Raw genomic sequence first — 128494 nt, 5'->3', positions numbered from 1 at the left:
GGTGGACCCTATGGGGTCGAAGAGGGCAGGTGGGGGAAGCTGTAAGCCAGCGGTCACTGAGAGGCTCCAGGGAGCCTGGCAGAGACATCTGCAGTCCAGCCGGTGGCCTGGCCAAGCCCTTTATGTGCAGCACCGAAAGAAAAGGAAATTAAAGAGGAAAAGGGGCAGGCCCCAGTAGGGATGCTGGGCATTCCTGCTGCCTCTAGCCTAGCTGGGCGGGTGGGTGCCCTGCCCCCAGAGGCCTAAAATCCTGGCGAAGGGGCCCCTGACCTCGCGCCCCCGCCGGCCACAGACCACAACATCCCTTGGCCCTGGAGATTCCCAGCACCAGGTGTTAGCCCAAGCTGAAAAAGGGTGGGGTGGGGGTCGGACGCGGCGACTTTCTGGAAGAGGAAGCAAACACAATCCATCAAGCAACTGTGCAAAGAAATGCCCCAGGGTGTGTGTGTGTGTGTGTGTGTGTGTGTGTGTGTGTGTACACTGCGCAGGGGCGTGCCCCCCCGGGGGCAACCGGCCCCCTATTATTGCTTCTGCGGGGAATGCAGGGGTAGGGTTCTGAGGTGCGCCTCGAGGGCGGTTGAGTGAGGCATCGTCCAAGGCCGGAGGTGGAGGGGAGGGCCTTGGAGAGACATCTTGGCGAGCCTGCAGAAGGGCAGAGGGCAGCAGCGGCCAGGCTCCCGCCGCGGCCCGGCAGGGGTTAAGGCTGGAGTCGGGCGAGGGCGGGGGCAGAGGGGGGAGGAGGGGGGAGGGTCAGGCCGTGCGGCCCCGTGCTCCGCCCTCGCCCCTCCCGCCGGCCCGGGCGCCGGGCGCCGAGCGAGGCCACCCATGCCCTTATAAGGGTGGCCGTCGCCGGGGCAACGAGCGCCCGCCCCCAGCCCGCGGCGCGCGCCCCTGCCCCCGCCCCCGCCCCCCGCCCGCCCCGCGAATGGAACGTTGTGTGTCAAACCGGCCGCAGCGCGAGGCCGGCGCGCGGGGTCGGCGGCGGCGGCGAGAGCGAGGCTCGGGCCCAGGCGCAGGCCCAGGCCGGGCAGGCGCGGCCGCAGAGGGGGCGGCAGCTCGGGAAGCGCCGGCCCGCAGGCTTGCAGGCCCCGAGCGGCCGCCTGGGGGCCCGGGGGAGCCAGGGGGCGCGGCGACCGGCCCCGGCGCGCGCCTGCCGCCCCTCCCCCGCGCCGCGGGCGGCCGCGTAACTTGCGGCCAAACTTTCCCCCCGGCCTCCCGCGCTCGGATGGCGGCCCGCTAAGTTGGCCACAGCCCCCGGCCAAGCGGCAGCCAGGCCAGAGGGCGCCCCCTGCGCAGCCTGCGCCGGGCCATGGCCCGCGCGCCCCCGCCGGGGCCCCAGGGCGGCGGGGCGCGAGTCCCCGGGGCCCCCGGCTCGCGCCTCTAGCGCGCCCCCCCGCCCCCAGGCCCGGCCCCGCGCACGCGTGGGAAAGTTGGCCTGGAACCGGCCCGACCAGTTCTGCCCGGGCGCGCGGACCGGCCGCAGGAAGTTGCTGCAAAACTTTTTTGGGGGGTGCAGCCGGTGCCCCCCGCGCGCCGGGCCCGGATGCGTGCCGGGTAGGGTCCCCCCGGGCCGAGAGGGGTGCCCGGAGGGAAGAGCACGGAGGGGGCGCCCCGGCCCCGCTGCCCTGGGGCTATGGCCATGGTGACCGGCGGCTGGGGCGGCCCCGGCAGCGGCGGCGGCGGCGACACGAACGGTGTGGACAAGGCGGGCGGCTACCCGCGCGCGGCCGAGGAAGACTCGGCCTCACCCCCGGGCGCAGCCAGCGACGCTGAGCCCGGCGACGAAGAGCGGCCGGGGCTGCAGGTGGACTGCGTGGTGTGCGGGGACAAGTCGAGCGGCAAGCACTACGGCGTCTTCACCTGCGAGGGTTGCAAGAGCTTCTTCAAGCGGAGCATCCGCCGCAACCTCAGCTACACCTGCCGGTGAGCCCCCTCTCAGCGCACGGCTGCTGTGCACCCGGCCCCAGCTTGGGCCGGGCCTCTGACCTGCTCGGTCACCTTGGGCCTGGCGCTGACCTTCCCCGGGCCTCCACTCCCCTCTCTGAGATAGGGGCACAGACCCCTCTCCCCTCCTCCATTCCATTCCTGGGATTGTGTATACAGTCGGCGCTGTATCGATGCAGGTCCCCCTCCTCAGGTGGTCCCTTGCGGCTTCCGCCCCAGTTCCTTGCTCCTTCTACCTCCCTCCCTTTTTTCTGGAGAGGGGTCATCTCCGTGCGGGGAAGGGTTGGGGGGTGCTGTCAGGGGTGGGGTCCTAACCCCAGGGCATCCCTTCTCGGGGATCTCGGCGCGCAGGGGACCCTGCGGGAATCGAACGTGGAACTTGGACTGTGGAGCTCGCAGCGTCCAGGGGCCATTGTCTGCGGCCGCGCGGATCGATACGGCGCGCCCTTGGGGTCAAATATCACTTCCAAAGTCGCCCTGGCCACCGAGGCGGCGGCGGCGGCGGCGGGAGCAAGGCAGGGGTGGCACCAGGCGGCCTCCGGCCTCTTTCGCATGGGTAGCCCTGCTGTGGGGGGAGCTGGGCTTGCCTATGGGGGGGGGGGAATTGCCCGCCCCCACCCCACCCCACTGTGGGCTCACTCTGGGCCTTGGGTCACTGGAAACCGCCACCGAAGGGCTGGGAGGGGGGCTGCGTTTGACCACACCTTGGCTGCTCCAGCCCTCCCCCCATGCAGGAGTGGGTTCAGGCCTGGGGCTCCTGGAAAATCCCTGAAACTTCGGTGGACTCTGACAGGGTGGGGGTGAACGTTTCCAAGAAGGAGCCCTGGGCCCTCTGAGGTTGGAGTCCCCGCTGACAGGGTGTGGCCTTACTGGTTTCTCTGGTTGGTGCTGGGGTCGGGTGTCTAGCCCAGGGCCCCCTTTGCTGCTGCTCTTCTGTGAGTGCCTTTTCGATCCATTGATGAGCTCCTACTCTGCACCCCCACAGGAACATGTGTAGGCCCTGTAGAGCTGGTATGGAGAGTCCCATTTTCCAGATAGGCAAAACTGAGGCCCGGCGAGGTCCTGGCCCAGCCCTAGGGCACCCAGGGGGAGACCCTGCCCCAGTTGGGGCTTAGCAAGGGGAACTGGGGTAGGGAAGAGGGGAGCAGCTGAGTCCTGGGCAGGGTGTCCCCAGGGAGAGGGCAGCTGATGGAGGGCCTGTTGGTGAAGCCAGAGGGCGGGGTCCTGAGCACCAGAGGCTGGAGTTTGGCCCCAGGTCTGCGGTCAGGGCCTTGTCTGGGGTAGCTGTGTGTGTGTGTGTATGTGTGGGAGAGCTGGCTCGCTCCCTCCTCCAGTGCTAACTGGGCCACCAGACTTTGGCCTCATTCTTGATGCGGGAATACCCGCCTGCTCTCTGGCCAGGTCTTTGGGGAGGGCAAGGGAGGAGCTTCGGTGGCTCTGGGGTCCCAGGGGGGCTCTCTGAAGGTGGGAGCGGGGATCTACAAGGCAGGGGAGGGGGGCATTGTTTGGGGCTGGCAGATTCTCCAGAAGCTCTGTACTGTGTGACCAGGTGAAGTCTCTGGCCCTCTCTGAGCCTCAGATTGGTTCAGCAAAGTCCCCTCGGGGCCTAGCCTGGGAGGTTTGATGCCAGCCCCTCAGAGAGACCCCAGCTCTGATCCCAGCTCTCTCCCAGCCTGGAGAAGGCACAGTGAGGCACAGATGCTCCCTGCCTGTGGAGTCTGGGTTGGGCTCCGGGGAGAGATGGGTTCGGAGCCCCAGGAGAGAGCAAGGGGCTCTGCCCAAGGTTCAGGGAGGACTGCCTGGAGGAGGTCCCTGGGAGGTAGGCCTTAAGGCAGGAGGGGTTTGGCAGGTAGAGGAAGTGAAGGGCACTTCTGGGGCGAGTGTGGCCCAGACAAACACTCAGTGGCAGGTTAGGGGAGCAGTGTTGTAAGATGAGACCACCCAGGCGTGGGAGAACTTAGAGGTGAGTGGATCAGAAGTGCTGGACTGAGGATGACAGGGAGCCGGAGAGGAGGGTATGTGAGCAAGGGAGGGCAGGGATGGAATTGGACCAGAGGCCAGAAGCCTTGGGAGGAGGCTGAGTTGGGCCATGGGTTTGGGTAAAGCATGTTCTCCTTAGGTGGGATAACAGATGGAACTTACTGTGTCCCCGTCTGGAGGGACAGGAGATCTGTCTCAACTCTGTAGCTGGGGAAGTTGAGGCAGAAGGCTCAGGACCTCCCCTGAGGTCAGGGGCCCTAAGCTGGGCCCCTGCCTGCCTGCCTGTCTGCCCCAGGCCTGGCTGTTTCCACCCGGCTGCCCAGGACCCTCCCACTGCCTGCCTGCTGGGCTTTGTTCTGGTTCTGCCTGAGCTCTCTCCACCCTAGCAGGGCCTCTTCCTGGGGGCTCAGGCCCGGCAAGGGACAGACGCCTGGGCTTAGAGGTTGGCGCTGTGGGACGTGGACACTCGGAGACCCGCAGCACCTCAGCTCTCCTGAACCTGCCATTGAGAACCCCCTGGCTTGGGCTTGGGTCCTGACACCCTCCCTGAAAGTCCCCCCGCCCCCCACTGATTCCCCCAGACCCAGTGCATCACAAATAGAGCTGGCACCGGGCCTCCCATTTCCAGATGAGGAAACTGAGTCTTGGTGGAGAAGTCGCTGCCCCAGGGCTGGGGCTGAGTACCTGTGGCTGAGATGTGTTTGAATTTTAACTTCATTGAGAGTTCGTTTTACTCTGCGACTGTCTCTGGGTCCCCTCTTGGTACCCAGCTGGGACCCCAGGAGTGTCTGCCCCAGGTCTGGGACTTGGAGAGTCTGGAGCCCAGGATAGAGAGACACCGAAGGAGCACAGGGATAGGGTCTAAGGGAAAGAAGTGCTGGAGAAATTTGAACAAGGGCCTGAATCTTCCTGCTTGGGACTGACCCTAGACGGGGAGCTCACTCTGTTGCTGGGCGGGGCCCCAATCCCAACCTTGGAAGGGGCTGTGATCCCTGAGGGCCATGCAGAGGAAGCTTCTTAGGCTCAGCTGGGAGTTGGAAGGTGTTCCCCCAGAGGAGGGCACATGGGTGTGGGATCTTAAAAGGGAGCACAGGGGTTCATTCATTGATTCATTCGTGGCAATCTTGTGCAGGGTGACAATCCTGGGGCCCTACTGTGCCCAGAGAAGACTGGCCCTGACCTGGCCCTAGTGTCTTAGTTAACCCCCAAGGCCCGGCTCCCTGACCACATACCTTTCTTTGCTGTTCTCACATTGCCCTTGGGACAAAGACCCCCATCCCTTAGCCCCCACAGACACCAAGTAAAATGAAACTGTCTCCAGCCGAAAGCTCTCCTCACCCCTCTGCCTGGAATGGCCTCTCTGCTCTGGGGGAACTTCTATTCATCCTTCAAAACGCAGTTCCAACCCCCTGTGACCTTCTGGGGATACCTGCCCAGCCCTGGGGGCCAGGAGGGTGGGGGAGGGCACTGACGTTTCTCAGGTGCAGCCTTCAAAGGTGGCTTAGAGGCTGGCTCCAGGGGCAGGGCGTGAGTGTCATGGTGGCCCCCTGCCTGCCTATAGGTCCAACCGTGACTGCCAGATCGACCAGCATCACCGGAACCAGTGCCAGTACTGCCGCCTGAAAAAGTGCTTCCGGGTGGGCATGAGGAAGGAGGGTGAGTACCCGCCCGGAGTAGGGCAGGCAGAGGGCCAACAAGCAGCCTGTCTCAGGGGTCTGGGACCTGTGGAGGGTGGGGTCTGGCGCCCGCTAACCTTGTTACCACTGATCCCACGATCTTGTAGGCTTCAGTCTGGCCCCAGGCCGGAGGAATCCAATTAGCCATAGTCACCGGCAGACGAGCCAGGGATGCAAGGGACACCCTGATTCAGGCCCCCATTAGGACAGTTCTGCTTCCTAGCCCCTCCTCTCCAGGCCCTCTGGCCTCAGAGTCAGGTTCTTTGGCCCTGACACCTTGGTGACCCGTGTGTCCCCTTAGCCTGGCCTGTGTTGTCTGAACAAGCGTGGCTTTTTTTTTTTTTTTTTTTTTTTTTTGATTGCTTTCTTCATCCTCCACCCTCTGCTTTGTGTTTGTCCAAGGCAGGAACTCGCCCCGATTAAGGCAAAGGGCAGCTTACCCTTCCGCCTGACCCTGGGTACCGGGAGCCAGAGGGAGGCCCAGCCCCTTGTCTCTGCCCTGGGGACTTGTGTGCAGGGACGACTGGGCCCAGACCTGGACCAAGCACTCTTAGAATGCAGCTGGAACCCACAGGCTGCCACGTGGAGCCTGGTGGGCTCAGGAGCAGGACCTGACTGGCGGGACGAGCACCCCAGGCTGGGCTTCCTGTCTCTGTCAGGACTGGTGTGGGGTAGGCTGGTGGCTCTTCGCTGCTTCTTGAGTCTAGCCTGCTTTAAAGTTGGTGTCTTCTCTGCTGGCTGCTAGGAAGGGCTCTGGCAATGGCCACTCAGTCTTTCTCTTAAGACCATCTGATTACTCTTTGGTCCTTTTAAGTTCCCGGATGACTTGCCCCACCCTGACAACCTGGATTTTTGCCTCTACTTGTCCATTTGACCTAAAGTCCTGATGTACTTCAGATCAGGGCTTCAGATCTCCGAAGTCTTGGGAGTGGGGAAAAAAATCATAATCACAGCTTATGCCCCAAGCACAGTCCACCTCAGGGCCTTTGCACAGGTCGTTGCCACTGCTTGGAGCACTCTTACCCAGATACCGGCATGCTTTCTTTACCTCTTCTTCTCTTTTCTTTTCAAGGGTGGGGGGAAGGGCAGCAGGAGAGGGCCATAGAGAATCTTAAGCAGGTTCCATGCCTAGGGCAGAGACCAGTGCAGGGCTCAATCTCACAACCCTGGGATCATGACCTGAGCAGAAATCAAGAATTGAAATGCTGAGCCCACCCAAGTGCCCCTTATCTCTTTTAAGGTTTGCTCAAAAAACACCTCCTCAGAGAAGCCCTCCTGGTTACTCTTCACCATCCTCCTTTATTTGGCACTATCTACCTTGCTCTGTAGTTTACTTGCTCCCCCACCAGAATGTCCATTCCCTGGGGACAGGGACTTGTGTTTGTCTTGTTTTCTGACATAGCCCCTGTGCCTATCCAGGGCCTAGAACATTGAAGGTGCTTAATACATGTTTCTTGGCTTGAATTACTGCCCATTTCGCCCTTACTGTATGCCTAGTGCTGTTCCAAGCAAGTTGGATTCTTATTAATTTAGTGGTTGGTATCATCAGTGTCATTACCATCTGCATTTTACAGGTGGGGGAATTGAGCACCGAGAGCAGAGAGGTGAAGAAGTCATTTCCCAGGGTCAGAGAGCAGTAGGGTTGGGTTGGGACTTGAACCCACGCAGTTTGGGCTGAATAAAGAGGAAGAGCTGGGGAAGGGGTTCTCAGGAAGCAGGAATAGTGAGTGCAAAGGCTCTGAGGTTGGACCATGGCTGGGTGGGGGGTGAAATGGTGGGATATGGGGTTTAGAACTGAGTGAGCAAAGGGCTGGGAGGAATAGGTCCCTCCCCTCCCCCCTGGGGGACAGGGGGTTGAGATGGGATCCACTCTCTGGCCATATCCAGCTACGCCTCTTTGATGGTTGAGACACAGAAGTCCTGTGGAGCCTCGAACCCAAGCCCCCGCTTCCCTGCTCAGCTCTGCTAGCCCCTGGCTCCCACCCACAGTCTCTTCCCCCCATTCATTCCCTGGCTGATTGACCAGAAGTTCATGGAGATGAGACAGGGGATGCCAGCTCATTAAAGATCATTAGTTTCTGTCTGGCTTGCAGCCCAGTCTGTCCCTGCACCCCGTCCACGGTGGCACAGGTCAGGTGAACTATCCCTCTGTGTCTCAGTGTCCTTCCCATTCATCTGAATCCTGGGGACACTGGCCAGCAGTTGGTGCTCCCCTTACTCCCCCTTAACGGGCAAGGCTACTGATGGCTGTTCCATGTGTAGGGCTGGGACCCCACTCCTAGCATGGGGGTGTGGTCACTGCAGAGGAGATCTGCCCTTGGGAGCCATGACCTGGGGGGTGCAGTGAGGGGGGGAGCTGGAGAAGAGATCCCATCTCCATAGGAGAGATCACTTGCTTTAAGGATAGGCTGGCCAGGGGCCGCAAGTAGTATGAAGGTGACCCCTCCCTGGCCCCCTGTCAGCTCTGGGACCCCCGTGATTGACAGGGACACGAATGACAAGTCTAGCTTCCCCCTCCTCTGAGGGAGGGGGCCAGGCATCCCACCACCCTGCTTATCAGCAAGCAGTGGGCAGTGGGGGTGGCTGCAGTGGGTGGACATGGCCGTAGGCTGAGGGCACAGGGCAGAGCAGGGTGGGGCGGGTCGGACCCTGGCTCTGGGCTCCCACTGGAGCTGTGCCCCCGTTGGGTGTGGTGGGAGGTCCAGGGAAAGGCTGGGTGTGGGAAGCCTTTGAGGAGAGAGGCCGAGGGACCCTCTGATGACATTATCTTTCCCCCTTTCTTCCTCCCCACCTGCCCCCCATGGCCCTGGATACCCATTTTCCCTCCTTGTTCCTTCCCTCCCTCTCCCCTGTCTGGTCTCTCTGTCCCTCAATCCCTCCCCCATCCCGTGGCGCCCTCCCCGCCGGATTCCCGGGGTACCCCTCTCTCCTCCCTCCGCCCCTGCCCCCTTCCTTTCCCTCCTTCCCACCCATCTCCGTTCCATCCCCACAGCGGTGCAGCGCGGCCGCATCCCGCACTCGCTGCCCGGCGCTGTGGCCGCCTCCTCCGGCAGCCCCCCGGGCTCGGCGCTGGCGGCCGCGGGCGGAGACCTCTTCCCGGGGCAGCCGGTGTCGGAGCTGATCGCGCAGCTGCTGCGCGCCGAGCCCTACCCCGCGGCAGCCGGGCGCTTCGGCGCGGGCGCGGCGGGCGCGTTCGGCGCAGGGGGCGGCGCGGCGGGCGCGGTGCTGGGCATCGACAACGTGTGCGAGCTGGCGGCGCGGCTGCTCTTCAGCACCGTGGAGTGGGCGCGCCACGCGCCCTTCTTCCCCGAGCTGCCTGTGGCCGACCAGGTGGCGCTGCTGCGCCTCAGCTGGAGCGAGCTCTTCGTGCTGAACGCGGCGCAGGCGGCACTGCCCCTGCACACGGCGCCGCTCCTGGCCGCCGCCGGCCTGCACGCCGCGCCCATGGCCGCCGAGCGTGCCGTGGCCTTCATGGACCAGGTGCGCGCCTTCCAGGAGCAGGTGGACAAGCTGGGCCGCCTGCAGGTCGACTCGGCCGAGTACGGCTGCCTCAAGGCTATCGCGCTCTTCACGCCTGGTGAGATGCGCTCGCGCTCCGGTATGGGGGGGTGCACGGTGAGGGGCGACCTGGACCCTGACCCCAGCTTTCCTCCCCTCCCCACCCCTCACCCCTACTGTAGCTGGCCGGACCTGGCGCCCAGCATGTGCCTGAGCGCTGATGGGGCAGTGTGACACCCTGCCCCCAGATCTCCCTGAGAGCCCTGAGCCGGGCTCTCCAGAGCCACAGCTGAGCCCAGACCCGTGACTAAGGCCCCACCAGGCTCTCCTTGATTCCCAGGCTCCCTGAGACCCGGGTCCCCGACCTCCACTCTCTCATCAAGGTGCTGTTCGGCCCTGAGCAGATTGAGAGGGGGAGGATGAGGGAGGTCGGACCTGGACACCTGGTTCTGGCCCTTGGTCCCTGACCTTTGTCCTCCCCAGTACCTCAGACCCTCATCCGCCAAATCAGGTGCTGCTTCCTGCTTACTGTGCAGCTAAGGAGGCAGCCGGCCGGGATCTCTGGCCTTCCCTGCGCTTTCCACTCCCTGATTCCTGGGCCCTCAGACTTCTGAACCAGGGCCCCCCAACTGCCCCCAAGGTAGTGTCCTGGCAGTAGGGGCCCCTGGAAGTGGGACTGAGCAGGGGCGTGTCTTGGAGGCCTCCCGCGGTGGGTGGGGCTAGGGCGGGGTTGTCCCAATACCTTCCTAGTCCTAGGTTAACCACCTAGCATCCAAAGCCCTATCTTACTCTGGTGGCACAGCTGGTTCTGCACTCTGGAAGATTTCAGATCCCAGTGTCTTGATGGGGTCAGGGATGCAAGAACCAGACCTAGGCCACTCTGAGAGGTGGCTTTCATTTGATAAATGTGGCTTTGCCCCTCATTCCCCAGAAGATTCTTTCTCTACCTTACCCGTTATGGGTCCCCAGTTTAGATGTTGTCACATTCACTGACACCCTAGGGGCCTTTCTGTCTGAATATTCCCTCTGGGGTTGACCTGCCCTCCCAAGTCCCTTCCCTAGCTCCTCCTCCCCTTGAGCTGGATTAGAAATCGTCACCTTGCCAAAGGCCTCAGTCGGGGCTCCTCTGTCCTTGAGACACCACTGTCCATGAGACACTACTGTCCACACTCCTGTGTCACTGGCCTCAGTGGAGGTCACCCCAGTGTCTCTGGAGGACTGGCACTGCCCGAGATGCCCCCATTTGTGCCTCAGGCCTCCACCTCCCACCTGAATGCCCTCCCCCCCCCCCCCGTGGTGCCCTCTTGTCACCCCTGGGGCCTTGTGTTCTCTGGCCACGTCCCACCTGATCTACCTGGCCCTTGTCTCTCCAGATGCCTGTGGCCTCTCCGACCCAGCGCACGTGGAAAGCCTGCAGGAGAAGGCGCAGGTGGCCCTCACAGAGTATGTGCGGGCCCAGTACCCGTCCCAGCCCCAGCGCTTCGGGCGTCTGCTGCTGCGGCTCCCGGCCCTGCGCGCTGTCCCCGCCTCCCTCATCTCCCAGCTGTTCTTCATGCGCCTGGTGGGCAAGACGCCCATCGAGACGCTGATCCGAGACATGCTGCTGTCAGGAAGTACCTTCAATTGGCCCTACGGCTCTGGCCAGTGACATTGCTGGGCCAGCCACACCATGGCTGGGTCTGCACACCTCAAGGGACACGGATGCTTTGGCCTCATGCGGGGCCCCCAAGTGGAGGACCTTGGCTTCTCTCCTCAGACTCCTGTTTTTTAAAGACTGTGAAACGTTTGTCTCCTCTGTTTTTTAAATGATCACAAAACCAAAAAGAGAGTGCTTGTCCAGGCTCCAGCCTCGGCCTCCCCAGAACTCCTGGCCAGAATAGAGGGCGAGGGACCGAGGGACCCATTCCTGGGACAGCCTGACGCTCAGCACCCCAAGCATGAACTTTTGGGGCCGGTAGGGTTGGGTTCCCTCATGTGACGGCCTGGCGTCTGGACTAGAGGGGCCGGCATAGTAATGTGCCAGGCAGGTTGTCTGGACATGTAATCCACGTTGGACACTATATGATGAATGAATCAAGGCCAATAATAAAGATGTTTCCTACCTGCATGGCCTCCATCGTCTTTGTGAGGGGAGGGGAGGATGAGGGGTCACCCCACCACCGCCACCCACTCCCAGCCATCTGGAACACACACAACCTAGGAACAGCCCTACTTGCTGTTTTTGTGGGGAAGCAGCTGGGTGCCTTGAGGGGTCTAGCAGTCAGCTGTGAGTCGACAGGAGTTGAGTTCTGTAGATGGCTCAGGTTCAGGTTCAGGCTTTGGCCTGTGAAGGTGGACCTCATGGATTCACACAGGGCCTGGACCAGACATCTTATTGTTTTCTTTGGTCAGCTCTTAGTCATGGTGTCTGGACCCCATTGTCCTCAAAAGAAACATTTGGAGGTAGTCCTGCCACATGTTTAGACAGAGCCCTCCATTCCCCTGGCCACAGCAATTGGTTCAGGGAGGCCGTGTGGCCCACAGCTAACCATTGAGATTTGATGGCGGGATTTGGAAGTAGAATATAATCGAAAGCAGAGCCAAAAGAGCAAGACCAGCTTCCCAGGATGCCTTTGGAGCCCCTGGATCAAGCCAAACCTGAAACCTCTCGGTTCTTCAGTTCCATGATCCCTAATTTACCCTTTTGTGCCTGAGCCCTCTGAGTTTGGTTTCTTCTCACATGTAACTGAAGTAACTCTCGTTTCAGAGACTGGCATCTGGAAGGTGGCGCTATCAAAGGACAAAGTGAAATGTGGACTTTAAGTTGATATGGGGTGACGGCACTGGGACCTTGCCATCCCGGCCTCAGAGGCTTGTGGCCCAGCTCTGTGGTAGGAAGGGTGCCCTTGAGACTGAAAGTCAGGACTGTGGTTCTGGAGCATAGGGAGAAAGAGCCTGGATGGTGGGGGCAGGCCAGGAAGAAGAGCCCTCCATCCAAGATGCCCCTTTGAAAACAGGGAAGAACTGAGGTGTTGCTCTGCAGGCTGGGTCTGTGCTCAGCCCTTAAACCTCCACCAAAACGCTTCCCATGAGCACCCAGCCTCCTTCATGTCCACCTTGGAAGAGGCCTAAGCAGGAAGACACGGTGTTTGAATCCATTTCCTGGGGAATAAATGGAGGTCTCATGGATATATGCTCTGCCCCTAGAGGGGACTGAGGCAGGAATGGGATGGAGAGAATACTGAGCTCCCACTGGGAAGGGGGACAGATTCTGCCTGGGGTCCACATCTTCCACGATGTCCTGCAGGTAAGCAAATGTATGCACCCTCCAATTGGGCTGGACTGAGATGACCTATTAGATTCTGTCTGTCCTGCTGTCCAGAGACGGGGATGTCTGTCTAGGCATGACTGCAGAACTCTTATAAAACCCTACCCAAGGGCACCTGGGTGGCTCAGTCATTAAGCATCTGCCTTCAGCTCAGGTCATGATCCCACGGTCCTGGGATCAAGCCCCGAGTCAGGCTCTGCGCTCAGCAAGGAGTCTGCTTCTCTCTTGCCTCTCCTCCTTCCCCACCAACTTGTGTTCTCCCTCTCTCTCTCAAATAAATAAAGACTTTACTTGTTAATTAAGATTTTATTTTTTGAGAGACAGACACAGCCAGAGAGGGAATACAAGCAGGGGGAGTGGGAGAGGGAGAAGCAGGCTTCTCACTGAGCAGGGAGCCCGATGTGGGGCTCAATCCCAGGACCCCAAGATCATGACCTGAGCCGAAGGCAGACGCTTAATGACTGAGCCACCCAGGTGCCCCAATAAATACAATCTTTAAAAAACTGTCAAAAGGGGGCGCCTGGGTGGCTCAGTGGTTTGGGCTGCTGCCTTCGGCTCGGGTCATGATCTCAGGGTCCTGGGATCGAGCCCCGCATCGGGCTCTCTGCTCCGCAGGAAGCCTGCTTCCCTCTCTCTCTCTCTCTCTGCCTGCCTTTCTGCCGACTTGTGATCTCTGTCTGTCAAATAAATAAATAAAATCTTTAAAAAAAACAAAAAACAAAAAAACAAAAACTGTCAAAAGGCCCCCCATGGGGAGCCTGCCCCTACCAGTGCCCCACCCACCCGGTCTCAGATGGGCATGGAGTGGGCACCACAGGACTCTCCTACAGAGCCAGGCCTAAGAGCTGTGACCCTGGAGTCAGCCACCATTCAGCCTGCCATGCCCCGGGAGAACTGATTTTTAAGGCTCAGATGGCGTCAGCATTAGGGAATCCAGCGGGTCTCTTGGGCTGAGTGTGCCCCCTTCAGGAAGTCCCCAGTGTCCTGCCAAAGGAATTCCATAGGATGCCCACTAACCAAGACTAGGGAGGGTCCTCAGCCAGCCCTCCCTCTGTTACTGGAAGCTTTTTCTTTAAGGATTTATTTAATTATTTTAGAGAAAGCGAGAGAAAGCAGAGGGAGGGGAAGAGGGAGAAGCAGACTCCCCACTGAGCCCGGTGCCCAAGGCAGAGCTTGATCACATGACCCCCGAGACCACGACCTGAGCTGAAACCGGACAGATGCTCAACCAGTCGAGCCACCCAGGCGCCCCAGTTACTGGATATTTTTGGCTCCTGGAGCTCCCCCAGCCCAAGCCTGGCTAGGTTAAGTAATGCTGGGTGTCGGCCCCTCAGCTTCCCACCAGAAGGCCATGGGTGAGGCTCTGGGTGGAGAGAGAACCCTCTGGACAGACAAAAGTTCACATCCTCCTGGGATAAGTCCCTTTCCTTGAACTTCTATTTTTAACTTGGGAAAATGGGAGAACAATTTTTTGGCGACAACCGAATGAACCCAGGAGTGTTGAGCAGCTGTACACAGTAGGCATTTCATAAATGTTTATTACACTGAGATAGAGACGTGGGCAAGACCTGCTTGCACGGGATGGGCTGAAATCTGGACTCTGGGTTGCTGGTCCCTGAGGAGGTCCTGGGACGGATTCCCGGAGGAGGCACCATCAGAGCTGGGTCTCAAAGGCTGAGGCATTTGCTAAAGCTACCCCAGGAGCGGGTAAAAGCAGGAGCTAAAGCCAGGAGGTAGGAGAAGAGGCGAGGGCAAGGTGGAACCGCCACCCGATGTGTCCCTCTGCCTGTCCGCCAGGGCACTCAGAAGTACACAGAGCTCTCGCAGTCTCCTTGCTCATCGAACTTCTGAATCTGCTTCTTGAGGTGCCTCAGTTTGCCCTTCAGGTAGTGGCAGCGAGCCTGCTTGTCCAGGAAGCTGCGGTCCTGGGAAAGTCCAGCAAGACCCAGGAAAGTCCATGGGGTACTTTGAGCCTCAGTGGCTAACCCTTTGCCTCTTTCTCTCTGGGCCTCAGTTTTCTTTCCTTGAAACTGGGTACCCTGAGCTCATGCGAGGGTCAGGGGTACAAAGGCCAGCCTGTGGGACTCAGCGGACACAACTTACCGTCTGCTTCTTCTCAAATTCCCTCCAGACACGGGCAGCAACTTGGGCTTCCTTCTGCAAGTGGAGAAGGGGGTGGGGCTCAGAGAATGCTGAATCCAAGGAGGGATGGGGAAACTGAGGCTCAGACAAAGTGACCCATCTAATGAGGACCTCCAGGGCTGATCTCAGCCCCTATGCTGTGGCCCCCACCCAGCCTAGAAGAGGCAGGGGCCCAGAGACCCGGACCCGGCCAGTGTCCCAGAGGCCAGAGTCCACCACCTGGAAGGCTGTGGGGCAGATGTTTCTGCTGGGACTGACCTGGCTTTGGGGCTTGGGCAGTGAGTTCAGCAAGGTCTCTAGCTGCTGGAGCTTTGCCAGTGCAGAGCCCACCTCCCGCTGGAGCTCCAAGAACTCTGTGTATTGGTCCTGGAACACAGCAGCATAGCAGCTCCGCTCCCTCTCACTGCTCACTTGTGGGTACTTACTGCAGGGTTAAAGTGGGGCAGACAGTGAGTGTGAGTGGAAATAACCCATCCCTTTCCCCCCGATCATTTTAATTTGTTCTTTGCCCATGTTGGACTCCCTGCCCCAAATGTACTATTTAGTAAACTCTTATTCATTTGTCAAAGCCCCAACCTCAGGCCCCTTCCCTGTTCCCGGGCATCAGGAACACTCACAGCTCATAGTCGGGCACTAGGTGAGGCCTTCGCATATGCCCCCTGGGGATGGCTTCAATAGACTTGTTGGTGCTCAAGGGGGCCCGGGAGGGCAGCTCATCCTCAAATACAATCTTCTTGGGCTTTGCCCTGTGCGCTCCTGGTTGACGCTCGCGCAGAGCGCGGGGGGCGCTGGTTTCCCGGCCTGGAGGCACCAATCGCTGCGGGTGCCGCAGGTATCATGGTTGGTTTGGGGAAGCCGGAATCCCTTAAACTGGCAGGAATGAATCTCTTGCTTAGGCTTGGCCTGGGGACCCTCCTCCCGTTCAGACTCACCGGGGGCCCAGGGCCAGGAGGGCGGGTCTGCAGGTCCCCCCGGCAGCCGCGGGTCTTGATGGTCTCCCGGGTGGGCATCGGCCTCAGCGAGGCGCCGCTCGGGCGTCCCCGGGGCGACGAGCGGGTCCTGCGGGGGGCGCCGTGGCCCCCGCATGGGGGGGTCAGTCGGCGAGCTGCCTGTGGGCACCAGAGAGGGGCGCGCCTGGAGGCGGGGAAGGCTGGAGGACGTACGGGGAGGTGGGCCCCGGAGCGGCCAACTCTTCCGCAACTAGCGAGATCTCTAGCTCCGCCTCTATTTGCATAGACGCACCCGATTGGCTCTCAGAGCAGCCCGCCCCCGGCTGCGTAACCCGGAAGGTGCGACGCCCGTGACGCCACCGTGTATCCTGGGTGGCCCCGCCTCTAGTTAACCCCTGCGCTGCCGCAGCCTCGCCTGCTAGGGCCCGTGAAGCCCACCCCCTGAGAGGTCCCCCAGGACCTCCGCCCCAGCTGCGGGCCGCACGGACTGCTCCCTTCCGGGTTTACCTGTCCCAGCGTCCGGGTCTCCGGGTTTGGATCCGCTGCCTCAGAGGCGCCTGAGTCTGTGTTGTGCGTTAACTTCAAAGGCTGGACCCAAGTGGCGGGGTCGGTCCACAGGGCGGGGCGGGTCCACAGGGCGGGGCGGGGCCTAGGGAGATTGGGCGGGGTTGGCGGCGAGGGGGCGGGACCCAGCGTTAAGGGAAGTGTATCCGCTTTTGAAGCCAGGTTCGAGTCCAACCGGACGGGACCGGACGTATTTGTTGTGTATTTGGAGCTGCTGACTCACCTTCTCTGACCCTTGGGTGTTTCTAGCCTGAGAAAGAGGTGGTTTTTATATTTTTAACATATTTCCTTAATCATTAGATTATTATGCTCTGACCAGTTGTGGGAGAAAACGGTTTTCCCCACTCTTGCTAACTCCAGTGCCATTACAGTTTCCCGCAAGTGTATCTTCGAAGTTTTAATTCTTGACTAATCTGATGTGAGAAAAGTTCAGAGATGATTTGTCTTTCTTTTCCTGCACGTTTTCTTTTTCTTGTTTGTTTTTGGGAGCTCTTTGTATGCCAAGGATGTAGTTTAACCAAGTAGTGCATCTTCTTTCACTGTTACAGGTGAGACCATCCGATACATTTTACAGGCTTTTTTGCCCCCCACCCCCCATGTAGGAAACTAAATATTCATTAAGCCCCTTGATATTTTACTGAATTCTCCTGTTTACATAGCTTTTTTTTTTTTAAAGTTAGTTTGGGTTTCTCATATAATTGTATCACTTGCAAAGAACTTTGCCCTCCTCCTTTTTTTTTTTTCCATTTTTCAGTTTGATCTTTCTTGTCCAGTTGTACTGACAAGCACTCCAGACCATGTTGTCTTTTGGGGAGTCAGGTGGACTGTGGGCATCATCTCTACCTTCCTCTCTTTGATGGCAGAATTGCCAGCGTTTGTTCATTAAGTTCAATGCTTGGCTTGAGATTTGCAGTTAAGTGAGGAAAATATCTATCTTGCTTATTGTTTATTGAGATGTTGAGTGATAGATTTTTGAACAGTACAATGTACCATTTCACCCTATGATTTTCTTTCCTGATGCATTAATGTGGCTATTAACAAACTTCCTGGGCGCCTGGGTGGCTCAGTGGGTTAAGCGACTGCCTTTGGTTCAGTTCATGATCCTGGAGTCCCAGAATCGAGTTCCGCATCGGGCTCCCTGCTCTGCAGAGAGTCTGCTTCTCCCTCTGACCTTCCCCGCTGTCATGCTCTCTCCGTCTTTCTCAAATAAATAAATAAATAAAAATATTTAAAAAAAAACTTTCCTATTGAACCATCTCTGCATCTTAAGTGTGAGCCTTGTTAAGATCTACTTTTTTCTTCAAAGATTTTTAGTAATTTCTACACCCAAAGTGGGGTTCGGACTTACATCCCTGAGATCAAAAGTTGCATCTGTACTGACTGAACCAGCCGGATGCCCTTAAGACCTATTAAAAGTTGCCATTAGAGCTTATAAGAAGCTTTACTTGGGTGCCTGGGTGGCTCAGTGGGTTAAGCCTCTGCCATAGGCTTGGATCATGATCTTGGGGTCCTGGGATCAAGCCCCCAGTCAGGCTCTCTGCTCAGCAGGGAGCCTGCTTCCCCTCCACCCCTGCCTGCCTCTCTGTCTACTTGTGGTTTCTGTCAAATAAATAAATAAAATCTTTTAAAAAAATAAAGATTTTGGTGATACTTGGTATAAAGATACTTGGTGTTTCTACACCAATGTTAACAGGGGTCCCGGTATTGCCCACTCACACTCCCATGGGTCTGGGACACCCTTGTGCTCCTGTCACCTGCCCAGCCTCCTTCACTGAACTCCCTTGGTCACCCCCCTTTCATAGGCTTCACCTTCATCATCTGGAGTGAGGGTGAGCAGAGCCCAGGACCAGTGGTTCTCCCAGGACTCCCACTCTAGGACCTCTTCCAGGGTCCCACCTCGGGAGTAGTGCCCACGCAGTTCTCATCTGAAATGATCAGGCTATGAGCTTGGCAGGGCAGAGTTTCCACAGACCCTCACATGTTTGTTGAATGACTTGGTGAAGCCTCTAGTTTCCTGAGAGCTCAGGTGGCGGCTGTACTAAGTCCCACCTCTGAACTGTCACCTTCAGTCTCAAGGAAGGCCCAGCCCTGATGCTCCCTCCTCCAGGTTGACCTCCAAACATAGCCGCATTTCTCCGCCCACCCTCTAGCCGCACCCCAACAGCACAGGGCTGAAGGTTCTGTGTTTGGCTCTGATTCTACCAGCCTGGGGCCTCCTGTGGCTTCTTGGGCCCTGGCCTTTCCCCATGTGGGGTGGGAACCGGGGCAGAGGAATCCAGGTGGGGGGGAGTTCGCTGGGTCACTGCCCCACTGCCCCACCTAGACTGAGCTTCCTCTTCTGCTCTCAGGAACGTCCAAAGACCCTCCTGTGTTGTTGCCCGCCCCGAAGGATGCCCCTGGACACGGCGGGGGAGCAGACAGAAGACAGCCCGCATGGGCCGGGACAGGCCTTTATTTGAGTTTGGGCATGATGCGGATGAAGAGGATCATGCTGATGAAGATGAAGCAGACGACAATAAGCATGGCCCAGAGCAGCCAGTTGACGGACTTCTGTGTGTGCTGCTCCAGCCGCTCCGACTCGGTCTTCAGCTTCTCCAGGTTCTGGTCGGCCATCTTGAGGGAGTGCGACAGGGTCTGTGGGGGAGGCAGGGAGTGTCAACAGAGTGTGGCCTCTCCCTGCCACCTGGGGGCAAGTGGACTCTCTAGGCCCTGGCTGCTACTGTGCCCTCGGCTGGGAATTCCACCTCTGCCTTCTGTCCAACTTCTATTTTTTTTTTTTTTAAAGATTTTATTTATTTATTTGACAGACAGAGATCACAAGTAGGCAGAAAGGCAGGCTGAGAGAGGCGGGGGGAAGCAGGCTCCCCGCTGAGCAGAGAGCCTGATGCGGGGCTCGATCCCAGGACCCTGAGATCATGACCTGAGCTGAAGGCAGAGGCTTAACCCACTGAGCCACCCAGGCGCCCCTGTCCAACTTCTGTCATGCAGCAAAGCCCTGGCCACAATGCCCCTGGGCCAGGAAGCCTTTTCTGATGTCCGGGGAAGACCGCCCTCCCACCTGGTTGTCCTTCTTGATGACACTCTGAGCAGCCAGCGTGTTGGTCTTGAGGCTTCGGGCCAGGCCTAGCATCTCTTCTGCCAGCTTCTCCTGGAGGTTCTGATGTCGCTGCAGGACAAGGTCCAGCTCGGCTGCCGACTGCTTCTCATCCCCTGGTCTGGGCCCTGTCACCCCGCTGACCTCACACGTGGGTGGACGGGAGGCATGAGATGGAGTGGGGGAGGGTAAGAGACCAACATGTTCCCAAGCAACCCAGAGAGTATGGCTCTAGCTGCTGCCCTCCCTGGGGCTCCATTTCCCCTTTTTTGCTTTGGCGTTTAGGAAGAGCAGCCGCAGAAGGGGCTTCTGATCAGTGGTTCAGAGGCTTGTGGGGGCCCTTGTGGTGGGTGCTATAGTGGCCCTAGATTCCTCCATCCACCCGGCCCCACCCCCACCCCCCAGTGCTACCCAAGGGCTGAAGACACTTACACTCTCTTCCTCACATCCAGCTGGGGCTCTGGAAGCGAAAAATACCAAGCAGGAAGGAGAAGATTGGTTTCCTATTTTCCCGGCTTCCTGATCATTCAGTGCCTGTGATGTGTCTGCTACTCATAATGCCATTTCTTGTCCAGTCTGCCGCTGGTGAGCTCCTGATCATGCTTCAAAGCCCTAGCTCAAAAGCCCTCTCTTTTAAGAAGTTTTCCCTTACCCCTACCTCCAGGTCCCTTCTGCTGGTCTAACCTTGGCCCTGTGGCCTGGGAGTATCCAGCTTTATTTTCTCTGGGGCGCAGCTCCTCTGTCCTGGTACCCCCATCAGGTATAACTAAGTGACTGCCCCTGAGGCTATGCTCCCTGGGCTGTGGGAGACCTTTGGGGAGCCAGGTGAGGAATGTGAGGCAGCACAACGAGTAAGCATCAAGTCCTATTTTCTTTAGGGCAGCTCACCTCCAGCAGAGTCCTATGGGAAAAAGAGAGAGGCATGAAGTCACCTACCTGTCCTCCCCCAAAACTGCCCTTTCAGCTCTCAGAACATCCCCCCACCACTCATTTGGTGCCCCGGGAAAATCCCATGAATGACCTCTGGACCTCAGTTTTTTCATACTTTGATTATGATCCACATAAAATGCTTAAGAAGACACTTGCTGTTGCATTTTACAAATGGAAAAACTCGTTTATCTGTGGCAAGACGAGATAAAGTCATCTATCTGTGTCAAACTTGTCTCTGTTGCTTTGGGCCAACTCTGGGGCTTAACTAGATAGGTACCATTTTTGCCTTAGACCAAACTCCTACACATCTAGAAAAATCCCGGCTTGGCCTGTCAGGAAGCAGACTGCCGGCCCAGGGCAGAGGCTGTTGGGCCCCCTAAGGTCCCTGCACCAGCCACCATTTGTTGTTCCGGCTACACCCAGGCACGAAACTGTTCCTAACCAAAGGGTTCCCAGGACCCAGGGAGGAAGCCCTACCGTGCCTAGCAGCTCACTCCTCATTTCGCTGGTGTACCGAGCCCGCGACTGCAGGTGCACCGTCTTTGTGGCGGGTACCCGCTCCCTGGCTGTGGTTGGTACACGGCCGGGGGCCAGAAACTGGTTGGCGAGTGCCTTCTCTGAGGCGGAGGTCTGCAGAAGAGGGAGAAGGGGTCACCACAGGGGCAGGTCCTGGGCAGGTGAGCGCTGAGGGCTGAGGAAGTAGAGCATCCAGGCTCACCAGCTTCTCTGCCTGCAGCATCCCCTTCAGGAAATCTACCTTGCGGGAATATTCATTGATCACCTCAGAGGCTGGTTTGCTGGAAGGCGACAAGAGAAAAAGAAAACCTGTCCACCGTCCCTAGTTCCAGGAAGGGTCTCAGCAAGGGCTGGCGTCCAGGGATTCCCCATCAGGAGCCGGTCCTGGCCCATCCCAGATTTGGAGCCCCTGTAGCCACTAGCACTCACCTTGGCTGGGCTTTCAGGGCCTGCAGCATGTCCTCGAGGGCTCCCACGTACTGGGGAGAGAAAGCAGGGATGTAAGCCTGGTCTGCCAAGCCCTCTCCTCCCTGCCCTGTTCGAAGTGGGGGTGAGGGTAAGGAGTGGGGGGCGTCGGAGCCAGCAGGGGGCGGAGCCAGGACGGGGAGGGACGGGGGGGAGCCCCCTGGGCTGAAAGGGGAGGAGCCACGTGCCAGGGAGGCGGAGCTAGTTGAACTCGAGGGAATGGGGCGGGAGCTGCAGGTGAACGTGGCGGAACCGGCCGGAAGGGGCGTGGTCAAGAACGGCCGTTGGGTCTGGGGAGTAGGGCCCGGTGGCCGCTAGCTGCGGAAGCCGCAGCCCGGGAGTCGGGCTCTGCTTGACAGTGCAGATTTCCCTCACCTTCTCCAGACGCCACTCTTCCGGGTCCCGCTTCTCCGCTGCCATCGCCTCGCAGCGGCACAGCAACCGCACCAGGTTCAGCTCCAGCCTCGACGCTGCCATCATCTCTCGGCGGTATCCTGCCCCTTCCGCTGGCGCCATCTTGGAAAAGGGCGGAAGTGCCCTCGTTTGGGCTTCTTCCGGGCGCGTCCGCCTCTTTCACTATTGCATCTTTGGGGCGGAGCTAAGGTTTTGTTTCAGGGAGAGGCACAGTCCTGTCTGTGTTACTCAGGGCGGAATCGCGTTTTCCCCTTAAACGTCTTAACCCTTCCGGAAGGGTTAAAAGGACCGGTCCTACGGTGTCAAGGCCGTGAGCAATAGGTCCTCGCCTTATTCCTTTCCTCCTGCTCAAAATTCCCCTGCACCCGCTTTTTCTTGGGTTCTTCCCATGGTGCTCTTCCGTATCCAGGCAGCCTCCCCCGGTTCTTCCCGGGGTACGGGCCCGGCACTAAGGAATCCCAAGGCTTAGGGGCCCATCCAGAGTTTGTGTTTATGAGCTTCCGGGTCTGATTCCGCCACCCCCGCAGTGGCCCTAAGGAAGTTTTAACTTTTTTGGGTCGTCCCTTCTTTGGGAAACGGGTGGTATGACAAAACCTGCCTGTGGGAGGGGGGCGGATATTAGCTAGCTCTGGGGGTGAGAGGTGGGGCAGGGTCACCCCTAACGCCCAGACCTTCTTGGAGAGAATCCCTCGCCCCCCAAGTCCCCAGGCAGATGAGGCCCATCCTGCAACCTCCCCTGACCCCTATGCTTGCAGAGGACAGGGTAAGGATTGGAGCTTCAGAGGGACTGAAGCCTGGCTTGCAGCACTCATCCATCTTCCTACCCTTCGTGTCACCTGTGTCCTGGTCCCACATGGGCCTGGTGTCCTCGCAAAACACTATGTAGGAGACTAAACTCAGGGTGGATGAAGGGGGGTCACTGGAGGCAGATGGGGCAGGCTCCGAATCCCAGCCCTACTCCATCCCAAACGTGTGGCCTTGGAGAAGTCTCCCAGCTCTCTCTCATGTGCCATCTGGACTTGGGTTCTTCCTTGCCCCCCAACCCCTGCCCCATGGGCCCTGCCTGCCAGCAGGTTCCCGCAACTGCCCATCTGATTGCAGCCTGGGAGCTGGTCCGAGAGGGGATAGTTGGGGGTGTGTGGCTTTGGGCCCTAATGGGCCCACCAGGAACTGATCCCTTCACAGGGAGATGGCCTATGTAGCTGACATTTAAGCCCTAGCTTTGGGGAGAAGCTGGGTGCTGAAACGGCAACAGGAGCAGCTCAGGACAAGAGGCTCTTTGCCAAACCTCCCCCCTCCATTTCCAGATCAGTAACAAGCACCTGCAGCAGGCGCACCCCTCAAGTGAGGACTCCATGTGAAATTCCAACAGCAGCATTGCCTGGAAGATCAAGGCAGGTCCTCCCAGTCCAGGGGCACAGCCCCCCGCCCTGCACCGCTCTTGCCTGAGATCACAGGGTGGACCGCCACCAGCCAGCTCCTCCTCCTCTGACGGACTCTGAACCCAGTCCGAGCAGGACTTGCATACACACACCTTTCAGGCACTTTTTATTTTTGCACGGCTTGTGGAGCACCTGGGGTACCTCTCGTCCCACACCCGTGGCCGTGTGTCTGGGGAGTGAGCCAAGCCTGGGGGTGGGGGGAGCCCAGCTCCGGAGATCCCCAGCCTGTCCCCGTTGACCAGCAAGAATGTCCAGCCCCAGGCCTTGCCCTCCCTGCTTGTGAGTGGTCCTGAGTCACGGCTCCTGTTGGCCACGTGGAGAGGACAGTGTGCCGAGGGTTGCCTCCTCTGGCCTCCTGAGTCTGGGGCTTGGCAGACAGAAGAGTGACGGCCACATTCACGTCTCCCCGGGATGTGAGGTCTGTGGTGCTGCAGGTGGAGGCTGCTGGCCACCTTGTGTCCTGACTCCAGCCACCAGCCTTGATCCCCACCGAGGCTCCGACACTCCTTCAGATGCGGGACGGAGGATGCATCCGAGACACGCCTGGGGCTGTCAGGGGCCCCCTGGGTCCAAATCCCCCATGCAAGGCCCCAGGCCTCAGACTGCGGGCCCCGGGCCGTCCTCAGTGCAGGTCTGAGGCCCCGACATGCACTGGCCATGCAGGCTTTGCTCTGAAGACTCAAGTCCAGGTTATAAGGGAGATGAAGGGCGTTAATATAAAAGTTTGTACATACATGTATAAAAAACAATTTGGTCTCTTGTTAAGGCTGTTACAGTTTAAAGTTATGTAAACCACGCACAAAGAAACAGTTACCATATAAAACAAAAAGGGAGGTGGGAGATGCCAGGCCACCCACCGTGATTTGGTGCTCTGGGTGGGTGCGTCTGTGCAGTGTTGGGGGCTCAGCAAGGGCGGCCAGGCCTTGGCTGGCCTCTCCCTGCTTGGCCTCTGCACGTGGGGCTAGTGCCCACCTCACATTGTCTTGGAGCTTCTCGTTCGGGATCCTTCTCAGCCAAACGCAGGCTCTGCAGCTTGGTGCCCAGCTCAGGCTGGGACTCGCGGGGACTCTGGCTCTGGGGGCCCTCAGCCATTGGCCTGGCCCGAGGTGGGGGGCAGGCAGTAGGTCGGGGGATCTGAGTACCTCCGCTTGGCCCCAGGAGGCCGGTCGTCCTCGTCCGGGGGCTCCCGCGTGCCCAGCACGGGCAGGAGAGTGCTGGGTGTGACATACACCGAGTGTACCTGGTCCGGGCGGCGGGCGGGCGGCTCTCGGCGCCTCACGGGGGCAGCAGCCTCTGGGGCACCTGGTGCCCGGCCGGGGAGGTGGGAGGGCAGGCCGGGTGGGAGCTTGATGTTGGTGGTGGGCATGATGGGGGTCCGCCGGGGGGTCTTCACTCTGACCGTCACGAAGGACGACGGCCTTCGTCGTGGAGGGGCGGCTGCCACGGGGAGGGGACTCAGGGCGGGCGCGCCGGGGCTGGGGAGAACAGGCGCGGGGGGCCCTTTTGAGAGACAGACGGCAGGGTTACTGCAGCTTCGGGGCTTGAAGACGGACCCTTGCCCCAGGGCCTGCCGGCGGTGGACACGGGAAGGACAGAAGCAGACGCTGCCTTAATACTGACCTTCTGAGGCCCCCCGCCCGGCCCGTTCTTCCAACAGGCTCTCCGTGCTGGCCGATGTTTCCGAGTCCAGGTTTTCTTCATCGGAGCCCCGAGGGTCCAGCTCCGGAAGCCGGTACGTGATGTCCTCCCTGTAGGGGGGTTGCAGAGAAGGGGGTCATGGTGTCCAAGGCTGTTCCCAGGGTGAAAGATCTCCCAACAAGGGTGCCAGGCCAGCAGGGGACAGAATGGGCCTTCCTCTTCCTGGATGGGAGCCCTTGCCCTCAGTGCCCCCAGCAGCCATCCCCAAATCACTCCTGGTCCAGAGAAAGTCCAGGGAGGGCTGGGTCAGCCTGCTGAGGGAAGCCAGCCACCTGGCCCTATACTGAGCCACTGATAGGCTCCTGCCTCAGGGCCTTTGCAAGTGTTGGGCCCTCTACCCGGAGTGCTCTACCCTGTTCTTCGGACTAGGGAGGCCAAGTGGCCCAGGTCACACCTGTCCTCCTGGCATCATGTTAATGGCATCCCTGTGCACACTCACATCTTGACTGAGTGACAGGTTAATTGGTCATCCTAGCTAAAACCAACTTCAAGACAAAGTTTGGGCACGACCCCTCTGCTGCCCCCGCTTTCCCCCTGTGGACCACCATGGCTCCTGGGGGTCAAGCAGGGGGTTTAAACAGCCCTAGGCTGCGTTTTAGGGCAGCAGCCCCCCGTGAGGGAAGTGCTAGGTGGTGGGAATGAGCCGAGCCGGTCAGCCTCCTCTAACAGCCAGGGTGGCTATGCCAACGGGCTTGGGGAGGAGGGCCCGATGGCAGCGCCAAGGACAGGAAGGGGACGGAGACACTTGCTTCTCCTCCTTGATGGACTGGATCCGCTCAATGAGGATCTCCTTCTCGCGGTCCTCGTCGCCGCCGGGCACCTCCTCTTCTGGCAGCACCCCCAGCTCCTCTGGGCTGCCGCCACTGCTCGCCCGGGCCTTGGGGCTCTTGTTCTACGACAGAGAAGTGGCAGGTGTGGCTGGCCCCTCTGGGGGGGTGGGCCTGGTCTGGCATTGGGGAGGGTCAACAGCTTGGGGAGAGGAGGTTAGTTCTCATGTGGATCCCGTGGGGACAGAGTGGCTGGTGCTCGGCTGATTAGTTATCCTCAGTGCAGGTGGTCAGCAGGCAGTGGTCCTCCCCCAGCATGCACTTCCGGGAGGTTAGGACATGCTCGGTCTACCCCACGAGACCACGGGCACGAGGGGAACCCAGCATGCACCGCGCCCGGAGACATGCAGGGTGGGCCCGTGGAAAGTGTACATACCAGGACCCCCTCATAGGGAGACGAGAACCCCAGTTTGAGAGGCCATGGCTGGGGAAGAGACGAACAGAGGGTGACCACACAGGGCCACAACCGCCACACGGGCACTGAGCCACATCGGACTGCGGGGACAAGGACTGGATCCTCCCGTGGGAGCCCAGGACTTGCCCTGCTAAGTCCCCATCCCCACTGTGGGGCCACTTCTATGGTGGGGACTCTTCCCTGTAGCAGAGGCCAGAGGAAGACCCGAACCGTCCCCGAGTGGATGACCGGTCCCCTGCTGCCCTTTGAAGGGCAGTCGGCAGGAGGCTGAATGAGGAAGGTGGTCATTCAGCCGATGTGAGGGAACGGGCCCCCAACCGTGCTCCCAAGAGGCCCCTGGCCAGGTGGCATGGGGCCTAGGGTGTACAGGGCGTGCAAGGGGTAGCCAGGTGAGACCCCACCCCGCACCCAAGGCCAGCGTGCTCACAGCGTTCTGTCTCAGGAGGGAGAGGCGACGGAAGGCAATGCTCTCTGCGGCTTCTAGCTGGTTGATCTCCTCCATCTTCACCTTGTACTTCCTCATCTGTTCCTTGATGAGCATCTCCACACAGCTGCAGGAGAAAGGGACTCAGTTACCACCTGCAGGATGGCCAGTGTCAGGGCCTGGCGTCTGGAGAGGCACTGGCTGGAGCCTGGGGCATGGGGGCCCGAGATGGAGACCCAGGGCCCAGGCAAGGCCACGGACACAGCGTGGGCTGTGGCTCCCATCTCCTGTGGCGGCATACTGTGTGACATCATGTGGCTCACTCCACCTTTCTGAGCCTGAGGCCCTGTCTCAACAGGCCTCCCGGTTTGAAGGAGGAAGCACAAGCACTATGGGCCAGAGTAAGCCAGCCCCACACAGTCCCCCTGCAGGGCGGGGCAACACGGAAGTGTGAAGAACAGGTAGGCTGGGTGATGTGTCTCAGAGGCTGCAAACGACCTGCCCCTGGGGCTCTGGAAGGTGCGCTGTGAGCAGTAAGTGTGGCGGGCGAGAGGCAGGCACAACTCAGGGTTTTCCATCATCACAACCCCGCAAGGAGAAAGGGAGCAAAGAAGGTGCTAGAAGAGGCTGGAAGCGAATCTTTCAACACTCCACAGCCACCCAGGTGTGTCAGGGCCACAGGAAAGCCACCTAGAGTGGCAGGTTCTTATTTTTACAGCCTGAGGCCTAAACAGTGTCTTCTTAGTCACTGAGGTCTGACGACCTCCGAGTTCTTTTGAAGAACTCTGAAAACTTCTGAAGATGGTACAGGGGTCAGGAAAGACCGTGTCTCCCCACTTCCCCGACAGCTGCTGCTTTCCTGACAACCCTTGCTGCTGCCAGAGGCCAAGGACATCAGGCTCCCTGATCTGCCCCTCGGCTTGCCACTGGAGAGGGGGTCATTTTCCTTTTCTCTTGTTTTCTTTAGCCTCAGAAACACTTGGGAGGGATGCCCTAGCTGCTGGAGCAGACGCAGCATGGCGGGGTCGGGGTTGGGGGTGGCACTAGCACTCACGTGGTGACCTTGAGGACGTCCTTCATGCTGGTCAGCGGGTCTGAGTTGTCAGGGCAGCGCAGGAGGCAGGGGGCGAAGATGATGGCTAGAGCGCTGGGCGACATGCGGTTCACATCCTCAAGCAAGGCCACCCTGCATGATGAGCGGCAGTTAGGGGTGGCCACGGAGCCCCCAAACCCGGGGCCGGAGCCCCAGGGTGGGGAAGGGGCGGTCATCCCCTGGAGCTGGGATGGGCGGAGAGGGATCGCCTGGGTCTCCCCCAGACCCTCCTGGCACAGGCTCAGGTCTTGGGGCCGAACCCGAGGCATGCTGGGCCGGGGCTCTTGATGGGGACCCCCAGCCCCCCCCCGGGGAGCAGGCAGCGGGCACTTGCTTCACAAGGTGGAAGATGAGCCGCTCCAGCGAGTTGTGGTTGGCCTCGGGCAGGTGCTCCAGGACGGCGTAGATGGCGGCCAGCTGCTCCTGCTTCTCCGGCAGCTCTAGGGGGGCCCAGGGCATCAGCAACCTGTAGGCCCGGCCCCGACACGTTCCCGGGGGGCAGGGGAGCCTCCCGCTGCGTAGGGGCTGGGACGGGCATGTGGCAAGGTATGGGGCCATGAAGGGATCTCGGCCCTGCCCTCGGCTAGGCACCTGCGCCAGTCCAGCTGCTTTGAGCCCGGGTTTCTCAGCGGGGCCTCCCCGGTTGGCCCTGGCGAGCGCTCGTGGTTCCAAGCCGGACTGCGGCCACCTGCCCGCCCGCCCTCGCCAAGGCTGCCGTGGGCCTCACCTACGGCTCGGAGGAAGTCGCCGTACTGGGCGAAAGTCATGAGGGGCTCAGGCAGCTCTCGAAGCCACTGCTTGAGCACGCCGGTGATGGCATGGATGGGGAAGTTCTCCAGCTTGACGGCCGCGGGGTCTGCAGGGAGGCCGGCCGGGGGCTGGTGAGTGTGGGCAGGAGGTTGGGGCCCGAGAACCCCCGCCAAGCTCACCCGCCCTGACACCCACCTGTCTGTAGGGCCTGTCGTAGCTCCCGTGTGCGGTTGGCAGCACCCGACTTGCGGTAGAGGCCTTCGGTGTACAGGCCATGCATCTCCACGTGTTCCAGAAGCTTCTCCAGCACGATGGGCACGGAGGCCTTGTCGCTGGTCAGGCTGTCCACGCACACGCCAAAGTGGCCTGGCTCGGCACCTGGCTCGCTCTGCAACACCAGAAGGCAGGGCTCAGGCCTCCTGGGTGGGCTTCCTCCTTCCTGTCCCTCTGCCACCCCGCAGGCTGCTGGGGGCACCTGGCTGGGGAGGTGAGCTTGCTGGCTGCTGGGCGGGGAGGGGCAGGGGCTCCCCTGTGGAGCAGCCCCAGCTCCCTCAGGGCAGCCAGTCCTGCTCCGACTGCAGCCCTAGTGCTTGGGACTCGGTCTCCCCTGTGCACAGAGCTGGAGGCTTCCCTCCACCGGGAGGATGGAGGGGCAGGGCTGGGGGTCTAAGATGCACACTGATGAAGCCCAGCCCTGCCTCGGGGGCCTCAAGGGGCTTTGACAGAACCGGGGTGTGCTCTGCCCCGGACCAGTCCTTTCTATCAGCTTCCTGCTCCTACCTGACACCCAACCTTGGTCTCGCATCAACCACGTCTTCTCCTCCCATTGCTTGGGATGGCCTCCCCCAGATGGTCTGGAAAGTTCCCGCCCCCGGGCGGCGCTCACCTTGCTCCCGCACGTGTAGGAACAGTAGGTCTGAATCTTGTGCACACACTTCTTGTGGCAGGTCATCTTGCACACTAGGAGGTTATGGGGGGTGGGTCACAGATGGTGCCTCAGGGGACCTGGGTTCCCACTGACTGGTTTCCAAACTTGAGACATAGGAGCTTCTGCCCCAGTTCCCAGGCAGGGAAAGCATGTGGGCAGACGTTCACAGCTGGTGACCGCTACTGGCCTCAGCCTGGCCAGTGGGACAGGAACAGGGGTTTGGGGGGCTTGAGACAGAAAGCTAGCTGAGACCAAAGAGAAGGGGGAGGCCAGTGTCCTTATCTCAGGACGGTGACAACTGCCTGAGTAGTTGTGATGCACATAGGGGGACACAGATAGGGACTGAGGGGACAGGAGGCCCTGGGTGGGAAGAGAGGCCCAGGTGATCACGGCAGGAACGCACAACCGCTGGAGATCTGCCTGACTGTGCCCGGGGCCAGACCCTCCTGCCCGCTGGGTTGGCCTGGGCTGTGGCTGTGTCTTGGGGTTCCTCTGCGGCTGAATGGCCTTGCCTGTCACCACATGAGGGACCCTGGGGGTCTAGGGAGACGCTGGCAGATCAGGGAGCAGGAACTGTGTGCACGTAAGCCGGGAGGGAGGCCGTGCGGTAAACTATGGAGGTAGGCATGGGGAGGGCAGGCTGCAGGGGCCGCAGTGGGGGGTGGGGGGGAGGGTGGCTTAGGGCGGGCTGAGAATCAGCATCTACCCCAGGGTGGCAGTGGGAGGACCAAGTGGAAGAGGCATGGCCAGGGCAATGTTCCAGAAATATCTATCCTGTGGCTTGAGTAAAGGCCCCAGTGCACAGTGAGGAGTCTGGGGATGTGGTGGGGGGCTTGGGGGTGTCGTGGAGCATCAGGGGCACGGTGGGGGGTCAGGAGCGCTCACCGCTGCAGAGCAGGGCCTTGTCCATGAGCCAGATGTACGAGAGGCACTGCTCGCACGACTGTGGGATGCTCACCTGGTAGCTGGCAAACACGTGCCCGTTGTGCTGCTGGACCTAGGGGGCCACGGGGGAGGGCGCTGAGTGGCGAGGGGGGCCCCTCCACACTCTCGCTGCAGCCTGTGGCGCCTCAGGCCCGAGGTTCACGCTCACAATCAGGGTTCCCCAGGGCGGGGCGGGAAAACACGCTCACACCTGCGTCTTCACAAGCGCGCACGCGCACAGATACTCACGGCGCGATCCTGCTTCCGCTTCTTCTTCTGAGCTTTGCTCTGCTGTGAGGGAGCACACAGGCATAGTCCGTGAGGGCCCTGAGAGCACACGTGCCTCCAGCCACCCCCCCCCCCCCCCCACTGTCCCCAAGGCGGCACCACCAACCTTGGGCGGCTCAAAGTCATTCTTGGTGTGCCCGCGGGTGAACTCGTCGAGCAGTGACTGGAAGAGGTTGAGGACCAGGTTGGTGTCCTTCTCCCCCCGCTCGGCTGCCAGGTTGTTCACGACAATCTGGTAGTTCTCCATCAGGTCCTTGTAGCCGACATGAATCTTCCCGTTCTGCGGGGATGCAGGCGTGACCCCCGTGGGATGGAGAGACGGTGGGGGGATGCCCTGGAGAGGGCACGGGGGTCCCCACAGGGGCCCTCCCCAGGGCCAGGGGCTGCACATACGGGGACGGAGTACATGGTTTTGAGATTGCTTCTGAACTTCTCCGTGGCTTCGATGAACAAGCTCTCGATGGGAGTCTTCTGGGAGCGCAGGTCGTTTATCTGGAGAAGGAGAGAGAGAGACACCCTGACTCCGAGTGACCACAGGCTTGGCATCTGACTGCCTGCTGCTCAGCTCTGTCCCGAGTCCTTCCTGCTTCCCCTGTGATCCCAGCAAAAAAAAATCCAGGCTCTCTGGCTAATCCTGGCCTGATCTTTCCAGTCCCTTCAGTCCAGGTTTAAACCATACACCCCATATTGGGGGCTGGATCACCTTGGGGGTGTTGAACAGCACCCCTGGCCCCCACCCACCAGATGCCAGGGACATTCCCCAGTCAGGACAACCAAAAATGTCTGCAGGTGTAGCCACTGGTCCCCTGGGACACAGTCGTCCCTGGGGACCCTTCTGCCAACCACACACAGGCTTGACTTAACCCTGAGCCATGCCCCAAATATGTGCCGTGGTAACCAATTCACTTTTGCTGTATACACTAAGCACTCAATCAATGCGTTTTGTTAAAGTGTATCCTAAAATAAGTTCAAGGCCAGGGCTGAGCCACCGCGAAGCTGCAGGACCTGGGGGTCACTGAGGGGGACACAAGTACGTCCAGTGCCCACCCAGCTCTAGGCATTTCCGTTTCCTCCAGTGTGAGACGAAGTGGGCAATCACCCCCCAAGGATGTGGGGAGACAACACACAAAGTGTCTTTCCAACAGCAGATTCTGAACTTTCTGGGTAGGTAGTGCAGGAGAGGATGCTGGCCCGGGCCACAGCCCCTTGCCTGAGGCCCTCAGGACAGGCATGTCCCAGAGTCAGGCCCTCTGGATATTAACACTGTTCTACAAGTTTTGTGCAGCCCTTGTGATCAGACCCACTGACTTTTTTTTTCTTTCTTAAAGTAAGCTGTACACCCAACGTGGGGCTTGAATTCACGATCCTGAGATCAAGAGTCACATGTTTTATGTTTTACCAACAAGCCAGCCAGGTGCTTCAAGACCCACTGTGTTTTCCTACAAAATGTAAATATCCCTGGTGAGCAACGTGAACATTAGACAAACGTTCTCCCGTGAGTTCAGGTGGGATTCTGCAGTAAAGGAGCTAACGTCAAGTTTGGGAAGCAGTATCTGGTTTCTGGAACTTTCTGTATTGGAACTGCGCCTCTGGACGTTCTGTGCCTGGCACACTAAGGGCTTGGGTTGCTGCAGCTTCGAAGCCCAAACTGCTGGGTGCTGATCACCCTTTTGGGGGAGGCCCGGGCCTGACCGTGCGTAGCCCCGCGACCCCGCAGCTGCCCCTGGATGGCCCACCTTGTTCAGCAGGAACTCATCCAGGTACTTGAGCTCATTGGCGTTGGTGATCTTACGGAACACAGATTCTCGCCACTTCTCCGACACCGTGATTTTGCCGATCTTGAGGTTTCGGTTCTTCTTCCCTTTGCCTCCTGGTTCCTTAGCGTGCTTCTCGCCTGCTGGGTGGCGGTGCTGGTGGCTGAAGGAGGCTGGAGGAAAAAGGAGCAGCTGGGGAGGTGGGTTCTGGGGGATGCATGGTCCCCCCACACAGAGAACCAGGGCCCTGCCCTAGTTGTAAGCTGGGGTCTGCAGCCGGAAAGCGCCCTGGAGTTGGGGGGGTGGTATCCGGGACCAGCCCCGAAACCCTGTGCCCAGCACCCATTCCCAGGGACCCTGGCAAATCTTCCCTCTCTCCCTGAGGCTCCCAGCAACCAACCTTCCAGGTTCTTTTTGGTGGTGGTGGCTTCTGGCGCGGTGTGCCCCGGCGCTGTGTTCTCCATTTCCTCCACCCCCTCGAGGCTGGATTTTTTATCTTTATTCTTATGTAAGAAAAGTCTTTTAAAAGTGGATCTGCAGGAGAAAGTTAAGCAGTTTCTCTTAAACTTCGGGAGGGGACAATGGAAGCAAGGCTGGAGGAAAGGTCATCTTGCTACAAAGAGAAAAGTCACCCTTTGCTTGGTTATCCACGGAAAGAGATGCTACTAAAAATGAGATCGATTTGTGTGACGTGACAGGAGGTCAGGTGAAAAGGCAAGATGCAGGGGCACCTGGGTGGCTCAGTGGGTTAAGCCTCTGCTTTTGGCTCAGGTCATGATCTCAGGGTCCTGGGATCGAGTCCCGCATCAGTCTCTCTGCTCAGCAAGGAGCCTGCTTCCCCCTCGCTCTCTCTGCCTGCCTCTCTGCCTACTTGTGAGCTCTCTCTCTGTGTCAAATAAAGAAAATCTTTAAAAAATTAAATATTAAAAAAAAGGCAAAATGCAGAACAGACATCACAGCGTAACCCCGTTTTCATATTAAAAAAAACAACCCGAAATAAAACTACCTTCTACCCCTTTACGTGTGTTTATGGGCCTGAGTTTTAAGAAAGAAAATCAGAAAGAAAGGATGTCAAATTGTGTGCTGAATGGCGTGTCCCCCAAAAGCTGTGTCCATGTGCTCACGCTCAGGACCTATGAGTGTGACCTTATTTGGGAAAAGGGTCTTTACAGATGCGACTAAGTTACTGTGTGTCATGCTCTGAATGTCTGTCTCCCCCCAGATTTGTACGCCGAAGTCCTACCCTCAGTGTGAGGGTACTGGGGTGATGAGGTCATGAGGGGGGAGGTCCATAATGGGACTGGTACCCTTACAAAAGGGGTCCCGGGGAACTCCCTTGCCATTCCTGCCACATGATGCCCTAGTGAGAAGATGCCATGCGTGAACCAGGATGTGGTCCCCAACACACAGTATGTCTGCTGGTGCCTCAAACGTGAACTTTCAGCTCCCAGAAGACATGTCTAGAGTTTAACCCGCTTACTCTGGTGGTTTTTGTTACAGCAGCCCAAACAGACTAAGACCTCAAGATGAGGTAGTCATCCTTATGACAGAAAAAGAACGGAGAGGAAAGAGGAAGGTCATGTGAAGATGCAGGTAGAGATGGGGGGTGCAGACACAGGCCGAGGCTGCCTGGAGCCCCCAGGAACCAGAAGAGGCAAGGGGTGCCCTTTCCTAGAGCCTTCCAAGGGGGTGGCCCTGCCAAAACCCTGACTGCAGACTCCTGGCCGCCAGGACTGTGAGAAGTGAATTTCAGTTGCTAGAAGCCCCCTGATTTGAGGGGCTTTGTTTTGGTGGTGGGGTGTCCGTCCCCACAGTGGTGGGCACTCTGCAAGCCCGTTCTGGACCTTCCTCGACCTCCTGTCCCTGCATTTGGATCAAAGCTTCCCCCATCCCACGGCCCATCCTCTCCGCTCTGTGATGGACCCGTCTGGAGCACTTCTGCAGGGGCTCTCTGGGGGCAGAGCCTGGGCCCAGTTTCTTCTATCCACAGGCCAGGAGGGGTCCTGGAGGTAGGGGGAACCAAAAGCTGGTTCTGATACCATAAAAAGTCAAATGGAACCCATCGACCTGTGGGCCCAGAGGACGTGACCCAGATTGGCTCTAGGCCGCAGTGGGAACCATGATGGCGGCACACGGCCCCACTGGCACGTGAGGAGGTCACGATCCCTCATCCTGGACTGGGTGAGTATTTGCCCAAGAGTGCTTCTTAATCGCCATCACTTTAGACCAGGCTGCCGGGAGACAGGGGGCAGGGGTGGGGCCGGCAGGGACCCTGTGCATCCTCTGATGGTGACCTGAGCCTCCTCCAAAGCCCATACTTACTTAGAGTCGGCCGGTGGGCCTGGGGACAGCCCAGAATCTGTGCCGACAGACGCGTCACCCGATTTCTTCTTCTGGACGGCCGGCTTCTTGGTGCTGGGCTCCCCGTCTACGGCTTCTATAGAAGGCTGCAAAGGGAATGGGACTGGGTGAGCAAAGGCAGGCGGGACTCGCTGGAGGGAAGGCAGGGGCGCTCTGCTCACCATGCCGTCCAGCCACCAACTGCCCTTGTCTTTTAAGCCACGTTTCGGGCAGAGCAGGGGCAGCGGGGGGCGGGAGCCGCAGCCTGAAGCTTTACCTGCATCTTGGTCTGGGATGGGGACGGAAGGAGCTTGGAGACGTCGCTCGTGGACAAGGAAATGCGTCTCTCCCTGCAAGATCACAGAAACGTGGCTTTTATTTATTAGCCCAAGTTAGGATACGTTTTTGGTTGTCCTGACTGGGCTGGGAGGGGCTTGGGCATCTGGTGGGGGACAGCAGGGTGCGGCTCCACGCTCCGAGGGGCACGGGGCAGACCACCCCAGAGAACGGGCTGGCCACAGGTGTCAGCCTGCTGGGCCAAGAAAGCCCGGCCTAGCAGAAGGCCTGCATCTTCTTCCAACTCTTCTTTCCTCTGGCCAGGCAGGAGGGGTTGGGGACTCGGGGTCACCAGCATGTAGCTAGCTAAGGATAAGGCACAGTGGGTCAAGAGCTGAGCCCCTTTTTCAATTCCTGGGTGATCACCCCCACTGAGGACACGGAGACCCAGGGATGTCGTCCCGAGAGAACCGGGGATTTCTGTGTGAACACAGCTCGTGCTGGGGCACGGGTGGGGGTCAGGGAGAGCACCCAGGGTCCCAGCTAGCCCCAGGCTCTGTGGTTCCCGGCAGAGGACAGCTCTTTACGTTTCCCTGCCCCCTTCCTCCTCCTTCCTCGGGCCTCCCACCCAACTGGTGTTGACTCTCGGGCAGGCACAGAGACACTCACGTTTTTGGGACACGTGGTACTGCCCTGGTCCTGCTGCCAGGCCTCTGTGCGTGCCCCCACCCTGCCCGCCCAACCCAGCCTGGCACCCACAGTGTTCAGACAGGGGAGGGCCCGCAGCTTACTCTGTGGGCGTGAGGGCGGCCCCCACAGCCCGGTGCCGCTCGCTGAGGTCAAGGGACTGGCTCAGCATGGCGCTTGGACAGGTGGGCGGCAGCTTCCTGCCTCGCCAGAGCTCCACGGCATTGGCCAGCCGCTCAGAGTCGGGGTCCCGATACCGCTGGATCTGGGTGGAGCCTCCAGGGCTCTCAGACCTGTCCAGTGCCCTCGGGTCGCCCCCAGGCTTCCTCTTGTCCTTGGGTGTCTCGGGGGTGGTAACGGGGGCGGGCATGCTGACCCTACTGTCCAAGGCTAGGCTGGTTGGCCGTGCCACGGGGCCAGGCTCCGGGTGCTCGCCCTGCAGCATCTTCGGGGTTTCTCCAGAGAGCTCGCTGGTCGGCGTGGCCTGCGGTGGCTCCTCAGGCTGCTTCTTAGAAGCATTCTCTGTCTCTGTCCCCAAATCTGAAGGTGTTTCATCTTCTCTATTCTTCCTGTCTTCTGGGAGGCTCTCCTCTTGCTCCAGCACAGTCCTTCCAGAAGGTTCTTTGAGGGCGAGCTCTTCCTTACAGGACTGTATGTGTTTGTTTTGGAGCTTCACGTGTTCCAGCCCCCTCTGCCGCCGTGACTCACGCTTTTCCCGGCTGCTGGGCACTTTCTCGTGACTGTCAGCTGTATTTTTCTGGGGTGGGAGAGCCTTCTTCGGGCTGGGGACCTCCATCTCTGGTTGGGAGCTCTCCACCAGGGGCTCCTCGCTTGGCCACGCTTCGGGTTCCGACGTTGAATGCTCCCTGTCCTCCGATGGTTCTGGGTCTTGCCTGGGCACCTGCTCCGGCTGGGCTGCCTGGCCGGGCCCGCCTTCTGCCGTTTCTGCCCTCAAGGTTTGCTGGGCTGCCCTGTCCTCTCCAGCCCTCTGCTTTTCTGCCATCATCTGGCTGAAGCTGGTGTGAGAAGAGCAAAGGGGGCGGGTTCAGGAACAAACGTGCATACCACCTCCTGAATCCACCCAGGGCTTCAGGGACCCCTGTGCTACCCACGGGCTGGTGGCCAGGCTCTGCCTCTACCATGGTGTAACCATGGCCCTCAAGAGATGCTTCTGGAAAGGCGGAAATGCCTCAGCTAGGAAAGGGAGATCTAGGAGGTGGCCCCCTGGGATCTCCCTGTTATGGGAGGAATCTGTTAAGAAACCCTCTCAGGCAGCTCCCGGGCAAGGGACGGGAGGCAGGTCCTTGCTCTGCTCACCTCTTGCGCTGCAGGTGACCCCGGCAGAGGCTCTGGAGGCGGATGATGCTCTGTCTACGGCGCCGGTAGGCCACCCGCTGCTGGTAGCCCCTCCATGCGGCCTGGAGGTATATGGCGGCCTGTGTCCTCTCCAGGGCCCGACGGACGCGGTAGGAGCGCCAGCAGGCCTGGGGGTGGGGCAAGCGATCAGGGACGGGGCCCGTGTGACTGCCCCCGTCCCTGGCCCCCATAGGGCCCCTGTGGTACCTGGATGGTGATGGCCGCCTGTCTCATCTGCAGGAAGTGCCGGCGTTCCAGAACCCCCCGGAACCAGCTCTGCAGGAGCAGGATCTTCCGCACGACCTCCCGGTGCAGCGTCTCCTGCAGGGCCTGGCGCTCTGTCTCCTTCAGGAAAACCTGGTGGGCGTGGGTAGGGGGATGGCGGGGGGAGATCAGCACAGCCCCCGGAATCTCCAGGCCCCGTAAGTGTGTGAGACCAAGCTAGGGTGCCAACAGACCTGACCGAGGGGAGTTTTTTCCCGTCAAGAGAATTCCCCTAACATGAAGTGAACCATCGTCAATACGAGCCCATCACTGGCCTTTGGTCCCTCCACAACACTGAGCAAACGTCACGACCATTGGGCTCTGGGACATTTCCATCACCCCAAAGAGAGGTCCCCGTCTCCGGGAGCTGTCACTCCCCTGCCCTCTGTGCCCCAACCCCTGGTAACCGTGATCTGCCTGTCCTGGGCATCTTGGGTACACGGGTTTGCACACTGGGGGGGGGGGCTTTTGTGTCTGGCTTCTCTCCCTCATTGTTCTCAAGGTTCATCTGTGTCCTCAAGTGGAGCAAGACCACACAGTATTTCATCATATGAATGGCCCACAGTTTGGGGACCCATTCATCAGCTGATGGACCGTGTGGGCCATTTCTACCTTCTGGCTATTGGGACGAGTGCTGCTACGGACATGCGCGACACGCGTGTATAAGCATCTGTTTAAACACTCGTTTTCAGTTCTTTTGGGTCCATGCCCGGAACGGAATTGCTGGGTCACATGGTAACTTGAGGATGAGCTGGTTGGAGAACGGCCAAGGGACTTTGCACATCAGGTGAAGCCCTACCAGGGGCTGCCCGTAGCCCTTGTTGGACAAGGACGGCGGCAGGCGCCCCAACAGTAAGAAGCAACCAGCACGCACCTAGAGTTGGTAGACGGTGTCTGAAAGGAACACAAGGGAAGGAAGCCTCCTGCCTGACCCTGAACACTAGCAACTGGCTCCCCGACACTCTGCAGGAACCCCGGTCCATGTGCGAGGGAGTGGGAGACGGGAGTGAAGCCCGAGCCCTGCCCCTCAGATATACCCCTTCACCTTCTAGGAAAAAAAAAATGTGCTGGGCCCTAAGAAAAGCCCCTTGTCTCTCAGCATGTGGCCTGGGACCTCGGGCCACGGGAGGACCCCGTGGGTGGCAGGAGGTGGGGTATGGGTTTGCGGTCCCCCGAAGGGGTGGGAGCCCTGACCTTGGTCTTCCCGATCTGGTAGTTCCTCTTGTCCACATCCATCTTTTCCAGCAGGGCGGAGATGACCTCCCTGCAGGGCGGGGCGTTCTTGGGCAGCAGCACCTGGAACTGTTCTGTGAAATCCTGCGTGAGTTTGGCCAAAAGAGAGTATCTGTTGAGGGTTTCCGCCAGTGGCAAGGTTATGGCGCTCTGGTGAGGCCCTGGTCGAGCCAAGTTTCCAACGCCAGAATGGTACTAACAAAGCCAGAATCTCAGACTCTGAGACAGCTTAAAGCTTCAGAAAGACCACGACACACAGAGCACTGGATCTTTTCGTCACTTGGCGAGTGGCTCTTAAGGACCTGCTGGTGCTGGCACTGGTAAGGGGTGGCCAGGAAACAGGGCTGCCTTTGGCGGGGGGCTCGTAGCCAGTGGCTCACTGCAGAGCTGAATCCGAGCAGAGATACACAGCTTTTAAGCAAACAGGTCAAATTTTTAAGAATGAAGCATTAGTAAAATACACTGGTGCTTCCTCCCATTTCTGGGCTTTGGCTTTTCCTATTTATACAGGGTCAGAGAGATGCTATTTCCAGTCTGTGGATGAGAAAAAGGGAGGCATGCCACGATGAAGCCATGTCCCCGAGGCCATACGGGTACAGCTGAATTGGGGACCAGGTGCCACTACCTCTGGGTTCAGGCCTGGGACTGACTCCAGGGCTCACACTGGGGATGCCAGCTCAAGGCATGAGCCAGGGTTTCTGAGCCTAGGCCAGCTTCCCATTGGTGATGTGTGGCGATGTCCAGAGACATCCAGGGCTCTCCCGATGTGGGAGGGCTGGGTGCTTCTGGCATCAAGCGGGTGGAGACCAGGGATGCACTCAATGTCCCATCATGCCCAAGGTGGCCCCCCGAGAAAGAATGACCAGGCGGCCCCAGGGTCAACAGGGCTGAAGTCAAGAAACTGCTCTAGCAGCCGCCAGTTTGGTCTTGCCTAATTTGAGGTCATTAATGATCCTCTGCGTTTCTAACAACTCCGGGGAGACAGGACCTCTTGCTGCTGGTTGGAGGAATAGAAGAGATGGGTATAAAAGCATCCATCACAGGAGATGCTCAACAGAGGGCAGATCTGTGCAGGGATCTGCTCATGCAAATCCCTCTTCCCAGCTTGGCTTGACACCTCTGTATCCTTCCAGGCTGGGCCTGTGTCCAGCCACCTCTTCTGAGGACATCTGCCCCCCCCACCCCCGCCCATGACAGAGAATAATCTGGTATAAATGCCAACAGTGCTGGGGTGGAGAAGTCCAGCGACAAGCGTCCAGCAACCCCCCTGCCACGCACGACAGCCATGCGCGTGTTGCCCACCTGGAACGTGTACTTGGCGCTGTAGCCTGACCTCCGGATCCGCACCGTCTCCAGCATGCCTGTGTAGCGCAGCTGCTGGAGAACCAGCTCGTCGTCGAAACACAGCTCTTTCTGAAATGGGGTATGAGCGGTCAGGGATGGAGAGCTATGGGACAAGGTCCTGTAGGATTCCAGACGTAGGAGCGATTGGAGGGCATAGGTAGGGCCCAGGCTGGGCAGGACTGTCCCCAGCATGGCAGCTGTGGCCACCCGGGGATCCATCTTTCCTTGCTCCAGACGATCTTTTTGGAAAAAAGAGGTGGGCCTGCTCAGCAGTATTCAACTCTTCTGGAAAATCTGGGATCTGATCTGCTCTAGTCCCTGGTGTCAGGGAGACCTGTGCCATTTCTTATTGCTTACTTTAGGCTGATGTTCTGCAAAGAGTTTTTTTTTTTTTTTTTTAATATTTTATTTATTTATCTGATAGACAGAAATCACAAGCAGGCAGAGAGGCAGGCAGAGACGGGGGGTGGGCAGGCTCCCAGCTGAGCAGAGAGCCAGACGTGGGGCTTGATCCCAGGACCCCCAGATTATGACCTGAGCTGAAGGCAGAGGCTTCAACCCACTGAGCCACCCAGGTGCCCCAACAAAGAGTTAGTTCTTAGTTAGTTCCAATCAAAACCGGTACTGAGCTCATACTCTGTGCCAGGCCTGGGGGTGGGGGGCGTAAATACTAGGGCCACTAGGGCCGAAAGCCAAGAAGAAGTAAGGTCTGGAGGTGGGAGCCAGGAACGTATGTGAATGGGGCAGATGCTGCCAGGGCCCCCTGGAGGGGTCCAACAGGTAAGGAGACCCTGGGCTGGGTCCTGAGGAAGGAATGGGCAGGGAACAGCCAGGTGAAGGCCTGGAGGAGGATTCTGGGCCCTTGCCCAGGAGGACAGAAGCCAAAGAACCTGTTAGGGGCAAGTTGGGTTCTGGATGTCAGCAGAGCAACCCAGGAGCAGGGGAAAGCCAGGAAAACGGGAAGAGTAGAGGCAACGTGGGTAGGCCCAGATCCTGAATGGCCCCCAGCAAAGTCCCCAATGGGACAGAACGGCCAGTGGACCCATGGGGCGAAGGAAACCAGGCAGCAAGGGCTGAGCCAGCACTGGGGCCCCCACTGGTGCTCCATGAATTTTTCTAGAAACTTTCAGATCAAATAAACAGCAGCTCCATGCTTCTGCCGGATGACCTCAGCCCCTCCCTTCTGGCGCGTTTTCTGCACTGGCCGATTTGGGGATGTCCTGAAGGCACATGTGACCTGTCCCTCCTCAGGCTCCTCCACGTTCCAGATGATGTTCCTACTCCTGGTGGGCCACCTGGCTGCCCTCACTGCTTCCTGAGAAGGCCCCCCCACCTCAAGCTGGCCATTTAAGGCTCCTGGAACCTGTGTGAACACTTGGTTCCTTGAGACCTTTCCACACCCTCCAAGAGGCCACAGCAACACAGGAGCACGCCCTGCTGAGCCGCCAGACCTTGGCCTTCACCTTCCCGAGACATGGGAGCTACTCACCTTCTCGGCATTAGAGCGGATGCAGCGGATAAAGAAAGGCTCAGCCTTCCCCAGTGCCTCCAGGAGCTTGTTAAGGGACGTCTGGGAAAAGAAGGAGAAGTCTTCAGCTGGGACCCCCAGAGGCAAGCCGCTCAGTGGGAGGGGACCCAGGTCACTTGCTGCCATAAGCACTGACACAGGACATGGGAGGCTATAGCTGGACATTGCAACTGAAGGCTGCACTACTTCTGGGAGCCTGAGAGCTGGAGGGTCCCCGGAGCTGACGGATGCCGTCTTCCCAAGGTCTCCCAGCTCTTTGTCCCAGTGGGAAATTAGGAGGGGTGGGTGGGGCCAGATAAACTCTGTCTGGGGATGTAAAATGCTGGTCAGCCTCAGAAAGAAGCACGGCTGCCATGACTTTGGTCTTTGGCCTGCTGTTTACAAAAAGGATTTATAGGAGCTCCCAGGTAAGGGGATTACAAAAAAAAAAAGTCAAGGTGGGCACTACAGACTCAGATTGATGAAAAGGGGAAAGGAACAAAAAAGGTGATGGTAAGTAAGGGTCAGCAGCCACCCTTGGGCCACCTTAAGAAAAAAGCCTCTGAGCTTCCTGGCAGCCAGGGAAAAAAGGGAAACTGACCTAATAACACAGTTCAGTGGTCACCTTAATGAGCTAACCTGTTATTTTAACTCAATGGTTCACAACAGGGGTGATTCTGCCCCATCCCCCAGAGCATGTGGCAACACCTGGAGACATTTTTGGTTGTCACAACCGCAGAGGATGGTCCCCATCACAGAGAATGATCCAGCTCCAGATGTCAAACAGCACCAAGGGCAGGAAGCCCAAGAACCATTTGTTGGGTTTGTTGTGGCCAGGTCGCGAGAGCATCAGGCTGAGTTTGGCCCCCTGCCCCCGTCTCTGCAGGCTGCTTACCTGGAACTGGGCGCTGATGCTAGGCGGCTTCTTTTTCTTGTGTAGGTGCAGCAGGGACTTGGTGGTGCGATCGTGAAGGGTCATGCTGATGATGAGCTTCAGGGACTTGGAGTCCAGCAGGTTCTATGACAGACACATGGGGTCTGGCCTGCCCTCCTTGAGGGCCCAAGGGGTATCGGGAGGCATCGTAGAGGCCTGGGAGCCAGGACTGGGGGCGCCAGCCCTTAGGATCAGTCTCGGGGCAGTGCTGCTGGAGGGCAGGGGTTGGTGGGCTTGGCAGGAGGCCCGGGTGGCCCTGGGGCTGAGCCTGTGCTGTGTCTCACACATGGCACCTGCTCCGGGAGAACTGATTATGGCCTCTTTTGCGGCACGAGTGGCCAGAAGCCAAGAGCTCCAGAGTGTCACCTTCCTCCTGGCGATGAGCTCTTCAGGGGTGCCAAGTGCCTGGCACTTCAGCATGAGCTTCCCTGGCAGGTCCCCCAACGTGTGCCAACCCTTAGAATCCGCTCACAAGAGGAACTAGCACCATCCCATCTGCTGGCCAGAGTGGAGATTTTTCTCCCTTTAGTACCTTTCATAATCTGTCTGCACGCTGTACGTGGAGACTCAACAGAGGCTGGGAGCACATTACCCGAGGCCAGCTACAGGGGTCTCGGCTACTGGCCATGCGCGGATGCCCGCTTCCTGGTGGGACTTTCCTGGCTGCAGGGTCTCCTCTCCCAGGAACGTCTGGGAGGTGCTGCATCCTGTTCTGCCCTCCGGGGTGGATGGTAGCTAAACACCCCCCAAGCATGGCGAGGACAGAAGGGTCCCATTGCCTCTGGGTGGGGAAAGCTCTTTGGTGCTGATCACAGCCCTAGGCTTCCGTGCGATCAGGCCGAGCCCACCTCCTTGCTCAGTCTTCCTCGCATCCCAGACTGTGTCCCCAACTCTCTCCGCTTCCTCCTGGGAGCTCCCATGCCCTGCTTCGGGGAAACCCCAAGACCGCTCCAAATAATTTCGATCGGAGAAATTATTTTTAGAGGGGGGCAGGGGGCAACGGCGGGAAGAGGAAGGAACCGAAAAGCTGGAGATGTTAAAAGTGTCTCCCTCCCCCGACCCGGCCCTCTATCTTTCCAGAAAGCAAGTTGAGCCAGGCGCTCTCAGGCAAAGCAAGGTGGCCTTGGGCGGTGTCGCAAATGTTTACCTTTGGAATGAGCTGCTTTTGTTTGATACCTTTACTTTTCCTGTCAAAATATTAAAAATGGTTTTGTGAACAGAAGGAACACGGTGTCTGGATCTGGGTTAGTTCAGCAAGCAGTGCCTCGCGGGTTAGACGGAGCGAGAGCAGACAAAGCAGAAAGTCGGGGCACACAAGTGCAACGAGGCCGCCGCGCCTCCTGTCCGAGGCCCCAGCGGGCCCACTGGGTGCACGTGGGGCGCTTTTGCGACTGCGCGTGAGCTTCACCGGGCCAGCAGCTGCGCCTCCCCCACCCCGGGTGGCAGGAGCCTCTTGCTTGGGGTGGCTGGTCATCGGCAGGGCAGAATGTGTGTCTGTGTGGGGCCAGCCATGGGGGAAGCTGACAGGTGTCAATGACAGTGGACTGTCCCTCGTGGAGCTTGGATGGACTGAGCATTCCTGAGCCCAGCAGGTGTCCTGGCTCTATTCTCTACGCATTGCGAAATGCCAAATAGGCCCGCAGAGCCACTTCAGGACCCCCCGGTTGGGGGGAACGTGCCCAGTAAAGAACTGAAATGGGGCGTGGGCAGGAGTACATTTTGGACTTACACCGGTGCAAAGGAAAAGACAAAGCCAATCTTTGGGGTAAGGGAGCAGGGTATGGCCCTCATTCTCAGACACTATGGAATCTTGTAGACAAAGAGAAAATTTTTTTAAGCTTGCAGCTTGGGAGCACCTGGGTGGCTCAATTGGTTAAGCGTCTGCCTTTTCGGCTCAGGTCATGATCCCAGGGTCCAGGGGATCAACCCCTGCACTGGGCTCCTTGCTGAGCAGGGAACCTGCTTCTCCCTCTCCCTCCTGCTCCTCCTGCTTGTGCTCTCTGTCAAATAAATAAATAAAAATCTTTTTTTTTTTTTTAAAGATTTTATTTATTTATTCGACAGAGAGAGAGATCACAAGTAGGCAGAGAGAGAGAGGAGGAAGCAGGCTCCCTGCTGAGCAGAGAGCCCGATGTGGGACCCGATCCCAGGACCCTGAGATCATGACCTGAGCCGAAGGCAGCGGCTTAACCCACTGAGCCACCCAGGTGCCCAATAAATAAAAATCTTAAAAAACAAAACAAACTTGCAGCTTGGCTCATTTTTAAAGCCAGCTGAGGAGGGGTGTCTGGGTGGCTCGGTTGGTTATGCGACCAACCCTTGGTTTCGGCTCAGGTCATGATCTCACAGGTTGTGAAAGCAGGCTCCATGTTGGGCTCTGCGCTCAGCGGGGAGTCTGCTTGGATTCTCTCGCTCTACCCCTCCCATGTCTTCTCTTAAAATAAAATCTTAAACAAAACAGCTGAGGAAATGGTGCCCCGCAGATGAGCAAGATGCTTGGCTGTGAGGCTCTATGTGTGTCATGTTGCATCTCAACCCACGTGAGGTAGAATAAGGCTCAATAAAAATGAATTTGAAAACCAGCTGTTTTGTGGGCACAAGCCCTGAGGGGCTCCAGGTGCCCTCTCGGCCGAGGCTGTAGCTGCCTGGTGCTGTGCCAGTCGTCACCCTCGCTTTGCAGACAGAGGCCGAAAGCTCAGAGCACTTAGGCCACATGGCGCGTGAGCAAGCGAGCGAGAGACCAGGTCCAAACCCGCTGTGCGGCTTCTGGGACATTCAAACTGCCACATTCGAACTGCCAGGGATGTGCATGAACTAGGACGCCCTCCCTCCGGCAGCTTCTCTCTAAGCTCACAGTGGCCAGGGGCCGGGGAAAGCAAGCCTTGCTCTGCACGTTTGGGGGCAGAAAAAGAGATGCTTTGTGAGAGGAGCGTTCCTGCGAAGCTGTGCGGGGCACTGGGGAGCTGGCCGGGATCTGGACCACGGCAGACACTGGGGCAGGAGTGTTACAAGGGCCATTCAGCACAGGCTGGCGTTAAGAATGGAACCACGAGACAGCACGTTCGCAGTGGCCAGTTCAGCAGGACAGGAAGCCTGCAGGCCAGGGTCCTGGAAGCGAGGGGAAGGCGGTCGTTGCACTTGTTGCGGGGCGGGGGTGGTGGCAGGTAGGCGCCGCAGCCTTGGGGGGACTCACAGGATGAAGGTGCGGGGTTTCTGGAGCCGACTGAGGGACTGGAGAAGCCTACGGGGGTCCTCACCCTGCCAGGGCAATCCTTTGATGGTCTTGATGATTTGGTCATGCAAATCGCTGAGGGTGGGGTGGGGGCGGGGTGCAGTGACAGGGAGAAGACTGAGTTAGAGCAGCGGGCCCACCACCTTGGGGTCCCCAGCACGGTCGGGACCATCCCCAGGCCACTGGAGCCCAAACATGCAGCTGGGGAGTCTGCACGCTGTCTCTCCCACCGGCACTGAGAAGGGGATTCAGCCAAGAGCGGCCAATCACCACTTGGAGGATCCCCCCCCTGCTCTGGGAGGGCCAGGCCTGCTTCAGGCAGAATGGGTTTTGCAACACGGCATCTCAGATCACTGAAAAAAGCCTCCTCTAGAACAACAGCCTTCTGGAATGTGGGACAAGCACCATGGGCTACTGAAAAGAGGGGACCAGAGGGGGCCTGTGGGACATAGCTCATCCGTTTTTCTGGTTGGTTCTACTCCTTATTGGCTTCCAGAAATGCCTCAGGAGGAATGGATGGGAACTCACACCCGTGGCCCTCCACCTGGGGCGATGCTACCCTCCGCGTGATATCTGGAGACATTTGTGGTTGTCAGTGACTGGGTGCGGGGTGCCGCTGGCATCTGGAGGGTTGAGGCTGGGATGCTGCTCAGCCCCTACAGGGCCAGGGATGGTCCCACCACAGAGGAGGACACTGGCCCAGCGCCGAGGGTAGGAAACCCTAGTGGCAGGAGCGCTTTGCCCCAAAGAATTCAATCTCCTTCACCTTCCTTTGTTTGATCACTGAAGATTCAGGGCTGAGCATACGTCCTAGGCCCAAACTCTGGCACCAGTGAGTGAGAACGAGAATGTATCAGAGATGAAAATCAGATGCTCTGGAAGGGACTATTCACGAAGGACGTCTAGATGACAAATGTCTGGAAACGAGGCAGCAGTGACTACAAAGTGAGTCGGGAGGTTCCGGTTTGTTCGTTTTTTTCCCCCAAAATCCCTCATTCCACTTATTTCAAGTACATGTTTAAGCTCTGGGCAGTTGGCCTGGAAAGACCCCGATCGGCAGCCCCTCATCTGTGGTTCATGCACCATGCCCAAGGGCCTGGACAGCGGCACTTACCTCTGCTCCCTCGCCCTCCAGGGAGGCACAGAGCAAAGACAACAGAGGGGTCACATTTCACCTCCAAACCCTGAGCGGTCAGCGCAGCGGCCAGAGCTCCGGACAAGGCCTATGGCTTCAACCCATACCCCCTGACTCAGCCAGATCTGGCTAGAGTGTCCCCAGCAGGCCCCGGTGTCCCCCGGGCTGCAGACTCCCACTCCTGGCCCTGGACGCCACGCTGAGCGCCTGGGGACGGTGGCTCCTCTTGGTGTGCGTCCCTGGTCTTGGGTTCGAAAGCCCTTGCTTCTACTTACTTCTTGCTTTCATAGAAAGCAATGATGTCCTCAAAAGCGTTAATATCGAACTCCTCAGAGCCGTCAAATGAGAAATCTAGCATTGAGCAGCTGAAAGGGAGAATCTGTATGAACTAAACATGCTCCTGGAGTGGGACCTGTAGCTCGGGGCCAGGCCCTGGGGAGACTGGCATCCCTTGAGTGAATGTGGGTCAGGGGCCACATTCAGTCTTTGCGGGGGCGGGGGGTGTGGGGAACACACAATCAAATAAAGAGATGCCTTCTTTTTCTCTTGTCCCCCTTTGGGTGAAAAAACAGATTTAAAAACGCACCTTTTAAAAGCAGGAAAACGACACATGGTGCTTTCAGGCAAGTCACTCATGGTCACTTACCTGGGTGCTAACTCTACCTCCGTGCATACATGTTTATGAACCTCCTGAAGAACTTTGTACTATGAAGGGCTCAAAAATAAAACGACCTTTTCAAGTTTCGATACTGACTAACTTACTCCTTGGGAATCTGGAGTATTGAGAAAGCAGCTAGGAACTTGGCAGCCCCAGGGCCTTTGCATGTGCCTCCCTGACGGCTAGCACACCCTGCCCGCCTTGCCTGGCTCAGCTGGTCCCTTTTCAATACAGCCTGCCCGGCTCTCTCAAGATATCAGAAGTGTCTCTTGTCTGGTTTTGTCATTGCCTTGGAGGTCTGTCCAGTGTGGCCTGACCCCACCTTCCTGGGAGCGTAGGCTGTTCACCGTTACACTTAGTGAAAACTGGGGTATGTGGAAGGCCCTCAGTCATTGCTAGGTGGCCACAGAATACCCTCATCATCTTGCATGCAATAAGGCATGTTGTGTTTCTGACAGCAAATGAAGGAACTTGGCCTATTTGTGTCTGGGCCTCCCCAGCCAGGTTAAGGGAAGACGTTCTCTTAAATCAAGCCTGTTGCTTACTGAAGCCAGCCACGGCTCCCTGACCCCACCCGCCAATGGCCATGGCCGGCCATTAAAAGAATCCTTTGTAAAGTGAGCCGTCCAACATCTCCCTAAGCAGATGCTGCATCGAGGCCTGCCTCTGTGTGTGCAGAAAAGCGGCAGCCAGATGCCATTTGTTTCTGGGTCCTCTGGATTCAAGTGGCTGCTGGGGTCCTTATTCAAGTCAACCCCAACCTGGGCCAAGGGTATGGGGTTTCCCGCATTGTTCTAAACAATACCTCCGTGTACCAGCTTCAGTTCGGACAAACCAAGGTCTCGCTCACCGGTAGAGTTTTTCTGAAGGGGTGCTCGTTCCTCTCTGTGGCTCTGCCGGGGGACCGTGGGTGCCTGGGCTGCCCATACCTGCTGCAGACACAGAACAGATGGAGTTGGAGGAAGGGGCTGCCTGGGGCCTGGAAGGCCTTTGTCCTGGCTGAAGAGGCTTCCATCCTGACTTGAACTCATTTTAAAAAAAAAAAAAAAGGAAAGACAAAACAGCCTGACACTCAAATTTGGGCAGAGCTGGGAACCGTGAAGGGTTGATTCCTCTCCCCACCCCCCAGGCGGCACTATTTATTCCTACTTCTCATAAAGGCTTTATCCTTCTGGTTCTGCTTTTAATCAAGGCCCTTTGTGAAATGGAGCCCCGTGGCTGGTATCTAGAGCCGAGTTCCCTGGGAGAGTCACGAAGCCATCCTGGGCCTCAGGTTGCCCTTACGGAAGGACAGGAACGTGCCTTCCTGCCTTGTGAGGAAGAGGAGGGTGAATTCTATACCCTGGTTCAGAAACTCTTGTTTGGGATGAACCAAGTTCTGGAGCAAGACAGGTGGTGGTCACTTGACATGGTGAACGGCCACAGAGCTGTACCCTTCAACATGAACTGAGAAGCCCCCCTACCTGCAGCCTTCTCGGCCCTCTCGGCCCGCAGGCGCCCAGCCTCCCGCAGCACGGCCATGGCCCGGATGGCGGCCCGGAGCACGGCCCAGCGGAACACGGCCACAGGGTCCATGCCGATGAGCTCCCGCACATAAGAACTGTCGCTGCCCCGCAGGAGGGCCACGATGTCGGGCCGCATGTAGTCCATGTTCTTTTCCCGGAAATCCTGGTGGGGAGTGGAGGTCGGTGGTCACTTTCCAGTGACCCCCAAGGTCCTGGGAGCCAGCCCGGGAAGGGCTGCTGGTGGGGTGGGACGCTTCTCAACAACAGAGGCCAGGTCCTGTCCCTGGGGCCTTCGACAGCAAGAGCCAGGGACTTAGGGCTGGGTTCGAGGGCCCTCGAAACCCTGCCCCGCGCCATCAACAGAGGGGATGGACCAGGCAGACGCCAGAGGTAAAGGGCCTCCGGGGCATCCGCCCTGTCCCTCTCCTGCCTCCTGCCCTTGACGGACGATGGCAGCGGACAGACACGCACCTTGATCTGGTATTTCACTTTCCCGGCGAAGTGCTGGATGATGAACGCTGGCTCCATGACAGGGGTGCCCAGGAAGTACCTGTTGTCTTCGTGCTGCTGTTTGAACTTGGCTAGCAGGGTCTGGCTCGTGGCATGGGGAAAGCTGGGGAGAGGATGTGGATCTCTGAGCTGCGGGAACAGCAGCAACCGCTTGTTCCGCATAAGCATGCAGGCCTTCGGTGGGGGAGGCCTGGGCTTTCGTGGTCAAGGAGGACATTTGGCACCGGCAAGACAGGGACATGGGCCCACTAGGGGCAGCTTCTGGGAACAATCCTAGGAGGGGGGAACTTCTGGTCTCAGATCTGTGTGTACCTGGACGCTGTGTCATGGAGGAGGTCTCGCCCTTGCTCCCGTTACAGGGAGAGGCTGGGGGAAGGGGCAGCGAGGGCAGAATAAGGGACCCGTTGTACCTGGCTATTTCTGCCTCCCAGGAAGGAAATGGCTGTAGTTGGCTTTGGCACGCCCCGCCTGTGCCCGGCCTCACCGCAAACATGGGCTGAGCAGTGTGCCTGGGATGCCCAAGGCCAGGCTCCACAGCTTCCCGAGGAGGAGATGGTGGTGGGGAGAATCTTAGCTAGGAAGCACATTGTGTTTCCAGGGCTGGGGAATGGGTGTGGTGTGAGGAATCTGCTCACTCAGTCGTTGGGATAAAGGCTATTTTAATGTACTATTTTAGAAAATCCAGATCAATGCAAAAAAAAAAAAAAAACAAAACCCACGATAAACAAAATAGCAAGATTTTAAACAGAGACAGATCCAACCCTGCTTGGCCTGGCCCTGCCTCACAGTCCCCCTCCAGATCCAGCTCTGGGTTTCCCGGGAGTACGGTTCAGCCCTTCCTAGCATCCTGCCTGTTCCCTTATCTGAACATTCTCTACTTGGATCCCAGCTATGAAGCGTCTGTCCCCTGTCCCAAGTGGGGCCTAGGTCTTAGGCAGGAGATGAGCCTGACTCAACCCAGCCCCGTAGGGACTGCTGAAGCAGACAAGGAGCCAATCGACAGAAAGCTGTGTCTGCATCTTGACCCCAGGAACCTGGGAAAGTGACCTGATTCAGAAATGGGGTCTTTCCGAATGTCATTAGTTAAGATGAGGTCATAGGGGAGGCATTCACCCACTGGACTGGAATCTTTGGGAGAGACAGAGACAGACAGAAAGAGTGATGTAACCACAGAGGCAGAGACCGGGTGACAGAGCCACAAGCCATGGAATGCCAGTGGGGTGGGGGCGTGCCCAGGAGCTGGAAGAGATGAAGAAGGACCACCCCCTAGAGCCTTTGGAGCTAGGTGCAGTCCGCTGAAATCAAGGCATGGGTGCAGTCCGCCCATGCCTTGATTTCAGCCCAGTGATACTGACTCTGCACATCTGGCCTCCAAGACCATGAGAGAACGCACCTATCATTTGAAGCTGCCTGTGCTCCGCGGTCATTGACGGGGTCGCAGGAAACAAATGCAGGGAGTGAATTTCAGTGACCGCGCCTGGGTGACCAGCGTGGGGACCTCATCCATACCCCTCCCAGGCTTCATGGTATCCTCTGGACGAGGGGTGCCAGGCTCAACAGTCAGTCCTGCACCTGGGGCCCCGATCCGCTGCCCTTTGCAAGGATGTGCCAACCTGGGGCCCAGTTTCTAGACTCCGGCATCGTGTGTCCCTTTCTTAATGACTCCCAGGCCTGCGTGTTTCAGAGTTGAGTCAGTATTTCCATGATAAATGCTATGTGTGTGAGGTCAGGATTTGTGGCCAAATGAGTGTGACTAACTCAGAGGTTCACGGTGAGGCCCCAGGGGCTGGGGCACCAGGTTTGCAGGGATGGGCACTGGGCCGTGGACACTCACTTGCTCTCTTCGTCCAGCAGATAGAAGAGCCCGGTGGGCTTCTTGCTGATGAGATGGATGCAGCCGACGTTATCAGTGTAGTCAATGTTGTGCCACGAGATCCCTTCGCTCTGGTACTCTTCCTGCAGGATTTGGGGGTTTAGCGGATAACCTCACTACCCCGTGGCTATGGTAACGCTTACACAGCATGCATCGTATATGAATATATTTATGTACGCACATACGTATTCATATGTACAGGACACATATTGCTATATCAATGGAAATATATTCAGTTATATAAAATTATTGATAACAAGAAAAAATTATTAATAACAACAAAACAAGATGAAACATACAAGATGCTTAAAATCACACTTAACATGTCCCAGGGGGCCAGCAACTTTTCTCTGTATAGGGCCAGATGGTAACTACATTAAGCTTTCTGAGCTACGTGGTATGCCTGGGTGGCTCAGTGGGTTAAGCCGCTGCCTTCGGCTCAGGTCATGATCTCAGGGTCCTGGGATCGAGTCCCGCATCGGGCTCTCTGCTCAGCGGGGAGCCTGCTTCCTCCTCTCTCTCTCTGCTGCCTGCCTCTCTGCCTACTTGTAATCTCTCTCTGCCAAATAAATAAATAAATCTTTAAAAAAAAAAAAAAAAGATTCGGCTGCGGCAGCGTGAAGGAGGCTACGGATGAGATAAAGACAAGTGGGCGTGGCCACGTGCCAATAAAGGTCTATTTATGAAAATAGGTCGTGGGGCCAGCCTGGACCCGTGAGCAGCCATTTGCTGCCCCTGCTCTGGAACTTCAGTGTCCAGTAATGCGAGTGATATGAGGCCATGTAGTGCAAGTGACCTATGTGACTTGGAATTTTCTAATAATCACAGTTAAAAGGTAAAAAGAAACAGGTGAAATTCACTTTAATAATATACTTAGTTTCACCCAATATATCCAAACCATGATCGTGTCAACATGTGATCAATGTAAAAATGACCAGTGAGGCAATTTATATTTTTTCTTTTGCACGATGCGTCGGTCATCAGCCGTGTTTCACTATTGCCGCACAACTCAAGGTGGACCAGCCACGTTTCAAGGGCTCAATAGCTAGAAGTAAAGTTTTATAGTAAAATCAGCTAAATTATTCATAAGCCCATCATTTTTTCTTCTTCCCCCTGTCCAGATCGCCCATGTGAAGGTAACACCTGGGTAAAGACGGGTAACTGTAGTAATGAGGAACCATGGCAGACAGATTATCCAGAGTGTTGACCAAAGCAAATCCTTACATGGCCTCTCTAGTTCTCTCCCATTGGATGGATTTTCACATCTGAGCAGAAAGAAGGTATAAAACTGACCCATGGACAAAAATGCCCCCAGTGTCTGCCTCATCCAAGGCTGGGCCAGGTTTTCCCAGACTTTCTCTTCTGTAGAGAAAGATTCCAGGGCTGGTTCACCAGCAAACAGCCCCGAGGGAGTTCCCGGTTCTGGCTCATTCCATCCCCCCTTGGGCTACCTCGGCAACAAGATGGCATTTCCTGACCTGTTCTAGTTTGAAAATGTGCTGGTTGAAATAATACTGAAGCTGCTCGTTGGCATAGTTGATGCAGAACTGCTCGAAACTGTTCCTCTCGAAGTCTTCAAATCCGAATATGTCGAGGACCCCGATGGACAAGCACTGTGAAGACAGAAAACAGTCATTACCAGTGGGTCCTTCTTAACAGGTGGATGCGACCTGTTTGGTTATGCGGGCTCTGCACTCGCCCCAGTGCTCTGTTGTTGCTGCCTTGGAATCTGTAATATGCGAACAAGGGGCGCCGTGTGTTCATATGCACCGGATCCTGAGAACGGCACCCCATCCCGTTCCCTGGGCCTGCCCCTTGGAGCAACTGGCCCGTTGCCTGACACCAAGCTATGCCACCTTGGCCCCTGACATCCCAGGCCATCTGCCGAGGGTGTGTGACACCCAAGGGTCTGGCCGTCCCCAGCTCTGCTTGGTGGAGCAGGCAGGGGCGCGGGCTCTCACCGAGACGGACTCTTCCATGTCTTTTTTGTTGAGGAGGGCGTGGTTGATCCGCAGCACGATCCAGTCGAATAGAGCGCTGTACAGGGACTTGGCCATGGAGTCGCGGGCGGTGATAGCCTGTGGGCACACAGCGGGGAGTGTCACACTTTGATGTGGGCCCTGCGCTGCACCGCCCAGAGGTCTGCACTCATGGGGAGATGGAGGCTGTGACTCTGAAGAACACCCCACTCCCTGGACACGCCCCCTCTCGCTCTGCACTTTACCCCTGCACAGCGGAGCACCAACTACAAAGCCCAGACCCGGCAGCCTAATGTTCAGCGAAGGCTCTCTCATGAGCCAACTCACTACCCCGAGCAAGCTGGAGAACTGCTGAGGACGGAACACAGGCTCAGGGAGGACACCGAGCTGGCCCGTGGGGGAGAACCAGCCCTGAGGTCGACCTGGGTGGGAAGCCAGGTCCCCTGCAGTTCTGAGAGCATCCTAGAGATGCCATCATATGTATTGAAAGCAGTAATGGTTTTTAAATTAGGGGGAAAAAAAGACTTAACGAGGTGTAATTTACATACAAGAAACTGTTTCTCTTTATGTACTCAGATCTGACTTGTGACAGATGTGCTTGGCTGCAATTAAGATTTAGAACACATGTCCTGGTTTTGCCTTTCCTGGGAGGTTGTGGAAACAGGGCCCCGAGGGATACAGGGCCCCACACCTGGTATCTGTCCCTTGGTGTCGTGCCTCTCAGGGGCAGCCATGCTGCTGGGGGTTCAGGTGGTCCTGTAACAACTTTTACAGAATGTTTCAGGGAACCTTTGCCTGTGGGGGCTCAGAACATCCCTGGTGCTGGTGGAAGATGCCCAAGCAGCTTCTACCACCAGCTAAAAGTCCCTGCTGCTTGGGGTTTTCCTGTGGCCAGTCAGGCTGTGAGGCCCACTGCTCTTCAGATGTAAAAATGGAAAAAAAAAAAAACCCATCACAAGGAAAACATCCTGGCTGGCGCAAAGGCTGGAGAGACGATCCCTATCAAGATTCAGGGATGCATTTAATGGTTGTAAAGGTCATGCTCTAGCCTGGGGGCAGGGTGGGGGGCAGCGGGAGGTCAACCAACTTTAAAGGCCAGAAGGTCAGTATGTTCAGCTGGAAGGGCCACATGGTCCCTGTAATGATCACCTGGTTCAGCCAGTACAGTAGCAAAGCAGCATATTTAAAAAAAAAGGGTGTGTGTGTGTGTGGTTATGCCAATACCAATAAAACTTTATTTACAAAAGCAGGCAGTGGGCTGGATTTGGGCTGCGGGCTGCAAGTGGCCGTTCCCAGCTAGTGAGAACCGGCATGGAAACACCAAGCAGAACATGGGTGGTCTGAGTTCTGGCCCTAGGGCTGACGTGTGCTGCAGAAGCTGCTCTGAGCCGTGCATGAGCTCATGTGAGAAGCAGAGCCACTGTTACGGCTCTTGAAAGACACGGAAAAGGCTCTCCAGGCCTGCTGTTCCCAGAGCCCCCATCCCAACATGTGGTCTGTGGCCTGGCCTCCTGCGGGAGCGCAGGACGGTGCTCACCTCGCTGAGACTGTAGGGAAGGATGAGTTTGTCATTGGCTGTCACCGTTTTTCTTTTGGTTAGGACCTCCACCAGGATTTCCCGCTTCACCTGCAAGGTCAAGGAGGGAGGGAAGGCTCGTTGGGTGGGTCCTCACGTCCCTGAGGTAAGGCCGGAAGCCCGAGGAAGGTGGCAGGAGGACCTCTAGCAGCTGCCCCAGAAAGGGGGCTCCAAGCCCACCCCGTCCTGTGCGCTATGCTCAGTGTGCTTTGGACTGATTGTGCTCAGGCTTAGTCGATGGCCCCGGAAGGATGGTCTGGCGGGGGGGGTGGGGGGGAGGTCCCTGTGGGCCTGTGTGCTGCCTGGCAACCGGCATTCACAGATGTCGCCGTTGGAGTGGGTGTTCCTGGCCTGTTCCCTCCTGACCACTGAGCCCCCACCACAAGCCGGAGGCAGCGAGAGCAGGGCAGGGAAAGCTGCCCCCATCTCCTGGCAGGCCTGCTCACTCATCCCCATGAACACAAAAGAGGAGGAATCCTGCACACAGACACGAGCCACAGGTGGGAGGCACGCTTAGAAAACAGAAAGAAAAGGGCAGGACTTCTCTGGGCACCACGGATGCTCGGGGCCAGGTTGTTCCTGGCTGCAGGGAAGCTGTTTTGGGCATTAAATGGCGTGAATCAGCATCCCTAGCCTCACCCCCTAGAGGACAGCAGCTCCTCTGAGTTGTGACAACCCCCCAGGGCCTCAGACACCGCCCAGTGCCCCCTGGGGGTTGACAAGGGCCGGGGGAGAAGGGGATGGCAGGTCCAATGAGCACATGACCTCGCTGATCCAAGTCTGAGTTCGAAGGGCCTTTCCCATGAGGGGCGGAGCGGGGAGACGGTTGTCCTTCAGAAAGGAGGAAGGGATGTGATGCCCTTGAGGGCATTACGCTAAGTGAAAGAGGTCACGCAGAGTAAAACAAATACCGTATGCTCTCGCTGGTACAGGGAATTAAAAAAAAAAAACAACAAAAAACCCTCTCAAAACCCCCCAAAGTAAACCAAGCTGATACAGAAAGCAGATTGGCGGCTGCCACAGGCAGGGGTGGGTGGGCGAACTGGGTAACAAAGAGGGTCAGAAGGAACAGACTTCTAGTTGTAAAAGAAAAAGGTCTCGGAAACGTAATGTTCAGCGTGGGGACTTCGGTTCAGGATAATACGTGGCATAATTGCAAGTCGCTAAGAGAGAAGATCATCCAAGTTCTCTTCGCTAGAAAAAACTGATCCTGGAACCATGTGTGGTGACAGATGTTAACAGGACTTACTGTGGTCATCGTTTTGCAATACAGACAAACACCCGATCGTTCTGCCGTAACGCTGAAACTAACATAAGGCTGTGTGACGATTATACCTCAATTTAAAAAAAAAAGAGAGAGAAAAAGAGAACCAAGGAAGAGGTGTTGCACAGATTGTGGGGAGGAAGCAGGCAGAGATGCCCCGGTTTATAGAAGTTTGGCCCATGCAGGAAGGAAGTTCTGTGTGTTCGCTGGCCACTGTGGCCAAGGGCAGGGAGGTGTACCTTCAGGAGCTGGGACAGTGTGTCCAGCACCTCAGGGGGCCCGACCTCCAGACCTTCGTCTCGGCCCGTGGCTCTCTTCTTGTACGTGACGTTGCCCAGGTACAGGATGGCTGAGAGGACGGAAAAAATCCTAGGAGAGCAAAAGGATCCTAGGTTGGGGGTGGTTTCCAGAGTCGTAAGACGACGGACGCTTCCAGCCACTTGGGCTGAATTCATACAACCAGCCAAGATCAGTTGGACATCTGAAGTTTCAAAAAGGTCCAATCTCACTGCTGGGGACCTTTGTGGAATGTGACTTTGTAGACAGATGGCTCTCCTGGGTGTTCTGTGGGTTTTTTGGGGGTGGGTGGGTGTGCTTAAAATTTTTCTTATGGAAGCCTAACATGCACACACAAAAAAATGCAAAAAACCCCCCAACCCATCATGCATAAAAAACAGGCCAAAAAAAGCCAACAGTTCTTATGTGTAGAGTTTGATGAGCTGTCAGAAAACATACACCTCCCTGTAAGGAGCGGAACCCACTCACCTAACGCAAAGGAAGAGCTACCCTCATATCCTAACGCTGTCCGTGAACTTGGTGTCAGTGAAATCCTATGGCCTTGTATCAGGCCTGTCCCCCTGGAAGATTGTGATGTGGGGGTGCTCTGCTTGGGCTGTCCTGGCTGGGTCACACTCAGTGCTGCAACCCAGCATTTCTTAGCCTCAGCCCTGCAGACTCGTGGGGCTGGATCATTCTTTGCTGTGGAGAGCTGTCCTGTCCACTATGGGACGCTGAGCCACATCCCTGGCCCACCCAGCAGGTATCAGCAGCTGCGTCCCTCTCTGCTTTCCCCTATGCAGTGTGATCACCAGAAATGTGTCTGGACAGAGTCAGACAGAGTTAAACAGCCAGCTGTCCTGGGGGGGGGGGGGGGCAGAAGTGACTCCCACTGAGCACCACTGCCCTGTGTCGAGTCCAGGGAGCGGCACTTGAGGGCCCATTACTGGACAGCCTCAGAGCTAAGAATGTTCTTCAGTTTTTTCGGGGGTGGGAGTGCTTAAAAAAAGTAAACACAGGAGAACAACACTGACCGCCTGGCCCCCAGAACTGAAAACTGGACTCTGTGGCCCTCTGCAGAAAGTCTGGCCAGCCCGGCACGATACACAGCTATCTGTTAAGTTATTTAATTACCGCCAATGAGCACTTGTGTCTGTGTGTGTTGGAGGGGGGGTTCCTAACTTTTTGGTGGTTAATAACAGGGCTGCCACGTGCATATCTTCAAGTCCGCACGTGCACGGCTAGCATCGGGCAGACGCAGCTCTTGCAGAAACCGCAAACAGTTTTCTGAAGACGCTGGCCGGATCTGTGGCCTCTGAGAAGCGCCCAGCCGTTCCCACTGGGCAATGCCGAACGGCACGCAGGTGTGGCGAGAACCTGTGCGGCTTTCCAAGAAGTTTTTCAAAATTTTAACTGTGGCTAAGATACACATCATGTAAAATTCACCATCGTAACTGTTTGGGCAAAAGCCCCGTGGTTTGACATCTCCCAGTGGCTACTGACTAACGCCCTTTTCCATGAGCTCATGGTCATCGGGCTGCCCTCCTTTAGCATCTTAGCTCCTGCCGGGGTGTCCGTCAGCTCTCAGAGAGGGGCCTTTGAGTCCAAGATGTGTGTGTGTGTGCGTGTGTGTGTGTGTGTGTGGTGGTGGGGAGGCAGTTCACGCACGAGAAGGTGGGACGGCCAGCCTGGCCACTTACTGCTTCTTGGTGGCAGGGAGGAAGCCCACCATCTCCATGGCCTGCTTGAGTCTCTCAAAGTCATGCTTTAGGTCTTCTCCATCTTCAATCTTCAAGTTATGCTGAAAAACAAAGTCGGTGGCACTCTGGGTACTTCTGGGCCAACAAGGGCGGCGTGCAAGAGTGATCCTGGCTGGGACTGCTGGGGCAGGGCTCAGGACACGGTGGGGAATGAATGGGCCTCTTTATGCCGCCTCCTCTGGGCCTCCTTGGAGTCGGTTTGGGGGCCGGAGAGGGCCCAGGCAGACAGCCTCTGACCTCCCGGCGGCGCGTAAACAGCCCGTGGGGAACAGAGGCGGCGTTTGTGGCCAGGGCGCGGGGCTGTTTACCTGGTTGAGGTAGAAATAATCTTCAGGCTGCTTGAGCTGAAATTCCTGACGCTCTTCCTCGCTGACGCCAAGTAACAAATAATAAAACACGTGGTAGTTCCTGTGGGTCAAAGTGAGGAGAAAAAAAATTTGTTTTTGGAGGCCAGGCCACAACTCCTGTTCAAACCACTGCTAATTTTGCTGTGGGGACCACCGCTGGGGGGGCGGGGGTTTGGGAGGGCGGGGAAGCACCTCAAATATGTACCAGTTTGAGATAATAAGTCGATTCTTACTATGTTTTAAAAAGAAAACTAAACCGTGAGCTTCTCCTGTGAGTAGATGTAAGCAGGCGGGACTGTGGGGGAGGGAGGGGTGAGGGGGGAAATGAACTCTGGGTAAAAGTCAGGGGTAGGCACAAAAATAAGCTTAAAAAAGGTGGCTTCAGAGTTATGAGCCCAAAACTTGCAGCCACATAGGAGCCTTGGTCCTGGGAGATCAGCACTGGCTCCTGCAGGCCCAAAACACCTGTTCTCTGCTTTGCGGGGAAGAAGGCCCGCGCGATGGGTCACCGAGGACGCGTCCTCCTACCTCTCGTCCTTCTCTTGAGAGACCAGGCGGGACTTTTCAAGCAGGTATTTTTCAACAACAGCCCTATCATTAAAAGGAAGATGAAGGAACGAGATGTTAATATTTTGATGAGTTTTCTAGAAGAACTGGAGTCATTTGTTACCGTAACAAAGCCCGGTGTAGATTGATGGCCTTTGACGCAAGGTCAACTCAGGTACCTAAATCACCTTTAGAAACACAACCACCCCCCAGGCGCCTGTGTGGCTCAGTTGGTTGAGCAACTGCCTTCAGCTCAGGTCATGATCCCGGACTTCCAGGATCGAGTCCCACATCAGGCTCCCAGCTCCTTGGGGAGTCTGCTTCTCCCTCTGACCCTCTCCTTTCTTTTTTTTTTTTTTTTTTTTTAAGATTTTATTTATTTATTCGACAGAGAGAGATCACAGGTAGATAGAGAGGCAGGCAGAGAGAGAGAGGGGGAAGCAGGCTCCCCGCTGAGCAGAGAGCCCGATGCGGGACTCGATCCCAGGACCCCGAGATCATGACCTGAGCCGAAGGCAGCGGCCTAACCCACTGAGCCACCCAGGCGCCCCTGACCTTCTCCTTTCTCATGCTCTCTCTCACTCACTCTTCCTCAAATAAATAAATAAAATCTTAAAAAAAAAAAAAAAAAAAGAAACAAACAAAAAAAGAAAATACGCCCCGGGCCCCTGGGGGGCTGAGTTGCTTAAGCATCTGCCTTCAGCTCAGGTCAGGATCCCAGGGTCCTGCAATTGAGCCTCATATCAGGGTCCCTGCTCCAGGAAGGGAATCTGGGTCTCCCTCTGCCTCTGCCCCTGGCCCTACCTCCTGCTTGGGCTCTCTCTCACACTCTCTGTCTCAAATAAATACATTAAATCTCAAAAAAAAACCCCAAAACAAAACAACAACAACAAAAACCAATAATCCTAATGTTGCGAATATAATCAAAGTCCTGAAAATATAACTTACCCTAAAAATCACCCTAAGTGTTGCCTTATCCTATGACTGCTGTCCATAAAAATAAGGAACTTGGGTTGGCCACTTCTGCTCCCCAGACCAGATGCAGGCTGATCACTGCTCGGAAAGCTCCAGGAGCATCCTGGGGGGACCCCGTCAGGCGGCGGGAACCGGAGCGATTATACCCACGTGTTCACAAACAATACAGGTAGGCGGCCCCCTGTACTGACCACCTCCTCAGCAATTAAATGCTTCTTCTGTTAAAAATCTAACTCTAAGGGGCGCCTTCGGCTCAGGTTATTATCCTAGAGTCCTGGGATCGAGTTCCACATTGGGCTCCCTGCTCTACAGGGAGCCTGATTCTCCCTCTCCCTCTGCCTCTCCCCCGCTTGTGCTCTCTCTTTCTGTCAAATAAATAAAATCTTAAAAAAAAATCTAAATATAAGAAAACAGATTCATTTTCATTTTTTTTTTTACAGCTTCGTTATTGATACAAGCTGCACACACTTGAAGTGTGCAACGTGGGAAGACCTGACTGGGTTGTTTCCCATTTTGTTCCATCAGTGGTCATGGACATAAACTAGAGGCGTGTGAACTGATGAGTTGTGACACAGGCAGACACCTGTGTGCCCACCACCATGACCCAGTTTCCTGGGCCCTTGGTCACCCCTCCCCACCTCCCATCCCTGAGTGGCCACTGATCAGCCCCACTGTAGATCCGTTTGCACTGTCTAGAACTTTAAGGAAATACAGCCCTGCAGTATATATACTGTGTGTCTGCCTTGTCACTCAGCCTGAGGACTGAGACTCAGCCATGTCATCGCGTGCAACAGAACTCTGTTCCTTCTCACGGCTGGACACGGCACACTGTATTTACCCGTTCATTCCTGGTGGATGTTTGATGGGCAGGGGTCCACGGGCTCATGGGCTCTGGGCCAGGGGCCAGGGACCTCTACAGCCACGCTCCCAATGCTGGCAGTACTGATGGTGACCTTCTCAGCACTGTTCTGTAGGGATTAAATGTCCTGAATCCTTCCACGCTGGGGTTGGGCACCGGCTCCCATTGAAAGGTGAGATACTGAAGATTAAAGAGGTCACCTGCTGCGTGGGACTGCATGGGAGGGAGATGGCCCGGCGGGGACCTGACCTGCTCCCTCCACACCCTCTGGGGCTGGAGGGGCTGGTCTTTCATGGGTTCCACCATCACCAAGTGTAGGAGTTGGACAGCTCTGCAGGACACCCTCATTTGAGCCCATCCTGTTTTATAGGAGGGGCACATAGTGCCTGACAGGGAGGGAGGCCTGGGTTTCAGTGTTGGGCCCCTGGGCTGCGGCATGCTGGATGCCACCTGCCTCCCTCTCTGGGACGGCAGTCTCCTGTCTACAGCCTTGCCTGGGACACATGCACATAAGACAGGCAAGGGCAGGTGTCCATGGACTTGGCCTGTGTCCTCTCTTCTTCCAAACCCCTGTTTTTTCCTATCCCTTCCCCCTGCTAGGAGCTATTTTAGTTATTGGTGGTTTGTTCTCATGGGGAGGGAGGCCGCATCTGGTTCTAGAATCAGACTCTTGTTGGAATTTCCACCTGTGGCCAATTCCCTGTGCTGTGTCGGCGGAGGCGGGTAGGGGGAGGACGGACAGTGCCCCTTACTGACATCGAGCTGCCATTTGGCGGTGACAGCCCCATCCTTTCCCTGATCATTTTTAAGGCCCTGGCCCCGACCGGGGTTCATAGGGGGCCAGGGATCCCCCAGCACGGAGCCACTGAACCCACAGGAAGACGAGGCCTTGCAGATTGGGGAACTGGAGGAAGGCTTGGACTGCCCCTGACCCTTGGCCTCCACAGGAAATGGCACTGAGAAGTGTCACCTCCCCAAAAGCAGAACCGGGTCTGGGCCTGCTCTTCCCCAGCTGGCCGTGGCCACTCCCTGGACAGGAAGTACACCTCCTCCTCGGAGCGTGGGCTGGCCACGGTCACGGGCTGAGGTGGAACTTCCTTTCCTGAATCTGAGGCCACAGAGAGAGGACTTTCAAAAGCTGGTCTAGAAGACTCAGCCAGCCAGGGCCTCTGGCCCAGAGCTTGATGCGGGGGGGGGGGGGGGGGGCTGCAGCCAGCGGAACGGGCTGTACCAGACAGCTGAAAGCTGGGGTCACACAGTGGCCCCTGGAAGATGTGAGATGTAAGAGTGACCCCCAGAAGGGTCTTGGAGATGTAATTAAGGGAAGGCACATGGAGATATGGGAGATATGACCATCCTCCATGATCAGGGTGGACCCCAAATCCCAGGGCAAAGTCCTAAGAAGTAGAATAGAACAGTGAGACATAGAGAAGACCACGTGATGGGGGGATATGGACACAAGCCAAGGAAGGCCTGGGGTTGCCAGAAGCTGCAGGAGGGCATGAAGAATCCTGTCCTGGAGCCTCCGGGAGGCGAGTGGGAGGGGGCTGTCCTGCCTATGTCCTGATTTCAGGCTTCCAACATCCAGCGCTGTGAAACAATAAAGTTCTATTGTTCTGAGCACCCCGGTTTGCGGCACTTTGTTCTGGCTGCCCTGGGACACCAAACAGAGACCACAGAGAGGAGCAAGCGGGGAGCAAAGGCTCCTGAGTCTGGCCCCTGGCTGCAGAGCCAGCCGGGACCCAGGAAGATACTAAGCAGCCTTCTGGCATCTCTGTCCCCCTGAGGGAGCCCCCGGAACTGCAGATGGGGTATAATTCTGTGTCGGTGCCCAACAGGGTACTCTGGGCATCTCCTGCTGGTCAGAGGCCCCGCAACGGGGGTGGGGGAGTGGCCAAGCCCATGCAGGTGCCCAGCAGCACTGAGCTGGGGGGACCACTGGATGGTCTGTGGGGGGCTGAGGGGCTGGAGCAGAACTGCCATTTATGAGGGAGGGGCGGTCTCTCACCTAGACCACTGCCCACTGGAGCCTCAGCAGTGGGAAAAAGGAATGAGGCTAGAGACCGAAGGATGCGAGAAAACAACCTTCCTTTTTGTGTCTTGAATATGAATTGTCATTTGAAATGATCACCAGTGAGGTTAGATGGACAGAAGAACCAACATACTTTGTACCCAATACTTGAGGACTTCTCCTGAAATGCTGGAGCCTTCTCCTGGTGCTCAGGTCTCCTCCTCATATGGAACAAGTGGGCTGCTCAGAGTATCACTTGGAACCAGTATAAATCCTGCTCCCACCGCACCTTGCACCAGAATGTTGAGGCAGGGATAAGCCCTTCGAGTAACCCCAGACTGTGCCAAGATGTCTTTTTTTTTTTTCTCTTTTTTACCTTGAAAGAGTTTCATCAGCTCATAAGACCCTCGCATATTAAAAAAAAAAAAAAACCGAAAACATTATGTAGTATTAAATCACAGTTACAGTGGGTTAAGCCTCTGCCTTCAGCTTAGGTCATGATCTCGGGGTCCTGAGATCGAGCCCTGCATCGGGCTCTCTGCTCAGCAGGGAGCCTGTTTCCTCCTCTCTCTGCCTCACTCTCTGCCTACTTGTGATCTCTGTCTGTCAAATAAATAAATAAAAATCTTTAAAAAAAAAATCACAATTACATTTTTAACCAGCTGTAACTCCTCCGTATACTTTTAGAAAGAAAAAAAAATCCTACAGCACCGAATTCTGAAATGACATTATGACTTAAATATGATGACAAAATAGGTAATTCCTGAGAACAGTAACTCTTTGCAAAGCTGCCAGACTTTTATAAGCATAACCACAGCACAGAGTAACGAATGCAATCTCCATGTTATACGTTTAGTTGAAGTAACTGTGCCTCCACCCAGGGAACTCACATTTGTGGCACAAAATGCTGGTCTGGTGTAACTTTCACCAGACAATGAACTTCACAATCCAGCTACCCACTGCCCATCTCACCCACCTACCCACTCACCCATCTACCTAATCCATTCATCCATCACCCATCCATGAATCCAACAGTCTACAAATTTATCCATCTATGAATTCTCCCAGCTAGCAGTAAGTCTATCCAGCCACCCACTCACCCATCCATGAATTTACTCATCTATCTACCCATCCACCAACAAATCTATCTGTCTGCCCACCCACCCACCCACCCAGGAATCCATCTGTCCGTCCATCCACCCACACATAAATCCATCCATCCATCCATCCATCCATCCATCCATCCACCCAACTCATGAATCTACCCATCTACCCACCCACCCACCCACAAATCCATCCAACCATCCATGGATCCACACCCCCACCCCACCCCCAAACCCATCCATTAATCTATCTACCCTCCTTCCCTCTCTCCCATCGACCCATCTACCAACCTTCAGTACTTCCTTGGGCAGCCACTTCGATTTGCTACCCAGCTTTACTAGGTCTTCTCCTGGCTAAAGGGGCACCCATTTGGCAACTGCCCCAGTCCACATCAACTCTGCCTGTGGCATCCCCAGGCCCACGAATTCAAAACCTCGTTAAGACCAAGACATAGCTCGGTGTGTCCTTGTCTGTTTTTGGCAGCTCCATGCTGCTAGCACCTTTAGTTCACTGCACTTGCTTTTGGGGCACCTGGGTCCATGCTCGATGACCTGGGGACAGAGGTCCCACCCCTCCCGCCCCTCCCTTTGACCCACAGCTCAGATCTTCACATCAGTGATTTAAATAAAACCACACTTGCTTCCCCGTACAATTCACACGTATCTGCAGGGCCACAAGTTCCACGCTGAGCTCCCAAGCTGGGCCCTCCTCATAGGTGTGCCCGGGAGCCCAGCCCAAGGCCAGTGGCCCGCAGTCTGGCGGCTTCCAACTCACCCTCTCACGATGCCACTCTCCAGGTAGTTGACCTGGATAAATTTCCCAAATCGGCTGGAATTGTTGTTGTGGGCCGTTTTGGCGTTTCCGAAAGCCTGTGGGGAAGATAAGAACAGGGTTTCAGGGGCGCCTGGATGGCTCAGTGGGTTAAAGCCTCTGCCTTTGGCTTAGGTCATGATCCCAGGGTCCTGGGATGGAGTCCCGCATCGGGCTCTCTGCTCAGCAGGGAGCCTGCTTCCTCCTCTCTCTACCTGCCTCTCTGCCTACTTATGATCTCTGTCAAATAAATAAATAAAATCTTAAAAAAAAAAAAAAGAAAAAAAAAAAGAACAGGGTTTCAGAGCGTGAGGATGAAATTTCTATGCGCTGCCACCCAGAACCTCAGAGGTCCCCTTGGGTGTGAGTCACGAACACTCAATTTGCCCGAAGTCAGCCAGAGGCCCTGATGAGCCATGTGTGTGCCGACACACTTTGTCTCTGTGTTTGGGCTGTGGGAGGGGTTCAGGTTTTGAGTGTCAGACATGAAGACTGCTTATCAACAGCACTCTTCTGCTACTGTGGTTCAGAGGGTCGACTCTGGCCCATGGGCCAAGTCCAGTCCATTGCTTACTTGTGGATCGTGTGCGAGTCAAGAGTGGTTTTTACATTTGTAAATCGTTCAAAACACACACACACACACACACACACACACACACACAACAACAACAACAACACACAAGAAGAGTAGGACTTCCTGACATATGAAAATTCTATTCACCTTTCAGTGTCTAGAAACAGTTTTATCGGCCTGCGGCCAGGCCTGTGCGCTCACGGCTCGCTCGCGGCTGCTTTCAGGCTCGAGCAGCCGCGTAACGATACTAAAGACCATTCTGGCCTGTAAGGCTGAACGTATTTACTGGGTGGCCCTTTCCAGAAGGAGTTTGGTGGGCCCTGGGCTGATGCGGGCTGTGGGTCCCAGGAGAAGATGAAGCGGGCTTGGCGGGGAGCAGAAGCGGAGACAGGTCCCCGCCTGGAGGGGTCCTGTGATTCTGTGGGAGGACAAGCCGGTTCATTACGAATTTTTTGACTGGGATGAAGCTGGCATCACATAAAATTAACCATTTAAACATCAACAATTCAGTGTCGTTTAGTACAGTCACAATGTTGTGTAACCATCACCTCCATCTAGTTCCAGGACATGTCCATCAACCCAAAAGCAGACCCCCCCATCTCCATTAGCTGTCACTCTCCCCCCGCCCCCCGCCTTCCCTAGCCCCTGGCAGCCACCAGCCTGCTTTCCGTCGCTATGGATCTGTCTGTTCGGGATATATTTTGCCCAAGAGGGAGCATACATTATGTGGCCTTTTGTCTTGCTTCCTTCACTCAGCAGGATGCTTCTGGGGTTCATTCTCATTGCGACATGAATCAGGGCTTTATTCCCAATATGTAGAGCAAAGTATGCAGAGCATGGAGTCTATGACTCAGTGGGGTCCCCCCTGGGCCTCCTATGTGTCCACTACTCAGATTAAGACACAGAACACACGCGGCTCAGGTTCTTGGGGTGACACCTCTCTCCATGAAGTACCCAACACCACTGAGGGGTGGACAGGGAGAGGGTATGAAAAAGCCTGGCGGGGGCAGGGGGAGACTCAGGGCAAGGAAGGTGCTGGGGGCGGTTTCTCTGTTTTAGGGAGCAAGACGCTGGCAGAGGTGGGAGCGGTGTGGTTGGGCAGGGGAGGGGAGAAAGGCAGAAGCGATTACAGAGCCTGGCGCTCAGCTGTCCAAGCCCCTGTGGCTCCGGGGACCAAAGAAGGGGTGATCTGGGGGGCGGGGTGATGCCCTGCTCAGATGCACAAAGGGAAGCTCGATGGCCACGAGAAGGGCCAACAATGTTCTAGTTTGAGAAGGCTGAGCTGTGTGGGAGGCTATGCAGGCAGGAGGGCAGTGGGGAGGAAGTGGCCAAGGTTTGCAGGGGTGCTGGGGCTGAGCGTGGGTGCCTGAGGGTCCGGTGGGGCACAGGGAGGATGGCAGGGTGGGGAGAGATGGTCAGGCTTGCAGGGGACCCGGGGACCAGGGGATGTGCTGACTGACCCAGAGAGGAACTGGGATTTTCTTAAAGACTTCGTTCTGCAGGGAAAAGAACCCGGGCGGGGGGTCAACGATCATAGCTTCTGGTGTGGAATCCGGAGGCAGAAGCCCCATAAAAAAGCGTCTGCTGGGGGAAGGCCCGGGATACTTCCTCTGGCTCCGTTCCACAGAGTTCTGGAACAAGACAGTGGCACCAGACCCCAGGAATGGGCCCTGAGGCAACAGCCAAGTCACCCAGCAAGAGTGTTAACAATGAAGGAGGAGCCCCAGAGAGGAAACCTGGCCCCGGCCCCGTGGTGCAAGGCGGGGATGTGCTCCTGGCAGGGTGGTGGCCTGGCGCTTTCGGTGGGGAGTGGGCCTCCCGGAGGCAGAACCCTGTCTGAGGAGGCATGTTCCCGAGTCAAGACAGTGGCCACAGGGCCCTCTTCTCTTCACAAATGCTTCCTTAGGACCTGTCCGTGGCCAGGTTTGGAAGTCTCTGGAGGGTTGGATTAAACACAGAAGCTCTTGAGTCAGTGGCAACGACCGTGTCCTGACTTTGTGACAGCCCCTGGCTGGTGGCTGGGTGACAGCAGCTGGTGGCCAGGCCTGGGTCTGGTTTCCCAAGTGCCTATGGAACCCAGCGCAGGGTCCTCAGCCTTGGCCCTGCCCATCGGTGGGGTCCTGTGCACTGTGGGGTCCGAGCAGTGACCCCAGCCTCCACCTGCCAGAGGCTGCTGTGTCTGCGACAACCAGAAATGCCCTCAGAGCTGAACTGCTGAATGGCGCTGCACACACGGACGGAGGGTTAAAGAGGTCTGTAGGGTTTGGTGGTTGAAGGCTCTGGGGCCCCTCATCCTGTCGTGAGGCCCCGCAATGGGTGCTACAGGCCCGAGGAGTCCTGTGAGGAAGAAAACTGTCTTTCTAGGTTTAATCTCTAGTTTCCGTCAAGTTCAGCCTCAGAACTGTTTTTTTTTTTTTTTGGTCTGGAGTAAAGCCCAACGCCTCTTACCGTTCTGCTCTGGGAATCGAATCGGCAGGCAGCAGGTCTGTTTCCTGCTTTCATTCCAGGCTCACGAGACCCCCGTGGGGTTCCATCTGAGCTGGGGACAGGTTGGGCCCTCCCCCTGCTCAGAACGAAAATAAACTCCGCGAGCGAGCCCTCCTAATGATGAGCAGATGGCGTGGATGCCCAAGCCTGGGTGGGCTCCTTCCCGGGGGAACAGGCTTCTTTCTCTGCTGGGGCCCCTGCACCGTCCGGATCCAGGACCCACTGCAGAGACCCCCCCCACCCCCCCGCCTTTCCTCCCGGCCCAGTAATGTGCCAGCGCCTCCCAAAGACCCACGCCAGCCCCCGTTTTGAACTCGGGGCAAGACTCCATGGGATTTCTAAGGAAACAGTGGGGGCTGGTGTCTTGTGGACCACAAGAGGGAAAGTCTTCGGGATGCGAGGGCCCCCCACCAGCCCTGCGCAGCCCAGGCTTTGTGTAGGGGGGGCAGTGACCTCATGCGTCTGGTATGTGGTCTCAGCACACTGCGACTTTTCAAAGCCAGTCTAAAAATATCCGGTTGCTGCTATTATACGTCCGAGGAGGAGGAAATGCTGGCCTGGCGCTCACAGCCAGGGGAGCTGCTCTGTAGCTGCTCCTGGGGGCTGATGGGCACGCGCAAGGCCTCAGAGCGCAGGGGAGCACAGGGGAGGCTGGGGATCCCAGCGATTGTGGGGCCTGGGGTGGACGGGCCGGAGGAAGAGGGATTCAGGCGCCGGCAGTGATGGGATGTCATCTGGCACTGGAGCTGTGGAGGCCACGTGCTAATGCTGTCTTCCCACCAGGCCAGAAAACCCACAGCCCTGGCAAAATGCTACGGGACAAAGGCTTCCACTTTCCTGGAAGCACTTTTCCCCCCTTACATAACATAAATTACACGTTTCTAATATAAGTTGCATGCTTTGGGAAAAACAAAACAAAACCAAATCGTGATAGAAGGAAAAAAAAAACCATAAAGAGACAAGTCTGTAGCTCAAAATCCTCCAAGCATGGTTTCTAGGTAAAACTAACAGAAAAGCCACACATCCACCCCTTCCTCTGACGGGGCAGATGATCCTGGGCCAGCAGTGGGTGGGCTGCTCACCCTCCACCCCAAGAATGACAAGAGCTGGGGGGGAAACCTCTGACTTTCTTCCAACCGTCTTTGTCTTTTGAGGTTCTTCTGGGAAATTCAAAAAGGTTTCTGAACTTGGAGTAATAATTGAGGTTGGGCACCTTACTTAGCCAGAAATTTTAGAAGGTGCGTTTTTAAAAAATCTCAACAGGATGCCGCCTCTGCTCTAGGCTGAATCGTGTGGTAAACATTTTAGGCAGAAGGGTGGTAACATCACAGAATGATCCGTCAAGAGTCCAGTCCCAGGCCGGGCGCTACGGGGCTTCTGACTCTGTTTTGCTTCTACTCTTCCAAGAGACAAGTGTGCCCCATTTCAGATGAGGAAACTGAGGCACAGAGAGAGGCCTGCTAACTTCCCTGAAGTCTGAGGGCAGGCAGGCTGGTGGCACGACCCTGGGTTTGAACCCAGTGCCCTCACTCCCAGCCCATGCTCCATGCATTGGTCTCTCAGTCCCCACAGCCTGGGACTTTTTGGGGTGCCTGCCTGCCCTGGCCGAGGCCACTCCCCCTTGGGCCTGGTGACCGGGCAGATGGGATGCCAGAGCCCTTTCTAAGCTTACACCTGGTCTCTGGTGCATCCCACACAAAAATCAAACAAGCCTGGATGGACCGTGTTAGGCAAACTGTTTTTGCTTTCAGATTTCAGAGTCTGAAAGCCCCATGGGATGAGCTCATGAAAGCAAATGAGCTAGCCTTATCTCCTGTGTGGACAGGTGAGCCCCACGTTGGGAGTCCCCTGTGGAGAAGTCCCCTAGCCTCACCACCCCGGGTGGGTGTCCTCCCAGCCAGGCTGAGGGGGCCCAAGATAACTCCATTGCTGCCCCCACCCCCCAAGATTCACCCATGGCCACCCTTTCTCAGAGGGAAGTTCTAGATCATTCTAATGGCTTTGTCTTAGTTTCAGGGTCAGCTTTCTGTTCTCCTGATCTTCTAGTCCCAGGGACCTCACTTCCCAAGTGTTCGTGAGGCTTTGTCGCGTGTGGTCTCATTCACTCAATCACTCGTTCCTCCCTCCCTTCCTCCCTCCATACTTCTGCTTGGTAACAATTTCCTGGTTGGCTGCTGTGTGTCTGGAACGGTTGTAGCTTCATAGAGGCCCCCGCAGAGCGAAGCCTCTGTCCCTGCACAGACCACGCGCCACACGGGACTTCTGGATCTCTCGTGCCCAAGCTCAGACCAGGCATGGAGAAAGAGGAGTGACTGGGACTGTGGGGACGGGCTTCCACTGGTGAAAGAACATTAGCACGTATGAGGCAACAGGGAAGCCTGAAGATGGGGCCACATGAGACTGTCTCCCCCTTGTCCGCCTGCAGGAGCCATTTTGTTCCTGTCATGGGTGGGGGTGGGGAGAACGTGACACTGGGAGTGACTGGAGGTTGGTGGTGGCAGGCTAAGGCAGACTTATTATTTTTTTTTTAAGATTTTTATTTATTTATTTGACAGAGAGAGATCCCAAGTAGGCAGAGAAGCAGGCAGAGAGAGAGAGGAGGAAGCAGGCTTCCTGCCGAGCAGAGAGCCCGATGTGGGGCTCGATCCCAGGACTCTGGGACCATGACCCGAGCTGAAGGCAGAGGCTTTAACCCACTGAGCCACCCAGGCGCCCTGGGGCAGACTTATTTGACTCCACAGTATTCTCCGTGTTCCGGGGATACTCTGCCATGTGCAATAGCACTCGGCCTGCGCCCATTGACAGGTTGTGCCCCCTTGGGGACCCCGGCGACAGTCAGACATGGCAGGAGGCACCCTGGGAGCTGTCTCATGGGCCTGATGGGAGCACAGAAGCTGGACAGGCAGTGTCTCTGTCCAGGGGGCCCACGGACCGAGGAGCCTGGAGGGTCTGCTCTGCCCCCCTGTGCTGAGCAAACAGCCCCGGGCATCCATTGAACCTGGGGCTTTCCTGTGTGGAAATGCTGGGAAAATAACCACGCGTGGGGTGGAGGACTCCTTCTGGCAAGGAGCCCAGGCAAACGGCTCTGTCTGTAGGGGCTCCCAGTGGGTCCCAGTGGCCAGGGTGGAGGGTTTGAATTGGTTCACGGCTCTTGGGTTTCAGATTCCTCTCCTGTGAAGTGAGAGAGAGAAAACCTCGGACTACCTGGGTTGTTTAAAGATGAAATGAGACTAGGGGACCCAGGGGCGGGCAACCTTGTCCTGCAAAGGGCCACGTAATTAATATCTGGGGTTTTGTCAAAATGACCCGACCCCGCTGCTGTGGCCCGAAGCAGGGATGGACAGTCTGTATGCTCATGGAACTTGGCCGTGTGGAGAACATCTTCCTGACGTCTGGTGGGGTGGGGCAGTCTTGGGCTCTGAGCTCCACCAAGGTTGGCAAATTATGGCCAGCGAGCTGTTTCTGTAGGGTCTGCGAGCTAAGCATGGTTTTCACACTTTTTAACAATTGAAAAGAAAATCAAAAGACTATTTCACAACACATGAATACAGTATGCAATCCAACTTCCACGAGTTCGCAAATTCCCTTTGTGAATAAAGTTCTGCTTGGCGTATAGCTAGTTTACGTGTGGTCTGTGCCTGCTCTCGGGACCATAGCGGCAGAGCTGAAAATACAGACCCTGGGGTCCTTTCCAGGACGGGCCACTGCTCGAGGGGCTCTCTGTTCCACGGGCAGGAGAAGAGCCTGACACGCGGGACACAGGGCAGGCAAACGTGAGAGCACGTGAGCGTCAGCGCGACTGACTGGTCTCCCAGGGCACAGTGGGGACCTGGAGAAGCAGGACCTTAAAGCACAGAGGGGAGGGTGGGATGGGCCAGCAGGATCACAGGAGGTGGGGAAGTGAGAAATACAGCTGAAGCGCTTTCCAGAGAACTGTCATACAGGGAGCGGGGGCTGGCTCTAAGAGGGAAGATGCCAGGCGAGCACAAGAATGACGATGGGAAGGGGTGAGGACGGTGGCCGGGAGGTGGGAGGTAGGACCCTCCCCCCAACCCGCCACCACTGCCAGCCTGCCCAGGTAGGTGGCACTATAGGCTCTGGGGGTCTGCGGGTGCGGGGCAGGAAGTGGAGGGGTCACATTCAACCTCATGGCTCCCGATTTTCAGATGAGGAAGTGGAGGCTTTCCAGGGCCCTGCTGACCCCTGGTCTCTGCCTGGATTCTGTTTCCTTCCTGTTGCCCGTGGGACTTGGGGGCACCCAGTGGGCTCTCAACAGCCAGCTGCTGGACGGACAGGTGAAGGGACAGCAGGCATCTGCAGAGAGCCAAGTGACAATGCGACGGGATGCTCAGTCTACCTCCGTGCCCCCGGTTTTTAATGGGTCTGTCACTCTTATCTGCACTGGTACCAACGACCAGTTCAGACAGAAACACTGAAAACCAGCAAGGGCTCCTGGGACCAGAACAGGCTCTTTGAAATGGATAGATTTCCTCCCAAGGACCAAAGTTTCAAGCAAACCATGCAGGGGCATGGGATCAGGCAATCTTTAAAAAAAAAAAAAAAGGAAGAGGAAGATGAAAAAGAAACCAAGTATGAAACAAGTTATTGTATCTGATATTTCACTAAATTTTTGTTTAGGTTATAATGAAACCACGTGCCAGATCACAGAGAGTAAAGAACAGATCAAGCTTTGATGGGGAGAGCCTTGCTTGGTTCTTAGGGCATCTAAAACATTTGAGGAATTCATCAGGATCCCCGAGGGCTCATCTCATCCATTTCAACAGCCAAATCATTCTCTCTGGGGTTTACTTGGTTCTTTTTCTCAGGTTTTTGAGCTAGGAAACTAACTCACTTACTTTCATTCACTCTTATTTATGAATATAAAGTGTTTACGGCTACAAATTGCCCTCTTGGTACTGCTTTACATAGTCCTGTGGATTCTGATAACATAGAGTTCCGGTCATGGATTTTTAGGAAATCTGTAATTTTGGTTTACAGATCCCCCTTCATCCAAGAGCTGTTTTACAGAGATTTACAGTTTCTTTCTGAAAGAAATTTCCATCTGCAAGGGCCTTTGAAGAATTAATTTCTAGTTTCACTGCATTGTTAAGAGTGCTGCTTGTCACAGTTCTTACTTTTGGAAGTTCTAGATGCTTTCTCCATGGCCTGATATAGGAATGAGTCTAGTGAATGCTCTATGAATATTTCTTATCTATTCTCTTATAGGTCCATAGATCTGCTTAAACACATGGCTTGGGCATATTACTGGGGATATAATATTGCTGCTGATTTGCTATCCACTTAATGAGTCTCTTGCTACATGTTTATGGCTGTTTCTCCCAGAATCTTCTAGAATTTCCACTTGGTGAAGGCAGCAGCTGTGTTGTTTGGTGCACAGATATTGCCAACTATTATACTTTAAGTGTAAATTGAGGTTTTAGGTCTTATGATGAATCTTCTTTGTCACATTAACTTCCAGAGCTCTGAACTCTGCCTCCTCTGTGTCCAAAGGAGGAGGACATGTTTGCTCCTGTTTCCATCTGCCTGCTACATCTGGGCCTGTCTTTTTATTTTTGGCTCCCTGAACTGCTTTGGTTTAAGTGTGCCTTGTTCATTCAGCAAGGTAGGGACCCAGCTGTGTGAGCCAAGCTGAAAATCCTCTCCTTTTAATAGGCAGATGACAGACTCATTCCCTTCTGAAGTCCAGGCTGATTAGCTCTCTTCCCCACCTGCTGCTCATTGGCGAGGCTGAGTGACTGGAGTCAGACCAATTGCCCGGGTCACCTGATGACTTCCTGAAATCCTGCACCTTTTGCAGGACTTTTCAATCTCACTTTACAGCTGATCTGAGTGGCGTTTGGGGGGCGGGAGGCACCTGGAATAGAGCACACTCCTGGGCTGCTGAGCTTGGAGGAGACTGTGAGTAGGGGACCCATTTTGTAAGTGGGTTGTTCATTATGGAAGGTTTCATCTTGGGGGGACGACTGCTTCCCTAGCCAGTTCACAAATGACACAGACTCTGGTGCCAATGATGAGAAGAGCAAAGGTGTCTGGTATGTTCTCTGCAGCAAAGCCAAGCATTTGCATGCATGAGGAAATGTGAGCTCCCAAGGGGGTGCTGGAGGGTCTCCAGAGCATCTCTCTATTCTTCTGCAGGTACTATACACTCTCCACATTCCTGAGGAAGTGGCAGCCTTCGAACCCATCCTCCATACCTGGGCTGGACAAGCCTGTCATGGTGGGGCTCCCTGCTTACAGCAGTGGGGAATCAGAATTGCCAAGACTGGGCACCTGGGTAGCGCAGTGGGTTAAAGCCTTTGCCTTCGGCTCAGGTCACGATCCCAGGGTCCTAGGATGGAGACCCGCATCAGGTCCTCTGCTCAGCAGGGAGCCTGCTTCCCCTTCTCTCTCTCTCTGTCTGCCTCTCTGCCTACTTGTGATCTCTGTCTGTCAAATAAACAAATAAAATCTTTAAAAAAATAAATAAATAAAATCTTAATAAAAAAAAGAAAAGAAAGAATTGCCAAGACTTCAGTGGCCGCTTCCCTCACAGCAAGTCACCACAACTGTGACACTCTGGGGGGTTAGGGAGGAGAGAAAGGTGGATACCCCAACTCTGAGCTGGGGGGCTTGTTAAAGATTCAGAGTCTTGGGCCCCATCCTAGACCTGCAGCATTTCTGAAAAGGCCAAGGATCTAACATTCTTTTTTTTTTTTTTTTTATTTTTTTTTATTTTTTATGGATCTAACATTCTTAAACCAGAGCCCGAGGGGTTCTTCTGATTCAAGGAAGGATGAAAACTATGGCTTTAGGGTTTGTTATGAGAAGGAAGTACCTCTAGGGTAGGTATGAGAGGTCCAAGTTCAGTTTGCCAGAGTCTTCCCTGTCTGAGATTTACTGTGAACATCTCATCAAGGTGGTAGGAGCTTAACTAAGTCCTGGGTCTGCAGACTATGCCCCACAGGCCCCATCTGGCTGTCTTTTTATGAAAGATATAAACTTTTAATTTTAAAATAGTTTTGGATCTACAAAAAATTGTAAGAATATTTCAGCAAATGCCTGTGTACCTCACATTCAGTGTCCCTGATTTTTTGTTGCTGTTGTTGTTTAAGATTTTATTTATTTATTCTGGGGGAGGGAGAGAGAGAGAGAAGGAGCAGAGGGAGAGGGACAAACAGACTCTGTGTTGAGCATGGAACCTGAGCCGAAACAGAGCCGGACTCCTAACTGAAGGAGCCCCCCAGGTACCCCCAGTTTCCCCTATTAAAGTTACCTTTGACAGAACTAACAAACCAATACTGATTGATAAACTGTTATTAACTGAGTCTACGTTTTATTCAGATATCCTCAGCTTTCCCCAAATATCCCTGTTCGGTTCCAGGATCCCATCTAGCATTCCCTATCACGTTTAGTCATCTTGTCTCTTTGGGGTCTTCAGATCAGGTTTCTCAGCCCTTCCTTGTTTTTGAGACCTGGAAGGTTCTGAGGACTGGCTGGGTATTCTGCGAAAGGCTCTTCAGTGTGGATCTGTCTGATGCTTCTCTCCCACCACCTGTCTTTGTAAACAATTTTATTGGCACACGGCCCCCCATTCATCTGGATTATCTGTGCCTGCTTTTGCTCGATGAGGCCAATGCCAAGTCCTTGAGACATAGACTGCATGGTTCTAAAATCTGGAAATATTGACTATGGAGGCCTTGGTAGAATCAGCCTGTGGACTGAGAGTCCAAGTCCCTCTATAAGGGCGGTGACCTCACCCAGAATACAGACCCTGGAGCGGCCAAGGCCAACTGACTCTGGCCAACTTTCCCATTGCTCAGCATCTGGAGTTTTAGCAGTTAGCATAAGGAAATGTTCCAAACGGGCTTCCATGGACAGAAGAGTAGGCTGGATAGAACATTTGAGACATTTGCCTCCCTTGCTGGAGAAATTCCATTTAAGGGTCCTGTGGCCTGTTCTTTAGGGATGAGGCTCAGGGAGATGGAGACACTCAGGTGTGCCTAAAGCCACTGAAGAGGCCAGAGCCAGCGGGACTCTAGGCTTGAGGATGTCTGGGCTCCTGTCTACAAAGTTGCGTCTGGAGAATTTGGCCCGAGACTTGTACTCATTATAACCCTCCCCGCTCTAGCTACTGATGGCAGCAGGGTACTAGATCTATGGGAGGGGACCAGAGGGGGGAATGCAGCGGGTCCCCACAGGTCGTGTTCCAGATAGGCAGAGACCACTCTGCGTTTCTGTTTTAACTATGAAGTTCATATGACATCAGATTCACCATTTTAATCATTTTAATGTGCAATTTGGCAGCCTCTGGTATGTTCGCCATGTTGTGGCAACTGTCACCTCTACCTAGTTCCAGAACATTTCATCATCCCAAAAGAGAACCCTGTCCCTATGAGCAGTCACTCCCCATCCCCCTCCCTCAGCCCTGGCAATTGCTAATCTGCTTTCTGTTTCTCTGCACTTGCCTGTTTGGGACATATATGGATGGGATCACAGTTTACATGGCCTTTTGTGTCTGGCCTCTTTTACCCAGCATGCTGTTTTCGTGGTTCATCTGCTTTACAGCAGCTGTCTGTGACTTATTACTCTTTGCGACTGAGTGATCTCCACTGTATCCCCTCAACACCCTGGCCTGCCTTGGTGGGTGAACTCAATCTGCCCTGGGTCTGGGGGGAACCATGAATGGTGCTGACCTGAGCCCAGGAGGACCACGCTGTGTGCTGCTGGCTCTGTGGCAGGACTCTGCTGGTCATGTGACACTCTAGATCTTTGACTCTCCCAGAAGGCCTTGGGGTGGGACTTAGCAGATTACTGGGAGCAAGGGCATTCGAGACTGAGAGTGTAGTGCATGCAAAGGTCCTGGGGTGAGAGATCAGGAAAGAGACGGAGCAGAGAGGTCACCTTGCCGTGAGTCACACAGCATGTGGGCAGCAGAGCTGGGCTAACTGGTCCCGCTCCTGTCTTCCTGGCTTCCTGGCAGGGGCAGCTCTGAAGTCTGAAGTCTGGCAGGCGGTAAATTTTGGCGCAAGGGGGCGTGGTTACATACGGAAGGGCAAGGACTGGTCTGGGCACTTTGGCAGAACTGAAGATGTTCCCTCTGGGGCTGTGTGTCCTTGTCATCTTCTCTCTCCCCCTGTGGCTCACCATCTCTAAACTCCAGCAGACTGCTTGCCCTTGGCACTGCTGGCCTTTGGGGACAGGCTCTTCCGTGTGGAGGGGGCTGCCCTGTGCACTGGAGGGCCGAGCAGCACCCCTGGCTTCTGGCCACGAGATGCCAGTCTGCAGATATGGTCAAAAGTGCCCTCAGGACAGAATCACCCTGGCTGAGAACTGAGCCTTGGACTTTGTTAAAAAATCAGCTGTCCTGGAGAACGTGCAGTCAGAGACGGCTCAACAGAACTCTACGTTCTCAGGGGTCACCTTATGGGGGTGACGACACCATGTAGCTTCCCCTGAGGGCCCACCTCATGGAGGACTCTGGGCCTAGTATCTGCTGCCGAGTGGTGCCACCTCCCCTCCCTGCAAGAAAAGCCGGTCGGCAACCCCAGGCTGGGGTTCCCGGGCTGGTCAGTAGCTGGGCAGGTGACCATGAGCCTCAGGTAACTGGGGTCTTGCAGGGCCTGGCCTTGGCAGTTGGCTGTGGCCAGCTGGTGGCTGATGGACAAAGAGGACATTTCAGAGGGTGGCTTCCCGGTGACGCTGGGGATGGGGCACTGGAGTCCCTCTATCCTGGATAATCGCTAGGAAACGAATCAGCTGCCAGGCTATGTGGTTGCTTCTGGCCCAGCTGTGTTCCCGCCCCAAACACCAAGGCAGATGTAGCTGGTAGATGGACAGAAATTCCCCAGCCCCATCCAGTCCTGGTGCAGCACACTGTCCAGAACATTCGGAAAGGGCGGTGGCTGTGGCAGGGGTGTCCCAGGCCCGAGCTCTCCTATGCCTTTTAATCAACCTTTCCTGTAAATTCCAAGGAAATTCCAAATTTCTGGGTGCTTAAAATACAGCCCATAATTTCACTTTTCTCTTAGACACAGTGTTCCCAAAAATATAAGTGCCCCTTTTGTCTAAAATACCCTTTGATGGCCTCACAGTGTCAGGGCCCTACACTTTTTTAGGGCAGCAGACCAGGAAGGCAGCCCCAGGTCCATAGGGCACAGGAGGGACAAGAGCATCAGTGAGACCCGCCTTCCAGATGGTCACCCCTTCCCTGGTGCTTCTCCGCAAATCCCAACACCCCCCCCCCCGGCCACCATTGCCATAGGACACTCCTATGCTCTCCTTAGGTCCCCCAGACACCCTCTCATCTTTCTGCAATCCCTCCCACTTTGCAGCTGGGCTGAGTCCCCTGACTCTCTGTCGCCCCACCTCTCTCCCCTGTCTCTGATCCGGGTGGCTCCTGGTAGCGGCTCCCCATTTTCTGCCTCTCGGGACATCCTTGCAGTGATGGGGCAGTACCCGTACTGCTGGTTTGCATGAAGCCCCAGGGCTGGGAACGTGGCTAGCCCCACCCTGGGCCACCAGAAACTCGTCCTCATGCTCCTCTCTCTGGCTGAGTCATCCTGCCCCAGCTGTGAGCCCCAGCAAGGCTGCGGGGCACACGTCTCACACCTCAGACGCTAGCTAGCTTCCTTCAGTAGTGCCCGAGCCCTGCGTGCACACTTCCGGCCCGGCCCCAACAGCTCTAGTGCCTTCGTGCTGCTTCTCCGAGCAGCTCCTGGAGGACCTAGGGATTGTTGTGGGGGTGGTGGGGGGCGTCCAGGTGGGATTGGGGTCTCACTCTGTGACTCCGGCAGACGGCAATGCCCTGCAGACAAGGGTGCAAGAGGCCTCAGGGCCCACGGTACAGCTGGAAACCCTCTGAGGGGCCCCACACGGCCCCCACCACCCTCAGCCAGAGCTCAAAGATGCTGGCTATTAAAGCACTCTCGGTTGCCTGTGAGACACAGAGTGGGAGAGCCTGAGAGCAAGAAGCCCCATACAGAGGCCCAGGCTGGAGCTGGCCTTGCTGAACTTTCTGGAATATCTACATCCCAGTCCTCCTTTCCTGACCCCTCCAAACCACCAAGACTGTATAGTTCTGGGGTGCCTCAGTGGCTCAGTCTGTTAAGCGTCTGCCCCACATCCTGCCCAGGGTCCTGGGATCGAGCCCCACGTCGGGCTCCCTGCTTGGAGGACAGCCTGCTACTCCCTCTCCCTCTGCCCCTTCCCTCTGCTTGTGCTCTCTTGCTGTCTCTCAAATAAATAAATACAATCTTAAAAAAAAAAAAAAAAAAGACTCTGCAGTCTGACTCCAGTTCTGATGTGTGGGTTTTTTTCTCCCACACCAAGCTCTCCTCCAACATTGGCTGGGTGTCCTACGATTCAACTCAATTCTGACAGTTTCCCCTGAGACAGTAGCAGCTCCCACAGGTTAAGGTTTCAGTCCTCCGAAGTCTGCATATACTCCCCCCTTCGGAGGCCACCTGGAAAGTTGTTACCCATGCTTCCGACCGACTGGCTATCCGTCAGAGGTTCCTACACCCCCCTCTTCGGGGTTGATGAATCTGCAAGAGCGATTTGCAGAACCTGGGAAACCAGTTTATTCGCTCCATTTCCGGTTTCTTATAAAAGGTTAAAGCTCAGGACTAGCCAGATGGAGGAGACACATGGCGCAGGGTATGAGGGACTCTGCCATGTCCCGAGCACGCCACCCTCCCAGCACCTCCACGGAGTCACCAGCTCAGAAGCCCTCGACTCCCTCCCTTTGTGTTCTTCTGGAGGCTCCATCACATAGGCACGGCAGGTTAAATCATTGGCTGTTGCTGACTGATTTCAACCTCTGGCTCTTCTTCCCCTCCCGAGAGGTCAGGGGCATGGCTGAAAGTTCCAACCTTTTAATCACGTGGTTAGTTCCCCTGGCAACCAGCCCCCATCCTTAGGTGCATTCCAGAAATCACCTCGTTGATATAACCGCCTTGTTATTCTCATCACTTTTCAGAGTTCTGGGCCAGGAACAGGAGTTAAACCAAACATCTACTTATTACAAGTCACAATACTACACACTCCGCTATGGGTAGATGTTTACGAACGCACGTATCTATACCTGGCGTGAATAGAAAATGCAGAAAGATTTCGGTTGGTGATAGCAGTTCTCTAGAATGAGGGTGGAAACCTGGTTTCCTACATTTGAGGAAGAATTGCTGAGCAGAGGGTGAGAAGAGGGCATGAAGAAAGTTAACTGTGGCAAGTTCCAGAATGTTCTACGTGAATGTACAGGTATGAGGGGTCAGCTAACCTTTCCTATTGAGGGTCAAGTGGCAGACATGCTTGGTTTTGTGGGCTCTCTGGTTGTCTCTGCTGCAAAGGCTCTGCGCTCAGCCTTTGTGAAAGGCAGGGTGAAAATCCACCACAGACAATACGTAAATGAGGAGGCATGGCTATGTGCCAATAAAACTTTATTTATAGCAACAGGTCCTGGCAGGTTTAACCTGCGGGCTATAGTTTGCCAATTCCTGCTACGTACAAAAAGAAATCATACTTCAAATAAGGAAAAAAGATACTTTAGACGAGCAGCAGCAGCATTTTATGAAAAAAAGCAAAGAAAAGCACCTGGGTAGAACCAAAAGCAGTGACAAAATGTGTCATGATTTTGCCAAATTGGGGCAGAGAACCATGTGTGCTCCCCAGTGGTACAAACCACGATGGTGGGCCGGGCGGGCTTCCTGCTGGGGACTCACTTGAAGGAGACATGAGGCAAACCACAACACTTGCTGTTAGGTTCTGAAAGTCACACCAGGAAGACAGGGGGGGAGGGATGACGGAATTCCAGGTTTTAGGAAGCAGCCCGAACCGCAACAGAAACCCACTCGCCTGCTCTCATGGAGGTCCCTGCAGTCAGACCTGCAGGGAGCGAGCGTGTGACTTCTCGGCTCTGGGGGGCCTCGAGTGAGGCAACTGCATTTTTTGGTTATCGACAAGCAGCTCGTAAAATATCCCTTTTAAGATGTTACTCAAGGGCCAACTCCAAGGCCAAACCCAAGTGTATTCGGGTGGCAACAAAGACGAGAGGTGATTTCTGGTCTCAGGGCAGGGCGGATGGGGGGCTGTGACCATTTGGGAGGCTCTGGCTGAAGCAGCACTGGCCTCCTCTTTCCGGGAATGACCAAGAAAGCCAGCAGGAGACTGGACCCCTGCCTGCCAGCTGCCCTGAGTGCCGGGGCTGAATATAGTTGATGTGTAAGCACAATGGTGTAATGTTACCAAAAAAATAAATAAATAAACAAAAATTAAAAAAAATCTGAAGTAATTTGGGTATAAAACATCTGTGCCACTGAAATCGCTCTTGGCATGCAGTTAAGCTAAAACTGACTGTCAGTGGGGGCGACTCAGCCCTACCGGGGGACATCTGGTGATGCCTGGACACTGCTCTGGTTGTCCTGACCGGAGTGGGGACTGCTCCTCGCATGTGATGGGTCGAGGCCAGGTTTGCCACTCAACGTCCTCTAGCATACAGGATGGCTCTTACGACGGGGAGTGATCCGGCCCCACGTGGGTGGCCTCCATCTCTGTGTGTTTCTATCTGCAAGGTCTGAAGCCGACCCCACACGACCCCACACAGGCGTTGCTCATCCTCTTGGCCCCTGTGGGCTTTGCCCTGCCCCACCCCCTTCCTGCTCCAGGTTCTGGCTTTAGCTCCTACCTTCCTTCAGGCTGCTCTGCCGACCTGGACTCCCTGCTCCCGCCAATGAGTCCCCCGGGGAGGCCATACTGGGGACAGAATCAGCCAGAGATTTGACTCCTTACTCTGTGCACCCACCCGAGGGGGACCCACCTGCCTCCTGGGCTCTCAGCAGCCCGGGCTCTAGCACCTTCTCTCATTCTTGCACCACCCAATCTCCCTACAAGGCCCACTGCCCCGGGACTCCACCCCGGCTCTCCTTTTCCCTCCCCTGTTGATGGCTGACGCTGCTGTTCGCATCGGTGACCTTCCAGCCACCCGGCCTCAAGGATGGCCCAGAACAGCTTGAGCTGGCGTGCGGTGGATGCCTTCTGGGAGCTCTAAGTCTGTCCCACTCCCCCGGCTAAGCTGCATACCCACTGGAGCTCACCCCAACTCAGGAGTATCTGGGGACTCCAGCCCAAGGCCCAAGGTGGCCTGTGAACCCAGACTCACCCTGGACTTGTCTGGTCAGCATACTCTAGAACATCTCATGCTGCTGCCTTAGGCCCTCTCTAGCCCAGGCCCCACCCCCTACCAGCAGCCAAGCTTCCCCTCGACGGACCCAACGAACAAGTGTTCTTAGGACTCTCACCCCAAAACACCTCCATATCCACGTCCAGTAAACACATCCTGGCTTTGGGGGCCCTCAGATCTGGGAAGGGGAGGGGTACCAGATAAAGGCTGCTGCCCCAAACACGTCTCCTGCTGCAAGGGCTCTGGGTCTTCCTTGTGGGTGTGCGACACCAACCTCTTCCCTCCTTGCTCCCCATCCTGGGCCTCCTCCCTGCTGTGTGGCCCATGCCCTGAAAGGGGCCCCTGGAGGTCTGTCCTTGGCCACCTGTCCCTTTCTCAACCCTGGCTCCTTCTGGCAAGCTCGATGCCCCCCCCCCCCCGCTGCTAACACACAAAGGGCAGGGGGCAGCACCCAGCCAAGAGGCACCCCAGCCGGCCACCTGCTCGTGGCCCCTCTGCCCGTGGAGCCTGTTGGGTCACGTGACTGGACTACCTCTAAGGCCCAAAAGCACTGGGGGCAAGGGATCTTTGTGCTGCCCGTGCTCAGGTCCTCCCCCGGATGACAGCAGTCCACATCAGCCCCCAGAAGCAGCTCCAGGCAGACTGTGCGGCCACCTCGGACCCTGTCCCGCCAACAGCGTACGTGAATGTTCTCATCTGCCGCCGGGGGCCCTGGGTGGCTGGCCCTGTGTGCTCACTGCCCACTGACTGCCAGCCTCCCTCTGCCTGCTATCCTCTTAGCAGGTGCTGCGGGCACACACAGATGGGTGACATGGACGGACAGAAGATGATGACCCAGGCGTGTCTACCGGCCCCATCCTGCCCTCGATCCACCCAGGAGGGCCCCAAATGTCCAGAGCAGGCTGCTGGCCGGGCAAGCACAAGCGCCTCCACTGCTCCGGTCCACCCCCATCCTCCCCGATGATCCCTTTCATCCTCCCATCCATCCTCCTGTCACTGGGGGGGGGGCGGGGCCTGGCCAGGGCAGGGAGGGGCCAGGGCGCAGGAGGAAAGCCAACTGCAGACTCAGCCGGATGAAGGAATGCAGTCCTGGGACGACTGGTGAGAGAGGAACAAAGTGGGGCCTTAGCCGCAGGACGGAGTATTACTCAGCTATAGAAAGGAATGAAGCCCTGATTCATGCTACGGCGTGGGTGCACCTCGAGAACATCGCGCCGAGTGAGAGGAGTCAGACACAAAAGGCCACACAGTGTCGGATCCCGCTGATAGGAAGCGCCCGGAACAGGCAATTCCACGGAGAGAGCAAGTCGACTCGTGGTTGCCAGGGGCTGGGGGAGAGCGATGGGGAGTGACTGCTCGTGGTGTTTCTTTTTGGGGGGATGGGAATGTTCTAGAACTAGAGAGAGCTGAGGGCTGCACAACATAAATTGATGTACTGAACATGACTGAATCGTACGCTTCAAATGGGTGAAGTAGGTCTCAGGAAAGCTCAACCCTAACCGTGGAAGCATATGGACCCCTGTTTCTGGAACCTTGTTTCTGGAACCTCTGTCACCCTGGCCGAGTGGCTTCCCCTGTGTGCCCCTAACACTGGGCAGAGGCTGGCCCGTCCGTGCAGTTGTGGGAATGAAGGGTATGGCCTGGGCAGGCGTCCCTGAGTGCAAACGGCACAGTGGATAATGGCGAATGGTTCTGGGTGACCTCTCTGGGTGAGCTGAACCCGTGTTAATACATAGTCGTGGGAACAGACCTAGCAGCCTGGTGGGTGGAGGGGGGCTAGGAGCCTCCTGGGGCCACATGAGACTGGGGTTGTGGGTCCTAAAAGGGGACTGGTGCTCAGGACTGAGGTTGGCGTCGACACTAGTCCCAGGACTGGGTCCTTCAGGGCCCCTAGCTTTGAGTTGGGGGCAGCGGTGAGCTCCAGGCCCCCCTGGGTCCCACATCTTGCTGTCCCAGGTCACTGGCCTCCCCCTGTTGGTGTGGCAGGTGGCTCAGGGTGTCTCAGCCTCCCACCTCTGTGTGCCAGGTCACAGTGGCTACGCGAAGGCTCAGAACCCCAGCCTTTGACTGCTTGGGAAAATGGCCCAGCCAGCAAGCAAGCATCCTTGTTTCATTTCTGCTTTCGAAATTAAAACCCTGTGCACATCAGCAAATGCTGGTACAGTTCAGGAAAGAGAACACCAACCCTGAGGCCCTGAGGCCCTGACGCTGAGGTCTGCGGGCCTGGGGAGAAGAGCATGCCTGGGCACGCTCTGTGGCCAGCCCTGCGGCCAAGGCCTCGGTGGCTGCGTCTAGAGTCACCAAGTTCTCTGAGGGCCCCCCGGGATGGGCAGTGGACCCAAGCGCACAGGAGGGAGGACCCCAAGTCCCTCAGTATGCTAGTGAGGCTGCCTGCTGCGCCCTCAGCGTTTCTGAGAGAAAACAACAGTCCCCCACAAATGTCACTTTCCTGGAGGCAGTGCAGAGGCCAGGCTGCGGGAAGGCAGAGTAGGGCCTAGTGACATCGTGTGAAACAGTGACCATAAGTGATAGTAACAGTTAACTGCAGTGGCAGGCAGATCAGCTGATTGGAACTGGCTTCCACAGTGCCCCCTTCCTGTTTTCTGGTCAGAATTGCACAGCGAAGCTGCAACCCACAGCACCGGTGGGGGGGATGGGAGGCCGACATGCAAACCTCAAAACAATTCAACTTCTCCTTTCAGGGAGCTGAGAAAAAGTCCCAAATGCTACAAGAGGTGTCAATCTTGGGCTTTCTTCAGTCCTGGCCAAGGTGAGAGGAAATCTTTCATGAAGACCATAGAGAGGTACCATGAACTCAGGCTCAGACCCCAGCAGGGTTCCCACCACCATCCAGCCATGGCTGCCTGTGGTGTGGCCTGGGGAACCCAGATGGCAGTGGTTTAACTTATGTCCCTTCCAAAGATACTCTCCCTGGAACCCATTATGAAGGAACCTTATTTGGAAGTAGGGATTCTGGAGATATAACTAAAATAAGGATTTTGAGGTGATATCACCCAGATTTACAGTGGGTCCTGAATCTAATGACAAGTGTCCTTACGTGAGAAAGAAAACCAGACAGAGACACAAAGGGATGAAGACCACATGCAGGTAGAGGCAGAAAAATAGGAGAGATGATACCACAAGCTGAGTGACAAACACCAAAGGGTGTGCTGGTGGCCATCAAAAAGCCGGAGAAGGGCCTGGGACAGATTCTCCCTTCAGAGTCTCCAGAAGGATCCCACCACGCCCACAACTTAATTTTAGACTTCCAACCTCCAGCACTGTGACAAATCAATTCCTGTTTGTTTCAAGCACCCACCCCACCCCGTGTTTGTGGTACTTTGTGACAGTAGCCCCAGGGCATTTGCACACCGCATGTCTTTCTCGGACCATCATTCCTCATCTTTAAAATGGGCAGTTTTCCATCTGGAAACTGGACCCAAAGGCACAATAACAAATTATTCCTGTTATTAGAAAGTGATCCTTGGCTTAGCTCAGAATGGCTGGAACTTGTGAACAGTTTTAAACGGTCAGCGCTGGAAAGACTTGGTCTCGTGGGATCCAGAGCTGTGACTCTAAGACTGTCGTTCCCACCTGGGGAATAATCTGTCCCCAGGGGACACCGCGTGATGTCTGGGGACATTTTCAGTTGTCACATCGGTGGGGGGGGGGGAGGGGTAGGCTGCATTGCTGGCATCTGTTGGGTGAAGGCCAGGAGTACGGCTCAGCATCCTGCCATGCAGAGGACTGCCCCGTCAGGGAATGGCGCAGCCACAGACGTCAGTGGTGCTCTGGCTGAGAAGCCCAGCTCCAAACTAAAACAATCTTCTCCCTTTCCAAACGGTCGCCCCAGGAAGCACGTTTATGGCCATGACGTGGTTTTGGCTCCAGTCTGTTTTGGAAGCCAGCGTGGGCACCGCCCTCCAGCAGCTTCTACCCTAACCACTCGGGAAATTTTGGCCTCTCCGGCTCACACTGCGGAGGCCAGAGGGAGGCAGCCGGGCGGGGTTGGGGGCATCTGACTCACGAGGTGCAGACACTAGGCAAGAAGGGTGACTAATGGCCCTCCAAGAATGTGCCAGAATCCCATGGGGCAACTTCAGGGGAGGAGCTCCCAGGATGACTACTGATCAGGGGCAGCCCTCAGGGAAGGAGGCATCGGGGTGGCTCCCAAGCTCTCGCTCACCCCACAGGGGCTTGCTGTGGGCAGACTTGTCACCAACGATGTCCATGTCTGGACCCCTCTGAATGGAGCCTTATTTGGAAATGGGGTCTTTGCTGATGTAACTAGTTAGGATGAGGTCATTCTGGGTTAGGGCGGGCCCTAAATCCAATGCCTGACGTCACTGTCAGAGGAGGCCACGTGGCCAGAGGCTGCAATGGGGGGAGGGGGGGCGGGGCAGAGTGGTGGGGCCAAGAACCAAGGAACGTTAGAGCCTCTAGAAGCGGGAAGAGGTGACAGGCAGGACACTCCCTTGAATCCCTCTCTGGGAGAGAAGAGGTTTCTGTTGTTCGAAGCCACCCGGTTTGTGACCATTCGTTACGGGAGCCATCGGATCTCAGCCTGCCACCCTGCATGATCCTCGGCCAGGAAAGGAAATGGCACCACAGGGCCAAACCTGTCTCTTCACCGTGCTGTGTTGAGGCCTCTGGGCTCAGAGTCCACATGGAGCAGGGACACAGCCACCCGCCTGCCCGGTTCGGTGAGAGGTAAATCAGTGGAACACCTGATTTGGTAAATGCCAGATCCGCCATCTTGTGCCCGCACAGCTGACATCACCAACGGCCTGCTCCATTTCATCTCTGACCTGCCGGCGCCCCTGCCTGGTGCTGAGGCCAAGTTCTGGAGTGGGGATGGAGTCAGGTCACCCTACACACCCTGCGTAGCTCCCAAGTCACACACACTCTGTGGCTCACAAGGTCCCAAACGATCTGCCCATCACCTCCCTATCACCTCCCTGTCCCCACTGCCTCCTGCTCTGCCCCTTGCTTACTCTGCGCTGGCCCCATCTTATGCCCTGCAGGCCCCCTGCCTTTTTCTAGCTCGAGGCACAGTCTGGCCTCCCAGCCTTTGCGTGGGCTCACAAGACCTCCTTCTGGGCCCAGCTCGCCCAGAGTCACCTCTCTCCTCCCTTATGCCTTCCTCCTTGGGCATGCCTGCTGTTCTCATCGGTACCTGGCTGGCATATGAGGCCCGCTGCTTATTTTGCGGCCTGCCACCTCATTACTAGGGCGACCCTTTGTGTAGGTTTGGGCTAGCACATAGCCAGGGGCCTAGAACGGTGCCTGGTACACAGCAGACATGCTCACAGAGTAATCTGCAGAAGACACAGATGATCAAAACAAAGGAGGCAAGACATGCAGGGTACACAGCATTAAAGAGAAAAACACACTTTGTGGCTGATTACTCTGTAGTTTTTAAAACATTTGCATGAAAAAACGACTGTAAGTATATACAGAAGAAACTGGCTGGCTATACGTGTTAGTCCAGGGTCAGACTGCACAACCCCAACTAATTTCTTGCTGATGATCTCAGTGATCATCCGAAAGGAAGAAGAACTGAAATGTATTCGGCAGGCAAAGCCCAGACAGCCTTTCGGTGAATCTGCATGGCAGCAAGGGGGCTGCGTCAGCCTTCGACTTAGGAGGTCAGGGGGATCAGGCACAGGTCAGAGGCCAACCCTTTGGGATGGGTAGGTCCCCCCTCCGCCAAAAGGACAGTCTAGGGTCCTGTGGAGGGACAGACTACAGCACACCCAGATGATGTGGCACTACTCAGCGATACAAAGACATGAGCTCTCTCGGGCCACTAAGGAACCTTGAATGTCTATTACTAACGGAAAGAAGCTGGTCTGAAAAGGCTACGGCCAGGATGAATCCAACTCTGTGGCATTCGGGAAAAGGCAAGAGACATGGATGCACCTGGTCCCAAGACTCCAAGAGTGAGGGATGCTGTGTGATCACTGCCACCGCCCCTGCGTCCAGAAGGCTCAGCCACAGTGTTGCCCGTGGCTTGAGTCTGGCCAATGGGGACACTGGACGGAGGGTCTAGTGATGGAGGGTGCTTCCTCCCCCACTGCCTTTATGGTGATGCCAGGAGGCCCCCTCCCTCGGCGTCACTATCTCCTGGCCCCCAGGCCTGCATCCTGCCTTGCTGGCTGCCTTGTGTACCAGGGGCTCCATCATCGACTATACCTAGCTGTGAATCGCTCAGTTTGGACACATCACCCTTTTCTTTCTGGGAGCGGGAGTATAGACTACTATCCCGTAGGCATCAATCATGTATTAATCGGGGCCTCCCCCCCCTACATTCTGATACTTTGGATCAGGGGACCTGGCTGACCTTGAAGAAGGACTGCCCCTCCCAGAGCTAGCTAACCATTGTGTGCTGTGCTCTGCATCTGCAAACAAGCCATTCCGGAGCCCATCCACCACCGCCACGTCTCTTCTTAGGTTGTGGCACTCTGGGCCGCTAGCTCCTACCCTGATCACCCCAGGACCAGGTCCCAGTCCACCAGGATAGCCCCCGTTTCTCAGATCCCTAGAATTATTCAACCGAGCCAATCCTAAGCCTGCTGACCCCAGCTGACCTGTTCCTTCCCGTGAAAACCACAGCGGAGACTCTCCCCACACTTCCCCTAGCCCAGCTGTCACCCCACGGCCCTGGTGCTCCCGACATGGCTTGCTGAGTGCCCCTCCCAGTTTCTAGGAAACCGAAAGCGAGCATAATCAACAATCTGCCCGAGGGTGGTGGTCTCACTGGACCAGAACGAGAACAAAACCCAGGCTTTCTAAGGCAGAGGGCCGGCCCCTCCCACCAACGGCCCGGCTCACCTCTAGCACGGGGCCGGCGCCCAGGATGGTCCTCTCGACACCGCTGGCGTAGCCCTTCTGGCTCAGCGCGGTGAGGCAGTGGATCAAGAAGTTGGTGCTCTGCGTCTTGCCCGAGCCGCTCTCGCCCGAGATCACGATGCACTGGTTGACCTGCTTCCGGAGCATGGCATAGTAGGCCACGTCGGCCAGTGCGAACACGTGTGGTTCCAGCTTGCCCAGCTGCTGGTTCTCATACATCTTCACGTACTTGGGGTTGTAGATGGGGAGGAACTTGAAGGGGTTCACGGCTACCAGGATGCTGCCCGCATAAGTGTAGATCTTCTGCTGCAGGAAGCGGTGCCTGAGGTTTTTCAGGAGGTTCTCCTCTGTCAGCTCGGGGAGGTTGCACAGATCGTCAAAGTCCGCCTGCTGCCGGGGCAGGAGGCCGCGCTCCACCAGGCGCCGGGTGGCTGTGGCCTGGGCCACCAGCTGCATTTGCACGTACTTGATGGTGCCGTCTGCGTTGCGCTCCTGCAGCAGGAAGTAATAGCCGTCCTCCTGCGGGTGCTCGTCCTGGGCCCGCCGGGGCCACAGCAGCACACGGTGCACGGGCGAGTCGTTGGCATCCAGCACCCACTCCTCCCCGCCTGTCTCCTTCACCTCCACCAGCACGTAGCACTTGGTGCCGTCCAGCTGCAGGATGGCGACGGCATCCTGGATGACGTCGGAAGTGGTGCTGTCCTTGGTGGCGGTCACGCGGCACGAGGCCCGGCTCTCGCTGGTGGCCAGCTGCGGGTAGATGCGCAGGTGGTAGGCCGCCTGCCCCGCGCGGCCGGAGCTGCTTGCCTCGTTCACACTCATCCTGCCGGCGGCCTGGCCTCAGCATGCCTCCCGGGCTCGGGGCGCGCGTCCTGGAGCTGGAAGGGAGGGGGTGGCACGGTCAGAGTGGTGGTGGAGCGGGGTGGTAAGGGACACCCAACCCTTGCCCCTGACAGGACTCTGTCCAAAAGCAAAAAGAGCACAAGAGTCTCTGTCTGTCCCTAAATGTGACCCAGCCTAAGGTTTGTGACTCTTGGACAGTGACATCATGACACTTCCCGCCCCCCTCTCCGCAAACGACCAGACTCGTCCCCTAGAGTTTGCTCCATCCCAACCCCTGTTCTTGCCCCCCTCCCCACAGGGTCAGCCTCTTAGATTTTCAAGTCTAATAGCCATGACCACCTCTTGGTCAAGCCCTTCCCAGCCCACATCCTTCCTGGCCTCTTCTCTCTGACAAAACCTCCCCCAGAAGCTCCTCAAGCTCCCCCGTGGGCCTTGGTTTTGTCCCCAACACACATGCGGGGCAGCAGGAGGCATGCTGGGTTGAGCAAGACTGAACCTGCCCCGAAACTCAGGGATTCTGAAACTCCATCAGCTGGGGGGGGGGGGATTCATCAGAGAGAGCCCCCAAAAACTGGTTTGGGAGAACTGCTCAGAGTGCATTTGCTTCTAGAACCCATGCCCTCGTTCCAATTGTGACAAGACCATCAGACAGACCCACATCAAAGGCATCCTGCTGGACACCTGGCCAGTCTTCCCCAAGACTGCCAAGGTCTTAAGCAACACAGAAAGACTGAGTTAGCATCCACACAGGAGGAGACTGGAGAGGTATGACAATTTAATCCAATGGGGTTCCCTGGATGGGGTCCTCAACCAGAAAGAGGACATGAATGGGAAGAACCGGTGACAGCCACATAACATCAGGGGGCTGGTGAAGAGCAGCAAACCAATGTCCCTCTCTTAGTCGGACAAATGTGCCCTGATCATGTAAGGTGTTTATAAGATCATCTAAGATTTGGGGAAGCTAGGGGAGGGGTATAGGGGACTCTGTGCAGTCTTTACAACTTTTTGTAGATCTAAAATGACTCTGACATAAAACTTTATTTTTAAAAAATGCATTTGCAGGTGCCTGGGTGGCTCAGTTGGTTGGGCAACTGCCTTCGGCTCAGGTCATGGTCCCGGAGTCCCGGGATCGAGTCCCACCTCGGGCTCCCAGCTCTAAGGGGAGTCTGCTTTGTCCTCTGATCTCTCCCCTCTCATGCTTTCTCTCACTGTCTCTCTCTCAAATAAATAAATAAAATCTTTAAAAAAATGCATTTGCTTCTTAAGACATTGCAGGAAAAAGAAAATGCAGCCAATGTTTCTAACAGTCCATTTTGTGTTTTGGAGTCAGAGACACAAATGCAGTGTGGGTCCTGTGTGGGCTCAGTGTGGGCCACCTAAGGCGCAGCTGAGGATACAAAGATGAACCAGACCTTGGTTCAAAGCCCAGCGGAAGCGGCTGGTATGCAAATGTGAGAGTGTGTCAACCACACAAACGAGAAGTTACAACCCTTGAGAGCCAGAGAAGGCTTTAGGAGAGTGGCAACATCTAAGAGGGGTTCTGAAGGATGAAGAGGAGTTCGTTCAACAGGGAGGTGAAAGGAGGGAAGAGGGTATGGAAGGCCCACTCCTTGTTTCTGTGGATAGTTTTATTGGAAATGTAGCCCATTCATTTACATATCATCTCTGATTGCCTTTATTATATCAGCAGGGCTAAACAGTTTTGACAAGGCTGTGTAAGCTTAAGGCCTTGAAAGCCAAATGTACCTATTTTCCAGTCCTTTACAGAAAAAGTTTGCTAGAGGGAAAAAAAAAGTTGGCGGCCTTGGACCCTCGACAGAAGCATGACTCAGCAGAGGAGTGTGAGGGGCGACTGGAGGCTGAGATGCTTCGGATTCTGGGAAACCAAGTCCCGCAGCGGCGTTTGGAGGGTGGGGGAGGGGGAGGCTGAACAAAACTACCCATAATGAAGCTGTTGTAAGAGAGCCCGTGACCAGCTATAGGCAGTGGCAACAGGCTAGAAGGTCAGGGGAGGTGGGAATATTTATTTTTTAATTTTTTTGAATATTTACTTTTAAAAATTTTTTCCTAAATTAAGAAATTTTGATGTGTTTTCTTCCAGTTTAACAGATGTTACTACATGTTAACAAAACTCAGATTGTTCTATGTGTGATGCATCGGTATACACCCATGTCATAAAACATACCGAAACATATTTTTAATGCCTTCTTGGCATGTCACTGTACACACAAATCGTGAGGCATGGGATTCTTCTGCTACCAGTGGGCAACTGGTTTTGATTTCTTGGGCACGCATCCTTACACACACCTCTGAGCATTTCCTTAGGGTTGTTGCATTTATGCCAGATTAGCAGATCGACAGATACAACCGTTGCTAAATGCCTTCAAACAGACACAGGATAAGGCCGACATGCTATATTAGATTACTTAGATTACGTGGTTCATCTACTTTGGATATAATTTAGGCAATTTCTTTAGAAGTTGGTTATACAACTAGATGTGACCCAGCAGTTCCTCTCCTAGGAGTTACTCAAGAGAAATAAAGACGATGTCCCTACAGGGACTGTAAACGAATGGTATTTGTGGCATTGTTTCTAAGAGCTCCACACCGGAAACAACTCAAATGGGTGTTGGCCCACGAATGGAGGAACACACAGGCCACACAATGGGACAATACTCAGGTAGGAGAAGGGACCAACCTCTGATCCTTGCAACAGCACGGAACCACACGGAACAACTTCAGAATCTGCGTGCTAAGCAGGAAAAGGACAACAAAAAAACAAAAAACAAAACGTACAGACCCAACAGTACTGCTCCTAGGTATACACCTAAGAGGACTGAAAATAGGTGTTCAAAGAAATCCTTGCACATGTGTGTTCATAGCAGCACAATTCACAACAGCCAAAAAGGTGGAAACGATCCAAGTGTCTACCATTTGATGAATGAACAGACCCTGGTCCCTCCACATAAAGGAATATTACACAGCCATAAAAAGGAATGAAGCCCCGATACCCACTACCATTTGGACAGACCTTGAAAACATCGTGTTGAGTGAAAGCAGCCAGACACAAAAGGCCACACAGTGTAGGATCCCATTTAAACAAAATGTTCAGAATAGGCAAATCCATTCAGACAGAAAGCAGATGGGTGGTTGCCAAGGACTGGCGGGGGGAGGTGGAGGGAATACGAAGTGACTGCTAATGGGGACAGGGGTTCCTTGTAGGGGATAAAATTGTTCTGGACCTAGACAACGGAGGTTGCACAACAACAACAACGTACAAAACACCACTGAATCGAACACTTTAAAATGATGAATCCTATGCTATGTGAATTTCACCTCAGTAAGTTTTTTTTCCCAAGTTTATTTATTATTAAGTAATGTCTGCGCCCAACATGGGACTCCAACTCGCGACCCTAAGATCAAGAGTCACGCTCTTCCGACTGAGCCAGCCAGGCAGCCTCAACCTCAATAAAGTTTTAAAAGTATGATTCCCCGTATGTAGAATTCTAGAAAATGCAGGGTATAGAGACAGAAAGTCGATCAGTGGCTGCTTGGGGGCTGGGCAGGCTGGGATGACAAAGGAGCCCACGGAGACTTGTTGGGTGACGAATGCCTTCACCATCTCGGGTGCGGCGGTGGGCTCACGAGTGTTTGCATGCGCCACGATTCGCCAAATTGCACACTTTAAAGAAGTACAGTTAGTTTACAGCATATCAGTTACGGTTAAGAAAGCTCTTTTTAGGGACGCCTGGGTGGCTCAGTTGGTTAAGCGGCTGCTTTCAGCTTAGGTCATGATTCCAGCGTCCTGGGATCGAGTCCCACATCGGCTCTTTGCTCAGCAGGGAGTCTGCTTCTCCCTCTGACTCTGCCTGCCACTCTTTGTCTGCCTGTGCTCACTCTCTCTGACAAATAAATTAAAAAAAAAAAATTCTTCTTAAAAATTACGGGGATTATGGAAGAACCCAGTCCCCCAGGGGAGCCTCTTATAAAAACTTCTTGCTCTCTTTCCAAAATGCCCAACCCCTGAGCCCATCAATGAGCTCTTGGGATGCCGCGGCACGGGGACTGCCAGAAACCCATGTCAGGTATTCAAAGGTGACAGGCGGGAGCTGTCTGCCTGGCTGTCCCCTGACCTAACTAGTGCTGATCACAGAACCTTCGAGGGCAGCACTGCACAGCTGTGGAAGGCGGACAGTAGATGCTGCTTCTGAGCCAGGTGAGAAATGCAGGGGCCCGAACCGTGGACATGCACCTTCACCACGGCCATGCGCATGCTCACGAACACATGACTTGTGCAGATGCAGACACACGTGGACATGTATGCCTTTTTGCACGGATACACCCAAACTCATGCGCACACACACCAAAGCCCAGACGGGTGCACGCGGTTTCACGTGAACACACCCACACACGTGCATGCGGATACACACAGGGACACGCATGCACACACATACACGTGCACAGAGCCCGGGCTGCAGGCAGAGCCCGCCCCGGCTGTGACTTGCACTTGTGGAGACACGGCTGATGGGCACCACAGCTGCTGGAGGCCACATCTGGCTCACCGACTCCGGGCTCTAGGCTATCTCACGTCCAAGGTCGGGAATGCGGGTAGTGGGAGAGTCGCACAGACGTGCCTGTTTGGCCTGAGTGAGGAGCTATCAGAGCCCCCGATCCAATCTTGTTCCTGCTTCAGAGACCTCCCCCACGCCCCCTGGTGAGGGCCTGGTCAAGTTCGACGCGGCCAGCTAGATTCAGCCCCAGCCCCATCCTCCAGGGTCAGTCAGTCATCAGATCCCTTCGGAGCCCCACAGGGGATGTTTGCGGCTCTGGGCCTCTTGGTGTAGGGAGCAGAAGACAGCCCCGTGCTCAGAGACTGGGGGCCAGGCGGGCAGTCACAGGACCAGCGGGTGCCTGCCCCACCCCCCAGGCCAGGAGGAAGAAGATAAGACCTGCTCAGGGGGGCTGATGACTACCAGGACTGCAAGGAGGGCTACAACCGAAGAGTAGGGGTAGGCAGGACAGACAGCATCTGGGGTCCCCTGCAGGAGTCCCCACAGGGCCCACCATGTCTATCACGTCTGTATCCTGGGAAATTCCTCTGCCTCAGACCTGTCTTGGGGCCCTCCCCATCCAGCCTGGCCTCACGGGGGCCCTTCTCCCCAGGGAGCCCCCTCTTCCAGAATGGTTCATCTGAAGGACGATCCTCCCCCTCAAAACAGTTCCTGTGCCTTAAAACCAAAGACACTACTAAACCCTCTTCCCTGCCCAGGGTAAAGCCTGGTTCACTCCTCCCTTCCACATGACTTGGAGCCAGGCCTTCCCACCCCCTCCTGCCCCTCAACCCAGCATTCCCTCCCGCTACGAATACCACTGTGCCTCTCCCCAAAGATGCCACCATGCTCCCACCAGCACATCTGCCAGCCACCGGCCTCTCCTGGTTCTGCTCCAGGGCAGGGACCCCACTCCCCACCCCAAACAACCCAGACTCTGTCCCTGGGGCCTATCCACTCTGCTGCACACTCCCCGGGGCCACGCTCCACTTCCAGCCTGCCATGGGCCACCTTTCCCACCCCTAAACACCCCGAAGGCTTGTTCCCTGCTCCCCCTCCCACATCCTCCCTGACCACATCCTGACTACTGTCACCGTGTCCCCAGAGCTGCCCCCTCTTCTCCCCAGCCAATCAGGAGGGCCCCCAGGTAGAACGTCCTGCCTCTATCCTCCGGGCTGCTGCAGGGGAGCCCCTGGGGACACCGGTCTAGATGTGCCCGGCCTGGCACAGAGCCCCTTTCTACCCAACCAGGCCCAGGCTCAAAGATCAGACCCTGCAGGCTTCTCCAGGCCCACTAGGGAGAAGCTGTCCAAAGCCCCTGACCCACAGCAGAAAGCCTGGTTCTCCTCGCCTGGGCTGTGTCCCAATAAGATACCCACCAGGCCTTCACCACAGGCCTGGAGGGCTGCCCACCCCTCCACTCCCAGGTCCCCTGCCCTCTCTTTCCCTCATCCACACCTCAGATGGGGGGCCCCACCCCACCTGGCTGCCTCCCCTGAGTGCTACTCTTGTCCCCTCAGGTCAGAACGCCCTCCAAGCCCCACCCCCCACCAGTCCCAGGTCAACTCTGCTCTCAATGCAAAATCTTAGGGCAGCACAGAGTTCCCTCGCTCTGCAGGTGGCATCATTTCCCCTACAACACTGGGCTGATCTGATCCCCTCTGCATTTTGACCGAGACCCCCGCCCCCCATCACAATCCATTCTGCCAAAGTGACTTCCCGAGAGACCCACCCAAGGGAGAGGTCTGCCAGGAGTGGTATAAGCATGCCTGCCTCGCTTCCTCGCTGGCACCAAGTGTCAATATTTTCTCAACCCCCAGCCATCCGTGGGCACAAAAGAGCATCCTGTCATTGACGTTCCTTCGACTGTCAGGTGAGGCTTTTAAGAAAACTGTGTGCGCTGAGCAACTATTTTTCTGTTTCGGTTAAGTTGTTCGTGTCCTTTGCCCACTTTTCCCTGCTAACTGTTTCGCAACAGCTCTTTGTATAGGAAGGGTATTAACGGTTTGCCAGGGTCAAGGGCGATTTGCTTTTACTTAGGGTATTTTTGGATACAAATAAGGATTTTCCAGGCAGTCAGATCTGTGGGTGATTTCTTTCATGTCTGCTGCCTACTCCTCTCTCAGGTGATGAACACAAAACTAATATTTTTGGTTCGCATCCCCCTCCTTCCCTGGATTTATTCTTTACCTTTAGGCTCTGATCCAACTGGAAAGTATTCTGGTGGTGTGGGAGTTTCCTAGGGCTGCTGCAATTTAAGTACTACAAATTAGGTGGCTTACTGCAACAGAAATTTCTTGTCTCACATTTCTGGAGGAGTCCAAAATCAAGGTGTTGGCAGGCAGGGCTGGCTCCTTCTGGAGGCTCAGAGGGAGAATCTGTCCCATGCTTCCCCTAGTTTCTAGTAGCTGCTGGCAACCCTCAACGGTTCCTTGGCTTATAAATGTATCATTCTGACCTCTTCATCCATCACCACGTGGTGTCTTTTGTTTCTGTATCTTTTTTATTTAAATAACTCATTTATTTATTTGAGAGAGAGAGTGAGAGAGAGAGAGAGAGAGAGCCCGCACATAAGCAGTGGGGAGGAGTAGGGGGAGGAGTAGAGGGAGGGGGGAGCGGACTCCCCCCTGAGCAGGGAGCCCGATGCAGGACTCTATCCCAGGACCCTGGGATCATGACCTGAGCCAAAGGCTTAACCGACTGAGCTGCCCAGGCGCCCTCGTGTCTTCTCTTCTCATAGAGACACCACCTACTGGATTCAGGATGAGTTCATCTTGAGACCTTTCACTTATACCTGCGAAGATCTTATTTCTCATCAAGGTCACATTCTGAGGTTTCAGGTACACAGGAGTTTGGGGGAGACAGGAGTCAACCCAGGATCGTGTGGGAGGTGAAATGGGGGATCCAAGTGATCTCCTTCAATAAAGAATCCTCTCCCCTGATCAGGGAGAGTCCTCGGTTTGTTAAATTCAGAATATTAAGTTATTTTACACATGGGGGTCTGCTTCTGGGCTGCTGATGCCTGCACGGTGCCATGATGTTCTGATTATCACAGCTTCAGGGGACATTCTCAAACAATGACATCTCTCTTGGAGGAACTACGCTGTTTTCTCTGGTTTCCAAGCCCCGCCTTCCATCACTGAGTCTCAGCGGAGCCTGAGACCTGGAAGTGAGTCACGCTGTGGCTTCAAGGTCCTGGTCACAAGTGGATGTGAAACCTGTGCCCCAAGAATCCCCAGACTGTGCCCAGAACGCAAGGAAGGAGGTCTGGAACTGGGGGTGGCAGGTCCCTGGACTGAGGGGGACAGGGGGATGGGATGTGGGGGCACTGGGGCAGCTTGGCCAAGTGGTGGCCACAGGCTGCAGCCGTACTGGGGGCAGCGGGTCCCGCAAACCCATGTCTTCATCTTCCCTCTGAACCATAACACCATTCCACCCTTCAGCAGATGCTCACCAAAGCAGTCATGGTGTGTGAAGGGGAAGCAAAACCCATCTCCAGACAGATGGGACCAGTCTACCCAGACCTGCATGGGTGACCCGTGTCCTCGTCACCCAACAGAGGCCAGGCTGGCAGACTATAAAGCTGCCCATGGAAAGAGCCAAGAGGCGGAAACAAAATGCCTGTCGGAGGACAAGTGGATGAATCAAATGTGGCCGAGACAGTGGAATATTACTCAGCCGTAAAAAAGGAACAAAGCCCGGACTAACACAAGCTTGGCCATGGGTGGACCTTGAAAACACGGGGGTGAGTGAGAGAAGCCAGATGCAGAAGGCCCCATAGTGTAGGACTCCATTTATGTGAAACATCCAGAACAGGCAAATGCAAAGAGACAGAAAGCAGATGAGAGGTTGCGGGGGGCTGAGGGAAGGAAGGGAGTGACTGCTTGTGCGGACGGAGTTTCCTTTTGAGGGGAAGGAACTGTTCCACATCTACACAGAGGCAGGGGTTGCATCTATCGAGTGCGAATCCATTCGATGTTACTAACACCAATTCCATGTGCTTTTGCCACAGCCAGAGAAATTCCTGCTGAAAAACCTAAACCCTGGAAAAGTAAAAGGCTTTGCAAACACCACACTTGCATACTTTCTGCCCTTTGAAAAATTCAGGACCTTTCTCTTATATGTTCTTGGAGAAGGGAAAGGCAGGCAAAGCCGGTGGGGGTTGTGCAGTGGGAGGGAACGACACAACCAGAAATTAGGCCCTGGGGGTGAGGGGGCAGGCGTGAATGAGCTGCTCTAGAGGGGCCTGGCCGGTGCTCAAACACATGCAAGGTTCTGCCTGTCGGCCTGGCGAATAATTTGGAATTCACTGGAAAATAAGGCAGATGGGGGCCTCCAGAAAGTGTAGCGTAGCTGCTTGGTTTATATAAGGCCATAATTTGAAGCCACATGTTTATCAGATGAAATCATTCTCAAGCTAAAAGGAGAAGGCCAGCATTATAGCAGAATCATGTAGGAAGCACTTAGAATTCTGCGCGTTTCTACTTTCCAATGCACACTTCCTTGAGTCTAGGGAGACTTTTGGAGAAGAAACAATCGTGTGAGATGCACGATGGTAAAGACAGACGCACTGAGGAACAGCCACCCACTCCGGTGTCGGACTCACGCACTACAGCTCAGAGCTGGAGGGCAACGGGAGGTCTACACTGGGGTGATGTGGCCACACGCTGAGAAACGCCTGGAGCCTCCAGCAGCTGGAGGAGGCAAGGAAGGATCCTCTCCCATACCTGGCCCTACCTCTGGATCCTTTGGAGGGAGAGGACCACACTGATGCTTTGATTCTGGACTTATGGCCTCCAGAACTTTGAGAGAATCACTTTCTATTGTTTAAACCACTGGGTTTGCGGCCCCAACTTGTGGCAGCCCCAGGACACGGATCCAAGTGTCCAGAGCAGGAGGTACCAGATGCTCTGGGCAAGTCTCTCATTGGGAGGGACCACTGTCTTTCTTCTGCTTTAGTCTGCGCATCCCGGAGAAGCCCATCCCACAGCCTTGGGGGCATGACAGTCCCTTGCTTCCCTAAGTCCTCCCCTCCAAACCTTCCAGTCTTGCCCAACGGGTCTGGGCCCTGGAAACAGCTCCCCCCTCAGGAGGATGCTGGGGGGGGGGGCATGTTCCACTCAGACAGCTTTCTCCCTGGGGTCTGTGACTACCTCTCGGGCCCCCTCTGAAACGGAACAGGCTATCATCTTTCATACATTCCATATCATTCTTTCGATGAATGTTGCTCCAGCGCAGGCCCTGTGCTCGGCCTGGGGGTGTGACTACGTGGAAGTGAAGGAAGTCAAAGGGGCCTGGCTTTTAGGGAACTTGACAACAAACCAACCCGTGAGCAGAGGGGCACTTGCAACGGCGAGAGCACTGGGGTAAAGGAAAAATCTGGTGTAGCCTTCAACCAGTGATTATCGCCCGAGGGCAAGTCTGTGCGGCCCAGGCGGACACCTGCCTCTGGCTAGAGGCTGGAGACATTCTGATTGTCGCTGCTGGGGGAATAGGGAGGTACTGCTGGAGGGAGGAGGCCGGGCTGCTGCTCTATACCCTACAGCATACAGGATGGCCCCCCCACAAACAAAAGCCCCTCCCACCCCGAGACATCAGAAGTGCCGCCATGGAGACGGAAACTGACCAGGGCAGGGTGGGCATTCTGGATGAACCAGGAGGCAAGGAAGTGCCCAGAGAGGATAGTTGCTGAGGCCAGTGCAGTTGAGAAGGGGCGGACGGACTGAGCTCTTGGGGAGGGCGGCTGAGCCTAGGGCGGCGAGCGCCAAGGGCAGGGGCAGCTGGAGCTGGCCTCAGAACAAGGGGTCCAGTGTGGCCAGGAAGGCCGAGGCTGGAGGGGGAGGGCCCGAGGTCAGGAAGGTCAGATCCCACAGGGCCTTATGAACGTGGGACAGAGTTTCAATTTTCAGGCAAGTCTGATGGGAGCCTGGCTGGCTGGAGGCATTGAGAACAGGGACGAGACTGACATCTGGAAGGGGTCAACCAGGCTGTATGGGGCAGGTGGGCCATGGGGGGGTGCTGTTGGTCCCCGACTCTAGCAGGGGCCTGGGACAGGGAGGGAGAGGATTGATGGTGGCCAGGGCAGTGGGACACAGGATGGCTCTGGTTACACAAGGAAGGCAGATTTGCGAAGTCTTGGGACTCATGTCTCAGGTCCTTCCCTGGTGACCAGTGGGCTCCCTAAATGGAGACTCAGAAGTCTCCCAGGGAAGAGGGCTTAGAAAGGCAGAAGAGACCCCTTTAGGAACCCCTCTCCAAATCCCACAATCCACCTGTTGTCATGCCCAGGTGAAAAGCCACCTTGAGAACCTCCTGTGGGCGGCCATGGTGACCACACCCAAAAGCTCTGCTTGAGACCCTGGCTCAGGAAAAACAAGGGAAAGGGGCCCACGGAGCCCCGCTCTGCTTATAAAGGTGGTCTGGATCTTCATGGACCTCAGGCAGGGCTCCAAGGGGGCTTCTGTGCCAGCCTGGTTGCAAGGGACAGAGTGGGCTTACTCCTCGGCCAAAATGCCCAGCACGGTCAGCCACTCGGGTCCACGGGACCCCCCCCACCCGGAAGACAAGTGTCCTGGGGACTTGGGGAGCAAGTCATGCTTCACTGGCTGCCTCATTCCTGGAACCTGGAGCAAAGCAACTGTTCTCTTGGCTGTTCCTGAGCTCTCTGCAGACTGCAGACTCTCTGAGCTGTTATCACCTCAAAATCCACGGTGCCTCCCACTGGGGGCCCCCCCTCCTTGGTTCTGGTTTCTTCCACAACATCCCCTTTGCCTCACCCCTCCCCAGAGGCCCCGGGGCCCACTGGCTTTAACTTCAAAATGGCGTCTTGGTCTGATAAGACTCTTCCTTCCTTCTAAGACGACTTACTGAGGGGGAATCCACATACCACATAGCTCAAGTGTTCACAGGGCGCGGGGCAGCAGCGTGCGTTGTGTTCAGAGACGCAGAGACGCAGGCCGTCACCACCAGAACCACTCCAGAATATTCCCCTCTCAGAAGGGAATCTTAGTTACCCCTCTGTCCTGCCAACGAGACCCTCGAGCCCATCCTCATTTTCTTGTTCCCGTGGAACTGCCTGCGTCACCGGCCCCACTCTGTCCCCCCAACACTTGTGGCTGCAATGTGGGGTCCTCAAGCCCCCAGGGTCGCCTCCTCTCCTCCACCTGTGTCCCTGGGCCTCCACCTGTGTCACCTGGGCCGGGATCCTTCCTGGCCGCGCAGCCTAACCTCTGGCCACGCCGCCTAACCTCTGGCCACAATGATCTGGTTCCACTTTTCCACCCAGTAAGCTCTCCCTGGCAGCCCACAGCCCAGGGTTCTGCCTTGTCAACATCTTTGGTGACGGCCACCAACTGGTTCCCCTCCGATCCTATCCACAATCATCACAAAGGCAAGGGGTAAAAGGGTCCCTGCGGGCCAGCCACAGGCTTGACACATGGTGTCTCAGCGGCTCTTCTTGCCCTAGAGCTTAGCATTCTTTCTAGAGCCTCAGCATTCTTTCAGACGGGCTCTCTCTCCCAGGCTGACTGTGGCCCCAGGAGACATCTAGCAATGACTAGGGACAGTTTTGATTGTTCCGACTAGGGGAAGGGGAGCTTTCCTGGGGTGGGGCTGCGGGAGTGGGTACAGACCAGGGACACTGCTCAGTACCTATCCCAGAGAACAGACCCTCCCAATCCAGAAAATGATTTGGCCCTAGATACCAACAGTGCTGAGACTGATTAATACTGTGTTAATTATTTGGGGGAAAAAAGAAGATTTAGGTCCCTAGCTCATGTACACATCAGGATAAAAGTCCCGATGAGTTAAATGGTACAAACCAGGTGCTCTGTCCCAGTATCTGTGAGTTACAACCTCTCTCCCTCCCTACTCGGTGCATTGACCTGTGTGTGGCATCCTCGGACCTCAACGAGGTAACAGAATTATAGAACACAAAGGCTCTTAGGTCTCATAGAACCCCTAAAACAGTCAATCTGGGGTTGGCTTTTCTCTAAGGGGACACTTAGCGATACCCGGAGACATTTTTGCTTCTCACGAGTCAGGGGCGGGAGGGCCGCTGCTAGGTGGACACCAGGGATGCCCAAGACCGGGGACACCCGAGACCCGGGATGCCCATTCAACACACTACGACACACAGGACAATCTCCACCCCAGACAATGACCCAGCCCCAGGCCTCACCAATGCCCAGGAGACATTGGAAGATTTCAAGCCTGAGTTCACCTGATTGCACAATATTGAGAATGAGGGAGCAAGAGAGTGGGCCACCCTCGGGGCTGGACCACCCCAGCTGCCTAGGCCTAGAGACACCTGCCCCAGTTGAGGCTCCTTTCTCTCCCCGGCAGCCCCCCCCCACCCCAGCTTCCCCATCTTCATCTCCACTCCCTGCTAAGCCAGCAGGCAGACTCCTATGGGACCACTGAGGGGAGAGACTGGCTTTTTGAGAGTCTGTGGGCAGGGCTTGGCTCTGGCACTTTCTTGTGCCCCCCTCTTTTCTCACTAGTGCCTGATAACCAGCATCTCCACATGACAGCCGAGGAGCCGGTGATCTTCGCTAGCAAGGGCCAGAGACCCTGCTTGCCAGGAAATGAAAGTCCCAGGGGCATCCAGGAGACCTGAGAAGCGCCATCTCCAATCTCGCCCTCGGCTCCCTCTGTTCCGCCCATCCCAGGACAGGATGGAGATGCTCGGGGAGATGAGGGGGTAGATTTGGGGTAAAGCCCCAGTGAGCCTGTCACAGATGCACTGGTCTGACTTCTGTGGGGAGGCAGGGGCGCCAGCCTCTGAGGGAAAGGACCTTGGCTGGGGCTTATCGGGGGAGCTCTCATGTGGCCCTCTTCCTCCCCCAACAAGCCCTGTGTGGGTCACAAGCTCACTTGGTGTTGGGTACCTCTCCGCAGGCATGACTCCTGACATGTGCACTTGGGGCAGAGAGGCAAGGGCCATTCTTTTCTCGCGGTATCCCTGAAAGCCAGCTCTGCACCTGCCTCATTAACACTTTCTGCTGAATGATTTTTCAGACCTTCCAGAAACTTCTTTTGTCCAATCACCTATGGCAGCAGCTGGTCCCAAAGTCATTTTGGTTCATTCACAGAGTCGCTTTTAGATCCCCTCCCGTGACCATGGCAACACTGAGGACAGAGACCTCCGCACGCCTAATTATAAACCTTAGCCAGCCCCCAGGCAGGCACACACAGTCTCCCAGGCCTGGCTCTAAATACATCCCTTGTAATGTCACACGAGACCCGCTCCCTCTAGCAGGGTCCTTGCCTCTCTATCGTCATCCCAACTGTAAGAACATGTGTGGGATCTGGAAGGTTCCTAATGGGACATTTCCAAAGTTGATGTGGCCAACTTGCTCACCACCCTTAAGATGTTTATTTTAGAAGAGTAAGACTAAACAAAATGAACTCTATCGGTGCAATTATTTATCTAAACCTTCTTCACTCAGTAAGAATGCAATTTGTCCCTTACCCAGTATGAGGGGCTGAAGTGGGTCCCAACACACCCCCACTCCCCCATTCATTATGTTGAAGTCCTACTGCCCTGCAGCCCAGAATGTGACTGTATTTGGAGACAGGATCTTTAAAGAGGTGATTCAGTTAAAATGAGGTTATTAGGGTTTGCCCGATCCGACAGGACTAGTGTCCTGACAAGAGAAGATGCGGACACAGGCACGCCCAGAAGGAGGACAGTCTGGGGACACAGGGAGAAGACGGTCAACTACACGCTAAGGAGGGAGACCTTGCAACAGAAGCTCCTCTCAGAGAAAACCAACCCTGCCAACACCTTGATCTTGGACTTCTGGCCTCCAGATTCACGAGACAATAAATTCCTGATGTTTAAGCTGCAGGGTCAGTGCTTCTTTGTCCCAGTGGCCCTGGAAGGCTCATACACTCAGCAGTGACAGTACTGCAGTGCGCGTGGCGGGGTCCCCTCTTACACATAACAATCCCATGGAGCAGGGCAGAGCTGGGTTATGAACGAGTGAGTCAGACCCGGACAGCTTATTCACTGCTCCGACTAACCCACAGGCCGAGCCTTTGAATCACTACTTTATTTATCATCGGGCAGGGGCGCAGGAAAGTCTCGACGAGGAAATGAGTAGAAGCCAGGCTCATCGGCTGTGTTTCTGAGACATGTCTAATCTCCGAAGCCCTTTCTGGGCCAAAGTGAAAAGAGGTGAAGTGACAGGGCCCGTCGGGGACCCGGTGGTACTCAGACAGAGCCCTTTGTTCTGTGACTCTGTCCGTCCCGGATGAGGGCAGAGAGAAGGGCCTGTCTTGCTCTGCAGGGAGGCCGAGCAGGGGCTGCCTGGCACAGTTGGATGGGGACGCTGGGCACACAAAGGCCTGGTGGATGGGGACCAGTGGGGGAGGGCAGTGCCCAGACGGGGTCGGGTGGCCCCAGAACGTGCTGTTTCCTCCCACGGAGTTACAGCAGCGATGTCTTGGTTAGGGAACAAGCAGAGGACACACGAAGAGCAAAAGTTAGGCAGTCTGTGCTCGAGGAGCGGCCAGCATCTGCGGCCACGAGGGCAAACAGGAGAAGATAATGTGCCTTCAGGAGCCGCACAGATCTGGGGCCCCTGCCAAAGGAGCACTCGAGAAGAGATCTAATACCTCTAATCTCGGAAGAAAAGCAACAGTTTGTTCTGAGACGAGGGATGATTCCTGCAGAAATCCAGGTCAGTCGTAAGACAAAGAGAAAGACAATGGCATCTGCTGTCCCTATTAGCGAAGAGGGCCCTGGCTCACCTCTCATTCCTTCTCTGCTCTCTGTTCTTGGGGCATGCTGCCTAACTCCCCCTCAGTCCTCTCCCAGTGCTGCCTCCTTCTTGTAATCAGGACTCTAGATTAAGAATTGACCAGAAGGCAGAATTCAGTTGGCAGTCACTCTTCCCCATGCCTGCCCTTGGCAGCAGTTCTCTGGGAGCTGACCAAACACCAAAGACCCACTGAGGCAGAGGTAGGCCTCGGGCAGTAACCAGATTTCACGATGGAAAGGTGGTTCTGTGCCCCAAGAGACACACAGCCACATCTGGGGACATTCTGGGTGGTCACGACTCAGGGGGTGTATGCTATTGGCGTCTACTAGGTGAAGACAAGAGATGTTGCCTGATGTCCTGTAACAGGTGGAACAACCCCCACAGCAAAAAATAATCCATCCCTAATGTCAATGGTGCTGCAGTTGAGAAACTGTGCTCCTGCAGTTTGGTCTTTGCCAATTTGAGGTTACTAATCATCCTTTGTGTTTCTGGAAAGCCCAGGGAGCCGTCTGTGGCATCGCCACCTGCCTGAGCCTCAGTTTCCTTTCGGAGAAAAGAACCAGGACTGCTTGCCGCGGGTTGGCAGAATAGAAGAGATGGGTATAAAAGCGCCCATCACAAAGGATGCTCAACAAAGGCGAGAGAAGTGCAGCGATCCGCTCATGCAATTCCCTCTTCCTGGCTTGATTAAGGCCTTCGAGGCCTGGCTTGGACCTTGCCACCTCTTCCAAGGAAACTTGCCAGAATCCCCCAAGCCCTGAAGCTTGCACTGGCCATCCCTGATTCGGTCCCACCACCTCAGTTGCTGTACTGACCACCCACTCTGCATTTCATTATTTCAGTGGGAGGGAGAACACCAGAATGTGCCTCCTCCAGGGCATGAAGGCTCATCTCTGTCCCCATGGCCTAGCCCCCAGCACTGGAAGGATCAGCACTTGCTGAATTGAACTCCTGAGCCCATGCAAGACACAACTTGGGGGAGACAAGGAAAGGGAAGTGGCAAACTAACAAGCCTCTGTTGGGAACAGAAAATAGATCCTATAGTCAAACAGAAAGGGGACACTCCTGAGTCTCTACGCTCTCCTCTGAGCCAGAAGCCTGGAACTGAGGGAGTCTCACTCAGGGATTTATGACTGGAAAGGTGCAGCTGAAGCTTTGGGAACAGGTATAACGTGCAAAAGCAAACGTGGAATTTGTGGAATTTTCCATGCAAAAGATAAAGGAACAGTAAAAAAGGTCATTTTTGGATACAAGCCATACAGTGGAAAGCTGAACCCAAGTGTGATCACCGCAGTGGGGATTCACTATATAAAACATGAGGGGGCTGTGTGCCAGAGACGCTAAGATTGTCAAGATTGGGTTCTAAACCTGAGAAATGCTGACTGAAGCCAACCCATTCATTTTGCGGGTGAAGAAACAGACAACGAGACTTGACGGGAGGTTGGGACTTCTGACTGGAGAGCCTGCCCGGCTGCACTTACTGGGAGACAAGCACCAGTGCCATGCAACCAGAAGATTCCAGTTCTTTTCACTCGGGGGTGTCCTAGCCAGGGCAAACCCATACTCAATGTCTGTAGGAGGCATGGCTCTGGGCTCTGATCATGTGCCCTGGGGCAAGCAAGGCCAAAAGCTACCTTCCATAAGGGCCAGAACATTCTGGAAGTAAAGGAAGAAGTTACTCTTTCTGTGGCCCTCTTTACATTCAATCTATCCAGATTCATTGCCTAAACGAGCTATAAACCCAGGCCCCCCAGCCCTTCTGGCAGATCCTGGCTGGACAAGGATCCCCATGATTAGGAAAGAAGAGAAATTAATGCTGATTAAAACAGCTCAGGGCAAGGCTCTTGCCAGAGTTGGGCCCATCAGACGATGAAACAACTTCCTAGCCCAGCTGCCCAAGAGGCCTCCCACGGCTCCTGGATGCCGTAAGAGTCTGGAGACCCCAAGACCAGAATACTCCTCAGAAAGGTAGGAGCTGGGACCTCCAGCTCTAAGACACAATATCCCCACCAGCTCCCACCTCAAACAAAGAGGTGCAAGAAGGGTTTTCCCTTAAACACCCCTGGCCTATCAGGCGCCTGGGGGGAGAAGAAGAGAGAACACGCAGGCTGACTGCCCCGTGGCTGCGGGCTGCCCTGCCTCTCCCTGGCTGAGCTCACAGCCGCCGGGGGACAGATTTCCTGTATGTCGTTTTACCCATTTAAGTCCAAGGATGCAACTCCGAGGAGATGGTGACAGCCTAGCACACGCGGGTGTGTGCACACCCACTCCCCTCCCCTCTCAAACCCAGTTCCGGCCCCAGTGAGGTCTGGAGTCTCCTTCCTTGCTCCCTGGGACCCCCCCCCCCAACCCCCACTGCCAGCTCCAGCCAGCCCCTTCTTAGGAAAGTGGCAAGGTTTCCAAGCCTGGAATACCAGAATACCAGCCCAGAGGGCACTGGGACCTGCCAGGGTTACCCAGCAGCTGGGGGTGAAGTTAAGAAACATATGAAACAAGAGAAAGGGGGACCCAAAATCCAATGGGCAGCACCCCTACATCTGTACCCTGCTACCCTTGTCCTTTCCTCTCCTTCTCAGCACCCCCCTGAACTGGCTCTCAGTTCTTGCCATGACTTTTCTCCCCCTCTCCCATCTCCCCTTGCCCCCTTCCCCATTCTGTGGCCCACCACACCAGTGTGTTCAGACCTCCAGAATTTGAGCACCCACAGAACCCTAGGCGCGTCCCTCCCCTGGTAGCCATTCGTCTACCCCTTCAACCGAGGGCGGACGCCCCCAGGCCATCCTGTAACTCTTCCCCCAATCGCACCCCGGCTGTCCTCCCACCGGCTTTGCCCCACGTCCCCCGCCTGGGCCTCTCAACCCCGCCTCCTTGCCTTTACCCCTCCCTGCCCCGTTTCCTGCGACCCCCCAACTACCACTAAAGCCACGTCCTCTTCAGAGAAGCCGCTCAAAGCCACAAGAGCTGCTCCATCTGCATCCGCAAACTCCCTCACCAGGCCCCTTCCATCAACTTTCTCCTAAACCGTCCCGCTCCCATTCCGTCTTCTGCAACCCCTTCACGACCCCCAAGCTCGTTCCCGCTCCCTCGACCCCAGGCTTCGCGCCTCCCTCCATTAACCCTCAGCTCTGTAGCCTACAAGGCAATCCGCGAACGCGAGCTTCGAGATCGAGCCCCCAACCCACGGCCGCCGCCACTCACCTGGGCCTCGGACGCCGCGCGCCGCCGGTCCCGGGCCGGCTCCCAGCCCGGCCGCCAGCCCGACCGCCCACCCACTGGTCCGCCCGCTCCGCCCCGCCGCGCCCGCCGCTCCCCCGCGCGCTCCCGCTTCCGGGTTCCGGAGGGGCGGGGCTGGGGCGTGACGCCAGCGCGTTCCGGGGCGGAGCGCCTCGAAGACCCGCCCCCTCCCCACCGGCTCCGGACACCGCCTCCAGCAGCTGGTGGATGAAACCAAGTGTGAGGGGAAAACAGAGTGGCGCGCGCTCAGGGGGTCTTCCGCTTCACCCGCAGACACGCTCCCCGAGGCCAGCGGCCACCCCTCCAATGGCGGCGCAATATGGCCCGGCCCGGGGCGAGGGGGCGGGGACCCGGGCTTGAAGAGCCGGCCTTTGAGTTAAAGGCGGGAAATGGCGGATTCCTCGGGACGCGGAGCTGGGTGAGTTGAAGCGCCACAGGTTTGGATTTTGTGGGTGCCGGCGAGAAGGCCATGGCCGAGAGCTGGGGGAGGTGGGGCAGCAGAGTTGGGGATTGGGCATCTGACCCCTTCAGGACCCACCGAGGGTGCACGGGCTCTGGGAGGCGGGAGGCGGCCGCTGCGCATGCTCGGCAGCCTGGGCGCGGAACTAGACTTGAGTCCCCAGTCAGTTGTGTGGGCGCGGGGCGATCTCTGGCTAGTGGCTTAACCTCTCTGTGCTTTCGCTTTCCTCCGCTGAGAAACCCGGCGAATGACGCCGCCGTTCAACGTTGGAGGCCTCGGGTGAAACTTAAGAACTTAGAACAGTGCGTGGCTCTTGAACGTGATGTGTCGCGGTTAGTTGCCATTTTATAGTGGACAAGAGCTGGGCCACTAAAGAATCTCCTTTAATCCTCCCAACCCTTCTTTCCTCTGCTTCCCCTTTACAGATGAGATGATAGAGGCTCAGGGAGAGAGAAGGTCATTTGTCTAGAATCACACAGCAAGAGCAATAGAGACAAGACTTTGACCCTTTACCCGGTTCCAGGCATGATTCCTGGGCTGGGTTCGTTTTGTTTGTTCACTCGGCTGATGTTCTGTTGTGCCAGTGCAAACTGAAGTGTGATAGACCAGTTGAAATCACTTGTGTTTAATCCAGGGATCATTACCCTGTGAGATTGCCCTTACCCTCTCCGAGGTTTTGGGGGGAGGTGTCTGAGGCTGGCACAGGTGTAGTGAACCCACCACCCCCGTTCAGTTTGATTCTAGAGCCGTGGCTCAGACCCCGTAGGGAATCTGTGCTCTGTCCCTTGCCAGCTTTGAGACTTGCCAGAGGTGACCTGTTCAAACACTCCAGTCCTTTTCCAGAAAACAAGGATAAAGCAGGGCAATGGGAGGTTTTTGTAGGGTTGGGAGGATTGTGTGAAGGAGAAGAGCTACAGGCACCCAGTGAGCATTTATTTGGTTGCTGCCTCTGCCCACTATGACCCAGCACCGCTGGATCTCACTTGGGGTCCTCAGAGTCTGCAGTGAGCTGAGCAAGGGGACCACCACTTTGTGACCAGTGGAGCTTGTGTCCTGACGTCAGCAGGGTTTACAGTGCCCAGGCCCCGGCCCTGCCCCTCATTCTGCTCCTCTCTGGTGTGCTGGTCTCTATTGGTAGCGTCCTACTTGCCCAGATTGGACACCTGGGACACACCCCCGAGTCTCCTGCCTCGAGGTTCCCTCTCTCCTAATACATCGAGCTTCATTCTTTCTTCCCTTAAACAGGGGTGAAACACACATAGCATCATTTCAAAGTGAGCAATCTAATGGCCTTAAGACATTCACACTGTGCAGCCACCAGCTCTAGTTCCAGAACATTTCATCAGCCCAGAAGGAAACTTTGTATTCATTTTCAGTCACTCCCCATCCTTCATCCCCCCCCTCTGCTCCTGACCATCACAATCTGCTTTCTGTCTTACTTTGGCTGTTCTGGACATTTCAGATACATAGAATTGTGCAATATGTGTCTTTTTTTTCATCCAGGATAATTTTTTAAAAAAGAGATTTTGTTTATTTTTCTAAATAAACTCTACCCGCAATGTGGGGTTCGGACTCCTGACCCTAAGATCAAGAGTCGCATGTCCCATGGACGGAGCCAGCCAGATGCCCCCAGGATAATATTTTAAAAAAATTTTTTTTTAAAGATTTATTTATTTATTTGAGAGAGAGCAAGGAGGAAGAGGGGCAGAGGGAGAGAATCTCAAGCAGACTCTGCCTCAGCGCTCCATCTCGGGACGCTGAGATCATGACCCAGGCCGATGAAGAGTCAGATGCTTATCCAACTGAGCCGCCCAGATGCCCCCATCCCAGGATAATATTCTTGAGACTCGTCTGTTTTAGCATGTATCAGTACCTTGCTTCTTTTCTGGGCTGAAATACACTCAGGGTTTTCTTGTCAGGAACATATGACCCATAAAGCTGAAAATCTCGGGGCACCTGGGTGGCTCAGTGGGTTAAAGCTTCTGCCTTCGGCTCAGGTCATGATCTCAGGGTCCTGGGATGAAGCCCTGCATCGGGCTCTCTGCTCCGCAGGGAGCCTGCTTTCTACCCCCTCTCTTTCTTTGCCTGCCTCTCTGCCTACTTGTGATTTCTCTCTCTGTGTCAAATAAATAAAATCTTTGAAAAAAAAAAAAAAGGCTGAAAATCTCTGTTGTCCGGTCCTTTGCAGAGAAGGGTTGCCAGTCAGTAGGCTGAGCCCATAAGCCTGGAAGTCCGAACTCTGCCAGTGAAGCCATAGGGCTGATCAGTTCCTATTTCAACATCCTTCCTCTCTGTCCTTGTGCCCTTGGCCTTGTTGCTCCCTGTCCCTGAATGTCCTTCCTCATGGACCTGGGCAGACGGGGCTTTGTCTCTCACCTCCCCTCACCCCTTTACGTGTCGGGGCACTCTTCATGTGGCCTGACCGGGAAGCGCTGCTCTTCCCTCTCGGGGAGGGAGTTCACCTCTCATTCACCGGGTTATTACCAGGAGCATAGAGTGGGCACAATTAACGAAGCCCTGACTTGTGTTGAGATCTTTGAGGAGTGGCAAACCTGCTTGCCCCTCTCACTCTTCTTGCTCTGGGCCCTTCTCAGTTTCAGCCAGGCAGGGGCTCTGTGTCTCTGTTCCTGTCAAGGTGACCCTGCCTGCAAGACATGGGCGCGTGGCCGGGAGATTGGTGGGGGCAGTTGGGGATGCTGGGACTGCGTTGTCCCAAGGAAGCCCGGGCTCCTCGCTGCCTTCCCTGAGCTTAGCCAACTATGTAACTATGTCAGCAAGACCCTCTATGTCCCTCTTCTAGGAAGCCTTCCGCGGGGGGTCCCGGTACTCCTGGTGGCGCTAAGATGAAAGGAAGAAAAACACAAGGTGAGCAAAGTCGGAATCTAGCTTACGATCCAGTTTCAGTAAGTGCTTTTGGGGAAGGAAAAAACCAGGCCAGAGCAGGGAAGCTAGGGCTCTATTTCCTTGTAGGGACACCTCTGGGAAGTCCGAGTCTGGTCATCCAGCTCTGTGGCCAGGGTTCTGACAGGACCTGGGGGAGGTCATCCAGGGCAGTGGGCCCTTCCAGTGGCGGGAGTCACGGGCTGTGCGCAGACCTCGCCACTAGATGTGTGGGTGAGGAGAGCCGAAGCTGGGTTCATTAGCAAACACTGGGGCCTCGGTTTCTTCTCTGGAAGCACCTCGGGTGCCCCCGCATCTGGTGTCCCTGAGTGGGTCTGCAGTCACTGTTCACAGCCTCCCTTGACTCTTGGCAGTGCCGCTGTGGGCAGTGGGCTCAAGGATCTCCCTCCTTGGAGTCCAAGCCTCTGATACAAAGAGCTGTTTGCTTCAAGTGTTCTGCATGCCAGTGTGTGTCTCCGAGAACTTAGAACAGGCTTCTGCTTCCGAATGGCTGCAGGGTCCCCTGTTACAGCCTGGCTTGCCGATCTTGTTTATGACCTGTGGTATGTTTACACGTGGTCTAGCTCTGGAACACAAATTATATCCTTCGTCATACCATTGCCTCTCTGGAAAATCCACTGCTGTTCAAAACAAACATGTCCTGGTTTCTGGAAACTCAGCTGTCCAGGGAACCCCAGGCCTTGGATCCTTCTGGAGGAGCAAAACCCTTTGCCGATGGCATCGGACTAAAAGCAGCATCATTTCCTTTGCTTGAAAATGGAGGTGTCCTTTGCCCTGATCCCTTGCTGGACATCCAGGGGTAGACCCTTTGTGTGTTTCGATTTTCTCCCCGGGACCCCACCTGGTCTTGGTCTTGACCCTTAAGCACCTCCTGCCTGATGGTCCGAGCCCACTCACCCTGCAGGCATGGCTCTTCCTTGCCTGGTGCTCGCTCCAGGCAACCACTAGCTCCTTGTCCAGCTTCATGCTCCCCATGAACTATGGGTGTACCTCCTTTCCACTCAGGGTTGTAGCCACACCCCCCAGCCCCAGCGAAAGATGACATCTGGTTGAAATCACTATGTCACTTAACCAAACTTTCAAGCCATGGGACATTAACTGTATCCTCTTCCTGGTTCCCTCCATGAGAAAGGCAGAGTTCCAAGCTCTGGAGCTACCTAGAAGTGTACAATGGGGCACCTGATGCCTGGTCGGGTGCCTGCTCCCTGCTGGGTGGTGGACTGTAGTCTCGAGCAAGGCAGACAGAAGTCCTGGCCCTTGAGGTGGCTGGAAGGAAAGAGCAGGGGCATTGAGGTGAGAGGGAGGTCCCCTCAGGAATGTGAGGGCTGCGAGGTGCCTGGAGGTGCTCAGGACCTGGAGGGGAGCCGGTTCTCAGCCACCAGCGGGGAAACCCGCCTGGAGGACACAGGATGTTTCCAGGGAAGCATGCCTGCAAGGGCTGTGTTCAGAATGCGCATTGGGAATGGGTCGGTGGGCTTTGGAGCAGGGAGACCACGGTGGTCTTGCAGAAAGCGGTTTCTCTGGTGCAGCAGTGATCGTGAGAACCACACTGGACAGGACTGGGGTTCCAGAGAGTGTAGAGGAAGAGGAGCCGCCATTGTAGAGGGGAGTGGATGTGTAGGGGGAGCCATAGGTGGTCGTTGGGGGGAAAATACCAGGAAGACCGTTGAAGAGAGGAACTGGGGGAGGGGGTTTGCGAGGGCAGTGGCAAGCACAGAGGTCCCTCCACTTGGTGGGACCAGGATATGGCCCTGAACTTGGGAGACTGCCAGATGCTGAGGTGGGAAGGTCTCCCAGGGCTGCTGCTGTCTTCCCGGTGAAGCAGTAACTGGTCACTAGCTAACTGGGGGGACCCAGTGTGGGGGAAGTGGCGGGGAGAAGGTACAAGGGAGGACTGAGAGGGGTTGGGAATCAGAGCAGAGGACTGTGGGTGATCACGTGGGCCATTGTGAGAAACCCCCTAACTGCAAGGCATGGAATGGGGGCGGGCCTGGGCTGGGCTGTCACCAAGGTATACGACCCTGGTGTTGAGCATGTCTCCCGAGAGGCCCCGAGCTAGGTAAGGGCATAAAGAGGCATGAAAGCCCCGTACCATGAGTGGGTCATACACACAGGCTGGTGAAGGAAGGGGTGGTCAGGGTTCTGACCACAGGGAGTGAGTGGAAAGGGAGGAGGGGCGGAGGGGCGGCCAACAGGTGCCCCCCTGCGGAAGGTCTTTTATCCTGTCCCTGCCCTGCCCCTGAATCCGCTATCTACTTTGAACCTGTTCCCTTATAGCCTGGGGACTTGTAAACTGTAGGTATCCTACATATTCTCGCATACAGTAGATGTCCCATACATGCTTGAGGGTACTAAAGCCTGGGATCTGAGAGGAGCGAGTGGGAGAAGTGCCCGCCTGCCCTCCCCCCGCCCCACCGTTCCTGCTGTCGACCTGGGAGAGCACATAGGACCTGGTTTGGATAGTGGGGAGCGGGGCTCCTTACGCTCGGCTCTTGCTGGCTTCTTCTAAACCATCAGTGTGTCCCCCGCAGGTGGAAGAGTCGTCGAGTCCCGATACTTGCAGTACGAGAAGAAAACTACCAAAAAGGTAACAACGTCGGTTTGAATGGTCTGAATGAGGTTCTGTCTGAATGGAATTCTGACCCAAGTCGCACGGGCCAGGCACAGCATGGTCCTAAATCCCTTTTGCAAAGACATGATCTCTATTAAAACCTGAGATTGTTCCTTTCAACCTGATAATCCCTTTCTGGATTCTGTCCTAAAGCAGCGCTGTCGGGTGCCCAGCTCACAGTCCCTGACCTTGGCTGGTGCTTAGAAAAACACCTGCAGGGTTTTAAAGAAGGACTGTGGGGAAGAAAGGATGGGGCCGAAGCACCCAGTATCAGAGGCAGAATTTAGTGAACTATCCGGAGTCACACCACGAAAATCATGCAGCTGTTGAAAATGATGGGACAGGGACATCTGGGTGGCTCAGTTGGCTGGGCGTCTGCCTTCTGCTCGGGTTGTGATCCCAGGATCCTGGGATCAAGTCCCATATCGGGCTACTTGCTCAGTGGGTAGCCTGCTTCTCCCTCTGCCTGCCATTCCCCCTGCTTGTGGGCATGTATGTGCTCTCTCTCTCTCTCTGACAAATAAATGGATAAAATCTTTAAAAAAAAAAAAAAGGGCAGTGATCTACAAAGTAGGAAATAAATTTAAAAAAAAAAAAAGAAAATGATAGAATGAAGCACTTAACGACACAAACACCTGCTTTGTGGGGCATTTAACAGAAACTCAGTAGATGACCCAGTTACGTATCTTGTTTCGTTGTGCGCAGACTGAGAAGGTGGAGAGGTTGTCTTATTCCTTCCATTTTCCCAAATTTGGCTTACGGTAAAATTCAGTGAACTATGAATTTCTGCTCCCTACCTTTTACTCTAGTAGAGTGGAATGGCAGGTTCTTAATAAGGTGACGGAAGGGGCGCCTGGCTGGCTTAGTCAGAAGAGCGAGCTGCTCTTGATCATGGGTCATGAGTTCGAAGCCCACGTTAGGTGTGGAGATTACTTAATAAACAAATAAATAAACTTTAAAAAATAATGATGTGACTTAAGCTCCAACTTGAGGAAAAAGGAAACCTTTTTACAAACTGCTGTCAGTTCTTGGGGGTGAATTGTTTTTAGTGGAATTAACTAAAAAAAAAAAAATTATTTATTTATTTATTTGACAGACAGAGATCACAAGTAGGCAGAGAGGCAGGCTGAGAGAGAGGAAGGGAAGCAGGCTCCCTGCCGAGCAGAGAGCCCGATGCGGGGCTCAATCCCAGGACCCTGGGATCATGACCCGAGCCTAAGGCAGAGGCTTAACCCACTGAGCCACCCAGGCGCCCCAGAATTAATTTTTTAATTATTATTTTTGTTTCTTAGAAAGTGAGAGAGCACACTTGAGGGGGTTGGGGGGGTGGGGAAGGAGAGAGAGAACCTCAAGCAGGCTGCACACCGGATGCAGGGTTCCATCTCACGATGACCCTGAGATTGTTTCCTGAACCTAAGTCAAGAGTCAGATGCTTAACTGACTGACCCACCCAGGTGCCCCAGACTTAATTTTTTTTTTTTAAAGTTAGTTTTAGGTTCACAGCAAAACTGAGTGGCAGGTACAGAGATTTCCCATATAACCCCTGCCACCCCCTCCACAGCCTCCCTCCCCCCATCAACCTCTCCACCCAGAGAGGTGCACTTTGACATTTGAGGAAGCTGCCTTGACACATCACCCAGAGGTTGTGATTTAATTTGTTTTTTTGTTTGTTTGTTTGTTTTTTAATTTAAATTCTCATGATTTACTTTGTTGAAGTGAGTTTCAACAAAAGATCACAGCCCCTGCCTCCTAATTTTAGTGTTGCCTTGTACACTTGTTTACAAGCATCCCTGTGTGTCTGCGTGCTCTGGTTTTTTCGATTCCTACAAGCTTGTCCGTTTTCTTTCTTTCTTCCTTCCTTCCTTCCTTTTTTTTTTTTTTTTTTCCATCTCTTCAGGTAGAATTTACAGAGTTAAGTGTCACTCTTTAGCACACGGTTCTGCGAGTTTTGACAAACTTACCCTGTCACAGACCCACCACAGTCAAGACCCGGCACAGTCACCCTCCATTCCTTGGCTCTCCCCTGAAGCCGGCCCCACCCCCATCCCAGCAGTTACCTGATTTCCATCCCTATAACTTTGCCTTTTCTGGAAGGTCATTAAGAAGGGGTCACACAGGATGCAGCAGCCTCTTGCATGTGCTTTCACAGAAATGAGAGGGGGGTCTCTCCCTGGGGTTGCCTGTCACAGTGCCGGTTCCTTCGGGTGGCTGAGGAATGTTCCCCAGGGTGAGGGGACCACGGCGGGTGTAGCCGTTTACCAGTGAAGGGCATTTGGTTTGATTGTCGGCTTGGGCCACGGTGCACAAAGCCACCTTACACATTCTCGTGTGGGATTCCGTGTGGACACGCTCTCGTTTCTCCCAGGAGAGGAACGGCAGGTAAGTGTAGTTTTCACTGGCTAGTGGGAAACCATGCAGCCATTATCCAAAGTGGCTGCAGGTCTCTACATTCCCAGCAGCCCCAAAGGAGAGTTCGGTTGGTACTTTAAGATGGACCGAAGCCATTCTAGTGGCTGTGAAGTGTTGTCTTGTGGTTTTAATTTACATTTCCATCACAACTAATGATCTTGAGTATTTTTTCATGTACTTATTGGTCAGTCCCGGCTCTTTTGCCATATTTTTTAAAAAATATTTTTTAAAAAATTTATCCATTTGACAGGGAGAGACACTCAAGCAGGGGGAGTTGGAGAGGGAAAAGCAGGCTTCCTGCTGAGCAAAGAGCCCAATGTGGGGCTCGATCCCAGGACCCTGGGATCATGACCTGAGCCAAAGGCAGACATTTAACGACTGAGCCACCAAGGTGCCCAGGAGGAGAGAATCTTAAGCAAGTTCCGTGCTTGGTGTGGAGCTTGATCTTGTGATCCTGAGATCATGACCCATTTCTTTGCTTTTCTATATAGGTTTTAGACTTAGCTTGCTATTTAACCTACTGAGCCACTCATGCGCCCCAAAATGTGATCTTTTTATATGGACCCTCTATCCTGCAATCTTGCTAAACTCACTTGTTTGGTTTCTTAAAGATAGATTTTGCTTATTTATTCAGAGAGCGCATGCTCGCACAAGTGAAGGTGAGAGGCAGAGGGAAAGGGAGAGAAGCTCACGTGGACTCCATGCTGAGCCCTGGGCTCCATGCAGAACTCGATCTCATGACCCTGAGATCATTTCGGCCCAAGCCTAAATGAAGATGAGATGCTTAACTCACTGAGCCCCCTAGGCAGCCCTAAAACCCCAAATGGTTTTAGTAGCATTTGGGATTTTCTTTGTAAATCATGTAAGAAGAGAGGTTTTTTTCTTCCTTTTTAAGCTGTTTGCCTTTTATTTCTTATTCTGAGACCCCCAGGAGGAGGTTGAATCGGAACGGTGTCTGCGCTTTGAAACGTTCTTGCTCTTCACAAGGTTTTCTTTCTGCTCAGATGTTGTAATGGCTTGTGAGCTCCATGCATTGCTTGTTTTGTTTTTTTTTAAGTGAGTTTTGAAGATTATTACTTGTACAGAAACTTCGCTTTTCCTGATGACTGAAGGAATATGTTCTCTGCAAATACTATAAAGGATACAGAAAATCAGTCACCTGGCATCTGCCATGTCAGAGCCCATCACTGGCAAACACTTTGGTAGTTCCCTGTGTTCTGTGCCTGTGGGGGTATCCTTTTTGATTAAGGCATCCCATTTCTATGTGATTAAATGTCAGAACCCTACGTCTCTCCCTGGCCTCAAAGTGATAGCAGATACAAACTGCACACACCGGGAAGGGAGCTGTTTTGTCCGCTGAATCCTGACTGTCATGTGTGCCTCTAACAGTCTTCTGCAGCAGATGCGGTGAAGACCGGTGGGAAGATGCCTGAAGGGGGAAGGAAATTCCACGTGCTCCAGAAGAGCAAAGGTGTGTAAAGATGGAGGGAGGGTGTGAAACAGCTCTGAAACTCTGTAAGTGAGGAACGTGGTGGTGAATTTTGTTTTCCAGTATGCGAAGGGGAAAATCCCTCTTTCTTTCTGGGAAGTGTCAGAAGAGTGTCTGGGTAAGGACTGGTCTGAGGCATGTGGGGAGCCCGAGGGGAATGGCCGGGGAAGAGAGAGGTTACTTCCTGTGCGGCCATCATGACGCTTCCTTGGTCATGTGACCGTTTCCTGGGTGGAACTCTGAGAGCACGACTCGGGGCCCGTGGGGCCTCATCTTCCTGCTTCTCACCACCTTGGGTTAGGTCTTCCTCGTCATGTTTCCCCTTAATCTTCCTAGAAACCGTCACCAAAGTGATACGCAGAACTTGCAGTTTTTCTGATTGTAGACATAAGTGTTTGTTATAAAACGAAAATCGACAGCAATGGAAAATGGAAAGTGTAGACAAGCAGTTGCCACTTCGATCACTGCTGTGTCTGTGGTATTCAGTTGTAGTCAGTGTGTTCATTCTAGAAGTCTGGGAAGGCCTCTCCCCAGAGTCACACTCCGCCAGCTCCTCACGTGCCCACTTCTCCAGCAGCACTGGGCCCTCTTTCTCATGAAAGCAGTTCACAAAAAGCAAAACTGTTTCTTGTCCTGCTCCTCCTTGTTCAAAGTGGCAACAACTGTGAGTCTCGGGAAAAATTAAGTACAGTTGACCCTTGAACCACATGGGTCTGAACTGTATGGATCTACTCATATGTGGGGTTTTTTTTGTTTTAATTTTCTTTGTTTATTTGACAGAGACACACAGCGAGAGCAGGAACACAAGCAGGGAGAGTGGGAGAGGGAGAAGCAGGCTTCCTGCCAAGCAGGGAGCCCACTTTGGGGCTCGATCCCAGGACTCTGGGATCATGACCTGAGCCAAAAGCAGACGCTTAAGGACTGAGCTACCCAAGCGCCCCGCTATGTGGGATTTTTACAATATGATACTATAAATGTATCTTCTCTTAGGATTTCCTTAATATTTCCTTTCTTTTTTTTAGCTTACTTTATTAAATGAATGAAGTTTATAGTATAGTATATAGAACATGTAAAATACATGTTCATTGACTTTCTGTTCTCAGTAGGGGCTCCAATCAATAGTAGACTGTGAGTTGCTAGCCTTTTGGGGATTGGAAAGTTGCTGATCGTGGTTTAGGTGTTTGCCCAGCGTCTGCCCTGCTCCTTGACCTGGACATGCTCCACGTCCTGGGGCCAGCTCTGTAGTCTTTGCTCATGCCCTTGGGTCTGTGGCCACGCATCCAGCCGGGAAAGCCAGTGTGCCACCCGGAGGGGTCAGAAGTTGGGTCAGCCACATCTTAAAATCAGGGTTCTCACCCATGGGCAATTCAGACTTAGAAATGTCTGGACACATTTGGTTGTTATGATGGGTGGGGAGATCTGCTACTTGTATTTGATGGGAGAGGCCGGGGATGCCCTTCAATTGCCTGCTGCCCCTGACACAGCCCGGCCCCAGAGGGGGATGCAGCCCCAAATGTCAATAGTGTCAGGGCTGAGAAACCATCATTGAAACAACCACGGGAAGCGCCTGGGTGCCTTCAGCTTGGGTCATCATCCCAGGGTCCTGGGATCAAGCCCCGCATCAGGCTTCCTGCTCCGTGGGAAGCTTGTCTCTCCCTCTCCCCCTCCCCCTGCTTGTGCTCCCTCTCTCACTGTGTGTGTGTGTCTCTCTCTCAAATAAATAAGTAAATAAATAAATCTTAAAAAAACAAAAAAAAACCCATAACCCTGAGACTGGAGAGAGACGGCCGGTTTGAGTTCCATCGTATTTCTCGAAGGAGACACTGTACAGGAGGTCAGCAGACTCCTGTACACTTAGAATTTTTCGAATATTTGAACCTAGGGCCCACACCCTACACATCACCGTGACGCTGCTCTGTTTATTCCCACGTACTCCTCTTTCTCGGCCTCACGGGCGTTCCTTCAACCACGGGCCGCCGCCTGGCTAACAACAGGGAGGACTTCACATGCCATCTGTTCGTTTCGCGGCCCCTGTAACCCTGGCTGGGTTATAGCCCACAGTCCCCCACTGCCCATTTTAGGGGGCGTCAGGCATAACTTCACATGGTTAAATAGAGGGTAAAGAGGAAGGGACCCCCCCAGGGAAGAGGAACAGCCCAGAACCTGCTGGAGAAAGAAGGGAAAAGCAGAAGAAAGAACGGGCGCATGGCAGGTGGCAGACCTCTGTCCAGAACATGGTGTTTTTTGTTTGTTTGTTTTATTTCTTTTCAGCGTAACAGTGTTCATTGTTTTTGCAGCACACCCAGTGCTCCATGCAATCCGTGCCCTCCTTAATACCCACCACCTGGTTCCCCCAAGCTCCCACACCCCCCCTTCAAAACCCTCAGGTTGTTTTTCAGAGTCCATAGTCTCTCATGGTTCACCTCCCCTTCCAATATCCCCTAACTCCCTTCTCTCTAACTCCCCATGTCCTCCATGCTATTTGTTATGCTCCACAAATAAGTGAAACCATATGATAATTGACTCTCTCTGCTTGACTTATTTCACTCAGCATAATCTCTTCCGGTCCCGTCCATGTTGCTACAAAAGTTGGGTATTCATCCTTTCTGATGGAGGCATAATACGCCATAGTGTATATGGACCACATCTTCCTTATCCATTCGTCCATTGAAGGGCATTTTGGTTCTTTCCACAGTTTGGTGACCGTGGCCATTACTGCTATAAACATTGGGGTACAGATGGCCCTTCTTTACCAAGCTAAGCAGCAAGGCGTATTCGCCTCTCTGGGTTGGAGAGCCTGCGTCTCGCTCTCCTTCTGCTCTGAAATAGATTCACCTTGCCGGCTGGGAATTTGCAGAGCTGCTTCAGCCCTCTGTCCCACTCCCCTCACAAGACGCTGGCTTTTCGGAAGCAAAAAGCTCGTAGTGGCTGCACAGAGTTGCTTGTGTCACGCCATAGCGCGCAGGACCTTGCAGACTGTGCTGACCTCTGGGGCTTCTCACTGGGCCCGCAGACAGCAGTGGAATCGGGAAGGGCGACCTGCAGTCCACGTTGCTGGAAGGGCATGGCACCGCCCCGCCAGACCTGGACCTCTCGGCCATCAACGGTAAATCATCCGCCTGCCCCCTGCTCTTCCCCAGCTGGGCCTTGCGGTACGCCTTGGGGCTGCCGAAGCGTGCCCTGAGTTCTCACCTTCCAAATGCTCTTCTCGATCTTAGAAAAGAGTATGGTTAGAAAGACTCCGCAGCTAGAAAAGACGATGTCGAAGAGAACTGACTCGTCGTCGTTTTCTTCTTCACAGAGAAAGAGCCCGGTGAGTGTCCGAGATGAAAGAGAAGCTGTGGAGTTAGAGACATCTGATGTTAGCTTCCCCGCCCCCGCCCCCAGCATGTGCCTCTTGAGCCCCGAGGCTCTAAGATGGAACAAGGCAGCCACGCATTTTAGGGAAAACCCAAGACCACACGCGTCCTCAGAATATTTGTAGAGTTTAAGTTGCCCCAAGTATATGTACAAGTACGTGTAGTTATGAAGGTGAGATCATGTGAACAATGAGATTTGGGGCCTCGTTTGCTGATACTGTGCTAGAGAAAGCACTAGGCCAGGCCCTGGGCCTCAGGGGAGGGCAGCTGGGCTGGGGTCTCACTCCACCTCCTGGCTTCAGTGTGGCACTGATTGCACAGGACTCCCCCAGGTTACCTAGACCAGCCAGCCACGGGAAGGGCCTGGACCACCCCCTTCCTTCTCGCAGGACGCCCAAAAAGACAGAACGAGAAAAGAGAAACAGCAGGTTGACACACAGGAGAGAATCATCAGATTACTGAATTAAGTCAGGTTTATGAAGGCTAGGTTTCTGCCCTTCCAGTGAGGAGAGTTAGGTTTATACCAATTCACTGGCAACCAAAAATGTTGTTTTTGCCTCCCTAAGGACGTATCGGAGGCGATGGAAATGATGGAATCCCAGACGTTGCTCCTGACCCTGCTGACTGTGAAGGTGGGGACAGAGCTCGCTCGTGCGTGACGTGGGCAGGAGGAAAGGCTTTGTGAGGCGCAGGGATGGCGCTCCCCCTGGCCTCAGCTCCTGTCGTGCGCTTGACAGATGGAGAATGGTCTCGCTTCATTCGAAGAAAAGGCAGAGAGGAATTTATTAATAATGTGTAAAGAGAAGGAGAAGCTACAGAAGGCAGCCCACGAGCTGAAGCGCAAACTTCTCCTCACTCAGCGGAAGCGGGAGCTGGCAGACGTCCTTGACGCTCAGGTCAGCGGCCATGCAGTCCCCGCGCTGCACGTTCCGGGGCGGGGCGGGGTGAGCCCGGCAGAGCGATCCGAGGGAGTGTGGACAGGAGCTGTCCCTGCCGCCTGGCTCTGACTCTGTGGCCAGCTTTTGGCACCACTGGGTGCTGGTATGGGACTGGGTCTTGTGTCCTAGGCTTCCTTCCCTCCTGCCTGCAGATCGAGATGCTCCGCCCCTACGAGGCTGTGGCCGAACGCTTTAAGGAGCAGTACAAGACGTTCGCCACGGCCCTGGACACCACGAGGCACGAGCTTCCCGTGAAATCGGTCCACCTAGACGGCGATGGGCAGCGGTTCTTAGGTAGGAAACGGGATGGCTGCCGGGCAAGGGGCAGAGCGAGCAAACGGCCGGTGCGGGTCGGGGCTTGTCATGTGCCAGCCGCCTCTGTCCCTTTGTGTCACGTCATAGCCTCCTCTCAGTAGATGGTGTGTCCCTCATCAGATGGCAGAGGACGGGAGTGGAGGGGGCTGGCGAGGCTGCGGTTTGTCCAGGGTCGCGCCCTGAGTAAGGACCAAGCTGGGATTGGAAGCCAGGTCTGTGGACTGGCCCAGTAATTTCCATCCCTGCCAAAGCACAGTCCTGGGGATCGGCTGCTGTCCCCCAAGGCGGAGGGTTTCTTTTCAGAGACGCTGATCCTTACCCCATCTTGCCTTCTTTTTTTTTAAACGTAATCTCTACACTGAACATGGGGCTTAGAGTCACAGAACTCAAGGTCAAGAGTCTCCTGCTCCACCGATCAGGCCAGCCAGGTGCCCCAGCCCCGTCCTGCCTTCTGTGAAGAGCCATGGGACCCCTTTGTGGCACAGGGTTCCTGCCTGATCCTTCACGGGAAGGAGGAGTCCACATGCATACTTGATCTGAAAATTCTCTTTAGAGCAAGTGTCTTTTTTTTTTTTTTTTTTAAATTTTATTTATTTGTTTAACAGACAGAGATCACAAGTAGGTAGAGAGGCAGGCAGAAGGGTGTGGGGAAGCAGGCTCCCTCTTGAGCCGGGAGCCCGATGTAGGGCTCGATCCCAGGACCCTGAGATCATGACCTGAGCTAAAGGCAGAGGCTTGACCCACTGAGCCACCCAGATGCCACAGAGCGAGTATCTTCCCAAAGCAAGTTTTCAGCTGGCCTAGAGTCTGGTTATTTCCAGGCAGGGTCCTCATGAGCCATCTAACTACATCTTGTTTGAGGCCGATGTTAAGTAAAGGATCACTACCTAAAATCAGGTGGACATTGTCTCCAGAACTTTTCATAAACAGTTCAAGATCACAAAGGCCGTTGCTCTATTGGTAATCTCAGACACAGGTGCTTTTAATCCAGCCTTTCCCAGTACGGAGTAGCAAGGGGATCGCACGCAGTCTTGAAGAATGAGCCTTGTGGAGTGATTTTCTGCGTACAGGTGTCCGGTTTTATAATGACGGCAGTGAGCTGCACATCTGCGACTCTTGGACTCCGTCCCTGACAAGTGCCGTGGGTGGCGGCCAGCAGTTGGGATCGGGTTGCAAAGGAGCCCGTGGCTTCTGGAATTAATGACAGATTGGGTGGCCAAAACACCAGAAGTTTATTCCCTTCAGTTCAGGGGTCCCGCAATCTGGAGTCTGGGTGTCAGCAGAGTTGGACCTCCCTGGAAACTTGGAAGGAAAATGCATTCCGTGCCTTTCTCCTGACTGCCGGTGTTGCTTCCTGTTCTTGGCATTCCTTGGCTGGTGGTGGCGTCGTGCTGGTCCACCTGTGTCTTCACACAGGCCGTGTTTCTGAATGGCCCTCTGCTTCGAAGGATGCCAGCTCACAGACCTCACTGTAACCCAGTGACGTCAACACAGACTCCGTGGCCATTAGGTCACGTTCCCAGCTACTTGGGATTAGGTCCTGAACATGTCTTTTGGGAGGAGGCAGTGGAGACCAGTTTGAGGAGTATAAGAGAGTGTTTGTGGAAGAACCCTTACAGTGGTCTCAAAACCTTGTGGTGGTGGGTTGTGACTCAGTGCGGGTATGGTGTGGCGTGTGCGGAAGTGGGGAGCTGCTGCTTTCTTTAAATGCAGGCTACGCTCTCAGGGGTGAGCGGGGGCAGAGATGCTGGGAACGGGGAGTGGGAACCACAGGTTTGTTTTTAAGTTGCTTGCAGGACAGACATCCTTGGCCTTTTGCATTGCTTTCTTTTGAGGACGTCAAAGTGGCCTTCCAGGTTTGTTACAGCGACCGCCCGGCTGGTGGACATGCCTGGCCTATATGATCTCAGGCCCCTGTGATCTGCAGCACTGGGCGGGCGGGGGAGAGAAGCGGTACCAGCACATGAATGTTGTGCCCCGTGACCCTCTCTGCCTTTGAGCTCTTCACGATTCCAGCATAACACACAGGCATTCTGGGGAACAAGAAGAATCCAGTCAGCCTCACAACTAGCGTCCCTTGCTCCAGGCACTGTGAAACCCTTGGCTGACCGCCCCTTTCCCCCTCCAGACGATTTGCAGCAGGAGTTGACGACCACATGCCATCTGCTGGAAGAACTGGGGATTGGCAGTTTAGAAGAAAACATGAAAGCTCTGGACCTGCTGAGCGAACTCAAGGAAATGACCCAAAAGAAGGATCTGGAACTCCGAAGGTACTGCAGAAAAGATTTGAAGTTGGGAGCAGCCGGTCATGCTCCGGCGAGCGGGCAGCTCTGGTGTTTGCAGAGGCCGGGGGTGTAGGGGCCCACTGAGGTAGGGAGAGGGGAATGGGCAAAGCACCTTGAACTCAGCCCCAACCCCCGTGTGTGTTCTCAAGAAGCCACAATAGAAAGGGTCTCTAGCATCACCTGTCCTGTACTTCCCCAGAGTCACAGCATTTCCGGTGCCCTTGGGTGGGCCTGTTCATGCTTGAAACGTCTCTTGGGGTACGGGCTTGGGGTGATCTTCTTGGAACTTGTTACTGGAAGTATAAATTCATATAGAAAAGGCACAGATCCTCGGTTTGGTTTGATGGATTTCACAAATGTGGGCCCTGGGCAAGCAGCCCCCAGGCCGCAGTGCACCCCTCAGCCTGCTCCCCCAACAAGCCCCCTCGGCAACTTTCTCACTGCTGAAGCTTCCCCCGCTCTTCGGGGGATTTTTTTTTTTTTTAAACCTTGGGGCTTTCCTCTTCATCTTCCCCCCAAAAATCTTTCATTCTCCTTTATGATGCTGAATATGCTCTTCGAAATGTTTAAAAACATTGAAAGTTACTCCTAAAAAAGAGTTGCCACCTACTAGGACATTCCCTTCTTGTGTGCATGGCCTCAGGGGAACTCTGCGTGCGCCAGAAGGTTCCAGATCACAAGGGTCACCGCTTCAGCTGGCCAGACACACTCCTTTAGCATGTATTGCCCTGCCGTCGTTTACACTGCGTGAGGCCGCGCGTCCGTTCTCGGTGCGGTTCCCCAAATATCTGGTGGATAAATGACTCTTCTTTTGCGCCTGCCCAGTCCTGTTCTTACAGGCCTCTCCGAGCTCTGCTCAGCTGTGTTCTGAGTCGTGCACGCTTCCCCAAGAGTGCACAGGACACAGCCCACTTCTGTCTGGCCCTGGGCGGAGAGGCCGAAAGTCTTCATCTGTCCTGTTGTTTCTGCAGGAGCTTCGCCCAGGTGCTGGACCTCTCGGCCGAGGCGAGTAAAGAGGCGGCTTTAATCAACCAGGAGGTCTGGGAGGAAGCCCAGGGCTTGGAGGCCCCCAGCCAGTGGTACTTCAACCAGGAAGGCGCCGGTGGGGAAGCTCCAGGGGTGGTCCGGACCCCGCTTCTGTTGGGCGCCGGGGAGCCACACACGGCGTGAGTCTACACACCAGCCATGTCCCCCCTGCCCAAGGGGGTCCTCCCTGCTGACCGCCGGGAAGAAAGCCTGGCCCCTCCCCCAGCTCAGTGCACATGTGTGTCCCGCGGCCTCGTGTGTCATGCTCTGGGAGCTCAAGCACTTTAGACACTACTTTGGCGATGTAGCTATTTTTGTACGAGCGTATTTGATATTTAAAGAATAAAACTTTTGCAGTCAAGCATTGGTTGCTATGTCAGGGGCCAGGAGAAGGCTCGTGTTGTCTCAGGTTCTTCTGAACTGCGGCTCCTCGGTCTTGGGACTCCTGGGACATGAGTGTTTCACTTGCAGGGGGATTTCATGTCCTGCCGTCCCCATGGTGCTTGCCCCTTTACCATCCTGGAGCGAGTTTGGAGTCGGCCCGCCTCAGGAGTTTCCTCACCCAGGCCAGGGTCACAGCACTGTTGCTGGAGGCGCTGCCGGGCTCTGGCCCTAAGCTGCAGTCTACGCCCCATGCCCGGCGCGGCACAGGGGATCGGCCCAGCCAGCCTGCAGCTCCTGTCTACACTGCATGGGCTCTGACCATCTGGCTGCTTCCCAGGTAGCATGCCTCCGTGGGTGTCGGCTGGTTCCCCTTTACCGGCCTGTGTTACAGCGCTGGGTACGGGAATGTTCTCCGGAGAGGCACAGTTCCGTTGCCGTCATGGGTTCCAGTAAAAGAGACGTGGCCACCTTTGCTAAGGCCGCTCAGGCAGGCAGAACTGCTCTTGTCCAGCTTCTGTCTTTGCCCCGCAGTCTCTGCCCACACTTTACCTGTAATCCTGTCAGCCCGCACATTCCCAGCCTCTGCGTCTCTTCAGAGCCTGCTCTGGGACTTCCCACAGATCTCCTGGATCGGAGTTCCAGAAACTTCTCTCCCAGCCTTGACCCCTTTGTCCCCCATTCATGTGCAGAAAACGTTGGGTCCACAGGAGGGGGTACCCAGGAACCCCGGTCCTCTTGTTATTTTCCTGCACTTACCAGCCTGCTTACTGCCCCACAGGCCATCTCCCCTGGCTTTCAACAGCCAGTGTTTCCAAGGCCCATTCCAGTTTCCTGCTGAGCTGTCCCTCAGCAGAGTGGAGCTCTCTGCCCACTGTTGGGTGTCACAGGCGATCAGCACATTCCCCGGTCTGAGGGAATGGGGCTCAGCTCCACCCCGTGGCGGGTTCTGCTGCGGTTGCCTTACAGCTCTCTAGGGGTCCTCATATACCACTGGGTGAGCAGAGCCCGTTCAGAGCCCCAGGCTGTTCCCGTCAGGTCCCATTTGTAGCTCCCCAGGACTACCAGCCTCAATCTCCCTCGCCAGCGAGGACCCGGGGCTTCCCACCAGGGAACCTGCCACGGAGCCATCTGTAGCTCTGCCTCTTCACATGGGCAGATGGAATAGCTCTTGTAGGCATTTTGTGCGTCCGTGGGTGCGGGGGGACTTTGTCGACATTCAGCATGTTTCTACGTTGCTACAGAACCCTCATGTCCACTCATGGCCCAGAAAGCCACCCTGAATGTGGACCCTGGACCGATTCCAATCCCTTTCCAAACCTGGGAGGCATTTCTTCTGATGGGCATGGGTATGTCCTGTCCGCATGCCCCGCTCCGACTCCCACAGTGATTCCCTCAGGGCTGGGCAGCACGTGGGCATCCCTTTCATCGGTCAGCTTTCGCAGCCATTTGCCAGACTATGACCTGACCGTTGGCCATGACCCCTGAGTCTAGAAACCCAGACAGGGGGCCTCTTGTTCTGTTCAAGACTTCCATTACTTCCAAGAAAAGGTTGTGCAGTTCAGCCCACTGGACTGGTTTGTTTTCACCTTCTTTGGTGAGGTGCCGGCCTTCCAAACAGGATTGTCCCTTCACCTTGGCCCTGTTGTTCATAAGCCCAACAGCAGTTCGTCAGCGGAGAGCTGTTGGTAGGGCACCCTTCAAGTGACAATAGAATCTGGCAGCTCCTCCCCCGTCTTCAAAGTCAGTCCTAGGGGAAAAGAGTCTCCCTGCTCACGGGTAGCACAGTCCTGAGTTGCTGTCGCAAAGTCTGGGCATCGCTGTCACCAATGGAGTGTTTCTCCAACACCATCAAAAGCGCGAGGGATGTGGCAGCTTTCGAGAATATTTTATCCTTCAATTGCTGAGAATCTTAATTAACCAAGAGATCTGGGGAGAGAACTAGGAGGTCCATTATATTTCAAGGGCGAAGGCACTGCCGGGAGATCTCGGGGAGAGCCTAGGAGCGCACTCCCCTCAAGTGACAAGCTTCGTGCATCCTGAATGCACACCCAGGCCATGCTTACTAACCCAGGTGACAAGCTTCCTGCAAACAGCTAGGAAGGACACATCCTCAACCACTTGTTCTGGGAGGGATTTTCAGTATATTAAGTAAACGTGATCCCTTTATCCCCTTGTTATAGGCAGTTTCATACCATCATTTCCTTTGATATTTTAAAAATAAACCTGTTCTGGGGGCACCTGGGTGGCTCAGTGAGTTAAAGCTTTTGCCTTCGGCTCAGGCCATGATCCAAGGGTCCTGGGATCCAGCCCCGCATTGGGCTCTCTGCTTGGCAGGGAGCCTGCTTCCCTCTCTCTCTCTGCCTTCCCCTCTGCTTACTTGTGATCTCTGTCAATTAAATAAATAGAATCTTTTTTTTAAAATAGTTAAAAATAAACCTGTTCTGATTAAGTCTT

General features: G+C 55.5%; 5 protein-coding genes across 15 annotated transcripts; 2 read left to right on the top strand and 3 right to left on the bottom strand.

Moving 5' to 3' along the window:
- Positions 1–1412: 1412 nt before the first annotated feature.
- Positions 1413–11203, top strand: NR2F6 (nuclear receptor subfamily 2 group F member 6). The gene is made up of 4 exons (XM_059160432.1): positions 1413–1923; positions 5486–5580; positions 8593–9177; positions 10472–11203. The coding sequence occupies exons 1-4, from the start codon at positions 1634–1636 to the stop codon at positions 10744–10746; spliced, it is 1245 nt and encodes a 414-aa protein (XP_059016415.1). The 5' UTR covers positions 1413–1633; the 3' UTR covers positions 10747–11203.
- A 2722-nt stretch (positions 11204–13925) lies between these two features.
- On the bottom strand, positions 13926–16860 carry OCEL1 (occludin/ELL domain containing 1). Its single transcript, XM_059159105.1, has 7 exons — positions 16845–16860; positions 16005–16279; positions 15480–15656; positions 15165–15364; positions 14806–14971; positions 14509–14562; positions 13926–14330 (listed from the first exon to the last, which is right to left on the bottom strand). The coding sequence occupies exons 1-7, from the start codon at positions 16858–16860 to the stop codon at positions 14208–14210; spliced, it is 1011 nt and encodes a 336-aa protein (XP_059015088.1). The 3' UTR covers positions 13926–14207.
- A 1635-nt stretch (positions 16861–18495) lies between these two features.
- On the bottom strand, positions 18496–21604 carry USE1 (unconventional SNARE in the ER 1). The gene is made up of 8 exons (XM_059160412.1): positions 21442–21604; positions 21031–21080; positions 20804–20882; positions 20563–20715; positions 20044–20056; positions 19588–19615; positions 19120–19294; positions 18496–18695 (listed from the first exon to the last, which is right to left on the bottom strand). Exons 1-8 carry the CDS (start codon positions 21580–21582, stop codon positions 18513–18515), a joined length of 822 nt encoding a protein of 273 aa, XP_059016395.1. The 5' UTR covers positions 21583–21604; the 3' UTR covers positions 18496–18512.
- Positions 21605–23000: 1396 nt separating this feature from the next.
- On the bottom strand, positions 23001–107934 carry MYO9B (myosin IXB). 10 transcript variants are annotated; one of them, XM_059160401.1, is made up of 42 exons: positions 107828–107934; positions 88453–89348; positions 64349–64443; positions 58608–58670; positions 58041–58140; positions 57673–57773; positions 55936–56065; positions 54394–54483; positions 52839–52955; positions 52356–52490; positions 50839–50960; positions 48966–49107; positions 48453–48657; positions 47840–47921; positions 46607–46696; positions 45158–45271; positions 43112–43151; positions 41926–42048; positions 41013–41093; positions 39482–39592; positions 38141–38263; positions 36890–37039; positions 36644–36810; positions 35431–36342; positions 34641–34713; positions 34346–34470; positions 32424–32557; positions 32006–32196; positions 30663–30761; positions 30376–30549; positions 30231–30272; positions 29943–30054; positions 29016–29089; positions 28325–28517; positions 28107–28235; positions 27714–27819; positions 27341–27472; positions 26290–26413; positions 25824–25871; positions 25366–25512; positions 24543–24666; positions 23001–24422 (listed from the first exon to the last, which is right to left on the bottom strand). In XM_059160401.1, the coding sequence occupies exons 2-42, from the start codon at positions 89290–89292 to the stop codon at positions 24007–24009; spliced, it is 6576 nt and encodes a 2191-aa protein (XP_059016384.1). In that variant the 5' UTR covers positions 89293–89348; positions 107828–107934; the 3' UTR covers positions 23001–24006. The 10 variants fall into 10 exon arrangements, with proteins under 10 accessions (XP_059016384.1, XP_059016386.1, XP_059016385.1 ...); XM_059160403.1 differs by having other exon boundaries at positions 30231–30269; XM_059160402.1 differs by having other exon boundaries at positions 47840–47918.
- Positions 107935–108023: 89 nt separating this feature from the next.
- Positions 108024–126017, top strand: HAUS8 (HAUS augmin like complex subunit 8). 2 transcript variants are annotated; one of them, XM_059160400.1, is made up of 11 exons: positions 108024–108281; positions 111124–111188; positions 113756–113811; positions 117634–117715; positions 120747–120839; positions 120952–121046; positions 121659–121724; positions 121830–121988; positions 122183–122324; positions 124474–124615; positions 125602–126017. In XM_059160400.1, the coding sequence occupies exons 1-11, from the start codon at positions 108253–108255 to the stop codon at positions 125798–125800; spliced, it is 1128 nt and encodes a 375-aa protein (XP_059016383.1). In that variant the 5' UTR covers positions 108024–108252; the 3' UTR covers positions 125801–126017. The 2 variants fall into 2 exon arrangements, with proteins under 2 accessions (XP_059016383.1, XP_059016382.1); XM_059160399.1 differs by lacking the exon at positions 108024–108281 and adding an exon at positions 108317–108655.
- The last annotated feature ends 2477 nt before the right edge of the window (positions 126018–128494 follow it).

Source organism: Mustela lutreola, chromosome 2, assembly GCF_030435805.1.
Source record: "Mustela lutreola isolate mMusLut2 chromosome 2, mMusLut2.pri, whole genome shotgun sequence".
Classification (NCBI taxonomy): Eukaryota; Metazoa; Chordata; class Mammalia; order Carnivora; family Mustelidae; genus Mustela; species Mustela lutreola.
Note: the sequence above shows the minus strand (reverse complement) of the source record. Positions and strands in the feature narration are given on the sequence as shown.

Excerpts from the sequence above, each read along its gene's own strand:
- NR2F6 (XM_059160432.1), top strand. The coding sequence starts at position 1,634 with ATGGCCATGGTGACCGGCGGCTGGGGCGGCCCCGGCAGCGGCGGCGGC. Across the intron at positions 1,924-5,485 it reads AACCTCAGCTACACCTGCCG|GTCCAACCGTGACTGCCAGA; the intron begins GTGAGCCCCCTC and ends GCCTGCCTATAG. Across the intron at positions 9,178-10,471 it reads TATCGCGCTCTTCACGCCTG|ATGCCTGTGGCCTCTCCGAC; the intron begins GTGAGATGCGCT and ends TTGTCTCTCCAG.
- OCEL1 (XM_059159105.1), bottom strand. Across the intron at positions 15,657-16,004 it reads AGACCCGGACGCTGGGACAG|GCAGCTCGCCGACTGACCCC; the intron begins GTAAACCCGGAA and ends TGGTGCCCACAG. Across the intron at positions 14,563-14,805 it reads TGCCCAAGCCCCAAAGCCAG|AAGGAAGCCCAAGTTGCTGC; the intron begins GTCAGTCCCAGC and ends CTCCACTTGCAG.
- USE1 (XM_059160412.1), bottom strand. The coding sequence starts at position 21,582 with ATGGCGCCAGCGGAAGGGGCAGGATACCGCCGAGAGATGATGGCAGCG. Across the intron at positions 21,081-21,441 it reads AAGAGTGGCGTCTGGAGAAG|TACGTGGGAGCCCTCGAGGA; the intron begins GTGAGGGAAATC and ends TTCTCTCCCCAG. Across the intron at positions 20,883-21,030 it reads GCCCTGAAAGCCCAGCCAAG|CAAACCAGCCTCTGAGGTGA; the intron begins GTGAGTGCTAGT and ends GTCGCCTTCCAG.
- MYO9B (XM_059160401.1), bottom strand. The coding sequence starts at position 89,292 with ATGAGTGTGAACGAGGCAAGCAGCTCCGGCCGCGCGGGGCAGGCGGCC. Across the intron at positions 41,094-41,925 it reads GCATCAGCGCCCAGTTCCAG|ACGTCCCTTAACAAGCTCCT; the intron begins GTAAGCAGCCTG and ends TTCTTTTCCCAG. Across the intron at positions 28,236-28,324 it reads ACGACAGGCCCTACAGACAG|ACCCCGCGGCCGTCAAGCTG; the intron begins GTGGGTGTCAGG and ends GCCTCCCTGCAG.
- HAUS8 (XM_059160399.1), top strand. The coding sequence starts at position 108,333 with ATGGCCGAGAGCTGGGGGAGGTGGGGCAGCAGAGTTGGGGATTGGGCA. Across the intron at positions 108,656-111,123 it reads CTTGAACGTGATGTGTCGCG|GAAGCCTTCCGCGGGGGGTC; the intron begins GTTAGTTGCCAT and ends TCCCTCTTCTAG. Across the intron at positions 122,325-124,473 it reads CGATGGGCAGCGGTTCTTAG|ACGATTTGCAGCAGGAGTTG; the intron begins GTAGGAAACGGG and ends TTCCCCCTCCAG.